General features: G+C 44.8%; 3 protein-coding genes across 8 annotated transcripts in view; 2 read left to right on the top strand and 1 right to left on the bottom strand.

Annotated features, from left to right (window-relative positions):
- CMTM8 (CKLF like MARVEL transmembrane domain containing 8) overlaps window positions 1-22926 on the top strand; it is a 129584-nt gene extending 106658 nt beyond the window's left edge. The window contains exons 2-4 of one of the 2 annotated variants that reach the window (XM_025376271.1): window positions 10066-10239; window positions 20478-20594; window positions 22488-22926. In XM_025376271.1, the coding sequence (XP_025232056.1) occupies window positions 10066-10239; window positions 20478-20594; window positions 22488-22571 (375 nt within the window). In that variant the 3' untranslated portion in view covers window positions 22572-22926. The remainder of the gene's footprint in view (window positions 1-10065; window positions 10240-20477; window positions 20595-22487) is intronic. The other variant, XM_025376272.1, reaches the window with a different exon arrangement.
- Window positions 22927-45598: 22672 nt separating this feature from the next.
- Window positions 45599-111414, top strand: CMTM7 (CKLF like MARVEL transmembrane domain containing 7). Of its 5 annotated transcripts, none has more exons than XM_025375214.1 (5): window positions 45599-45998; window positions 98258-98431; window positions 106033-106131; window positions 108943-109024; window positions 110813-111414. In XM_025375214.1, the coding sequence occupies exons 1-5, from the start codon at window positions 45840-45842 to the stop codon at window positions 110824-110826; spliced, it is 528 nt and encodes a 175-aa protein (XP_025230999.1). In that variant the 5' UTR covers window positions 45599-45839; the 3' UTR covers window positions 110827-111414. The 5 variants fall into 5 exon arrangements, with proteins under 5 accessions (XP_025230999.1, XP_025231002.1, XP_025231000.1 ...); XM_025375215.1 differs by having other exon boundaries at window positions 45610-45998; window positions 110819-111411; XM_025375217.1 differs by lacking the exon at window positions 106033-106131 and having other exon boundaries at window positions 110813-111411.
- A 20447-nt stretch (window positions 111415-131861) lies between these two features.
- CMTM6 (CKLF like MARVEL transmembrane domain containing 6) overlaps window positions 131862-144179 on the bottom strand; it is a 26669-nt gene continuing 14351 nt past the window's right edge. Inside the window, exons 3-4 of the mRNA XM_025375211.1 lie at window positions 138795-138893; window positions 131862-134655 (exon numbers count right to left, since the gene is read on the bottom strand). Coding sequence (XP_025230996.1) covers window positions 134518-134655; window positions 138795-138893 — 237 coding nt within the window. The 3' untranslated portion in view covers window positions 131862-134517. The remainder of the gene's footprint in view (window positions 134656-138794; window positions 138894-144179) is intronic.

Genomic DNA, 144179 nt, shown 5'->3' on the forward strand with positions numbered 1-144179 from the left:
GGCTAGACTATTTACAGGCCCATTGTGGGCTGTACTTTGGCCACCTCCCAGCATAGCACTAAGCTGTGACGATAAAATAAGTTAGGTCCAGCAGGGCAGGGCTTGGAGGGGGCAGGGACGGGGGCTTTACACACACGTGCTGAGGGGCCCAGGGCCTCAGTACTCTCAAGGACCCGGCTTTGTAGTTAATTTTGTCTCACATTTTTTCCAATTGCCTCTCAGTGAAGTTTCCTACAAGGCCAATCACGTCACATAATCAGAGTTCCCATTTTTATCTTGGATGTATTTCTCTTGGGGTCCTCCCTTCACTGTCATCTGTGGAATTCCTTTTGCCTTTCTGTTAGGTTGAATTTCTTGTTTTCTTATCTTCCTTATTGTCCTCTTTCTTGCTTTCCTCCCTCGTTGTGATGGAGCAAGTTCCCTAATAGCTTCAATCAATAAAAAGGGAGTAAAATGACATCAGGCATGGTGATGAGAGCCTTTAACGTGGCTTGGCTGTCTTTCGAGTCACTCTGCTCCAATCTGCTTACCTTCTATGTCTGAGGCACCTGTCATGCTTGGATTTCCCTTCATCCTGGGGATGACCTTCACCTCTCTCTGTAGTTCTCTTGTTGGTTTATTCCATGTTGCCTTTTTTAAAGTTTTATGCTCTCCTTTTGGTGAGTCATGTCCTTCAGTAGATTCCTAAGACAGAGTGCATGGAAGGTAAATTTTTCAGATATTACATGTATGAAAAAAATATATTCTCCAGTTGCCCTTCATTGATCATTTTTGCCAGGTAATTTCTAGATCAAAAATAATTTTCTTTCAGTAATTTGAAATCATTGGTCATTGTCTTCTAACATTCTATTTACTTTTAGAAAAGGTTAAAAGCCATTCTTGTTTCTGCTTCTTTTGTTAGGCAGCCTATTTGTTCTCTGGTGGTTTAAAGAACCTTCTCTTTGTACCTGATGTTCTGAACTTTCATGATGTACCTTGATTTGGTTCTATTTCATCCACTGTGCTGGGTACTTAGAGGAGTCCTTTTATATAGAAATTCACATCCATAAATTCTGAGTTTCCTTGAGTTATTTTTCTTCACTCTCTCTTCCTGGAACCTTTTTTTGTTTTCTTTTGTTTTTTTGAGACAAGATCTGACTCTGATCTCAGCTCACTACAGCCTTGACCTCCTAGGCTCAAGCAATCCTCCTACATAAATCTCCCAAGTAGCTAGGACTACAGGCCTGTGCCATCACACCCAGCTAAATTTTTTTTTTTTTTTGGTGGAGATGGAGTTTTGCCGTGTTGCCCAGGCTGGTTTTGAACTCCTGGGCTCAAGCAGTCCATCCACCTCAGCCTCCCAAAGTGCTGGGATTACAGGTATGAGCCACCTCGCCTGGCCCCTGGAACTTATTAATCAGATGTTTGACCTTCTGAACCCATCTTCTAACTTTTTTACTTTATCTTACCTGTTTTTAAATTTTTCATTGTTATCTTTTCTAGGAAATTTTCTTGATTTTATCATGCAGCATTTCTATTGAGTTAATTCCTACTATTCTGTTTTTAATTTCAAAAACTATTTTTGTTTTAAAGGACTATTTTTGTGTCCTTCTTGCAACCTCCAGTTCCTTTTTCACTTTTGTAATATCTTTTCTCTCTAAGATTCTGATGATTTTGGGGATGGGAAATGTTTTCTTCTACCGCTTCAAAGGTACTTTCTTCCAGTTTATTTTTTGGTTTGTACTCTCTGCCCTGTTATATAGGCTTTGCTTTCTTCACAGAGCCAATAATCTTGGTTATCTGCCTATGTTTCAAGAGTGCAAAGCTGTCTGGATGCTCTGAGCATGTAGATGGGGCTTATGAACCTTGAACTTCATTGAAGATTGACCTGGCTGGGCTGCGTGTTGAGGAATCCCCAAAGTCAGTATCTTTGTCTTTTTTCTTACGCTAATGAAGACCTGGCTGCCAGTATTCTTAGAACCAAGCAGAGGGAAAGGTTAGGGATTGGACAGATGAGGAAGTGTTCATACTGAATACTTAGTCATTTAAGCCCCTGGTTTTCACTATAATGTTCAAACCTTCAACTGTGTCCCTCAATCCAGAGACTATTTCGTTTTACCTTTTTTAGTGTTTCTCAATCAAAAGTAATTTTGCCTCCTAAAGAACATTTGCCTCCTAAAGACATTTTCGATTGCCATTAAGAGTGGGGAGGTGGAGCACAGCTGCTGGCATCAAGTAGGTAGAGGACAGAGAAGCTGCTATACACATCCTACAGTGCACAGGACAGCACTCCAGATCAATAATTTTATTGGCCCAGGCCAGGCGCAGTGGCTCACGCCTGTAATCCCAACACTTTGGGAGGCCAAGGCAGGCAGATCACTGGAGGCCAGGAGTTCTAGACCAGCCTGGCCAACATGGTGAAACCCCATCTCCACTAAAAATACAAAAATTAGCTGGGTGTGATCCCAACTTGTAATCCCAACTACTAGGGGGCTGAGGCAGGAGAATCACTTGAACCTGGGAGGCGGAGGTTGCAGGGAGCCAAGATTGTGCCACTGTACTCTAGCCTGAGCAACAGAGCAAGACTATGTCTCAAAAAAAAAAAGAATTTTATTGACGCAAAATGTCAATATGCCTGAGACTGAGGAATCCTAATCTAGAGAATAAACTTTTACACTAATGACAGAAGTGGGGCAATCAACCAGCAGCTTGCAGTAGAGCAAAGGGTAAGGACTTAGTGACTTTCAAACAGCTTCCCACCAATCCTCCTTATTTTAGTCGCTCCTCTCCCACCCCCAACCTTCGTTTTCTGTCCTAGAGCTACCTGAGTCTTTTTAGACTTTGCAGTGAAGTTGGTTTGTTTCTTGACTTACCTGTTAACCACCTTAGAACTCGGCTTTCTCAGGGTCATTAAGTCAGTTATCCATTGTTCATATGTGTTCTAAGCCTTTTTTTTTTTTTGAGACAGAGTCTCGCTGTCACCCAGGCTGGAGTGCAATGGCGTGATCTTGGCTCACTACAACCTCCACCTCCCGGGTTCAAGTGATTCTTCTGCCTCAGCCTCCCAAGTAGCTGGGACTAGATAGAGGCATGTGCCACCATGCCCAGAAAATTTTTGTATTTTTAGTAGAGACGGGGTTTCACCATATTGACCAGGCTGGTCTCGAACTCCTGACCTCAGGTGATCCATCCACCTCGGCCTCCCAAAGTGCTGGGATTACAGGCGTGAGCCACCATGTCAGGCCTAATTTTTGTATTTTTAGTAGAGATGAGGTTTCACCATGTTGGCCAGGCTGGTCTCGAACTCCTGACCTCAGGTGATCCACTCGCCTCAGCCTCCCAAGGTACTGGGATGACAGGCATGAGCCACTGCACCTGGCTGTGTTCTAAGCTTCTAAAAATGTTACTGTTGTCTCTTTTCCTATTCAACCCATCCTCTTGAAAATTTTAGAAGGGTTTTTGGAGGGAGCAAAATTAGGTGTTCAGTCTGATATACTTTCCAAGAATGCTAAAATACATGAAATACATGTTGAAGCTACAGTCATTGGCACTGACACAGCAGATGAACACGGGTGAATGGAATGGAATAAAGATTCCAGAAACTGCCACAATATATGGGAAGACACTGATAAGTGTCTATCTGCTAGAAAAAATAAAATTTGCCTTTATTTACCCCATATATAGAACTCAGTGCTAGTTGGAGTAAAGATGTAAGCATATATACAAAACTATGAAAATATAGGAGAATGTTTTTGTAATCTTCTGTTGAGAATGACCTTGCTAAGAAGGTAAAAAATAAAAGAGTTAAAGAAAACCAATTATGTCAGCCAGGCATGGTGGTTCACAACTATAATCTCAGCACTTTGGGAGGCCACAGCAGGAGGATCACTTGAGCCCAGGAGTTCGAGACCAGCCTGGGCAACATAGCGAGACCTCATCTCTACAAAGAAATGAAAATCAAAAAGTTAACCAGGTGTGGTGCATTCCTGTAATCCCAGCTACTCAGGAGGCTGAGGTAGAAAGATCACGAGCCCAGGAGGTAGAGGTTGCAGTGACCCTTGATCATACCACTGCACTCCAGCCTGGGCAACAGAGTGAGACCCTGTCTCAAAAAAAAAAAAAAAAATTATGTAAAAACTTAAAACTTCCATAGACAAAAGACTGTATGGCTTTGAAAAATAAAACTGGATCAGGAAAATGTTTGCCACATATATGGTTGCTTACCATCTCTCTTATGTAAAGATCTCTACAAATCAGAAAGTGACTTTTAAAAATCTATCAGGCCAGGCATAGTGGCTGGCCAGGTGCAGTGGCTCACACCTGTAATCCTAGTACTTTGGGAAGCTGAGGCAAGCAGATCACTTGAGGTCAGGAGTTTGAGACCAGCCCGGCCAACATGGTGAAACCCCGTCTCTACTAAAAATACAAAAAATTAGCCAGGCATGGTGGTGCACTCCTGTAATTACAGCTACTGGGGAGGCTACAGCATGAGAATTGCTTGAACCTGGGAGATGGAGGTTGCAGTGAGCCAGGATCACACCACTGCACTCCAGCCTGGGTGATGGAGTGAGACTGTCTAAAAAAAAAACCACACACACACTGACAAAAAAAAAAAGAAAAAGAAAAAGAAACTATCAGGAAATAAGAGGAGAACTCTACGTGGTTGATAGCATTATAAGCATTCAAAAAAATGCTCTACTGTCCTTGACACTGATGAAGAAAAATGCAAATTAAAGTAGAAACAAGATGCTATTCATCAGTGGTTCTTCATGTGTAGTCCCTGGGCCAGCAGCATCAGCATCACCTGAGAGCTTGTTAGAAATGCAAATTCTCAGATGCATCCTAGACCTGAATCACAGGCAAGTGGTAGGCCTAGGCATTTGTTTCAACAAGCCCTCCAGGTGATTCTGATGGTCAAATTTGAGACACCAGGAGAAAGAAGGAACTACCTTCAGTATTGCAGATGACTCTCTCACAGTATTTAGCAAGAGATGTCAGACATAAGACTGAGTACTATAGGATCCATTTATATGAAGATCAAAAGCAGAAATTAATCTAGGATGATAGAGATCAGGGCAATTGTCACCCTTAGAGGAGAGGAGTAACTAGAAATGGGGGTAAGGTTTTCAGGTGCTGGTAGTGTTGTGTTTCTTGATTTGGATGCTGGTTACACAGGTTTGTTCAGTTAGTGAAACTTCCCCAAGCTGTTCACTTAGGATTTGTATACTTTTCTTTGTGCTATATTTCAATACAGCAGTGAAAGTTAAAACAGTGAGAGTTCTGTTTTTTAAAATCAGGTTTTTAGCCATTAAAACATAGAAATTTAGTCTGGTGAAGATGGAAAACATGCATATACTGATAATAGAGTAAACTCATACAAGCTTTTTTTTTTTTTTCCTCTGGAGACAGAGTCTCGCTCTGTCGCCCAGACTGGAGTATAGTGGTGCAATCTCAGCTCACTGCAACCTCCACCTCCCCAGTTCAAGGTATTCTCCTGCCTCAGCCTCCCTAGTAGCTGGGATTACAGGCACGCACCACTACGCCCTGCTAATTTTTGTATTCTTAGTACAGATGGGGTTTTGCCATGTTAGCCAGACTGGTCTCAAGCTCCTGGCCTCAAGTGATCCACCTGCCTCAGCCGCCCAAAGTGCTGGGATTATAGGCGTGAGCCGCTGTGCCCAGTCAGTAAATTAGTACAAGCTTTTGCCGAACAATTTGGTAGTACCTCTAAAGCTTAAAATATGTATTCTAGAAATTTTCCTCCTAGACATCTCCTGGAATTCAGGTATACAAAGGCATAGGTTATAAAAATGTTTCTGGGTATTTTTGTACAAACATAAAGAAGACAACCTAAATTTCCATCAATGGGGAACTGGTTACATGAATTATGGAAGACTGAGCAACTGTTAAAATTGGCAGAGATGTGTGTGTAGTAGTGTGGAAGGTTGTCCTCTATGGTATTACTGACTGAAAGAAGCAAGTTATAGACTCCATGAACAGAGTGATCCATATTTATACGGGAGAAAAAGAAAGATGTGCAGGCAATGGTTATAAATGCTAGGAAAGAGGCTAGAAAGGGTAAATACAAAATTGTTTATGTTGGTTTTTCTTGAATTTTTATAACTGGTGGATAGGAATGGGGTTGTCATTTCTTTATATACTTCTGTGTTGTTTTTTTTTTTGAGACGGAGTCTCGCTCTGTCGTCCAGGCTGGAGTACAGTGGAACAATCTCTGCTCACTACAAGCTCCGCCTCCCGGGTTCATGCCATTCTCCTGCCTCAGCCTCCCAAGTAGCTGGGACTACAGGCGCCCGCCACCACGCCCGGCTAATTTTTTGTATTTTTGGTAGAGACAGGGTTTCACTGTGTTAGCCAGGATGGTCTTGATCTATTGACCTCGTGATCCGCCTGCCTCGGCCTCCCAAAGTGCCGGGATTACAGGCATGAGCCACTGCGCCCGGCCTACTTCTGTGTTTTTTATTTCATTTTATTTTATTTATTTTTGAGATGGAGTCTCCCTCTGTCACCCAGGCTGGAGTGCAGTGGCGCAATCTCGGCTCACTGCAAACTCTGCCTCCTGGGTTCAAGCGATTCTCCTGCCTCAGCCTCCTGAGTAGCTGGGACTACGGGCATGCACCACCACGCCCAGCTAATTTTTGTATTTTTAGCAGAGACGGGGTTTTACCATGTTGGCCAGGATGGTTTCAATCTCTTGACCTCGTGATCTGCCCACCTCAGTCTCCCAAAGTGCTGGGATTTACAGGCGTGAGCCACCGTGCTTGGCCCTGTGTTAATTTTTTACCTGCGTTTATCACTTTGAAGGGTTAGTTTTGCCATTAAAAAAAAAAAGTCTTAGCCTAAAAAAAAAAAAAATGCTTGTAATGCTTATCAGAGAAAACAAAAACAAACAGTATTTTTGTAGTCTAAGCAAATAAAGATTTAGGTTTATCTTAAAGCAGAAGGTGAGTCACATTTTTGAAGAGTGGTTTTTATCAGTATTGGCTATGGTGGAGATAAAAGGTTTGCTTCTTGATATATTTCAGTCACCTAGGAAATTCACTTGGGTAGAACAATTCTTTTCTTGACAGAGACATTCTTTTTACTTTGTTTGCTTGTGAGGTCATGTGTCAAGTATTCCTGTTCTTTGAAAGACGGCTCAGTTAACAATATTGTGCCTTTGTGTAAAAGATGACCACAGCCAGCAAACTAGACAATGCAGCCCGGGACAGCAGGCTTCACTTGTGTTAATAATGAAAAACGTTTTTGCATTCAGAGCCAAGAGCTGTGAGTTGAGCCTGTTTAGCTGGATACAGACTTGTGATGGAAACTCTTAAGCCCTTGTGATCACACAGAGAGATACTATCAACACATCTACAGTGCCTCTTCACTCACTGTTATGTTTCCTATGTGAATCATCCACAAAGGGCCGTTCTGACCCCGTCTCAATCAAGAAGCCTGAAATGTTTCAGACGCTGCCATGCCGGATTACATCTATTACCAGTCTTACTGATCCAACAGAATGTCAAACACATTGTATAGATTACCTGTCAGAATCAATTTGGGCCAAAAACCTCATTAGTGTGAGGCTTAGCGCTTTCTGGAATTATATCCCATTCTGTGTGTCTTCACTTTCAATAAGTGTTGTTGCCACAGATGTAAACACAAAAGCACATCTCCATTAAGCATCTTGTCTCTGGAATTCATATACTAATATCAAGCAGATAAAAGAATGTTGATGCTCAAATCTAAAGAGCAGAAACAGCAACATTTAGAGTCTTAGCTGCTCCCCGGCACAGGCACCCAAACTGTACCGGGAAAGTGGCTTCTCTTGGGAAGCGGTTTAACATGTCCCTTGGAAACCTGTCTGATGGCTTCAAGATCTTCACAGGAAGTCTTCCTTCTTAAAGAATGGCCTGAAGTCTTCTCTCTTCAACATCCACTTCTTCTAATCCCTGTTTGAAGGTCCCCAACTACCTCAAACTGAGTAGTTCGAAAATTTAACTCATGAACAACACTCCCTTTACCTGTTCCTCTTCCACTGTTCCAACAGAACAAGTCAAACCCTGATCTACTCCAGAAATCTTTCTAGAGACCTAGGGATCATTCCACTGTATCCTCTCCCTTCTCCTCCCCCAACCCCATGTCTAATCCATTAAAGTCCCATCTGCTGAAATTTGTCATGAATTCACTCACTTCTCGATATTCACTGCCACCATATTGGTCTTAAAGACTTCATATTCTTCCTGCTTGGATTATTGCACGCTTTCTGAATTTGTCTCCACACCACTGCTCCCCCTTTCCCCTCCACATGTCCATTCTCTACCTGCAGCCAGAGTGGCTTTTTAAAAAAATCTAGCCTAATCTTAACATTCTCTTGCTTAAAACTCTCCCACTGCCCTTTGGATAAAGCACAAAATCTCTAGGCCTCCTGAGCTCATATCATCTCACCTTCCCCAGGTCTCTAACATTTTGCACCAATATCCTAACTTACTACTTGTTCTTATAGGTTCTAGAAGGTAGCAGAGCCCTTCCCACCTTCAGACCTTTGCCAACACTGTGCCCTCTGCCTATAACGTTGCCTTCCCGCTTCTGTCTCGCCAGTGCTTTCAGCCTTCAGGTTATTCTTCAGCCTGGACTTCTCCGATGCTTCCTGTGCCTGCCAGCAAGGTCATTTCCCCCATCACAGACCCTTGTCATACCCTTTACCTTCTTCATAACATTTGCCACAGTTGTAATCTGTCAGGTATTTCCCTCCACTAGACTTTAGTTCTCTACAAGCAGGATCTGTACAATTTGTATACCACTGTCCTTGGAGCCTGACAGCAGGAAGCCCAGATATTGTAGGTGCTCCTGTGTTAAACAAATAAAGGAAATCTGTCTTCCAAGCCTGGTGATTAGAGTTACTTTAGTATTTTGTTTCATATACCACAAAGAAAGCTAAACCAGAAATGAAATTCTTTGTCCTGAGTCACACACAGCAAGCCAGGACTTGCAGGGCTAGAACCCACCCTGGACTCTTGTTACTGTGTCCTGGGCATGTGGTTCACATCTCAACTTTTTGGGACTTAGGAATAAAGTCCACTTGGAAGGTGCTAGAATGTGAGTGCATACCTTGCTCTAGCCTTCCTTTGTCCAGGACTTAAGACACCTACAGTTTAGGTCAGTTTCCTTTTCCTTGATGAAGCCTTCCTTTAGTCAGTGAGTGGTGTTAATTTGTTTGGGTATGGTCTTCCTCATCAGCAGCTGGATGACTATTGCTGGGGTAAATGCACAACGTGTGGTAAAATACTGAGTGTCTACATCTGGACTGGGCTGTTGCTCATTCTCTCTTCTGAAAGCTGTCTCAGACCACACGTTACTGGCCATCTGTGAGAACAGCAGGGAATGCCCAGAGGTTCGTCCCTTGAAAGCAGATCAGCTCCAGGGACCACCTCCAAGTGCACCTGCAGTCTTGTTTCCTTGGCACGTATCAGCCTGGGAGCAAATTCCAGCCTTGGATGTTGTTTTTCACCAAGTGGTGTTTTAAAACCCCTGATTAGTGCTCATATTTAACATCGAGATTATTATGTACAAGCTTGAGTTTCTGTGTTCTCCTGGGGTGGAGGAGACCTGGCAAAACCAGCCCACGACTATCAGCTAGGGCTGAATTTTAAGAGAACCCCCTAAAACAAGACATTATTGATCCCTGCCTAGACTGCCATGGTTACCTTCCTGGCATTTGTAGGCACATGAGTTTGCAAACCCTGTAATATTTTTAAGTCACGGCAGGGGAAGGTGGGGGTATATGCATGAAAGTTGTAATTGACTTAGCTGGGCATGGTTCTGCACGCCTGTAATCCCAGCTACTCGGGAGGCTAAGGAAGGAGAACCCCTTGAACCCGGGAGGTAGAGGTTGCAGTGAGCCGAGATCGTACCACTGCACTCCAGCCTGGGTGACGGAAGCAAGACTCCATCTCAAATACATCAATAAATAAATAAGTTGTAATTGACATTCTGTATAATTTTTTTTTTCTTTGTCCCTACTTCCTTCTTTTTCTTTATCTTCTACTTTCCCTTCCTCTCTCCACTGCTTCTACCACTTTACAGGTTCTGGGGCTGCTGGTATGGACGCTTATCGCTGGAACTGAGTACTTCCGGGTCCCCGCATTTGGCTGGGTCATGTTTGTAGCTGTATTTTACTGGGTCCTCACCGTCTTCTTCCTCATTGTCTACATAACAATGACCTACACCAGGATTCCCCAGGTGCCCTGGACAACAGTGGTAAGGAAGCCATGGGTGGTGGTCTTGTCCAGTGCCTGCTCGGTAGGATGGCATTAGTCCTCCACTAGTCAATCCAAGACTGTCTCTCTGCCCAAAAAAGGTGGGCCATACCATGGAGAACCCAACACAGCAGACAATCTCAACATCCTCTAAGTGCCTCTCAAGTGGCTTACAGCTGGGTGTGAAACTGGGCACATCAGAAGGTCCAGAAATTCCTTTCAGGCAGAATTGCAAACCAATTCTCAGAAGACTGAATCAAGAAAAGCCAGGTTCTCTCATGTAGACTCTCATTTTATTATTTCCCTGTGAACAATGTCACCTGGAAATAAATATGTCAGGGTGCCAACCTCTGCAGGTCATGCTTCCTACAAACCTCTCCTGGGGCTGTGGCCTTAACCCTTTGTACATCACAGCTCTTTGATGCTGGAGCACATTGTGTATGGAGTTAGCATGCAAATGAAAATTGAAATTAGAACACATAGGTGTTCTTCTATATTTGACAAAGAGAATTGTCAGGAATGACTGGATTCTCATCCAGAAGATACGAAACCCTGTGGCACACACTGCAGTGGGGCTGTGTAGAAAGTGTGATGGAGGCTGCCACCTCAGCTTAGGATGACTGGGAACTCTTCAGAGAGGAAGGGACATTTAGCTTCATCCTGGAGATCGAACACACACATCCTAAGTGGATTCACAGAGATGGAAGGTGGGTTCCCCTTGCCTTAAGAGCATTGACAATCTGGTTGGGAAATTCAAAGTAGCTAAATGATTTACAAAAGAAATTCCAGTGGTACCACATGTGTTTATGTATAAAACAGAGCTCTCCAGTGATACTATTTTTTGTCTGTTTTCAACCAATATGTGAGAAAAAATATTTAATTCCAAATAACTGACTTATGAACCAAATTTGAAATATAGTCTATTTGTAGTTATAAACTAAGTTAAGTTGGCAGACTTTCAGACAACACTATCATTGTTCAGAATGCACCTGGCTTTGTTCTTTCTGTGTTGCTAAGTCCCCCAGGAAAACAAGTCTTATTTTATTTCACAAAGCAGTTTGACTGACTCTTGACCATTTCCCCAAATCCAAAAGTAAGGACTCTTTATTAAGGTTTTCAAGAAAGCATTGCAAGTTTGAAAAGTAATTCCAAACAAGGTGCTTAATCACTGTCTAGGGTGGGGGAAGCAGCCTTGTCAGAACTGGTGTTTTGCTGCCTCAGGTGGGCATCCGGAGGGAAAGACTCGTTTAGATGCTGGATTCAAAAACAGTTAGCACTTTGAAGTAATAGTAACTACAGAAGCACAGGATGAGGGAATAATCAAAGTTGGTTGGAATTTAAGGAATGCCATTTTGGAGAAAGTTGTGTTCTAGGGTGGGTCTTGAAGAAAGTGCCTGTGAACTTGAAAGAAGAGGAACTTGGACAGTGTAGTAGGGGAGCAAATTGTTGGGATGGAGGAATGGACAGTACCCTTGTTTCCCCTTTTGCCTGAGTCTCAATTTCTAGTATGTTATCTAGATCAGCAGTTGGCATGCTGTCTTTGTAAAGGACCAGATAGTAAGTATTGTAGTCGTCTTGGGCTATACTCCCATGGCCCAGCCACTCAACTCTGCCTGCAGCATTGAGAGAAGCCATAGGCAATTTGTAAATGAATGAGCATGGCTGTGTTCAGGTAAAACTTTATTTATAAAAACTGATGGTGGCTGGGCACGGTAGCTCACACCTGTAATCTTAGCATTTTGGGTAGACACCTAAGGTTAGGGGTTTGAGACCAGCCTGGCCAACGTGGCAAAATCCTGTCTCTACCATAAATACAAAAATTATCCTGGTGTGGTGACGCATACCTGTAATCCCAGCTACTCGGGAGGGTGAGGCAGGAGAATCTCTTGAACCCAGGAGGCGGAGGTTGTAATGAGCTGAGATCACACCACTACTCCAGTTTGGGTGACAGAATGAGACTCTGTCTCAAAAAAACAAAACAAAACTAGTGGTGGGCCAGATTTGACCCACAAGCCATAGTTTACGGACCCCTTGTCTAGATCATATATAGTCTTTCTCTTCTCCAAGCCTAAAACTCCTTCACTGATTTATTACATTAAAAATTTAAAAATATTGCCTTTAATGGGATTTTAAAAAGAATATTAACATGCCTTCTTCCGGCACCCCTAGTTTTAAAATGCTTTGATTTGCATTATCAGAATTTATTATCATAAGGTATGTCCCCATTTTATAGATAAGGAAACTGAGGTTTGGAGTCTTGTGACTTTGCACAGATTTATACACAGCAGGGGTCCACATCTCTTGACTTCCATCTGCATTTTTTTTCTGATCTCATCCTGCTCCAGGCCTCCTCTGCCTGAGCGGTAGGTAACAACTGCAACCAGACACCAGGAAACCAGGACTCCTAGTCCCTTTACAAGGGTTTAATCATTTATCCCCCTTAAGCAAGGCTGTCAGCCTCCAGGTCAGGGGTTGCACACTCAGATGTGTGAGGCACCAGTCAGGTCGGACAAGTGAGTAAACTCGGCATGGTATTGAACCTTGCCACCCAGACACACTTTCTTAGCATCTTAAACAACTTGAGAATATTCTCACTTCACAAATAAATAAGCTGGAAATGTGCTCCCAGGATTGCTAACTGTTCTGTTTGTTTTCTAAGGCGATCTAGAAATCTGGGCTTTGGTGTGAACTCTCCCAATTTTAAAACGCTTACAGCCATAGTCTTAAAATTCATTTGCTGCTGGCAGAAGCTACAGGTCAAACATGTCTGACTTCTGGTTGGGGTTTATGTTTACTGTTACAAATAAATACACCTTTGTAACTTCTTAAAGCATTTGTGAGTTGGGTACATGGTGTTAACCAAATATCCAGAGTGGAGACTGGAAAAAGTTTCCGTCTGTTAACAACTAAGGACTCTGACTAAACTTCCATATTTTCTACTACCCAGCAGAATCTCTTACAGAACAGCCTGTGGGGGATTCAGATCCCAGCCCAACTGTCGTGTCCCAGCACAAATCAGGAGCGTAGCAAGTGTCAGGCTGGGACTTCGTGCTGAGGCAGCTGACAGGCTCCTGGTGCCGAATTGGACTGCCTAAACTCTTGCTACTCAAAGTGTGGTCCCTGGACCAGCAGCATCACTGGGAGATTATTAAGAATACAGAATGTTAGGCCCTACTCTAATTCTGATTTGTACTGACTGAATCAGAAATTCTATAGAGGGCTTTAGAATCTCTATTATGACAAGATTTCCAGATCATTCTTAGGCATCTAAAGTATGGGAAACACTGGTTTAAAAATATAGATCCATAATCCCTGGGTCAAAACCTTTGGGTCAGATGTGAATTAAGAGTTTGTTTTGTTTTTTTTTGAGATGGAGTTTCACTCTTGTTGCCCACGCTGGAGTGCAGTGGTGCAATCTCGGTTCACTGCAACCTCCACCTCCCGGGTTCAAGCAATTCTCCTGCCTCAGCCTCCCGAGTAGCTGGGATTACAGGCATGTGCCACCACGCCTGGCTAATTTTGTGTTTTTAGTAGAGATGGGGTTTCTCCATGTTGGTCAGGCTGGTCTCAAACTCCCAAACTCAGGTGCTCCACCTGCCTCGGTCTCAAAGTGCTGGGATTACAGGTGTGAGCCATAGTGCCCGGCCTAAGAGGTTTTTTTTTCTTCCAAATTTTAGAAAGGTAATAAGGTAATTTTGTGCATTTATGTCAATATGTGACATGTACCCCTGAGTCTGGGACTGCACTGTAATGAGACAAATTCATGTTTCTGCAAGAACACGTGGATTTTCCTGCTAAGAGGGATAATGAGGACCACATTGCTCCCATGTCAGCTCAGGTCAGCTTTTACTGCCAAATGACTTTTGAATTTACTCTTGCTTTTCAGAGGATTTAGGGAATCTACGATTGCAGAGAAGGGATTGGTAGACTTGGTTTTAGTCCCCTGGGAACTTGTCTGGGAGACCACTGCAGAAACCAGAGTTTTATAATCTCGCATGTAGCGCCTCCATTGATAAGGCATGAACTTTGCATTGGAATCTTATCTTAACAATAGCTCATTCCCTTAATATGTCTAGGAAGATAGAAAGTAACTTATATCCATTTTTAATGTGCAGCAGGAACCACAGCTGGTTCCTACTGGCACCTCTAAGCTCCTGGGCCACAACGGTTATGATACCATTTATTCAGAGAGGCTTCAATAGGTTTTCCAACAAATCTGATTTAAGCTAAAAGGTCAAAGCAATAACATTTGCCTTCCTCATAGCACCAAGCACTAGGGTCTACACACATGTGTTGCCTGAGGATTCATTCTCTGTAGCTCATCCAGCTGACCTCACTGCAAGCCTTGTGAGCTCCAGAGAACAGGGCGTTTGTCTCCCTTTACCAGTAAAAGCAGCTACTATTTCTTTTTCTTTTTTTGGAGATGGAGTCTTGCTTTATCGCCCAGGCTGGAGTACAGTGGTGCATTCTCGGCTCCCTGCACCCTCCGCCTCCCAGATGCAAACAATTCTCCTGCTTCAGCCTCCTGAGTATCTGGGATTACAGGTGCCCACCACCACGCCCAGCTAATTTTTATTTTTTTTTAGTAGAGACGGGTTTTCACCATGTTAGCCAGGCTGGTCTTGAACTCCTGACCTCAGGTAATCTGCCCACCTTGGCCTCCCAAAGTGTTGAGATTACAGGCGTGAGCCACTGCACCTGGCCAGCAGTTACTATTTCTTAAGTACATGCTGTGTGCCAGATGTCACACTGGGTCCTTTATATTTTATATCATTTTATTTAATCCTCATAGTAACTCTGCAAAGATGGAATGCATTCTGTCCATTTTGCATATGGAGAAACTGGGACTTGAGGGCCTGAAACTGAGAGGATGCTTGAGGGCCAGGAATGGAATGCAGGTCTTCTCATACCAACCACAGTTGTGAACCTTGGCGTCTGTTTGGCTCCCAGTATACACAGATGTTCCAGTTTCTCTTGCCCCTGGAAGTAGCCATTTCCACTGTACCGTCCTGAGCAGGAAGTGCCAGCCCAGATGTTGGGTCTTGGCAGTCTTTTCAGCACAGCAGCTCTAAAGAGCACCATTTGTTATTACAAATCTTCCAAGAGACCCTTCTACTAAGGATGGTGCCAGAACTGAGCACATGACTTATTAGCAGGGGCCGAGAGTCAGAAAATGAGACCTTCCTGTTGGCACTGTCTCCAGCCAGCCTGCCTGAACCTACAGGCCTCAGTCCCTGCTGTCACCTGGTGGGATCACGTTATAATCAGGATCCACTGAGTCTTCCTGTCTCCTCTTAACCAGTCAGTCCAAATGCCTTAGCCTGACGGGCACAGTCAGGTTCTAAATGACTGCCTCTGGCCTCTAGCTGATACAATCCTTAAACAGGAATAAGAAAAGTAAGCTACTGTGTATACTTTATAGTTTACACAACTCTTCAGCAATATGGTCTCCTTTGAGATGGGTGAGATTTGTATAGTTTTTCCCATTTTGTAAATGGAGTACAATCAGTTTGATGGAAGGTTTAATCCCTATAAGAGAGGTCCAAAATAGCATTGGTTTAAAACTTATTTCTCTCTCCTGTGATAGTCCCGAGGTAAGTCACCCGTTCTATAAGATTACCCGTGCCCCAGGTTCCTCCTTTCTTGCATCTCTGCCATCTTTAACAGTTGGCCTGTGATCCAAGGTGGCAGCTTCAGCACCTGCCACCACATCTACATCCTAGTCAGGGGGAGGGAAGGTAAAAAGTGGGCAATGGAGGGCACACTTCTTCCCTTTAAGGCATAGTGTTGACGTTGCATATGTTACATCTGCTCACATTCTGTTAGCCTAAACGGGGTCACCTGACCACATCTCCTTCCAAAGGAGGCTGGAAGGTGGAATTTTTAGGTGGCCATGTGCTCAGCTGGAAACTCCGTTACCATATAAAAAGAGAGAAACATAGCCGGGGACAGCCAGCAGCTCTGCCACCGATGAAACAGCTAAAGAGGTTATTTGCCCAAAGCCACATAGCTATGAGCGCTACTGGCCCATCTCCTGGATCCAGCAGCCCTTCTTCTAGTTGCTTATTATATCTTCCTTCTTTCTTTTTTGGTTGTGGATTCAAAATAGAGCTTTTTAGATGAAACCTACATGGAGATTCCCAACAGACCTGATTCAGTGTGTCTGGGGTAGGGCCTGAGAACATGCTTTTCTGACAGATTTCCGGATAGTGCTGATACCACTCCTGCACTTTTAGTAGCACTGAGTTCCTTTACTAGCTGGTTGTAGACAAGGTGGGGAGGGAAAAGGGGATTCTTATCCAGCATCAGCCTATACCTTTTTCTCAGCCTTTGCCCAGACCCAATTTTCTGTCAAGCATGAGTGTCTCTTCCACTAATGTGTGGTAATAGGGACTAGAGGGCCAGAAAAGCAAGCCGCAGGTGAAGAGGACATCCCTACCACCCTTAAGAAGTGAACTCTGGGCCAGGTGCAGTGGCCCACGCCTTGTAATCCCAGCACTTTGAGATGCCAAAGCAGGAGGATCACTTACGCCCAGGAGTTCAAGACCAGCCTGGGCAACATAGCAAGACCTGTCTCTACTAAAAATAAAAATTAGGCTGGGCGCGGTGGCTCACGCCTGTAATCCAAGCACTTTGGGAGGCCGAAGCAGGCAGATCATGAGGTCAGGAGATTGAGACCATCTTGGTTAACCCAGTGAAACCCCATCTCTACTAAAAATACAAAAAATTAGCTGGGTGTGGTGGCACGCGCCTGTAGTCCCAGCTACCCGGGAGGCCAAGGCACGAGAATCACTTGAACCCAAGAGGCAGAGGTTGCAGTGAGCCAAGATCACGCTACTGCAGTCAGCCTAGGTGACAGAGTGAGATTCTGTCTCAAAAAAAAAAAAAGAGAGAAAAGAAATGGACTCTGATGGAAAAGATGTGTACAATGCTGATTATACTAATAAAAGGGATATTTAAATAAATGCTGAAAAGAAAGGCAGGTGAAGCTCCAGGGGAGCCATCCTTCCCAACTGTTCACTTAAATTTTCGGCAGTTTGGGTATGCCAGATGGTGAACCTAGGTAGCTATGTCTTTAAACTCTTGAGGACCCAATATCAGATGCCTGAAACTCTTGCCTTCTTAGCTGTCTGATTAGATGTAACAACAGGGACAGGAGCTGCTCATTATCCCCCAGTATCCGTTTTCTTCTGTAGTAATAGAAGTTTCCATTGAGCCTTGGCCACTCTGCCACTGGGTGGGCCCTGGGACTGAGTTCCAGCTGAGAGGATGTTAGCAGCAGTGATGTGTGAAGCTTCATGGCCCTAAAGTGAGGCTGCTGCTTTTCTCCTCCCCCACCCCCGCTTCCTAGCCGCTGGGATTCTGCTGTGGTAGTGGGACACCTCCCAGGCCATGTGGAGAATGGTGAGACCCTAGAGATGACCAAGTATTGCGGATGGAGCCTGTGTCCCTGTCACCCTGAGGCTGCCGGAGCACCTCTGGTTGCCTACGCCTTAGATAGGAGTGAACTCTTTTTCCTAAGCCACCATCTTGGGCCATGTCACCACAGCCAAACTTACTAACTGTATATTATCTCAGGGCTTCTTTCCTTTATCTTGAGACCTGAGATTTATCTTAATATGTCCACAAGTACTATGCGTAGCTGGGTAAAAATAAGCCAGTATTTGAGAAATTAAAAAAAAAGAGAGAGAACATTTTTATACCAAGGAGGGATTGGCTTTCAGAAAACAATAGACTTCTCTCTCCTCCCTTCCTCCAAAAAAAGAAGTTGGAAACCTTTTGGGTTTTTTGTTTGTTTGTTTGTTTTTGTTTTTGAGACGGAGTCTCACTCTGTCACCTAGGCTGGAATGCAGTGGCATGATCTGGGCTCACTGCAACGTCCCCTCCCAGGTTCAAGTGATTCTCAAGACTCAGTCTCCCGAGTAGGTGGGATTACAGGTGCCTGTCACTACGCTCAGCTAATTTTTGTATATTTAGTACAGATGGGGCATCACCCTGTTGGCCAGGCTGGTCTCAAACTCCTGACCTCTCAGGTGATCCACTCGCCTCGGCCTCCCAAAGTGCTGGGATTACAGGTGTGAGCCACTGCACCCGGTGGAAATTTTAAGTTACTATATTGTCCTTGTAGCTGTCTTTCACCATGGCCCAGGGAACTGGCATTTCAGTTGGAGGAGCCATAAGGTTTTTCAACTTGAAGAGTCTCTGATCCAGGGCCTATTTCTCTATAGCAACAAGACCTCATGTTTCTATGAAGCTCAGTGACATTCTAGAGCCCTCTGAAGCTTCACGTATCCCTCCTTCACTTCTGTAGCCCAGATTTCTTTTTTTAACCTTTATGATGATCCTGGTTTCTTTGCTCTTCTCTTTTCTTTCATCTCTCCACTTATTTTCACTACATTTCCTCCAACCCAGGCATTCCCCTGGACATGTTTACTTTTGGGAGTGTTAAACAAGACTAGGGAAGTCACAAAGTTAGGTACTGTGAGATAGTGCCTGAGAGAGGCTTCTAATAACCTGGCAGAGCCCCCAGCGTGGGGGGTGCACAGCGGGAGAATGCCCCTGCCTTCTACTCACGTCTCTACCAACCTTCTTCCCCTTCCCCATTTCTTTCCAAGGGAAATAGCAGTTTGTTTTTTCTCTAGAGTTCAGAAAAATGGGCCATCCTTACTGAGAGATGGGGTCATTGCATGTTCACAGGTCCTAGACTCAGAGAGTCTTTCTTTCCCCCATCTCCCCTCTGCCCCTCTCATCCACATGGGTTCATGCACAAGGCCCAGGACATCAGGGCAGTTCTGGCCAGGCTGAGCTTTCCCTGAATTCTCTTTCATTCATTCTCATTCTTTCCTTGTATAAAGAACTAGACATGCATGACAGCCCTGAAACACATCCTCAAAGATGTTCACCGCAGTAGCATTTGTAATCCTGGAAAAATTAGCAACATTGAAATGCCCATCACTAGGGAAAAAGTTAAATTATGAAGTATTAGTGACGAGACAAGACTAAATGACTTGGCAAGTACTAAATGTGCGTAACTCTATATTCTAAGAGGTGATAAGGTGGAAAAAATACCAGTAAGAGCTTCTGTGTGAATGCACAGATGTGTTTCTAGACCAAAAAGTAAACAAAAAAACAACCAACAATCCTAATGAGTCATTCAGTGAGACCAGGGCTTCTTAGGGGACAGTTTCGGCAGCCTGACCCTGGGTCTGACTGTGATGAAGCCCTTATCTTAAAGGTGAAGTGCCCTGACCCGGGGACAATGTGAGCACAGGTGGAGGTGGTGACAAGGACATCCAACCTCTGTCATAATGCTAGGGCCTGCAGTGGGAAAATTCTATGTACCTTTTTTTTCTCTGAGAAGAAAAAGATTGCTTCCTCCCTTTCCCCTACCCCTTCCTCTGTCTCCAAGTTACCGAGGGAAAGATGTTAGACCGCAGAGGGCCCGCTCCTTGAGAGGCATCCCCCTTCCTCCCCAGTTGGTTTCTGCTCTGGTTTCACCTCACCACCGCCCCTCCCCTGTTCAGGCAGGACCCAGCTTTGCATGGTTCAGAGCATGGTTTCTTAGAGTTTAGACATAACTGAAAACCAAATACCTACCGGGACTTACATATCTTCTCTAAAAATAGGAAAAAATAAGGTGAAGCCAAGGGTGACGTTAGTTCCCAAAGGGCTGTAATAGTGTCTATAACCGCCTTTTTAAGAACTTACAGCTAGGACAGAGAAGCTCACTTAAATATCCCTCCCTGTTTGGAACAGGGGGTTAGGGAGTCAGCTGGGTCTGTTTTGGGGGGCACTCTATTGCACCTCTATGTCAGGGACACATGCAAGGACCACAACTGCTGCTGAGGGCCAGGGGCTGAGGCTGAGCCCACTGAGTGGGCGCCACTGCTGCCTGCCATCCTCAGACAGTGTCAGCTCGGCTGACATCTGGATGAGATGAGGCTCAGGAGCAAACCGAAGAAGCAAAATGACTGAAGGGGCGGCATGCAGTCTCAGTGTCTTGTGGGGGCAGGGGGTGGCATCTGGTATGAGCTGCCGTAAAACCCTCTCCTCTCGCACTTGCTGCCTCCCCAAGGCCCTGAGAGCTGCCTTCCCACCACCGCCTTGTCTCCCACCCTCCCACAGGTGTCCCACTTGGGCCCCTTCCCTCACCAGAGGTACAGCCCTGGTCACTTCTGAAGTCCAGAGATGTGCAGACCCTCCCCTCTCCCTAAACACTCTGCCCCTGTGTCCCCCCAGGGCCTGTGCTTTAACGGCAGTGCCTTCGTCTTGTACCTCTCTGCCGCTGTTGTAGATGCATCTTCCGTCTCCCCTGAGAGGGACAGTCACAACTTCAACAGCTGGGCGGCCTCGTCGGTGAGTAGCCCTCCCTCCCCACATGATCCTCCTCTTCCCTCTCCAAGGCTTGCTTGGGGCTGGGGAGGACAGAGTCATCTGCAGGAAAAAGCAGCGCTTGCAGTAGTGACAAATTAGCAATTGGCTTATTGGTTTGAAAATATCTAAAACTGGCAGGGGCCCTCCTGGCCTGAAGTGGGAAAAGGCTGGGAGATGCTTGAGTGAATGCTGAATGACTGGAACAAGATAAGGATTCAAGGGAAAAAAACTGTTTAAAGCATGCTAAGAATAATTCTACTGCCTATAATTTATTAAGTGGGGGAAGGTTGCAGAAAATGAACAGAATATGATTCCATTTAGTTTTTTTTTTTAAGTGAAAACGTTTGTTTATGCATTGAGAATGCCTAGAAAAATATATACCAGTAGAGGTTCCTTCTAGAGAATGGGATTGGGAAATGAGGGGAGTGGGACGAGGAACTTCTACTTTTCTTTTTTTTTCTTTTTTTTTGTTTAGAGAAGGGGTCTTGCTCCATCACCCAGCTGGAGTGCAGTGGCATAATTATAGGTCACTGCAACCTGGAACTCCTTGGCTTGAGCCATCCTCCTGCCTCAGCCTCCTGAATAGCTGGGACTAGAATCTGCACCACCATGCCCAACTAATGTTTTAACTTTCTATAGAGACTAAGTCTCGCTGTGTTGCACAGGCTGGTCTGGATCTGGGCTCAAGTGATCTTCCAGCCTTGGCCTCCCAAAGTGCTGGAATTACAGGAGTGAGCCACCGCACCTGACCTTACTTTTTAATTTATATACTTCTGCTTGCATTTTTAAACCATAAGTGTGTATTATTTTTCTAATTAAAAAGAAAATACTGGTATTAAGAATCTCTCTGAGATTGGCCTTAAAATAGCCCATCTCCAAAAGAAGCCTATCGGAGGAGGGGAGGCAGTTAGACAGAAATGCCAGAATGATTATGTCAAAGCTGATTGATGGTACATGGGGGTTCATCATATTCTTTACTTTTATTTCTATTTGAAGATCTCTATTTAAAAGTAGATTGGTCGGGCACAGTGGCACATGCCTGTAATCCCAGCACTTTGGGAGGCCTAGGCGGGTGGATCACCTGAGGTCAGGAGTTCGAGGCCAGCCTGGCCAACATGGTGAAACCCCATCTCTACTAAAAATACAAAAAAATGAGCCGGGGGTGGTGGTGGGCACCTGTAATCCCAGCTACTTGGGAAGCTGAGGCAGGAGAATCACTTGAACCCAGGAGGCAGAGGTTGCAGTGAGCCGAGATCACGCCATTGCACTCCAGCCTGGGCAACAAGAGCAAAACTCCCTTTCAAAAAAACAAAATAAAATAAAAGTAGAGCACATGGATGCCGGTGACATTAAAAATCACAAGCTTCGTCAAGACTGGGCTCAAGTTAACACATAGCAAGAGTGGACTAGAACTGGGTGGACGCTGCCCCATTAATTCAGAAGGGCCTGCATTTCCTCCTCCCTGTTCACACCACACACACCATGTGGGCTCATTGCTGACTCTGGCCCACTCCACTCATTTATGTGAACTGACACGGTAGCAATCCCAGATTGTACCCTGGACCTAGGTTGTCTGTGCTAAATTAGAAATGATACACTTTTCTCAGATGCACTGCCGGTGCATTCACTCCTAAGTGAACTCCCTGAGGTTATCTGAGCAAAACTACAGGCTTTCAGATGTTCTCTAAAATAAAAGCAGCATAGCCAGAAATCATTTGAGAAGGATAGTAATTGAACCAATAAAGTAGTTTTAGATGACAAAGCCTGGTATCAAGAGAAGGTAGTGAGTGCATGATTCAATGGAGGTGAAATGATAACTTTTGCTAATTAGGATGTGCCCTAAACCCCACTTCTATTATGCTTTGTTTTCTCCAGTTCTTTGCCTTCCTGGTCACCATCTGCTACGCTGGAAATACATATTTCAGTTTTATAGCATGGAGATCCAGGACCATACAGTGATTTACCATTTTGATAATTAAAAGGGAAAAAAAAGGAAGACTTGTCACTGTAAAAACAGCTGTAGGTATAATGTATATTCCCAGAGAATTGTATTTAACTAATTAATGTTTTTTATATTCTTAAATTTGCTCACAAATTGTGGTTTGTTACAATTAAACTGGATACTTATTTGCACAGTGTTGTAGCTTATAATGAACTCTTAAGTATCTTATTAATGTATTAATGTCTTCATAGATGGTATTTTCTTAGACAATGTTTAAATAGATAAATTGCTAATATCGAGAATGTATCAAGTTTGTAAACCTAACTTTTAAGATGCCAGATTCTTTTTTGATTAAATGTTGCAGAATCCCAACTAATGTGTTTGATTGGAGAAAGGAGACCTACTGTTGAAGCCGGAGGCTAGGCTGTCAAGGCTGGCAGGAGGCTGGGAAGTCGCCCTCTTCACAGGGCTGCATGGTATGATATTGTCAGGAGACACTTATCCATAGTCCCAGGGCAAAGAGGCAGGACATTCATCTCCCCAGTTCTGGGGATCATCGATCAGTGTTCATGATTTTCATATGCTAACAGGTTGCCCCAGAAAGCACCTATTCAGACCTGGCCTTGGACATCAGTGATAAGCTCATGGGAAGCTATGCTACTAAGTGCAGTGACTGACGTGCTTGTGATGTTTTTTCTAATATGCATTAGAAAAAAATATATAACCATTAAAAGGATAAATATCTGAATTTATTGAATATATCTTAAAATTATCTTGCTGGCTGGGCGCCGTGGCTCATGCCTGTAATCCCAGCACTTTGGGAGGCCAGGGTGGGCAGATCACAAGGTCAGGAGATGGAGACCTGCCTGGCCAACATGGTGAAACCCCGTCTCTACTAAAAATACAGAAATTAGCTGGGTGTGGTGGTGGGCGCCTGTAGTCCCAGCTACTTGGGAGGCTGAGGCAGGAGAATCGCTTGAACCTAGGAGGCAGAAGTTGCAGTGAGCCAAGATCGTACCACTGTACTCCAGCCCGGTGACAGAGCGAGACTGTGTCTCAAAAAAAAAAAAAAAAAAAATTGCTGACCACAGTAACACGTGTACTATCTTTTGTGAAAACTACTGGGCTGGGCCAGGCATGGTGGGTCATGCCTATAATCCCAGTACTTAGGGAGCCTGAGGTGGGTGAATCACTTGAGGTCAGGAGTTCGAGACCAGCTTGGACAATATGGCAAAACTCCATCTGTATCAAAAATACAAAACATAAGCCGGGCATGGTGGTGCACCCCTGTGGTCCCAGCTACTTAGAAGTCTGAGATAGGAGGATCCCTTGGACCTGGGAGGCAGAGGTTGCAGCGAGCCGTGATCATGCCACTGCACTCCAGTCTGAGCAACAGATTAAGGCCCTGTCTCAAAAAAATAAAAATAAAAAAATAATAATAAGACACTGCTGGACCAAAAGGTTTCAATGTGCCAAATCTTCAGTGCAAAAATATTATAACATCATTATTAGATATTATCAGGTAAGGAGAAGAACTCAGCAAGGCAGTATGTACTTAGAGGAAGTGTTTTTAGGTAGGACGGTTCTTGTTAGTACAGCAGTGTATCTTGGATGACTTTTCAATATGAGCTTTTGAAAAACAAAAAAACCACAGAAACGTTAGTGTAGCTGATGAGAATGCACAAAGCTGAAGCTGTGCACTCTGTTGATATGACTCCCATGGCCTCTGCCTCTTGGTCTCTCACCTGTTTAGCAGTGCTGTTTTTTTCTGTTTGTGCTGGTTCTCTTTTTCTGATTCTAATTCCGTATCCAAGCTCTGATTACCCCTACACAGGAGCGTTGAGATTTCTTCAGTGTCTAGTCATACCCACCACAGACCTTTGAAAGTACCAATGAAGAATGTTCTGGGGTTGTGGACTAGGCCCCCACAAAGAGGTAGTGGGGAGGGGAGCTCCAAAAATGAGAGGTGAGTGTAGGGTATGGATGTGTGTGAGCGGATGGTGTTGGCGGGCACACAAGGCCACTCTGTGCCCAAAATGTAGCAAGCCATGGAAGGCCGAGCTTCCATAGCACAGACCTGTAGGCAATTGGTGCTGTGATCTTTGGGGAGCTGATTTCCAGTCATCAGTGATTTTTTTTTTTTTTTTTTTTGGAGAAGGAGTCTCACTCTGTCGCCCAGGCTGGAGTGCAGTGGCGCAATCTCCGCTCACTGCAAGCTCCACCGCTTCCTGGGTTCATGCCATTCTCCTGCCTCAGCCTCCCTAGAAGCTGGGACTACAGGCGCCCGCCCTACACCCGACTAATTTTTTTGTGTTTTTAGTAGAGACGGGGTTTCACTGTGTTCGCCAGGATGGTCTCGATCTCCTGACCTCGTGATCCGCCCGCCTCGGCCTCCCGAAGTGCTGGGATTACAGGCGTGAGCCACCGCGCCCGGCTGTCATCACTGATTTTGCAGAAAAGCTGAAATAACTAGTCCCAGTTGGCATGCTCTGCCTTTCCGTCCAGCTCTCCCTCTCACACTCACAAAAGCATGTGCACCTTTCACATACCCTGTGGGTTTTTCAAGTACTTTATGTTGCAAACAACACTCCATAAAAGTCAGAAAAACAGTAACTTAAAGAGGCCTGCTTCTGGAAACAGAAAGAAGCGTGCTTTTATGCTCCATGCAAGCATGTGTGTGTCATTTCTATAATGATGGCCACATTTATAGAATGTAACTTCTGGGGTGAAGAGTGCCATAAACCACACTTTGAAATGTTCTTCAAGTAGACTGTAATTTTAGTTCTTTCTTGAACTGGTAGCACCAAGGCATCTGTTTCAAAAGAACAATGCCTAGTTTGTGTCCATGCAGAGGCACTTGCTGTCTTATTTTATTGGTGTTTTTTCAGAAGCATGATCCTTTATGTTACCTGAGAGTTCACTAAAACAACACCAAAAAGCATTTATTTTTAGCTGAAAAATTATTATTTCATCTTTTGAATACTGAGGCTTCGTTCATGAATAAGCTTTAAGTATAGGTTTTTAGACAACAAAATGATTCTCCATTGTTCAGATTGGAGCTGTAAGTTGTGTATTGGGTTTGCTTTAATTTTTTTTTCTAATAACAAGAGAAAACAAAGCCACACACAATGCAGTCAACATAAGCATAGGTTTCTGGGAGCTTGAAAAATATTATTACAGGGATAGTATACAAGGTACTTAAACTCATCTCTGCCATCTGCACTTGCCATCTGCATTCACCTCTCAGCCATTCCAAAACCTTCATGTCCTCTTTGGTGGAGCACAGTGAGTTTTTAACTTGATATATTTACCCACTCATGGCAAATCAATAAAATGCTTTAGGCAATTAATCTCTCTTTATTGCTATTTCCAACTTACTTCTCCCAAAAGATAAATATTTGGCCAACCTTTGAAAACTACAAGAAAATCTAGAGAAGAGGATGTTCGATATCAGTAATTTATTTTTTATTTTTAAGTTGCTGCCTTCACAGGAAAATCCCTTCAGGGCATCAGCACAAAAAAGATTATAAATACATGAAGTATCTCTGTAATAGAAGGTACACATTTAGAAATGCTAACTGAAGATGCAGCCCTGGGTAGAAAATCAACTTAAAGTCCATATTTTTGTCCTCTAGACAATTATTATTTTGATTGAAAAGATGAGTTTTCACAGAAAAAAATTGGTTTTATTGAAATTTAATTGAAAAGATAAATTTTCACAGAAAAAAAAAATCTGGACATATGATATATGCAAGCAGATGCACACACACACACAAGCACACACACTCTGAAAGGTGGCAGCCTGAGCACTTGTTAACTTGGATGCACATGAATGTTCTGCTGGCAACATCTGCCGCCAAATGTGAATTGTAAGCAGACACCTGGGAAGGAAGGTAAGATAACTTCCAGTGTTGATGGTGACCTAGAATAATGGGGAAGATTATAATGTATATTGTTATAAGTTGGGGAGTATATAAACTTGGGTTTTTGGTAAATACAAAAGAAGACAGGGTTTGGGAGAAAGTGCTTGGCATCACAGAGTGATGACTTTTCAGAAACTTAGGAAGGTAAGTGGGAAGAAAGGTGTTGATTAAAAAGATATTCCATTTGGAAGATATGTTTTGAGAAAACTTTCCTATCTATGGCAGCATTGTTTTTGCTAGAATATTCAGAATAGCGAAATGAACCCAGGGCATAGTGAACCTTGTGGCTGCCTCCCCAGCATCTTTTCTTCCTCCTCATAGTCTCAAACTGCCCTAGTTTTTAATTCAGTATCCAGAACACCCTCTTATAGCCCCAGTGTTTTGTGAGAGGCCAATTCCATTAGCACTCTAGGAATGTAGCCTACGGCTCTGCCTCAGCTCATCAGCATGAGACCACCCTCCGCCACAGTGATTGGTTCAGAGATGGTCATGTGACCCAGGGCTTGCTTGGGAGTTCTGGGAAAGAGGCATGCTGTGTATGTGTGTTTTACGTAATATACATTGACCCTTTATGCCAGGCACTGTACTAAAGGGCCTTCCATCTATTATCTCATTTAACTCTCAGAAGGGGAACCCTGCACAGTAGATACTAGATTATCCTCACTTTACAGATGAGGAAACTAAGGTACAAAGAGGTTAAGCAATTTTATAAAATGTTATAAAAGTCATCTAGCTAGCAAGTGTGGAAAGCAAGCATATTAACTGCTGGGGTTAATGTATTATGTATTTAAAGCACCTGGCACACAGTTGGTGCTCAACAAATGATTTCCCTTTCCTTCATTTTTTTAAATGTTTTGTTTTAATTGACAATAATTTTATGTATTTTGTGGGTACAATGTGATGTGGCTTTGGGGGGTTTTCTTTTTTATTTATTTATTTATATTTTTCAAGACAGGGTCTCACTCTGTTACCCAGAGTACAGTGGCACAATAATGGCTCACTGCAGCCTCAACCTCCAGGGCTCAAGCAATCCTCTCACCTCAGCCTAGCTGGGACCACTGGGACCACAGTCGTCTACTACCACACCTGGTTAATTTTTTATTTTTTTCGTAGACATGAGGTGTCACTACATTGCCCAGGCTGGTCTCGAACTCTGAGCTTAAACGATCTTTGTGCCTCAGCCACCCAAAGTGCTGGGATTATAGGCATGAGCTGTGCCTGGCCACAATGTGATGTTTTGATTTTTGTATACAGTGTGGAATTATTAAATCCGTGCTTACTCTTTTTTTTTCTTCTTCTTCTTCTTTTGAGACGGGGTCTCACTCTGTCACCCAGGCTGGAGTGCAGTGGCAGAATCACGGCTCATTGAAGCCTCGACCTCCCTAGACTCAGATGATCCTCCCACCTCAGCTTCCCGAGTAGCTGGGACTACAGGCATGTGTCACCACACCTGGCTAATTTTTGCATTTTCTGTAGAAACAGGGATTCGCCATGTTGTCCAGGCTGGTCTCAACCTCTCAGGCTCAAGCAATCCACCTGCCTCTGCCTCCGGAAGTGCTAGGATTACAGATGTGAGCCACTGCACCTGGCCTGCAGCTCTTTTGATGGAACCCTTAGAACCAACAGTCCTCTCCTTGGGTGAGAAAATATGTAGCCAGAAAGTCGTTTGCAAATATTTTGTGACCACAAGGGGGAGTCAGTCATAGGATAACAGTAACGAAGAGTAAAGAGGTGTTAAGAAACTTCATCAATGACAACATCATTGAACCATTGAATCAGTTCAGCCCTGAATGCTACCAAGCTTTGACTTTGCAATTACATGAGCATTTCTACCCACTTAAACTAATTTCCATTACTTGCAACAACATGCATCGTAACCATTACACAGGACATCCTGGCAAACAGCTTTCAAGCAAGTCACCACAGGGGCCTGTAGAGATGGTAGTGATGATAAGAGGAGCCACCTTTAGCACCAGTGCTATTTAGCAGTAGAAGGGTACATAAAGGGACATTCTGAGAGCCCATCTGAGGGTGACTCGGGCATTCCTAAAGTTATTGCTGAAGGTGGCAATAGCATGGGAAAATCCTAGAAAGAGAAAGAGCTAGGAGGATGGGTACTCAAAGGAGCACCGCGTGACCTGTCTTTGGCCATTGCAATAGGAAAGCTGAGTGTGGAGGAGGAACACGAACCATCTGGCCTCCAGCCATTTTGACTTAGGAGAATTCCATCATGTTGTGTTGTCGTAAAGGCAAATAGCCACTGGAGAGGTGGCTTCTCTCTCTCTAGGTAAGTTGAGCATTAAGTGCCAAAGAACGTTGGGAATGAGGTCTAGACCTAAACTCTTGGCATTTAGGAAAAAGAACTTAGATATCAAATACGGTCCAATCAAAACCACAATGAGATCCTATTTCACACCCTCTACAAGGGCTAAATTTTTTTTAAAAATACCAGGTGTTGGCAAGGTTATGCAGCATCTGGAAATTTTATACATTGCTGGTGGGAATGTAAAATGGTATAATTACTTACAAAGTTAAACCATACTTACAACCCAGCAATTCCAGTCCTAGATATCTACCCATGAGAAATATATCCACCAAAAGATTGTGCAAGAATATGCATAGTAACTGTATTCATAGTTGCCCCAAACTGGATACAACCCAAATGTCTATCAAATGGTGAATGAATACATTGTGTATCTCTACAATGGAATACTGCTCAGCAATAAAAGGGAACAAACTACTGATATAGGCAACAATGCGGATGAATCACCAAAACGTTATGCTGAATGAAAGAAGCCAGACCAAAAAAAACATTTGATTCTATTTATATGAAATTCTAGAAAAGGCACAACAAAGCTATAGTGACAGGAAGCAGATCAGTGGTTGCCTGGAAATAGGGATGGAGCAGTTGGCTTAGAAAGGGGCACACGGAGATGTTCTGAGGTGACAGAAATATTCTACATCTTGATTGTGGTGGGGATTGCATGGGTGTATACATTTGTCAAAACTCACAAAATATTCACGTAAAATGGGTGTATTTTAATATAAATTATAGCTTGATCAAGTTGATTTTAAAAGAAAAAAAAAGTGGGATATTTAAAAATGTCCACTGTAGCCCTTCTCCAATCTGCCATGCTGTTGAATTGTTTATTACCTCCTATGTCCCATCTGGTTTGTGATCTTTTGGAGAGTTGGGAAGGTGAGGTTTCATCCCCATCTTCCCTCTGGAGCTCAGCACAGTGCCTGGAATGTAGTATGTGTTCAATTAAATGTCTACTGAAGTGAAAAGACTAGGAAGTTAGAGAAGAGTCCTGGAACACCGTGAAGGGTTATCAAGTCAGAAGACAATAGAGGTAAAGCAATAGAGAGGGCAAGCTGAAGAGAGGTCTGTGAAATGACAGCTGTGGGGATGAGAGACTGCCAGGAGATGCAGGAGGCTACAGCTGGGTGATGAGGCCACCAGGAACCTGGAAGTGAAGAGCTGAATCTGTGGATGCATCTGTGTTGCCCAGAAATAGATTGTCAGAATAGTGCTTGATAAATAGCAGCTACCAGGTGGCTAATGAACTGGGTACCTGGGAAAACACACAACCAGTACATGGGTTTCTAGAATATAGAAATGACTGTTTATGAGCTGTGGAGCCAAATAACCTCCAACCATTTAATGATACGGTATTAGGTTGAGCCATGTGAAATGGTCACTATTAGACTCTGTCCTACAAAAATGGCAATTTCATACAACTCGACCTACAACTTTATACTTGAGTTTCAAACATAATATCGGTTGATCCTCAAATCTTTGCCTTGGCCGGGTGCGGTGGCTCACATAAATCCCAGCACTTTGGGAGGCCGAGGCGGTTGGATTACCTGAGGTCTGGAGTTTGAGACCAGTCTGGCCAACATGGTGAAACCCCGTCTCTACTAAAACTACAAAAAATTAGCTGGGCGTGGTGTTGGGCGTCTGTAATCCCAGCTACTCGGGAGGCTGAGGCAGAAGAATCTCTTGAACCTGGGAGGCGGAGGTTGCAGTAGGCCAAGATCTTGCCACTGCACTCCAGCCTGGGTAACAGAGTAAGATTCCATCTCAAAAAAAAAAAAAAAAAATCTTTGCCTTACATTAGGCAGGTGTCCACTGTTCCATTTATCTGATAGGGACAATGGAGGCTCCATTGAGTGGTCAATGACTTGCCCATGGTTACACAGTTAGAATAGCTTGGGCTGACACAGATTTTCTCACTCTGTCCCAACTGCTCCAGCCTAGTTTACTGAAGACATCTGAACTGCGAGGAAAGGAACCAAGTGAAAACTCTGCAAGGTGTGGGGATAAGGTAGTACATTTCCAGAAATCTATTTGGCATTATATATGAAAAGTCGTATATATGTTTGTTCCCTTGATTTGGGGATGCATCTCTTAGGAGTTTAAGATTGATGCACAAAGATGTTAATCATGTCTTTAATCCAGGGAAACAACTGGAGTCAGCCTAAAACCCTAATGGTAGGAGAAAGCTGAAGTAAGTAGTTAAATCTACTCAAGGAGCCTTTAGAAATTAATATACTCCCAATATCCCCTCCCAAGATTATTGAGAATCAGAATCAGCTAACACCATTATTAATGACTCCACTTTGTATTTTTAACAGATATATTTCTCAAGCTGTGCTGAACCGTAGTTGCTAGATTGGTTATGAAATCGAAGATCAGTTAACATGTTGTCTTTCTAAAAACACATAATGGAGAAAAGTTGTGCACACAAAAATATCAGTAGCACTAAAAACTGTTTACAAGGAGTTTTTAGTAGAAAATATTTATGGTGTAACTTCGAATTTACAAAAGGCAGAGCAAACTTGAGAAGTAAAGAGTGGCAGGATTGCAAGGTGATTTTTTATTTTGTTTTTCTGTATTTCTCCCAATTTTCTCCAGTAAGCATAAAACACATTCATAATCTGGAAATAAATATTTTTAACTAAAAGACAAGATAAAGCAGTAGTCTTACTAGGTTAATCAGGATCCTACTTGTGGAAAAATTAAAATCTTCTAGCCTCTTTGCAAAGGCAAATAAGCAGCCTGGGCAATTGCATGAGGACCACTGAGAGGGCTGCACCTGTTGCCTTTGCCTTTTTTTGGGAAGGAAGTGCAGTCAGCTTTGGTCATCATTTATCTCATTTATGAAAGATTTCATGGATAAAGTAAGAAAGAGAGCTAAGCGTGAAAGAAGTGGATTTCAGTCTTTAAAGGTTATTATCTACTACTCAGTGGCTGCCTGCTTGCAAATCCCTCATTTACAAATTTTGAGTAACAAGATTATTGTGAAAATTTACATCTGTTTACTTATGTATAGTAGGAAAAAAAAACTATGAGAATTTACATTTGTATTCCTACCCTACATGGAGAGAAGTTCTTGCATTCACACTATTCTGCTGTCTTACACAATTCTAGAATATTCGTTCACCATACTTAGAGAATGCATAGCATGTAATAGTCTTCTGTGATTTCTTAAATAACACGGGACTTTAACTTTTTAAAAATAAGCGATAGCTGAGCATGATGGCATGTGCCTGTAGTCACAGCAATTTGGGAGGCTGAGGCAAGAGGATTGCTTGAGTCCAGGAATTCGAGCCCAGCCTGGGCAGTATAGCAAGACCCTGTCTCTACAAAAAAAAAAAAAAAACTACAACGGAAAAATTAGCCTAGTGCGGTAGCACATGCCTATAGTCTCAACTACTTGAGAGGCTGAGATGGGAGGATTGCTTGAGCCCAGGAGTTCGAGGCTGCAGTGAGCGCTGACCATGCCACTGCACTCCAGCCTGGGTAGCAGAGCAAGACCTTGTCTCTAAAAAATAAATAAAATTTAAAAATAAAATAAGGGATGATGTTCATTATGAATAATACTGTAATCCAGCAAAGTCCCACCCCAAATGGCCTCATTCTTAATTCCTGTGTCTACTTTTCATAGATTTACAGGCTCTTTCCTCACTGTCCAGACTGACAGTACAGTCTCTCTTTTATGATCGTACATCTCCCCTCTGCAGCAGTCTAACCCCTTCTAATGAAGTGTTCTTAATTTTCACTAGACTTGTTGGAATGGTATGTAAAATGAGAGCTGGCACAGGCTGAAGGGCAGCATCTCTTATAAGTTTAGGGCATGATCCTTAATGCTTGAGCACTTAAACTTGGTCTTAACGAAATGTTTTAAGTTTAGAGAGAAAATATTTGCAAAGGGCAAATCTAATAAGGGAGTAAATATAATAAAATATATAAGGAACTCAAGGAAAAAAAAACATAATTTTTAAATGGGCAAAGAACCTGAACAGACATTTCTCCAAAGAAAATATGCAGATGGTCAACAGGTACATGAAAAAATGCTCAACGTCACTAATCATCAAGGAAATGCAAATCAAAACCACAATGGGATATCACCTCTCACTTATTAGAACAGCCATTCTCAAAAAAGATAAGCGCTGGGAAGGATAAGGAGAAAAGGGAACCTTGCACGCTGTTGGTGGGAATGTAAATTAGTACAGCCATTATGGAGAACAGTATGGAAGTTCCTCAAAAAGTTAAAAATAGCACTACCCTATGATCCGACAATCCCACTTCTAGGTATACACCCAAAGGAAAATAACTCAGCATGTCAAAGAGGTATCTGCACTTTCATGTTCATTGCAGCATTATTCACCATAACTGAGGATGGAAGCAACCTGAATGTCCTTCAACAGACAAAGGGATAAAGCAAATGTGGGCATACAGTGGAATGCTGTTCCACTGAAAAAAAGAAGGAAATCCTGTCATTTGCAACAAGGATGAACCTGGATGACACTATTCTAAGTGAAATGTCAGGCCCCGGAAAGACAAATACTGCATGATCGCACTTATGTGCGGAATCTAAAGAAGTCACACTCCACAGAAGCAGAATAGAATGGGGGTTGCCAGGGGCTGAGGGGAGGAGAGAGGAATGTTGGTCAAAGGGTACAAAGTTTCAGATAGACAGGGGAAAAAAAAGTTTAAGCCCTAGTTAAAAGGCTTTTATTTTTCTTGCTTGTTTCCTCTTTGTTGTTACTATCACGTTGACAGTTTTATAATATATTTACATTCAGAAAAAAGGCAAAGATATTCCCAAATTTTAAGGATAAAAACAGTTTTTAATGTTTTAAAAAATGCTTTTGATTTTTTGAGAATGATCAAGAGATTTGTTTTCTGAAAGAATTCTTGATTGGTTCTGAATGCAAAACGTAAATGGTATATTCGTTTGCTGGGGCTGCCGTAACACAATCCCACAGACTGGGTGGCTTAATCAACAGAAATCTATTTTCTCACAGTTCTAGAGACTAGAAGCCCAAGATCAAGGTGTCAGCAGATTGAGTTTCTTCTGAGGCCTTGCTCCTTGGCTTGCAGACGGCCACCATCTCACTGTGTCCTCACTTAGTCACCTTCTCACTGTGTCGCCTGTTCCTAATCTCCTCTTCCTACAAAGACACCAGTCATATTGAATTAGGGCACACCTTACCAACCCCATTCTAACTTAATTACCTATTTAAAGGCCCTGTCCCCAAATACAGTCATATTCCAAGGTACCGAAGGTTTGGCCTTTAGCATACGAAATTGGTGGCGGATCAGGCGAGGCATAATTTAGCCCATAACAAATGGTAATGCTTTTTTCTCCCCAGATACATGTATTTTCCCTCTGTCTCTGTCTGTCTCCCTGTCTCTCTGTCTCCACTTTTTCCTCTCCTTTCTCTGCTGGTAGCTTCATAAAGAAGTACCAGTTCTAGGCCGGGCGCGGTGGCTCACGCCTGTAATCCCAGCACTTTGGGAGGCCGAGGCGGGCGGATCACAAGGTCAAGAGATCAAGATCATCCTGGCTAACACGGTGAAACCCCGTCTCTACTAAAAATACAAAACAAATTAGCCGGGCTTGGTGGCTTGAGCATGTAGTCCCAGCTACTCCGGAAGCTGAGGCAGGAGAATGGCTTGAACCCAGGAGACGGAGGTTACAGTGTGCCAAGATTGCGCCACTGCAAATCCAGGCTGGCGACAGAGCGAGACTCTGTCTCAAAAAAAAAGAAAAAAAAAAAGGACCAGTTCTGGCAGAAAGCATTAGCATAAAGACTAATAATGCCCTACACTTGTGTGGTGTTTGATGGCCTTTCTCAACATTTCAAACCCATTTCTGGGTGAACATTTCACAAAAGCAATCACTGAGGTCCGGACAATGTCACTTGCAGGCAGGCAGACCAGCAGCTGGAGTCCCACTTGCTTATTCCAGAGGTCAAGCGAAGCAAAACTGGCCTTAACGCAGACCACCTCACTGCTTACGAAATGAGGGGTTGCTCCCCTTGTCCCGCCCTTTCTGCAGGTACAGCCAAAAGCATGAGGAAGCGACCCTCCTGCAAGTTATAACCAATAGAGAGCACTCATGAAGCGAAATGTCCGCAGGGAGGCCACGGTCTGTCTACCTGGGGAGACACGGCAAATAATCACACGGGAAGTCATCAAAAAATGAGAGTCAACTGTCTAAAGCTTCACTGCCTGACCCATGAAATGTCACCATGCCCTCACTGGCCAATGTCAAACCTCTTTTTGCCAATCATGTCGAAGCGCACAAACATCAGTGGTGATCTGTCTGCTGGTTGACAGTCAACTTTATGTTGGTTTTTCTAGAGATACATTGCGGGGAGATGGGGTAATGCAGGGACCACCTGTGCAGTTCAGCGCCAAATCATCTCTTGCCAGCTGAAACTAAGTACAAGTGGCCAGAGCTGGGAAACAATTGTTAGCCAATTTTATTGTCCGCCCGCAACTGTGCACAGAGCTCTGTTTTGGGAACCCGAGGGGACCCTGGACGATGCACATAACCTGGGCGAGAGCTACGCAAAAGAGGGTGGGACTAAGCCAAGGGCAACCCAGAAGGGCGTTTTGTTTTGTTTTGTTTTTGCTAGGTTCTGGCTCAAAGTGCTGTTTGCACTTGTCTGCCAATACTCCCAACATGCCAGGCCCAACCACTTTCATCCCAGCCTATTTCAGAGGCCACTAATGGGCACCAAATACCTGAATAAGTAAAATTTCATTTAGTCCTTAGCCCAGTGAGGTAAGATATGTGAACCCCATTTTGCAGATGTGGAGACTGATACACAGAATGGCTCTGAGGCCCCTAAATTCCAATCCAGGTCTTCTAAATCTGAATCCAGTGCTCTTTCCACTTTTTTCTTGAATTCCCAGATGTTTCCTCTAATTTATTCCCCACTTTTTTTTTTTTTTTTTTTGAGGCAGAGTCTTGCTCTGTCACCTAGGCTGGAGTGCAGTGGCACAATCTTGACTCACTGCAACCTCCGCCTCCTGGGTTCAAGCAATTCTCCTGTCTCAGCCTCCCGAGTATCTGGAATTACAGGTGCACACCACCACGCCCAGCTAATTTTTTATTTTGAGTAAAGGTGGGATTTTGCCATGTTGGCCAGGCTGGTCTCGAACTCCTGACCTCAGGTGATTCACCTGCCTGGGCCTCCCAAAGTGCTGGGACTACAGGCATGAGCCACCACACCTGGCCTGTTGCCCATTTTTAAGTAGACAGTTATTCTGCATGCTCAACAAATAATGCAGACTGAGCTTTCATGTTTAGAGTTAGACTCAATTTAATAAAAGAGTGAAGTTGATCTTCCCTGTTTAATGATAGTCATAATTATTCTTGGGCTGCATAGCAATTAAGCATAACTAAATAGTAAACAGGTCTCCCCCTGCCTAATTTAAAAATTATAAAGCTCCACTACTGCATACTAGGCATTGTGATTGGTGCTGAGGATGTCAGGATGAAGGCCAAGAAGAGCCTGCACACTTCAGAAGACTTCGTATGTACCAGGCACTGTGCTGAGGACTTTCCATGCCTTAATTTATTGAATCCTCACAGAAGGCTTTGCAGATTCTGTTTTCCAAAGATGATCACAACAATATCATCATACACCTTCCTAATCCAGTGGTGGAGTTTATTTCAGCATCCCCTTCAATGTGGGCAGGCCCTGACTGGTAGCACACAGAGGGAGTAATGATGTTCAGTTCCAGGCGTAGTCCTCATCTGTCTTGGCAGCTTCTTCTTGCTTCCTGGAATACCTACTCTGCAATGTTTCCTCTCAGAACCCAGCTATCATGCTCTGAGAAGCCCAAGCCATGTGGAGAGGCCACACGTGGACATTCCAGTGACAGCCCTCACTGATCTCCCATCCAACTGCCAGCATCAGCTGTCAGCCATGTGAGAGCCATCTCGGATGTCCAACCCAGCTGAGCCTTCAGATGACTGTATCCCCAGCTGCATTCTGACTACAACAGCATGAGACTCCAGATGAGAACCACCCGGCTGAGCCCAGTCAAATCACAGAACCATGAGAGATAACAATAGATTATTTTAAGCCACAAACCTTTGTGTTGCTTTGATTTGCAGCAGAAAATAATTGGATTAGGAAGCATAGGTATGAGTTTTCATCCCCATTGGGACAGATGGGAAAGCGTGACCCATCTGTCCCATCTGGGTTTAGAAATTTCCCGACTCCACAGAGCTGGTAGGTGGCAGATTTAGGATTTAAACCCAAGGCAGCATGACCCTGACTGGCGAGTTTCCACACATGACTTCTTCTTTCTATGAGCTCCCAGTCTCAAAAGAGTCAGCCAAGACTTAAGTGAGATATGTCACACACACTTCCAGTGTGGGCAGAGGGCTGGGTGCACATACAGGAGTGAGGTAGCTCATCCACATTTGCCATATTATCTTGCCACCTATCTAGCCTCAGGTAGCACCTCCCACTTCTTTGGACCTCATGCTTAAGCCTGTATGAACTTCATACCCTCTAATCTGTCATGCCCAAGTACTTACCTGGAACTCTCCTCTCTACCCACCCAAGGCTGGTTAACACATCTTTATCCTTCAGTATGCAGCTAAGATGGCCCCTCCTTCGGGAAGCCTTCCCTGACTTCCCCATCACATCCCTGACAGGGTAAGGATCACCCCATGGGCTCCCATAGTACCCCACTTTTATCATTAGCATTTATCATACATATTGCCTGTTTTCTCAGTCTGGGCAAAGAACATGTACTCATGTGCCTGACACAGGGCCTGGCACTTTGTCGATGCTCAGTAAATATTGCTATGGGGATTACTCATCACTCAAAGAAGGCTTCTCAGAGGCCATAACATTTTGGCTGGACTTTGTGAGATTGGTGGACATTTGCCAGGTTAGCAGTTTTCAACCAGGGTCATATATGCATGGAAATCACCGGTGCAACTCCTCCCGAACATGGATGTCCAGCCCCTGCCTGAGCACACTGAATCAGAATCTCCAAGGCTGAGCCTGGGCAGGGACAGTTTTCATAGGTTTCACAGGTGATTGCAAATGACAGCATGGGATAAGGAAAGATAAGACAGAGATCTCATTATCATCATCATACTCATCATCTTACTGTCAGCAACAGTTCTCAGCATTTGACATATCTTAACCCCTTTGAGCCTCACAGTGTTCACTGTCTACATAAAGCACAAATCCTAAGGTGGACATCCACAGTCCTGTGGTATCTCTCCAGCCAAGGCCCCCAGCCCTTTTCCCCATGTCCCCACACTCCAGTCACGCCAAAGGACTGGGAATGCCTGGAATCCATGGTGCGGTTTCATGCCTCCTTTCTCAACATGTGTCATTCCCTCTTTTGCCCACCCCATACATTTTTAATCGCCCTTCAAGACCTAGTTCCAAGCACAAATTCTTTTTTGAAACTTTCTCCTCCCAGTTCAAGACAAGCTGGTTACTCCCAGCTTTGGGCCATCCCTTACAGGGATGCTACAGCTCTGCATTCATCCCACAAATATACACTGAGTACTACTTTGGGCCAGGCACTCTGCTAAATAATACTGGACACAAACAGGGAACCGTCTAGCCCAGACCTCTACTCCTCCCAACGGAGATGATGACCACAACTTCCTCAGTTATCGGACTCTATTTCCCTGTATTGCTATGGTTACAAACTCCCTGGGGGAGGGAATTCTTCTTCTGGGAAGTGTTCGGTCAGGCATGCAGAAGGCTCTCAGTAACATTTGCTGAGTGAGGGTTGTGAGCAAATAACAAGGTGAATCCTCCTCTCCTCCCTTCCTCTCTCAGTAAAACTTTTCCCCAGCAGCTCTCAAAATTCCTTGGATTACCTAAATCCAAAAAGTCTTTTATTTCACCCTTAAAGATGGTCTTTGATGCTTACGGTTATGGAAATGGCAACCTACAGGAGTCCCTCAGCCCTCAGATAATGAATCCTCATTGTTCGATACATAAGGACTTAGGAAAAATGATAAAATAGGTCACATTTATTACTATGAGCCAGACGCTACTCTAGGCAGTTTCCATAGTTCTTATCCCATTTAGATCTCGTAGTTACCCTGAGGGCTCATTTCTATTGTTGTTCCTCTTTACAGAGAAGGAAATGGAGGCTCAGAGAGGCCTGCCCAAGGTTGCACATCTAGCAAGTGATGGAACTAAGAGCCAAACCCAGGCAGTTTGGTTCCAGAGTCCTGCCTCTCAGTCACACAGTCAGGCAGCACAAAGACAAAGGTTTCAGGGTCCCACCTGGCCCTAAAGACCAGATGTCCTGGCTGGCCCCGCTGTGGTGGGCACATGCCGCTCTCCCTCTGCTGGGCCTGGGCCACTCTCTTCTGCTCTGCCCTTCTTATTTCCTCCCATGGCTCATCCAGCCTCCTGGCTTCCACCTTCTCTCTATGTCCCAACTGCTAAATCCCTCTCAATGCCTCACATTCAAACTCCGCAGGAGACAGAATCATCAGAGGAGCTCCCACTCTTACTAGGCAAAGTTCCCTTATAAGGCCACTCCAAACACTACTGGCCAACCCACTGATGGGCTGCTCTTGGCTCAGGAGCCACCCTGATGCAATAAATTTCCAATGGATATAAGGCAGCTGATTGGGGATTCTCAGAAGGACCTGAGAGTTTGACTGATTTACAGAACCCAATAAACTTTTTAAAATTCACTGGAGGCTGGACGTGGTGGCTCATGCCTGTAATCCCAGCACTTTGGGAGGCCGAGGCAGACAGATCACGAGATCAGGAGATCGAGACCATCCTGGCTAACACGGTGAAACCCCGTCTCTAGTAAAAATTCAAAAAATTAGCTGGGAGTGGTGGCAGGCGCCTGTAGTCCCAGCTACTCGGGAGGCTGAGGCAGGAGAATGGCTTGAACCTGGGAGGCGGAGTTTGCAGTGAGCCTAGATCGCGCCACTGTACTCCAGCCTGGGCGACAGAGCGAGACTCCGTCTAAATAACTAAATAAATAAACAAAAAATAAATAAGTTCACTGGAAAAAGATTTTAAAGACTGATATTGGAAGAGTTTCATGGATACCTGATGCCTTTGCCTGCCTGGCATAGCTCAGACTTCCTAACAAAATACCATAGCCAGGTGGCTTAAACACCAGAAATTTATTTGCTCATAGTTCTAGAGTCTGGAGAGTGCAAGATCAAGGTGCTCATCAATTTGGTTCCTGTTGAGGGCTCTCTTCCTAGCTTGCAGAAGGCTGCTTTCTCGTTGTATTCTCACATGGTGGAGAGAATGCCAGCAGGCTCTCTGGTGTCTTTTTTATAAGGGCATCAATCCCCCCCTGAGGGCTCCACCCTCATGATCTCACCTAAGTCTCATTACTGCCCACAGGCCCCATCTCCAAATGTCATCACACTGGGTGTTAAGGCTTCAACTTATAAATGCTGGGGGGACACAAACATTCAGTCCATAACACTGCCTAATATTCACTCCCCTTTCTGATACTCGCACCCTGATTTTCCTTTTTGGAACCACCCCTTCCTCACTCAGTTCCTGTGGTTCTACTGGGCTGAAACTATCCCACCCCCAGCTTCATGGGTAGGTAGAACTTGACCTGGCCACCAAAAATGTTCCACTCCTCTGGTCATAGTAATTCATTGAAAGATGGAACCATGACCCATATTTGGACCAATGAGAGATAGTGCCTATTATGGACTAAATCGTGTGTCCTCCCTGCCCCAAATACATATGTTGCAGCCCTACTCCCCAATGTGACTGTATTTGGAGATGGACCCTTTGGGGAGATAATATGGTTAAATGAGGTCATAAGAGTGGAGCCATAATCCAATAGGACTGGTGTCCCTTTAGGAAGAGACACCAGAGATCTCTCTGTCTCTCTCCATGCCCACAGAGAAAAGGCCATGTGTGGACACAGCAAGAAGGTGGCCATCTAAAGTTATAAAGAAAGGCCTCACCAGAAACCAACCCTGATGGCAACTGGATTTTGAACTTCTAGTCTCCAGAATTGTGAGAAGTGAATTCTTGTTGAGAAGCCACCCAGTGTGTGATATTTTGTCATGGCAGCCCAAGCAGACTAAGACAGTACGAGAGCCAGTGGAAAAGACAGGCTGTTATAACGAAGGTGGGATTATCATGTAAGCCTGAGCTGTCAGAGCTCATGAGAGGGCCTGCCTGACAGAAAAGCCAACACAGAGCAAAGTGAAGCCAGGAGATGGAGGTCCTGACTGTGCCTGAGGAGCACCTGGATCCAGCCATGCCTGAAGTGGGTCTATACCTCTGCACATCACAGTTACTCAAGCCAATGAATTATTTTGTTTTGCTTTTTATTGGTTTGTTTGTTTGTTTTTGAGACAAGTTCTCACTCTGTTGCCCAGGCTGGAGTGCAGTGGCACGATTATGGCTCACTGTCATCTTGAACTCTTGGGCGCAGGTGATCTTCCCCCCCTCAGCTTCTTAAGTTGCTTGGACTACACACTTGGCTAATTTTTTAATTTTTTGTAGAGATGGGGGTCTTACTATGTTGCCCAGGCTGGCCACAAAATCCTGGCCTCAAATGATCCTCCTGCCTCGGCCTTTCAAAGTATTGGGATTATAGGCATGAGCCACCATGCCAAGCCTATTTTGTTTTGTTTTGTTTTTAAAGACAGGGTCTTGCTATGTTGCCCACGCTGGCCTGGAACTTCAGGGATCAAGAAATCTTCCTACCTCAGTCTCCTGAGTAGCTGGGACTACAGGCAGGCACCACTGCTCCCAGCTTGAATGAACTCTTTTTTTTTGCTTGATTTTAGTTTCTGTCATCAAAAGCACCGTGACTAATACAGAGTCAACTCTAATTTTATTACTTTTTTCATTATATCTGATCAGATATAACATCATAAGCACACTGGTGAAAAAGAGTTGTAGTCAGAGTACCACTCGAATTGAAGCTTTAAACTGTTAATAAGCCACCTGCAATCCCTCGGTGCAAAGAAAAGGAGAATTTGGACATCTTGATTTCTCACCTGGTATTCAGAGGTCACCAACCTGGCTGGCTCCCTCTTAGAGTGTGACATCTTTAAAGTGGGCTATGAAGCCCTTTGCCTAAGACCTTGCTTTCCCAAGGGGCAGCTATTCACACCTAGCAGACGACACGCTAGTGTAGACATCTCAGTGCACTCGGTAAGCCTCTGAAGCCTCTTCTTGTAAGTCAGGCCAGCAACGGCCCTTGCACTGGCAAGCATCTTGCTCAAGCTCTTAAGTGCTCATAATACAGTGATTAACACAGAGTGTCCAGAACAATGATTATTTCCTATCAGAGGTGGGTGGTGCATTAGTCAACAACAGGCAGAAAAGCCCAGCAATGTTTCTGAGCAGACTCAGAAAGTGACAGTTGTTCTCAAACTTGAGTATGCATCAGAATTGCAGAGAATGGTGGTGAAGCGGGTGGGGAGTAAGGGTGGGGTTGGGAAGACTTGTCAAGACACACACGGCTGAGCCCTACCCCTAGAGTTTCTGATTCAGCAGGTCAGAGTGGGCCCCTAGAATCTGCATTTCTCACAAGTTCACAGGTGCTGCTGGTCGGGGGGCCTATACATTGAAAATCACTGTTAGAAGATTGCTGAATTGGATAAAGGCCCCTCAAAGGAGAAATGATCCAGCACTTGTTTTTTCTGCTTCCCTGAAACCCTCATCTCAACAAAGATGCCCTGTCATCTCCATTGTGGGTCCTGAAGCCTTGGACAAGTACAGGAGTGAAATGTACATCTACATAAAAAATGATACACAATGCTAACTTCATGCCTGTGGGTATAGAGCCAGAAATGTCACAGCACACCTGCATATCTATCACATTGTCACAACAGCCCCTAGTTGCAATTATTCCTGTATTACAGAGAAAGAAGTGGAGGTACCAGGCAGCTGTGACTGTTTCTACAGAGAAGACACACATGGAAGGCAATTTTTTTGGTCATGAGAATTGTCAAATGTACATAAAGGTGGAATAAATAGTGTAATAAATCCCCAAATGTCTCAACTGCAGTGGACTCTGGCAATGACAGTGGTTCTCAAATTTGAGTGTGCATCAGAATCACCTAAAAGACTTGCCAAAACAGAGATTGCATGGGTATCATCCACAAACAAGAATTATTAGGACTTCGCCACATTGAAAACTCTTTTGATGACAAGACAGCACTGGCAGGGAATAAACTTACAAAGGTAGTTTTATGTTTCGCTTTGTTTTGTTTTGTTTTGTTCTTGAGGCAGGGTCTTGCTCTGTCACCCAGGCTGGAGTACAGTGTTGTGATCATGACTCACTGCAGCCTCAACCTCCTGGGCTCAAGTGATTCTCCCACCTCAACCTCCTGAGTAGCTGGGACTACAGGCATGTGCCACCATGCCCAGTTAATTTTTGTATTTTTTGTAGAGATGGGGTTTCGCTATGTTGCCCATGCTGGTGTCAAACTTGGGCTCATGAGCTTGACTTTGGGATTACAGACACGAGCCACCGCACCCAGCCAGATTGTTTGATGTTATCTCCAAATGAATAAATGTTGGCCACAGGGACACTGCTCAAAAGGAACATTGATAACATACCTCGTTTTGGTAGTCCTGTTCGGGCCTATCTTCATTTTTATGTTTTTTTTCTTTTTCTTTTTAAGAGATAGGGTCTCACTCTGTCCCCCAGACAAGAGTGCAGTGGCAAGATCATAGCTCACTGCAACCTCGAACTCCTGGCCTCCAGGGGATCCTCATGCCTTGACTTCCCAAAGTGCTGGGATTATAGGCGTGAGCCACCACGCCTGGCCTCTTCATTTTTCAAACAACCCAGAAGGGATACAGAATAGAACGTCACTTGGATAGCTGTTTGACAGCTTTTTCTTTTCTTTTTTTTTTCCTTTAATTGAGACAAGGTCTTGCTCTGTGGCCCAGGCTGGAGTGCAATGCCACTGTCATGGCTCATTGCAGCCTCAACCTCCTGGGCTCAAAGGCTACTCCTGCCTCAGCCTCCTGAACAGGCATGTGCCACAGCGCCCAGCTTATTTATTTATTTATTTATTTATTTACTTATTTATTGAGAGGGAGTCTCGCTCTGTCGCCAGGCTGGAGTGCAGTGGCTCAAGCTCAGCTCACTGCAAGCTCCGCCTCCCGGGTTCACGCCATTCTCAGCATCCCGAGTAGCTGTGACTACAGGTGCCCACCACCACGCCCGGCTAATTTTTTTGTATTTTTAGTAGAGACGGGGTTTCACCGTGTTAGCCAGGATGGCCTCGATCTCCTGACCTCGTGATCCGCCCACCTCGGCCTCCCAAAGTGCTGGAATGACAGGTGTGAGCCACCGCGCCCAGCCCAGCTAATTTATTTTTATTTTTTGTTTTTTGTAGAAATGGGATCTGGCCATGTTGCCCATGCTGACAGCTTCTAATAGAAGCAAATATATGCTCTCCTTGTAACCAGTAAGTTCACTTGCAGATATTTATCCCAGAGAAATGAGAGGTTGTATCCACCAAAAAAAACTTGTAACAGAATAGTCACTATAGCCAGAAAAGAAATGAGGGAGGTGGGGAAGGAGGGAGGGAGGAAGGGAGGGAGAGAGGTAAGCAAGCCGGCAGGCAGGCAGGCAGGCAGGTAGGAAGCAAGCTAGGTGTCCATCAACTGGGTAAACTTTTAAAAAATACGGTATCGGCCGGGCGCGGTGGCTCAAGCCTGTAATCCCAGCACTTTGGGAGGCCGAGACGGGCGGATCACGAGGTCAGGAGATCAAGACCATCCTGGCTAACACGGTGAAACCCCGTCTCTACTAAAAAATACAAAAAACTAGCCGGGCAACGTGGCGGGCGCCTGTAGTCCCAGCTACTCGGGAGGCTGAGGCAGGAGAATGGCGTAAACCCGGGAGGCGGAGCTTGCAGTGAGCTGAGATCGCGCCACTGCACTCCAGCCTGGGCGGCAGAGCAAGACTCCATCTCAAAAAATAAAAAAATAAAAATACGGTATCTTTACACAGTGGAGTACTACTCAGCAATAAAAAGGAAGGAACTGATATGAACTACTTATATTCCCAACAGGATGGATCTTCTAATTTGTTATGTTGAATGAGAATATTCTTTTTTTTTTTTTTTTTTTTTTGAGACGCAGTCTCGCTCTCTCTCCCGAGCTGGAGTGCAGTGGCCAGATCTCAGCTCACTGCAAGCTCTGCCTCCCGGGTTCACGCCATTCTCCTGCCTCAGCCTCCCGAGTAGCTGGGACTACAGGCACCCGCCACCTTGCCCGGCTAGTTTTTTGTATTTTTTTTTTTTTAGTAGAGACGGGGTTTCACCATGTTCGCCAGGATGGTCTCGATCTCCTGACCTCGTGATCCACCCGTCTCGGCCTCCCAAAGTGCTGGGATTACAGGCTTGAGCCACCGCGCCCGGCCTGTATTACTTCAAGTCTATGAAGTACAAGAACAGGCAAAATGAACCTACGGTGACAGAAAGCAGAATACACTGTAGTAGTTGCCTGAGGCTGGATGGGGAGAGGTCTTAAGAATGGAGACAGGGAAGGAAGGTAGGTCAGGAAGGCCCACCACGGAACTTTCTGGGGTGATGGGCACGCTCTATTTGTTGATCTGGGCGACGGTTACACAGGTGTACACATATATAAAAATTAGTGGAGCTGAACACGTAAGTTCTGGGCATCGCACTGTATGTAAGTTAAACTTCAGTAAAGTGCTCTCGGCACACATCCGCAGCCACACCCACACAAAATCCCAGGAGGCTCAGTACCAGCTGTGGTCCGGGCCTTACCCACTTCGGAGAGGCCACGACCCAAGGCATCCGGTTTCCTCTCGCTCCAGTTCAACTTCCGCGCATCTACGAGGGCCGGGACTGCAGCTACCTTTCTGGAAGGCGCCGGCCGGCCAGTCACCGGCTGAATCCCGCCGGAGGCGGCTCCCAGTCTCCGGCTGCGGGGCAGAGACCCGGGCGCCCCGCCCTCGCCAGCGCCCGCCCCCGCCCGCCCCCAGCCCGCCCCCAGCCCGCCCTCCGTATCTGGCCCCTGGGCAGCTGTCCCGGGAGGCGGCCGGCGAGTTGGGGCCGCGCGATGTCGCACGGAGCCGGGCTCGTCCGCACCACGTGCAGCAGCGGCAGCGCGCTCGGACCCGGGGCCGGCGCGGCCCAGCCCAGCGCCAGCCCCTTGGAGGGGCTGCTGGACCCCAGCTATCCCCGGACCCACGCGGCCCTGCTGAAAGTGGCGCAGATGGTAAGTTAGCGCGGGGCGCGAGGCCGAGGTCCCACGAGGCGTCCCGGGAAAGCAGGGGTCGGGGAGCGGACGCGCCGGGCAGCTGGACCGGGCCGGAGCCCAGGGAGCATCGCGCAGCGGGCGGGGGAGCGCGTCGCTAAAGTTCGCGGCAGGCTTCCTCCGGGAAAGTTGCGGCCGCAGCCCCGGCGCTGGAGCTCAGTCCGCCGCGCTGGAGCTCAGCCCCCAGCGCCGCCGCCGACCTTGCTCCCGCGGACCCAGGTCGCCAGGGTTGCAAGTTTCTCCGGCCATCCCCCTGCGGAGCCTGACCCTCCTACTGACTGAAGCCACGGGCAAAGTTCCTTTTCGTCTTTCTTCCTCTTCTCTGGGCCGCGCCGCTTCGAACCCGAGTCGGGGGTGGAGGAGTCGCCCAGGCGGCGGCGCTGAGGCAGCGAAACCCTACCTCCTCCCCGTCCACGGCCTCCTCTTTCCTCCGAACCCAGCGCGGCAGGGCTTCCCTGCTGTGTGTGCAGTTTCGCTCGAAGGAGGAGGTCAGAGGGTCTTCCGTTCCATGGTAGGGAAAAAGAACTGGGACCACTGAGACGGCCGTCCTGGCCCCCTGCGCTCTCAAGTTCCGAGGGAGGGCCCGGGTCTCAGGGGACTCTGGGCGGCAGGTGGTCAGCTGGAAAAGGCCTGTTCTCAGGGGCTGGTACTCATGTGGGGGAGCCAGACTGTTGAATGGGAGTCACCCGTGGAGCCAGGCAGGATGAGTGTCTGGGCTTGGATTGTGACCAGCTCAGCACAAGGGCCTTCTACCAGGGCAGACGTTGCCTGGCCGATTCTCTTGTTCCCCACTCTTTTCTTTTCTCCCCTCCCGTTTTTTTCTTATTTAAAAAACACCTTTTCCGTTTGTATGATGTGTTTTGAAACTGGGTTGGGCTGTTTGTGACTCTCCACCATTGTAATGTTTGCACCAAGAATGGTGGGGAGGGGAGCGGTAAGTTTCAAAAAGGTGTGGGGAAAGGAGTGTGGGGCTTGGACAAGGTCACAGACCCAGAAGCTGGGGCCTACTAAGGTGGACTGGCCCCAGGGGGTTGGGCACAGGACGTCTGTGCATCTATAGCACTGCTATTCCAGACACTGAGTGTGCGTAAGGTGGCCCTCATGTTTTGCTTGGGCCAGACCTAAAGAGAAGGGGCGCTGAGTTCCTGCCTCCCTAGGAAGGGTGTCTAGATAGACCAAAAATTAGGAATAGAGGCATTTTAGCAACGTACAAAAAAAATGTGGTGCTGAGCATTGTTGGGTTTGAGCAGGGCATTTTTCGGCCCAGGCTAAGAGATTTGATCAGCCAAATAGAAGAGATTAGCCCATCTCACCATCCTTAAAAGAAGGGCTGGGGTGAGACAGGCCCTACCTGAGCATTGGAAGGGATGAGTTTGGTAGACAGAGAATGGGATCAGAAGCCTCCATCTTGGCCCATGAGTTTGCTGGACAAAGATATTGTGGGATGAAAAGTCTCCTTGTTGGTCTATGAGTTTGGTACACAAACATAATGGAGATGAAACCTGGGCAACATAGCGAGACTCCCATCTCTACAAAAAAAAATTTTAAACCTGGTGTGGTGGCAGGGGCCTCTAGTCCCAGTTACTTGGGAGGCTGAGGTGAGAGGATTGATTGAGCAGAGGAGGTCAGTGAACTGCACCACTGCACTAGTCTGCATGACAGAGGGAGATCCTGTCTCAAAAAAAAAAAAAAAAAAAAAAAAAGAAAGGGTAATGGAGATGAGAAGACTTCATGTGGTCCATGATTTTGATGAATAAAGATATTGGGAGATGAAAAATCTCCATCTCATTTTAAGCTCCTCAGCTAGCCTCTGGCCCTTGGGCCAATTTACAAGTGACAAGAGTGGGGCCTCTTGTTCCAAAAAAGAGAACAAAGACTTGAAAAATTTCTCTATGTGGCTCCTGCTTCTCTGTGTGCCCCTCTTAAAACCATGCTGAGGAGTCTTACACCTGCCCTGGAGGATTCCCCATCACTGCTGCAGGCTTGTTCGATCAGACCCTCTGGGAGCAAAGTTGCCCTTGCAGGATGGCCGTGTTAGTCCTAGTTAGGGCTATCTGCTTGGGCCTCTTGTCTAACTCCTCCCTATTTTCCCCCTTCTCCTCTTTTCTAAGGCTCTGGTTGGGCATTTGAGGTTCATTTGTCTTCTTTGCTGGAAAATGCTTGTTCAGCCAAGTTTTAACATTGGGGAAGGACAGAAGCAGCTAAATTAATGCCACCCACTGGGCTCTCTTTCTATGGGTCTCTCATTTTGACCATTGATTTCTCAGTTGCATGCTGAACAGGCTGACCCTTTTGTCCTCAGCTTCTCATGAAATGTTTTTATCATGATCTGATCAATAGATCTGCCAACACGTTGTCTTAAGAAATCACTGCAGGCCGGGCGCGGTGGCTCAAGCCTGTAATCCCAGCACTTTGGGAGGCCGAGACAGGCGGATCACGAGGTCAGGAGATCGAGACCATCCTGGCTAACACAGTGAAACCCCGTCTCTACTAAAAAATACAAAAAAATAGCCGGGCGAGGTGGCGGGCGCCTGTAGTCCCAGCTACTCGGGAGGCTGAGGCAGGAGAAGGGCGCAAACCCGGGAGGCGGAGCTTGCAGTGAGCTGAGATCCGGCCACTGCACTCCAGCCTGGGCGACAGCGAGAGACTCCCTCTCAAAAAAGAAAAAAAAAAAAAGAAATCACTGCAAAGGCTGTTCCATTGGAGAATGACTTCCCTTGTCTTGGGCCTCTTCTGGGTCCACCATTACTAGAAAATGAGTTTCTAAGTGAATGTGTATACTTGACGTGTCATTTATACATGTGTAATTTTTATAATCTTCTGGCCATGATAATTCAGTTTCTTCGGTCTTCCTTTTCAGAGTAGAGACACAGTCACAAGTTTTGACTTTTGACTTTAAAGGACTCTTTTTTTCTTTCTTTCTTTCTTTCTTTTTCTTTTTCTTTTTTTTCGAGATGGAGTCTCGCTCTGTCACCCAGGCTGGAATGCTGGAGTGCAGTGGCGCCATCTCAGCTCACTGCAAGCTCCACCTCCTGGGTTCATGCCATTCTCCCGCCTCAGCCTCCTGAGGTAGCTGGGACTACAGGCGCCCACCACTACGCCCAGGTAATTTTTATTTTTTTTTTTCATCTATTTTTTAGTAGAGATGGGGTTTCACTCTGTTAGCGAGGATGGTCTCGATCTCCTGACCTCGTGATCCGCCCACCTTGGCATCTCAGAGTGCTGCGATTACAGGCGTGAGCCACCGCGCCCGGCCTTTTCTTTCTTTCTTGAGAGGGAGTCTTGCTGTGTCACCAGGCTGGAGTTCATTGGCACAATCTCAGCTCACTGCAACCTCCACCTCCCGAGTTCAATCGATTCTCCTGTCTCAGCCTCGCGAGTAGCTGGGACTACAGGCATGCAGCACCACACCCAGCCAATTTTTGTATTTTTAGTAGAGATGGGGTTTCCCATGTTGGCCAGGATGGTCTCGATCTCTTGACCTCATGATCCACCCCTGCCTGTGCCTCCCAAAGTGCTGGAATTACAGGCATGAGCTGCTGTGCCCGGCTAAATGACTGGTTTTTTTTTTGAGAGAGACAGAGGGTCTTGCTGTGTCGCCCAGGCTGGAGGACAGTGGTGTCATCATGGCTCACTGCAGCCTTGACCTCCTGGGCTTGGCGGTAGTCCCACCTCAGCCTCCTAAGTAGCTGAGACTATAGGCACCCACCATGATGCCCAGCTAAATTTTGTATTTTTTGATACAGATAGGGTTTCGCTATGTTGCCCAGACTGGTCTTGAACTTGGGGGTTCAAGGGATCTGTCCACCTCGGCCTCCCCAAGTGCTGGGATTACAGGCTTGAGCCACTGCACCTGTATGAGACTCTTTTTTTAATAGCTATATTTTTTTAGCCCTATTATTGTTCTTGATAATGTTCTAGTAATTATATACTATATACCATGTGTGTATAATCTAATGAAATGTTTCTAAGAATCCAGTGAAGTAACATGTTTGATAGGTAAAGAAACTGGCTAAAGAGTTAAAGAGACACTAAAGTCACACAGCCCTTAGCAGTAGTGATGGAACCGATCCAGGCCTAATGGCCTGATCTCTAAAACTCATAACTCTGGCAGAGTTATTGCTTGTTAATAGTTCTAGGGAAATAAAAGCCACAGTGAGATAACACTTCACACCCACGGAGATGACAATAGAAAATAACAAGTGATGAAGATGTGGAGGATGTGAAGAAATAGGAACTCTGATACAGTGCTGATGAGAATGCAAAAATGGTGCAGCCACTTTGGGAAACTGTGCAGTTTCTCAAAAATTACCATGTGACCCAGCACTTCTACTCCCAGCTCTACCCAAGAAAAATGAAAACAGATGTCCACATGAAGACTTACACGTTCATATGTGTTCGTAATAGTATTATTCATAATAACCAGAAAATGAAAACAACACAGCTGCCCATCAAATGATGAATGTATAAACAGCAACTAAAACTAGGTGGTACATTCATACAATTGAATATTATTCAGTCATAAAAAGGGAGAATGAAGTACTGATGCCTGTAACCATATAGATAACCATGAAAACACTAAGGTGTGAAAAAAAGCCAATCACAAAAGACCACGTGTTACATGATTCCATTTATATGAAATGTCCAGAATAGGCAAATGCATAGACACAAAAAGTAGATTAGTGGTTACCTAGGTCAGGGAGCAGGGGTTGAAAGGAAATGGGACGTGACTGCTATAATGGATATGGGGTTTCTTTTGGCGATGATGAAAATGTTCAAAAAATTGGTGATGGTGCCGGGTGCAGTGGGTCACGCCTGTAATCCAGCACTTTGGGAGGCCAAGATGGGTGGATCACCTGAGGTCAGGAGTTCGAGACCAGCCTGACCAATATGGTGAAGCCCTGTCTCTACTAAAAAATACAAAAATTAGCTGGATGTGGTGGCAGGCGCCTGTAATCCCAGCTACTGGGGAGGCTGAGGCAGGAGAATTGCTTGAATCCGGGAGGCAGAGGTTGCAGTGAGCTGAGATTGCGCCACTGTACTCTAACCTGGGTGACAGAGCGAGACTCTGTCTCAAAAACAACAACAACAAAATTGGTGATGGTGATAGTTGCACAACCCTGTGAATATATTAAAAACCACTGAGATTTACACTTTAAATGAGTGAACTGGATGGTATGTAATTATGTAAACAGACCTGTCGATGAGTGTGAGGGGGCAAGGTGCGCTGCATGCAGCCACTGGGTGTGGGGAGGCAACAGCTACACTTCAGGAAATCCCTGTGGTGTTCCCGCCACATCCACTTCTAGAAGAAGGGGTGTCCCCTGCAGGAGTCACAAAAGGTGGGCTGAAGGGCATCCCCTGAGTGCCTGAAGGGTCTGAGCTGAAAGGGATGCTCTGGGATCTGAAGGGGTCTAGATATCTTTGCTGTGGGATTAAGGAGACCCCAGGATGGGGCTTGTGGCCCTGCCAACACTCCCTATCTATTTGTTCATTCAGCCAACACTCCCTATCTATTTGTTCATTCAGCAGACATTTATAACTGCCACATTCATCTCCATTTGTGCAGAAGCAGATGACTGTGACAAAGTTCTGGCCCTCAAGTAATCTGTGGTTCAGCTTGTCATGGGAAGAGGGGTCTTGTCCCAGATCCCAAGAGCCGGTTCTTGGATCTCGTGCAGAAAAAAAATCAGGGCAAGTTGTAGAGTATAGTGAAGTCAAGATAGTTTACTAGAGATGACTCAATTACAGAGTAGGGAGTCTTCAGAAAGCAAAAGGAGGAACGCACCCATTGCAAATACAATGCTTGCTTATACAGGTTATTAAAAATAGTGTACTTTATTACAAAAGCTTGTGGTCAGCTTGTGACAAGCTATTAGTATTGTTACTTTCCTATGTGATTATTGATCTTAGCGAGAATTTATGAGTGGGCCATTATTTTAAAAGCAGAACCTATTCTTAAATTAAGAATACTTTTTCTTCTTAAAGTACTGGGACATTTCCATAAGTTCTGGGTCTTTATTTAGTTAGTTAATATTATTAACTCAGGCCGGGTGTGGTGGCTCACGCCTGTAATCCCAGCACTTTGGGAGGCCGAAGCGGGCAGATCACTAGGTCAGGAGATCAAGACCATCCTGGCTAACACGGTGAAACCCCGTCTCTATTAAAAATTCAAAATATTAGCCAGGCATGGTGGCACATGCCTGTAGTCCCAGCTACTCAGGAGGCTGAGGCAGGAGAATCGCTTGAACGCGGGAGGCAGAGGTTGCAGTGAGCTAAGATTGTGGCATTGCACTCCAGCCTGGCAACAGAGCGAGACTCTGTCTTAAAAAAAAAAAAAAAAAATTATTAACTCATTCCCTCAGGCATAAACATCTTGTGACCGAGAGTGCCCAACCCCCGGGAATGTAACCTAGCAGATTTGGCTTTCTCTCGGCCTTTATTCAAGATGGAGTCACTCAGGTTAGGATGCCTCTGACAAGCTGAGGGGATGAACAACTACCAAAATTGGCTGCTCAGGAAGGTAAAAGTTCTGATAGTTGCCCACCTTATGGAAGAGGGTCAGAGGGCAAAGGTGATATTTAAATTGCATCTTGACAGATGAGTGTAAGTTTTTCAGGTCGGGAGCGGCTCATTTACCCCTTTTGTGCCTTTATTCAGTATATATTTAAGTTAGAGGTAAGTGATATGTTAGGGGTGGAAAGGAAAAAGATGTAGCAAGAAATGAACCAGTACTGGGGTAATTATCTTAATCATCGCATCCCAGACATTTAGAAATGGGTGCCATCTTATCCATTGAGCATCTGCTATGCTCTTAATCTTATGCTATGTGAAATACAGTTATTAACAAGATAGACTCTTTCTGCCTGTGCAGCAAAACAGACTGTGACATTTGCATAACCATAACATGGACAGAGAATCAGAATGTATTTCACAAGCGGCAATGATGGAAATCTAAATGTCTTCTGGGAGGTTCATTTATTTATTTGGCAAATATTTGTTGATCACCTGCTGTGATCAGCTAACTAGTAGGTGATCACGACTGTGTGCTAGGGCACTGTGGAAAGAAGACGGATGAGCCCCTGCCTCTTTATACTCAAATAGAGAAAATAAACCATCGAAATGGTTATGAATATGTAATTACAAACCGGTTCCAAATTATGAAGGAGAAGTATTCAGTGGTATAGAGCATATACGAGGGGGTGTGACCTATTGGGGATCAGGAAGGGTGTTTCTGAGGAAGGGACATCTGATGTGAGCATGCGGAAACTGCATCACAAGCAGAAGAAAGAGCACTGGCCGGCGCAATGGCTCATGCTTGTAATCCCAGCACTTTGGGAGGCCGAGGCAGGCGGATGGCTTGAGCCCAGGAGTTTGAGACCATCCTGGGCAACATGGTGAAACCCAGTCTCTACAAAAAATACAAAAATTAGATGGGTGTGGTAGCACGTGCCTGTAGTCCCAGCTACTCAGGAGGTTGAGATGGGAGGATCGCTTCAGAGGTCTAGACCGCAGTGAGTGGTAATCGCCACTGCACTCCATACAGCCCAGGTGACAGAACGAGACACTGTCCTCCCATCCCCCCAAAAAAGAAAAGAGCATGGACCCTGGCTCTTAGTGCAGGGAGGAGTATCTCTAGGGCTGGAGGGGAGAGAACAGGGTGGGAGTATTGGGAATGAGACTGGAGGTATGCAGGGACCAGACCCCAGGGTCTGCCAAATCTTGGTAAATATATAGTCCTTAGTCTAAGAAAAATCAGCAAAGCATCCTATCAACTCACCATTCATGAAGTGACTCCTAACTAGGGGCTGTACCGCCCCCTAGGGGTTATTTTGGAATTTTATGGAAGTTTTTTTTTTTTTTGGTTGTCACAGGGATTAGGGTCATATTACATATACATTTTATTCATTTCAGAATAGTAATGCAAACTGGAATTTTGACAGTGCGATTTTGACAGTACAAAATACGTTACATCCTAAAAGGGTGTTTTGTCTGAAATAAGATTGAAGGAGCCTTCCCAGACTGGGTGCTAGGGGGAGTACACCAAGGTTTCTTGTCAGGAGGGTGGGTCCTAGAGACCCTCTAAGAGGCCTGGGCAATTCCAGGCTTCACTTTGGGAGTTCACAGCTTAGGTGCCAAGTGGAATTCAGCTGTGGGGGATGTCTGCCTCTGGTATAGCTGTGAATAGACCTGTTAGCACAGAACAGCCCAGCCTCATCCAGAAGGGCCCACTGCTTTATGTTCTGCTTTAGACCTGGATGGCGGGGGTGAGGCGGGGGTCTAGTTTGGTTCCCAGGTGCAGTCTGCACACCCACGTCCTGCTTCCTGGAAGCTGGAGAGTAAAAAGCAGCAAAGAACCTAACTGCCAAGATTCTTTGACCTCGGCCCATTCCTGACAAGAAACTACTTTCCATCAGTGACCAAACCAATGCAAAACTAAAATATAATAAAATAAGTTACTGACTTTATTCCTGCTAACAAAAGTAATACTTGTTCATTGTGGAGACTTTGGGGAGAACAAGAAGAAAATAGATTCACCCACTCCCTCTTCCCCAAGACTAAAAAGTAAAACTATTTTATAGTAGATACACATAATTTTGGTGGTGGGTTTTTTTGTTTTGTTAATTGAGACAGAGTCTCACTCTGTTGCCCAGGTTGGAGTGCAATGGTGTGATCTCAGAGTGCAGTGGCGCGGTTTCAGCTCAGTGCAACTTCCGCCTCCCAGGATCAAGCGATTTTCCTGCCTTAGCCTCCCAAGTAGCTGGGATTACAGGCATGCGCCACCACACCCGGCTAATTTTTGTATTTTTAGTAGACATGGGGTTTCTCCATGTTGGCCAGGCTGGTCTCGACCCCCTGACCTCAGGTGATCCACCCGCCTCGGCCTCCCAAAGTGCTAGGATTACAGGTGTGAGCCACCATGCCCGGCTGGTGGTGTTTTGCTTTAAACAAAACTAGGATGATTCTATACATATTTTGTAAATCCTTTTCTTTTTTTTCCTTTTTTTTTTTTTTTGAGATGGAGTTTCGCTATGTTGCCCAAGCCGGAGTGCAGTGGCGCGGGCTCACTGCAACCTCCGCCTCCTGGGTTCAAGCCATTCTCCTGCCTCAGCCTCCGGAGTAGCTGGGACTACAGATATAGGCCACCACGCCCAGCTAATTATTGTATTTTTAGTAGAGATGGGGTTTCACCGTGTTAGCAAGGATGGTCTCAATCTCCTGACCTCGTGATCCGCCCACCTTGGCCTCTCAAAGTGCTGGGATTACAGGCATGAACCACCATGCCTGGCTGTAAATGCTTCTCTTGCTGTTTGTTTAATATGTGGTGCATTTTGTTCGTCTGCAGTTTGGTTTCTAACAGTGCTGTCGTGGCCAGTCATGGAGGTACCGTGGTTGTGTGGACCATGGTACACTGTGGCTCAGGGAGCCTCCAGTTCTGCCTGCATACAAAGGAGGCTGTGATGAACCTCCTTGTAGAGAATCCTGGTGTACACATCTGTAAATACTTCTTCAGGATAAACGGCACTGACCTTTTCTGAGAGAGAAATGAAGTGCCTCTTGCCCTACTCAGGTGGCTGGCATAAAACAATTCTCTAGACTTTTTAACATCTAGAAATTAATGAGCGCCCCTTTATCATCCAGGAGTTTCAAGGAGCCAAGTGCGATAGTAATAGTATTTAAGCTGTCATCGTATTTTTGGTGTCTGATGATTTGGAAAAGGAACAGTGACAGACAGACTAGAAAATTCAAAAATGCTTTTAAATGTTCTTGTATTTAAGTAATGGCCTCAGTATCTGCATATATTTGAAGAATGGAAGTTCCAGTCTTGTGGAAGACCTTATCTATTCAGGCTGCAGAGCTTAAGGCTTTAGTAATCACTGGCAAGAATTCCCATCCAGGACACCTCAAATAACCACTTACGCTCCGGCTGGGAATCACTGGCCGGAGTGAGGTGATAAGGATGGAAACACCAGCCCAAGATCCTCCAGGCTGCCCGGCAGCCAGGGCGAAAGGGGGTAGAGGAGGGGTTCGGGGTTGGTGTTCTCCACTGCAGGGGCCCTAGAGACCCCCGCCCCCGCCAGCACGCCAGGACCCTGGAATCCTGGGGGAGTCCCTGTGTGGGCCGGTGTATTTATTTAAATTCTCGTTGCAGCGAAGGCCGCCCTTCTGTCTTCCTGCCAGCCCTGGCGCTTCCTGTGCAGCGCCACTGGACAGCCGTCTGTTTCCTCCCCTCTGCCATCTGCCTCGCGCCCGGCCCAGCGTGCGGCCCTGGAAGCCTGGCTTGGCCGCCGCCTCGCACGCTGGCCTTCTTTGTTACCACTTTGGCTCAGTGGTTTCCTGGACTCGCTGCTCATTCCCTGGCAGGGCTTGCAGCGTCCGGGGCGACTCCTGGGATCGGCAGGGGCCTGGCTTCGAGCCCAGCGCCGGCAGCAGCCCAGGGACTGCGGAGAGTAAAGGAGGCTGGGACGCGGGCACTGCTCCAGGCACCCCGCGCTCCTGGGCGGAAATCGCGAGCACAGCCCTTCTCAGCCTCCTGCAGAAAACGCGCCTCACCTGGCTTGTGTTTAAATCAGCAAGGGCAGTGACGCGGCTCTTCCTTTTCCTGGGGCAGTCACGCTCCTCCCTCTGCCGAGCCCTCTCTCTTTAGTTTACTTTAAGCAAAGGTTTTGTTTGTTTGTTTGTTTGGTTTAGGTTTTTCTGAGACGGAGTCTAAAAAAGTCTCCAGTCTGTCGCCCAGACTGGAGTGCAGTGGTGCAGTCTTGGCTCACTGCAACCTCCTCCTGCCGGGTTAAAAAAGATTCTCCTGCCTCAGCCCTCCCAGGTAGCTGGGGCTCCAGGCGCGGGCCATCATGTCCAGCTAATTTTTATATTTTTAGGAGAGACGGGGTTTCTCCATGTTGGCCAAAGTGGTCTCGAACTCCTGACCTAAAGTGATCCACCCGCCTTGGCCTCCCAAAGTGCTGAGATTACAGGCGCCCTGCCAGTTTACTTCAGATAGTTAGAAAGACCGATTGATAACCAGAGAGGCGGTAACCCGCAGTTTCCACTTACTACTCCCAAAGGGTTGATCTGAAGCTTAAAAGCTGTGTCATGCTCTTTTATTTTATTTTATTTTATTTTATTTTATTTTATTTTATTTTATTTTATTTTATTTTATTTTATTTTTCGAGACAGAATCTCGCTCTGTCGCCCAGGCTGGAGTGCAATGGCCTGATCTCAGCTCACTGTAACCTTCGCCTCCCGGGTTCCAGCAATTCTCCTGCCTCAGCCTCCCGAGTAGCTGGGATTACAGGCTCCCGCCACTGCGCTCGGCTAACTTTTGTATTTTTAGTAGAGACGGGTTTCACCATGTGGCTAGGCTGGTATCGAACTCCTGACCTTGTGTTCTGCCCACCTTGGCCTCCCTAAGTGTTGGGATTGCAGGCGTGAGCCACCATGCCTGCCCACTCATTTTTTTTTAAGAGAAAAATGAAGTTCATTCTGAAATGGAAGGGGAAAAGGAGAAATTAATTAAATGCTTTTGGGCACAAAGTGGAGCCTTCTGGAAAGCAGAGAGAATTACTGTAGTGTGACCTCTGAATACTTTGTCTCTTCTTCCTCTTCAGATTTCCTTTATTCCCTGAGAAGCCAGCGTCAGCTCTCAACATTGTTTGTGAAGAAGTCTCTTTAAACATGAGAGTGGTACTTAACTAAATAATAGCACTTTGACCTCCTTAGGTGACAGCCACTGGGCTAGGTAGTTTTTGTTTTGTTTTGTTTTGCTTTGCTTTTGGTTGTTCTTGTTTGTTTTTGAGACAGGGTCTCACTTTGTCATCCACGCTGGAGTGCAGTGGCGCTATCTCTGCTCACTGCAGCCTTGACCTCCTTGGCTCAAGCGATCTTCCTGCCTCAGCCTCCCTAGTATTAAGAGCTGGGGCTACAGACACTGGCCACCATGCCTATCTAATTTTTTGTAGAGACTGTGTTTTGCCGTGTTGCTAAGGCTAGTCTTGAACTCCTAGGCTCAAGCAATCAGCTCACCTCGGCCCCGCAAAGTGCTGGGATTACAGGCATGAGCCACGGTGCCGACTGGGCTAGGTATTTTTTTATATGTGTTACCTTGCTTAATCCTCACAATATTATGGGGTGGGTTGTATCATTATCTCCAATTCACCGAGGAAACTGAGGCACAGAGTCATAAATACTGAAGGTGGATTTGGAGCCAGGCGGTCCAAGTCTACCACTTGAGCTCTTAAAAGGACAATTTGGGATATTTTTTTCATGATCATTATGTTGTGTATATTTCCCTGTGTCATTAAACACTGTTTGAAAATGGTGTTGTGATCACTGCATTCAGTCCGTTACTTGGTCGTACTCTATGTTCATTTGGCTCTTGCTTGATGGGCAGGCTGTGGCAGATCTAGAAGGAGGTGCTGAGACATAACAGCAGGTACTAGTGATGACTTCATCCTTTGCCAGAGATGAATTCGGCTGGAGTGGGGAAAACCCCTCCCTGGGGTATTGAACGGACTAAGTATATGCCATATTTTAGGAAGCATTTTCACATTACCCAACATTATTATTATCTTCATTTTTAAGTTCTAAGTTCCTCCAGGAAGGACTGGGAAGAGAGAGGGGATCTAAAGTTTCAATTCCTGCTCTACTATGTCTGGTGATTTTACATGCAGTTTCCCTTTGTTTTACCTTTTCTTCCTTTTTTTTTTTTTTTTTTCTCTTTTTTCTTTTTTTTTGGAGACAGAGTCTCACTCTGTTGCCCGGCCTGGAGTGCGGTGGCTTGATCTCGGCCCACTGCAACCTCTACCTCCCAGGTTAAAGCAATTATCTTTCCTCAGCCTCCTGAGTAGCTGGGATTGCAGTTGCATGCCACCATGCCCTGCTGATTTTTGTAATTTTGTAGATACGGGATTTCACCATGTTGGCCATGCTGGTCTCGAACTCCTGACCTCAAGTAATCCCTGCTCCTTGGCCTCCCAAAGTGCTGGAGTTACAGGTGTGAGTCGCTGCGCCCAGCCTGTTTAACTCTTCTAATGACTCTGTGGAGTATTCAGTTTTTCCTCCTTTTGGTTGAACAGAGCTGAGAGGTTAAAAGTTAAATACATAGCCGTCCAAAGTTGAATACATCTATGAAGTTGTGAATCCAGCATTTGAACCCGGGTCCAGCAAGTCTTCTTTTTCTACCGTGGTGTGCTGTTTCTCTGTGTACAGAAAGCAGTCCCCCACCCTAGCCCACCATGGTACGCACACCTGAGGGTGACTCCTAGTCAGTCACATCCTGTGTAAGTCCATCCTCTTGAGTGTGAATGAATTCTCTGACTTGCTTCTAACCAATGGAATATGGCACAGGTGGCAGGATGTCATATGCCAAGGTGAAGGGATGTTGCAGATGCAGTTAGGGTCCCAAAGGAGTTGATTCTGAGTTAATCAAAAGATTTTCCCCAGGTGGGCCTGCCCTCATCAGGTAAAAGCCTTAAAAGAAGTACTGGGTCCTTCCCAAAGGGAGAGAGTCTCCTACTGGCCCTGAAGAAGTAAACTGCCTTGTTGAGAGAGAGCCTGTGAGGGGCCATGTCACAAGCATCCAAGGGTCATGCCTGGAAGGCAGAGCAGCCCTCAGCTGACAGCCAGCAAGGAAACGGGACTTCAGGCTGGGTGCGGTGGCTCACGCCTGTAATCCCAGCACTTTGGGAGGCCAAGGTGGGCAGATCACAAGGTCAGGAGATCGAGACCATCCTGGCTAACACAGTGAAACCCCATCTCTACTAAAAATACAACATAACCGGGCATGGTGGCAGGCACCTGTAGTCCCAGCTACTCGGGAGGCTGAGGCAGGAGAATGGCGTGAATTCGGGAGGCGGAGCTTGCAGTGAGCCGAGATCACACCACTGTGCTCCAGCCTGGGCGACAGAGCGAGACTCCGTTTCCAAAAAAAAAAAAAAGAAAGAAAACGGGACTTCAGACCTGTGGCTACAAGAAACTGAAAGCCACTAAGAGCCATGTGAGCTCAGAAGAGGACCCCAAGCCTGGCCAGCCTCTTGTTGCAGTCTTGTGAGACCCTGAACAGTGGACTTCTGCCCAGACTCCTGCTCCATGGAAACTGTGAGATGATAAATGAATGTTGTGTTGAGGTGCCAGGTTTGTGGTAATTGGTTGTAGAGCAATAGATAAGTAACGCACTCACAAAAGCCTTTTTATCCTGCATCAAAGCTGGAGCTCTGTTGGCTGCTCCTCAGCAAGGGAAGATGGAGCAATAGCAGTGCAGGGGGCAGCAGGGGCAGTGGCCGTGTTTATCACTGGGCTCTGGTCACGTAATCATTAGATTCATATGGAGTAAATCCATGTATCAAGTTACTGCTCTTGGCATCCTGTGGCTTGTTTTACATGCAAGAACTCATTCATGATTACAATATCCCTATGAGATGTTAGTATTCCCACTTTACAGATGAGGAAACTGAGGCAGGGAGTTTAATTATCTTGTCTGAGCCAAGTGTGGTGGTGCGCGCCTGTGGGCCCATCTACTCGAGAGGCTGAGGCGTGAAGATTGCTTGAGCCCAGGAGTTCACGGCTGCAGTGACCTCTGATCTGTGCCACTGCACTTCAGCCTGGGTGACAGAGCAAGAACCCATCTGTTGAAAAATTAAATAAACAAACAAATAAATATCTTGTAAGTTATACAGGCTGACTCCATCTCCAGGCTGTCAGCCTCTTCTCCGTGGTGTTTTCTTGGAGCAAGTCCAAAGCCAAATCCTGATGCAAACAGTAACTGTGGTTGTACATTGTTAAGTTGTATTTACTTTTTTGAATAGATAACATTTACATGATCGACATTCAGAATGTACCAAAGTCCCCCGATTTTCAGTTTTCCTCTCTGGAAATATACAGGAGGCTACTGGTGATACCAGTTTCTTGTGTAACCTTTAGGAGTTGTTTCACACTTCTGTGTCGGCCTCCCTTCCTGTGCCAGATAAGAGCGTACCTACACTCACTGCTGTGTACTTTTATAACCTAACTTTCTGACTTGGAGGTAATTCCATATCCATTCAGAAAGTGTCCTCATTCTCCTGCTTTTTTATAGCTGCATTGTATTCCAGAGAATGGATTTACTCTATTTATTTAACTAGTCCCCTATTGACAGCCGTTGAGGGTATTTCCCTCTTTTGTTATCTAGCCTGCTGTGATGGTTACTCTTGTACATATCATAGTCTTGTTTATGTGCAAGAATATGAGGAGGAGCAGCTCCTGGAAGTGGAGGACCTGCACCGAATGTTGCATGCATTTGAACATTTTTTCATCCGTTCTGAAACTCAGCTTCTCAAACATCAACTTGTGATCTTCTCCCAGCGGGTTTTAGGGGTCTTCCACGTCCGCTGTCATGGAGAAGGACTCTACTTAGTGTTGAGACAGTGTTCAGAGTTCCACTGCTCTCATATCCCACTCAAATTTCTTTAGCATATTAGGAACCAGAGGAGTCTAAGTCGGGAACAAGAAGACCTGCTTGACTAGCTTTTTTCTTAGTGTTTCCCAAGGTTTGTTAACACGGAGTGTTCAAGTCAGCTTCCCTAAAAGCAGAACTAGATATGGGGATTCTTGTGCAACTGGTTTATTGAATGAGGAAAGAAAGCAAGGGTAGAAAGAGGAGGACAAAGACGAGTTTCAGAAGCCCAGCCTCAGCCTGATTCTGTGGGGAACACTGGAGAATGAACTGCACCACAAAGATTGCCCTGTTCTGAGGCAAGGGAGCTGGGCTTTTATACACCTTTCGTTGCCTACAGACCAGAAAGGAGGGTACATAAACCCCCAGGGATCTCTGAATCAGACAGCTCTAGTTGTCCAATGGAAACCACTAGCAGAAGGGTGCAAGCATAACAAGTTAGCAGCAGCACCTGCAGTAGCTGGGGGATGGATGCACAGACTTGGTGAAAGGGAACCTGGGAATCTGAACAGGGCACCAAGGGAGTCTTTTTCCTTGGTAGCTTATTCAATGAGAGAAGCAGTCCTTGAATTTCTGCTGAGAAAAACAGAACAATAAAGACAGAAGAAAACATCAGAGAGTGGTTCTCAGATGGCAGGGTGGGGGCAAAAGATGGAAAGTACATTCCAAAGAAGCACTGCTTCTAGCCTTCCACAGATGATGAATAAAGTATCCCCAGATTCCCCCAAACCATCAGAATGCCAAATAAATCTTATTGCATCCTAGTAGAATCTTTTTTTTTTTTGAGACGAAGTATCCCTCTGTCGCCGAGGCTGGAGTGCAGTGGCGTGATTTTGGCTCACTGCAAGCTCCGCCTCCCAGGTTCACGCGGCCATTCTCCTGCCTCAGCCTCCCGAGTAGCTGTACTTGGGACAGTCCCAAGGGACTACAGGCGCCTGCCCCCATGCCCGGCTAATTGTTTTGTATTTTTTAGTAGAGACGGGGTTTCACAGTGTTAGCCAGGATGGTCTCGATCTCCTGACCTCGTGATCCGCCCACCTCGGCCTCCCAAAGTGCTGGGATTACAGGCGTGAGCCACTGCACCCGGCCCCTAGTAGAATCTTTAAAGATGAGCTACTGCAACCCAAAAACATATGTATTAAAGTAGTCAAGTTAGTATTGCTTAGTCTACTAGTTGTGAATTGATTGCTATCTTTTTAGTGTTTGTAGAAGTATAGGATGATTTAAGTCTCTTAATTATATATTTTTGTAACTTTTTTTTTTTTTTGAGACAAAGTGTCACTCTGTCGCCAGGCTGGAGTGCAGTAGTGCAATCTCAGCTCACTGCAACCTCCACCTCCCAGGTTCAAGCAATTCTCTTGCCTCAGCCTCCCGAGTAGCTGGGACTACAGGCACGCGCCACCACACCCAGCTAATTTTTTGTATTTTTAGTAGAGACTGAGTTTCTCCATGTTGGCCAGGATGGTCTCAATCTCTCAACCTCTTGTCCTTGTGATCCACCCGCCTGGGCCTCCAACGTGCTGGGATTACAGGCATGAGTCACTGCACCCGGCTGTAACTTTTTATTTATAAATAATCCCAGGTTTATACAAACTTTTGAAGAACAGCACAAAAAACTCCCCATATCTCCTTCCCCCAGGTTCTCCATTTGTTACCATTTTACATTTGTTTGATTGTTTTCCATTTGTATACATGCTATTATTTTTTTCTTGGAACCATTTGAGAGTGAGTTGCAGGCATCATGCTCTTTTGTCCATCAGTACTTCAGCATGCATTTTCTAAGAAGAAAGACCCCTTCTTACATAACTGCAGTACAGTTACTTAAGTCAGGAAAGTAATAACACAAATGCTATTACCTTATCTACAAGCTTTACTCAGATTTTGCCATTGACCCACTAATGTCCTTGGGTCTAGGATCCCATCCCAGATCATAAGGTGTATTCAGTTGTCACATCTCTAATTTCCTTCAATCTGGAACAGGTTCTCAGTCTTTCTTATTCTTCATGACCTCGACATTTGTGGAGAGTCCAGGACAGAGCAGTGCCTTTGTTGGATATTAAAGTCGGTTTGGTGGGACCCTCTGATTCTCAGCATTTTGTAGCTACACTGAAGGCAGAAGACAAAGAAAGAAAAGAAATCATGTTTGGCGTAACTTGTCTCAATTTGAATGCTTTTGTTTTCACCAAAGTCCCTTTTGCAGGTGTCTTATCTGAAGTTAATAGTTAATAGTTAAAGTTCAGCTTTGCTGGATGTCCTGTTCTTTTAAAAAGCCTTAGCTCAGATGTCACCTCCTTGGGACAATGGCTAACTACCAAGTCTTATTGTATGAATTTGATGTGAATCACCTCATTTAATCCTCACAATAGCCCTATCATTTAGGTACTCTTATTTTGCTATTGTATAGTGAGGAAACAAAAACAAACCCAGGTCTAGGGTGTGCCTGCTTCCCCACTGGACTGCCCCCTTTCCTGCCTCAGAAGGGCCTTCCCCAGCCCCTCAGCTTAAGTAGTCCCCTGCACCACCCTGCTACCATCACTCTACCCTGTCTCCTGGTTCTGATTGCATTCCAGCACTTTGCCAGCCAGAATGCCTTTGTTCACTTAATTACCTGTTGATGGTGGGCCCTCTCTACCAAGCCCTGAGCTGCAGAGGCGCAGCCATCTTTCTGTTCAGGTCACCACGGGGTGTCCAGTCCCTAAGGTGGTACCTGGAACACAGGAAATACTCATAATCTTTTTTCAAATGAACACGTGCATATTTTCTTTGACAAGGCCTTTGGTAATAACACTGCTTTCCAAAAAGTCAGCATGGGTGAAGTGCTTGAGAGACTTGGGTCTCCTCCAGAAGATGAAATAATGCTGTGTCAGACACGTGCTGAGGAAGGGGGCTGGGGTGTGGGCCCAGCGGTGGAAAGAGCCCTTCTGCCGGGCCCAGAACAGGCCATGGGGCCTGGGGCACATATCTTCAAGCCTGTGGGCCAAGAAGCTGGGAGAAACACAGGTGGGTACCCCAGCGAAGAGAGGCTAGGATGCCTGTCCTGGAGCAGCCCCCCACATCCCCCCACCCACAGTTTGCGATAGAGATGCAGTTTCTGTAGTAGCTGCTAGCCTGTTGTGATAGCACCTTTCTTTTTTCTTTAGTTGAGTTGACAGGTTTCGGCAGACTCACAATCAAAACAGCAGAAGCAAACAGAGACAAGCAGAGGGATGACAGAAGTGTCTGTCAGCTCATCAGGCTGTCAGGGCAGGGTTTCTAATTTAAAGCAACACCAGGAAACACTGAATAGTGGCGTTACTATATTGGATTAAAGGCTAAAAGAATCAAATGCCAGAAATGGCAAGCTTAGTTTCTGATACCATTCCTCACTCGAGTGTTAGCCATTTGGTGTGGTCCTAGCCGTGGCTCTTTGCCTGGCAGAGGCGCTACCTTAAGTCACTTCATCAGATGTTTATTGAATGGTTGCTGTGTCCCAGCTCTGTGTCACCCGCAGGGGATACAGCTGTGAATGAGGCAGAGCCGGCTTCCCTGTCACTGAAAATCAAGACCCTAAACAAGGATGGTATTTCACCACATTGAAGGCACCGTTGTTTTAGGCACTCCCTAAGAAAGAAAGAAAAATATTTATTATGTGGTAACACAAATCTTTCTTATCGTTTAGAATTTTTGTCTTATGCTTATTGAAATGACTTTTAATTAAATATAGATTTTATATATTTTTATGAATATATAAAAAGGAAAATAGGTGAAGAAAAATAAATTGGTTAAGATATCCCTAAAACTTGTTTTACAGCCAGAGCATTCTCTTCTAAATCTTTTTATTTTTAGAATATTTCTATTCTATTCTAGAGGACAAGCTATTGTCCTCTATGCCATCAAGAGTGTGAGCCATGCAGCATTTCTCAGAAGAATCCATACAAAAACTGCAAGCCATCAGTGCTGGGTTTGTGCACTGGCTTTTGACTCCCACTTTGGGAATGATGCTTAGTGACCCCTGAGTCACTGTCCCTGCCATCAGTCCCACACCCTAGGGGTCAAGGTGCTGTACTCTTGTCTCTGGGATTTTCTTCCTCCTGCTGGCACCTATGCCACACGTTTTGATGCTGGTGTGTCTGACCTTGCCACATGCATAGGCAGTGATAACTACACAACTGTTTTTCCAGTGGCCATTGAAACACCCCGACTTGGCCATGTGCCGTGGCTCATGCCTGTAATCCCAACACTTTGGGAGGCCGAGGCAGGCGGATCATTTGAGGTCAGGAGTTCGAACGAAGCTCCAGGCTGAGACCTAATGCACGGGAAGGGGCAAGGCAGGAGGAAAAGGTGGAAGAGTGTCCTGGAGGAGAGAACAGTCTCTGCAAAGGCCCAGAGTTGGGAGAGAAAGTAAAGGGTTTGCAATCTTGGTCAGTTCATAAAGTAGGCTTTTTGCTAGTGGGAAGTATGGAAGAGCTGTTAGCCACAGAAATGTTAGTGGTTCCGTTGGGCTTTGCCAACATCCGCACCATAGCTGACTGCCTCGTAGAAGCTGCTGGAGGAATTAATGATGCAGTGGGCATGTTAATATACCTAAATTAAAATATCCATTGTAACCTGGGCATGGTGGCTCACACCTGTAATCCCAGCACTTTGGGAGGCCAAGGCAGATGGATCACCTGAGGTCAGGAGTTTGAGACCAGCTTGGCCAACATGGTGAAACCCCATCTCTACCAAAAATGTAAAAATATTAGCCGGGTATGGTGGTGCGCACCTCTAGTCCCAGCTACTTAGGAGGCTGAGGCAGGAGAATTGCTTGAACCCAAGAGAGAGGTTGCAGCGAGCTGAGATCATGCCACTGCACTCTAGCCTGGGTGACAGATTGAGACTGACACACACACACACACACACACACACACACACACACTCTCACTGCATCATTAATTTCTCCAGCAGTTTTTCTTTCATCTGGGTCTTAAGTTGAAGGATTTTATAGGTCTAGCGGTTTGTTTTTTTTTTTAAGTTTTTGAGATGTTTATGTTATTATACAAATATGAATAGGGAAATATTAATATAATTAAATCTGAGAGTTATTTGAAACAACTAAATTCACCCATAGGCCCACCATTCCACAGTTTCTACAATGTTATATTTTGGCCCTTGTTTGAGAACATGTGTGAAGTTTGCAGGGCTGTTACGCTACTGACAATAATAGATTCCGCTTTGTTGCTTATTTTTCTATTACAAAATTTAGTATTTGGTAATGTCCCTGTTGCTATAAAAGCTTCATAATTGCGCATAATATATACAGTCATCTAAGTGGATATTTTAAAATTTACGTGACCACTCACTTTTAAACATGTAGGTTGCTTTTGAGCTTTTAGCTACTGTAAATGATATTACACTGAACATTTTCAGGGGTTGGCAAACTACAGCCCACAGACCAAATCTGGCCTTCCACCTGTTTTTGTAAGTAAAGTTGTATTGGAACACAGCCAGACCCATTCATTCATGTATTACATATGGTCACTTTCGCACTAGCACTTCTATAAAGACTGTGTGGCCTGCAAAGCCTGAAATATGTACTATTTGGTCATTTACCAAAAAGAAATTGCCAATCCCTGTTTTACAGTATGCAGTAGAGTTTTCTTTTGACTTAGATTCTTTTCCTTAAGATAAATTCTGAGAGATAGATATTTATTCATAGGATATATAACTTAGTTTGTTGATTTCAAAATAACCTCTATTTGTAACATGAATATAGCCTTAAAGACATTGACATATCAGAACAAATGAATTAGCTGATTCATTGATACATTCATTTATTAACTGCTATAAGATTAGAGTGATTAGAAGATACTATTAACGCACCTGTGGTCCATTTCATTTGTACTCAGAAATAACTAATCTTCATCTCCATTATAACTCCTCTAGTAGCACCCAGTTCTTTTCATTCACAGCATTTCTCATAGTTTGACATTTTTTTATTAGTGCAACACTAGCTGCTGTAACAAATAACTCTCAAATGTTACTGGTTTGACACAACAGCTTTCTCCGTCCCCCATTTAGGAACCCCAGCATGGGGGTTCCTGGTCCGTGGGCAGCTTTTTCCTTTGTGGCTATTCAAGTTTGGGCCAAGATTATTTTTTATTTATTTATTTATTTATTTTTTTGAGATGGAGTCTCGCTCTGTCACCAGGCTGGAGTTCAGTGGCACGATCTCGGCTAATTACAATCTCGGCCTACTGGGTTCAAGTGATTCTCCTGCCTCAGCCTCCCAAGTATCTGGGACTAGAGGCGTGCACCAGCACACCCAGCTGATTTTTATATTTTTAGTAGAGACGAGGTTTCACCATGTTGGCCGAGATGGTCTCGATCTCCTGACCTTGTGATCCACTCACCTCGGCCTCCCAAAGTGCTGGGATTACAGGCATAAGCCACCATGCCCGGCTGGGCCAAGATTTTTCTATTCTTTTTTAACTACTTTTTTGGGGAAAGAGCCCACTTAAACACTTGCAGTGAACATACTGTTGTGTGCCCAGATATCCCCTTTATTGCTGAGGCATTCATCCCCCGCAGGTTCCAAGAATGTGACCTGCCGAGTCCCTCCCCACAAATCGATGTCCACCAAAGGGACTCTCCTCACCCAGGATGATGCCTGTCCTCTCCCTGGGGGCAGCCTGTATCCAGGGGTCAGTGGCGAGTCAGGGAGGCCTGGTCTCCTTGCTTCAACAGAGAAAACTCTGAAGAGCGGTCCTAGCTTCAGCACTCCTCAGAGCATCAGCCAAGGCCTTTATTATGACTGCTCAAATCCTCCCTCCACCTGGTCCTGCCTGGCTTACTCTCCCACTGTTATCTCCTGGAGAGCACTCCCCAGTTAACTTTTTGTATGCAAGTATCTTTCTCTGAGTCTATTTCCAGGGAATTCCACCACCCCAGGCCCAAATGACCAAGCTACATGTTCTTGGTTCAGTTTTCATTCTTCACTGTCCATTGACTTTGAAAGTTTGCACCTTCTCTACTACTGTATTTCAGCACTGTGTTCACAGCTTCTGTTTGGTGCAAGTCTCTGCTCTTCCCTGCATCTTTGGCATTTCTTACTAAGGCTCCTTTTATTGCCTCATTACCTTAGGAAGAGGTGAAGTACAAATTACCAAGATAATAAATACTCAGATTGCACAGACCATCTGCCCCTGAACAGATGTCCACTTTAGGTCAATGTCAGTCTCCATCCCTGGGGCAAGGGGAGAGGTGAAGAAACTTTACCATTGAAGCTTCATGGGAGGAAAAGGGACGCTGGGGAAGTGTGGCTTCTATTGAGTTTCTGATTCATACACAGGAAGGGATTCCTTCCAGAAAATTCAGCTAAGGAAGAGGAAATGATAACCCAAGAATGTTACGATATGGAACCTGCCAATTGTTTACGACAACAGAAGTGCTGCATGGACCCAGTGAGAGTTTTACTTTTGCATTTAGCTCTTGTGGGCAGAGCATGTGATGCATGCCAGGAACTGTGCGTAGTGCTTTTCAGGTATTAGAAGAGCTGACTCTCTAAGTGGGTTACTATTTGTCACCCCCACTTTCCAGGTGGAAAACAGGCCCTGGGAGGTTACATAGCCTTTCCAGGTCACACAGCTAAGAGGCAGTAGGAATTTGACCCCAGAACTGTTTGACTCCAAAGCCAAGCTCTTAATCTGTATTGCCTCTCTTCTGTAGAGGCCAAGGTTGTCCACAGTCTAGCCCAGGGACCAGCCAAAGTACTTTGGCTGGGAAGGGAAGTAAGCCTGTTCAAAATGCAGATTCCTGGGCCCCAGCTCAGACCTACTGGATTAAAAACTACTCTGGCTGACGAGATCATGCCACTGCACTCCAGCCTGGGTGACAGAGCAAGACTCCGTCTCAAAATAATAATAATAATAATAATAATAATAATAATAATAAAAACTCTGGCTGAGGGGCCCAGGGACCTGCATTTTAACATGTCCCCTTGTGGACGCACTCTCTAAAGGATGAGAATGTCGAGTAGTAACTTTCTCACTGCCGTACAGATCACAGGCCACCTTCATAACTTCCCTTGCCTTGTGTCAAGCAAACCAGCAGGGACCTGAGACCATCAGCACCTTTGTGACACCTGCAGGTCGCTTCCACTCTCATGCTGCCTTTTCAGTAGGCCCTCCTGTTGGGATTGAGTACTTTCTTTCATGCTGCTCTTCATCTCCTGATAAGGGAGGGAAAGTGGGGCAGTGGAACTGCTGGATTCCTACTCCTCAGTGAAATCTTGGGTACGTCACCCACCCTCTCTGTACCTCAGTTCCCTCTTCCATGAGATGGGGGTGACAATATTACCGGCACAGGGTTACTGTGCAGATCTTCTCTGAAGTATTTAAGCTCTGAGTGAATGTTAGTTATTATTTTATTACCTCCTTTCTTTTTTTTTTTTTTTTTTTTTTTTGAGACGGAGTCTCGCTCTGCTGCCCAGGCTGGAGTGCAGTGGCCGGATCTCAGCTCACTGCAAGCTCCACCTCCCGGGTTCACGCCATTCTCCTGCCTCAGCCTCCCGAGTAGCTGGGACTACAGGCGCCGCCATCTCGCCCGGCTAGTTTTTTGTATTTTTTAGTAGAGACGGGGTTTCACCGTGTTAGCCAGGATGGTCTTGATCTCCTGACCTCGTGATCCACCCGTCTCGGCCTCCCAAAGTGCTGGGATTACAGGCTTGAGCCACCACGCCCGGCCTTTATTACCTCCTTTCAGTAGTCTAGTGAGATCTTTAATCTTTTCTCCAGAAGTCAGCTGAGTCTGTTCTTGCTATTCCATATTCATAACATTTTCTACAAGGTCTTCATTTCCTTTTTCCCTTTGCGCATCTCCACTTTGCCTCTACAAATCTATGCTAGTCCCTTTCATAAGAATATTAGATTAGCACAGGTCTGTGTCCGCATGAGGAGAGAGTCCACTTGGTCTTTGTTCAAGGCATTTCAGACGTTTGATTTTGCATTTAGCTGTCATCCGTAGAGCATATCATACATGCCAGGCTCGTGTTTTTGACTTAGCATAGACATCAAGGTGATGAAGAAAGAGCATTGGGTTGACTCTTGGCTCTGCTGCCCACTAGATGGGTAATCCTGGGTAAATCACGTCCCCTCTCTTGGTCTCAGTTTTCTCTTATGAAGTAGGGGGAGATTTTTTGAGATCAGCATTGTTCTAATCATGATATATATGTGCACATAAGTACTTTTTTTGTGTTGTGTTTTGTTTTTGAGACAGAGTCTTGCTCTTGCAACGCAGGCTGGAGTATAATGGTGCCATCTCGGCTCACTGTAGCTTTCACTCCCGGGTTCAAGCAATTCTGCCGCAGCCTCCCGAGTAGCTGGGATTACAGACATGCACCACCACGTCGGGCTGATTTTTTTTGTACTTTTAGTAGAGACGGGGTTTCACCATGTTGGCCAGGCTGGTCTCGAACTCCTGACCTTGTGATCCGCCCGCCTCGGCCTCCCAAAGTGCTGTGATTACAGGCGTGAGCCACCGTGCCCAATCATATGTACTTGTTAAGAATGAATTGCTGGGCAAGCTCAAAAAAGCCTGGGCTCTGATGTAGATGAACTGTGAGTACTGGGGACTGTGGCATTGCTGCAAGGTTTTCTTTTGGTATCAAGAAATTCCAGGGCAGAGAAAGTAAGAGTTCTGAAAAAGCTCTATGGAAATGAAGTGAACTTCTTACAAAGTGTACTAAGGGCTGGGACCTCTGAATTTCATCTCTTCTTCACGATCTAACTCTCATTCCGCAGTAGTGTGATTGTGCCATTTCTTGGTAGATGTCTTTTTCTTTTAAGTTTCTTAAATAAGAGTTTTATTGAGATAGAATTCACATACTATAGAAATCATCGATTCAAAGTGACAATTCAGTAGTTTTTAGCCTATTCACAGAGTGTGTACTGTCATCACCACAATCAATTTCAGAACACTTAGAACAGTTCTGTGGGTTTTGGCAAATGCATAGAGTCATACATCCATCACCACAGTGTGCACAGAACAGTTCCATCCCCCTCAAGTTCCCTCATGCTGCCCCTTTGTAGTCAGCCCTTTCCCCACCTTGTAACTCCTTGCAACCATTGATCTGTTTTCCATCCCTATAGTTTTGCTGTTTCCAGAATGTCATATAAATGGAATCATATAATATGTAGCTTTGGGACTGGCTTCTTTCACTTAGGAAAAGGGGTTTAAATTAATCCACGTTATCACATGGACAATAAAAATATTCTTTCTATTACTGAGTAGTGTTCCACTATATGGATATGTGTCTGTTTACCAGTTGAAGGACATCTGTTTCCAGATTTTGGCAATTATGAATGAAGTTGCTATAAACATTCACTTCCACGTTTTTCTTGTGTATATAAATGTAAGTTTCCATTTATCTTAAGTAAATACCTATCCGTAGTTTTGTTGGTTTGTATGTTAAGTATATATTCAAATGTGTAAGAAACTACAAAATTATTTTTTACAGTGGCTATACCATTTTGCATTCCCATAGCAAAAGTATGAGAGTTCTAGTTGTTTACCACACTTGCCAGCATTTGATATTATCAGAATTTTCTAGTTTGGATTTTGTTTAATTTTAGCTATCCCAATAGGTATGTAATGTAATGATATCTTACTGTGGTTTGTTTTTGGTTTTTGGGTTTTTTTTTTTTAAGACAGGGTCTCACTCTGTTGTCCAGGCTGAAGTGCAGTGGCATGATCTCAGCTCACTGCAACCTCCGTCTTATGGGTTCAAGCAATCCTCCCATCTCAGCCTTCTGAGTAGCTGGGACTACAGTCGTGTAACACCACACCTAGCTAATTTTTGTATTTTTTTTAGAGACCAGGTTTCCCTATGTTGCTAAGGCTGGTCTCGAACTCCTGGGCTCAAGAGATCCACCTGCCTCAGCCTCCCAAAGTACTGGGATTACAGTTGTGAGCCACCACGCGTGTCCTTATTGTGGTTTTAATTTCCATTTCCCTAAAGACTATAATGTTGAACACCTTTTCATGTGCTTATTTACCATCCACATAGCCTCTTTCATAAAGTATCTGTTCACATTTTTTGCCCATTTTTTAAAATAGGCTTGTTGTTTTTTTATTTTTAGGTTTTGAGTATTCGTTGTATATTCTGGATAAAGTTATCTGTCAGAAATGTGATTTACAAAATATTTCCACTGCTCTGTGTCTTGCCTTTTCTTTCTCTTAGTCTCTCAAAAGAGCAGGGCAAAAGTAAACTTTGATAAAGTCTAATTTATCAGTTTTTTTTCCTCATGGATTGTGTTTTCAGTATCTTATCTAAAAACTCTTTTCTTAATCCAGGTCACAAAGATTTTCTCCTGTGTTTTCTTCCAGAAGTTTTACAGTTTTATATTTTAGGTCTGTGATCCATTTTGAATTAATTTTTGCATAAGGAGCTAAGTATGGGCCAAGGGTCGTTATTTTATATGTGGATATTGAGTTGTTCTAGCACTACTTGTTGACAAGGATATCCTTTCTCCACTGAATTACTTTACACTTCTCTCAAAAGACCAGCTGATTATATTCATATGGGTCTATTTTTGGACTCTGTTTTGCTGCATTGATCTATTTGTCTGTGCTTTCACCAGTACCACACTGTCTTGATGACCATAACTTAATAGTAAATCTTGAAATTGGATAGTGCTCTTTTGCAAAATTGTTTTGATTATTCTGATTCCTTGCCCTTTACTTATGAATTTTAGAATCAGTTTTCCAATATTACAAAAATAACAATAAGCCTATCGCTGGGATTTGATTGAAATTGTGTTGAACCTGCATATCCATTTGAGGAGAATTGGCTCATTAACAATACCATGTTGTTCAATCCATGAACACGGTGAGCCCTTCCAATTATTCATGTCTTTGATCTCTTTCACCAGTGTTCTATCGTTTTCACCATATTGTAAAGTTAGATTTACACCTAATAAATATTTCCCTTTTTGCTGCTATTGTAAATAGTCCTCTCCTTTGCTTTTAATTTTTAACTTGTTGTTCATTGCTAAGATATTGAAATGCAGTTGATTTTTGTAAATTGATTTTGTATCCCATGACATTACTAAAGTTATTTATTAGTTCTACGGAGGTTTTTAGTAGATTCTTTGGGATTTTCTACATAGATCATTATGTTGTCTACCAATGAAGTAGTTTTGTTTCTTCCTTTTCAATCCATATGCCCCTATTTTTCTTACCTTATTGCAACTCGCAGCAGTATGAGAATGTGAGAAAACACATCCTTTCCTTGTTCCCTGTGTTAGGGGAAAGCATGCAGTGTCTCACCAAGTATGAGTTAGCTGTGGGTTTGTAGATGCATTTCTCAGTTAGGGAAGTTCCCTCCTATCCTTGCTTGCTGAAAGTTTTGTTTTGTTTTGTTTGTTTGTTTGTTTTATCATGACTGGATATTGAATTTTGTCAAATACTTTTTCTGTCTCAATTCATACTAATATATGACTTTTCTTGTTTTGTCTATTCATAAGGCATATACCTTTGAAACATTTGGAAGTACTGAACCAGTCATGCATTCCTGTGACGAACCTTAGCTATGGTGCATTTATATTTCTTATATATGTTGGATATGATATGCTGATACTTTATGGAGGGTTTTTGATAGCCTGGAGTTTCTCTGTAAGCTTGTTAATGACTCGGCCAGGCGCGGTGGCTCAAGCCTGTAATCCCAGCACTTTGGGAGGCCGAGACGGGCGGATCACGAGGTCAGGAGATCGAGACCATCCTGGCTAACACAGTGAAACCCCGTCTCTACCAAAAAAATACAGAAAACTAGCTGGGCGAGGTGGTGGGCGCCTGTAGTCCCAGCTACTTGGGGGGCTGAGGCAGGAGAATGGCGTGAACCCGGGAGGCGGAGCTAGCAGTGAGCTGAGATCCGGCCACTGCACTCCACCCTGGGCGACCGAGCGAGACTCCGTCTCAAAAAAAAACAAAAAACAAAACAAAAAAAAAAGCTTGTTAATGACTCAACCCACTTTGCATCCTTCCTTTTAGATATTCATGTATTCATAGTCTAGTGTGGGTTATTCTGAATCCGGGTCTCTCTTTCCTGTCCCTGTGATTGGTGTTCTTTTGGCTTTCTGTGTTTCTCCTTTTTGCCTACATGTTAGGAAAACATGAAGTTACGCAACTCAATTCAGGAACAGGATTTACAAAGAAGTATTTGAGTCCAGTAACTAGATTCAAATTGATTTGTCTCACATTATTGAGGTCCTACCAAGTGCTGGTTCCCTCTTGTCACCTTAGAAGAACAGTTTATTTGTGTTTATCTGAGCAGTCTAGTTCTCCATTAGGAGGCATATGAGAGGTATTGCTGAGGATGAACCTTTCTTCCACGTCTCTTTGTGTCCTCCCTGTTTCCTCCAGAGGCATCCAGATCAGGGCAGAGGCAGAGCCCGCTTCATGGGGACTGAAAGGCCTTCTTTGTCTTTCCACCAGGAGACTTTTGCAGTGGCCAGGAGGCCTGAGAATGACCCTGCAGGCAGGGCAAGGGGAAATGTAGGCAGTGACCGGGTTCTGGCCTAACAGGTTATTTTTAAAAAGTGAAGCCCAGGGAGGTGGGGAACTTTCTGAAGGGAGGTCTTTGTTTTCACTTGGCACTTAGATGACTCAAAAGTGAGAGAGCAAAGGAGAATGCAGGCTGACTCTTCGCCTGCCTTCTGAAATGACTTCAGCTCCCCTTGGGCTGCAGGTCACAGTGGTCATGCCTTTGAACGGTTGAAAAGGCTGGAAGAGGAAGAAAGGGGCAAGGTGTCCACGCCACTGCCTGCCTGACTGAAGGGCGGTTTACCACAGCTGGCTTTTTGTTCCCTAGCAAGTACAGCGGCCAGAGAGCAGGTGGGAAAGGCCCTCTCCGGGGCGTTGTTCCTCAGAGCTGGGTCTGGGGGCGGGAGAGGGGGCCAGCTAATGGCCTGCAGAAGTGGCAAGGCCTGCTGCCTTGCTTGCTTGACTCAGCAGTTTAGTTTGTGGAAGAGTTTGCACGGATGGAATCGCTTGAGCATATTGTCAACAATCTGAGGCAGCCAAGCCAGTCGGGGGAGTTTTTTTGTTGGTCTCACCAGCTGTCTGGACCCTCCCATTGGAGGCAACCCTGCTCCCCACCTCACCATGCAGCCTGGGTCCCTGGAGGCTCCCTGGGACATTCCTGCCACCTGCTGCCCTCCTCTCCCACCCAGCTCCTCTCCCACCCAGCTCCTCTCCCTTTTCTTCTGGCTAGTATTCTGATTTCAGTCCCTATTACCTTGCTAGAACTGACACAGCCTCCTACAAACTGACTTCTGTGTCTCTTCTCTCCCATCTCCAGTCCACCTGCTACTAGATTCATTTTCCTCAAGAACAATTCTGCTGTGGCTCTTCTCTGCTCAGTAACCTTCACTGGCTCCCCATTGCCCACCTGGCGTATCTACTTCCTCAGCCTGGAATCTGATCCCCACTCCATCCCGCCAGCTTTGCTTCCCATCACACCTCTTCACACACCTGTGCAGTTTGCCTAATATGGACAACAACCCTCTTGTTCCCAAATATACTCTTGTGCTTTCCCACCCCTATGCCTTCTGTGGCTGTGTTCCCACTGCCAGAAGCCTCTGATTCCCCTTCTCTGTGTGTTGGAATGCTTTTGTGGAGTCCACACCAGGGCCACGTCTGCTCTTCATCGGGGCATGCCTGACCACTTCCTTCCTCTATTCCTCACAAATTGTAGCTCTCTGGTAGTATTTATCCCCTGGTTTGTTGCCATTACTTGTGTCTGGATCTTAAGCTCCTTACCCTTTAGGACGGGGTCCGTGTCTAAGCTGTCCTCATCTCCTGGTGACAACACACTGCACTCAGAGGAATCATCATTTTTGTGCTACTTTGTGCCAAGACCTCAAACATTATCCCATTTTTTTCCTCCCAACAAACTTCTGAAAGGAGTTTTAATACCTAACATTTGTTGAGCGTTTACTGGAGCAGAACCAGGCTGTTCTAAATATTTTGCCTGAATTAGTTCATTTAATCCTTGTATTAACTCATCAACTCTTTGTGGTACGTTTGATTATTGTCCCTCATGCCAAAGATGAGGAAACTCAGGCCCAGCGGGTTAACTAGCCCCTACTGGCTGTGTTGAATGACTGTCTGACCTGTGGGGGTTGCTAGCCATGCTTTGTTGCCCCCGTTTGGCCTTCCTTCCTCTGATGGAAGGCCAGCCTTTGGCTAACACTCAGACTTCCTTCCCCAGGCCCCACAGGGCACCACGCAATGATCACACGTTCTCAACAATAGTGATTTTTCATCCGTGACACACGCTTACAAATCCCTTAATGGCTTTTGTATTCTTGCTTTGTCGTTTTTTATCCCAGACTAATTTCTTCTTCCCTAGGCTGGCACTTATTTGGCATTGTGCTGCCTGGGGTTTTAATCAAGGCGGCCTACACCCACATTGTGAAACTCAACAGGCACTCACTTGTGGCACGGGCCCAGGGCTGGGTGCCAGGCCTCCTGCTGGGACTGGCCCCACAGCTTCTCCAAATATTTATTTCCCCAGGGTAGTGGCCAAAGTACTCAGCAGCAGAACTATTTCTTCTGTGTCAAGGTTCCTTAGGATTCTCTTTGGCAAAATGGCAACCAGTGTCGTCTCGTATCCCTAATGCCAAGCACAGAGCTGGACATGTGTTTGGCCATCAATAAATAATCCTTGAATGAATCACTTCATTCTCCTTTCCTTTTTAAAAGCTAGGGTTGCCTGACTGGGAAACCAGGAAAATTCTGGAAACAGATGTATCAGTTAGCTTTTGCTGGATAACAAATATAGACACTCCTCAACTTATGGTGGGTTACTCTTGAGAAATCCATTGTAAGTTAAAAGTACTGTTAAGTCAAAAATGCATTTAATACCCTCAACCTACCAAACATTATAGCTTAGCCTGGCCCACCTGAAACATGCCCAGAACACTTACATTAGCCTACAGTTAGGCAAAATCATTTAATACAAAGCCTATTTGGTAATAAAGTGTTGAATAACCCAAGTAATTTATTGATGTTTTACTGAATGTGTATCACTTCCATGCCGTTGTAAAGTTGAAAAATCATAAGTTGAACTATCATAAGTCCAGCCATCATAACTGGGCACAAAACCTCAGTGGCATACAACAATAAGAGTTCATTGCTCACATGACTGAGGTCAGCTGGGGATTGACTGTGCTCATTATAAATTAGGCTTGCTTCTGTGGCTGGGGGTTGGCTGCTGTCATCTGATCTGGGCTGGTTTCCGCTGGGGTAGCTGCAGTGACAGCACTGTACATGTGCCTCTTATCCTTCTGAGGCCAGCTGAGTAGAGAAAAGTGGTCAGATAATTGCACACGCTGGGTGGTATGAGCACACCAAACTCAAAAGGACCTTCCTCTGCTGTGGCACTGAAGAGTGGCCACATTTCATTTTAAGAAAAATCAATATGTAGATATATTTGCTGATAGAACTCTCTTTTCAGATGGAATCTTACAGAGAACATGAGTAAATGATTCTTATAAGCTGCTCAGGGGTAGGGGCCGAGAGGAGGGTGGAGGCAAAAGTTCTGTGTCTTCCTACTGCTCCTTCTCAGTTTCTGTGGCTACTGGGAAGCCAAAACCAGGAGCTCTCGAAAGTGCCTCTGTCGCTGACATTCTTCATTGACCTGAAGCAGAGCGTGGATGCCCCAGGCCCAGCAGTTAGCCCTGTTAGAGTCTCTAACCTGCAGAGATTTCAGAACGAGCAGAACTGCAGTGATGTAGTATGGAGGTGTGGGTTTCTCACACTTTTCTCAAGGTTTGGCCACCAGGGAGGTTTCATTCTATAATATTCAGTAACAAGCTTCTCAGAGGTGACAGCTGCCTTTTAGCTGAGCCATCCTGAGAGTATCTGCTGAGGATGCATTTTTAAGCCAGACCCCCAGGTGCAGGTCACAGATGGTGTCTCTCTCACCTGTGCCCGTGACTGTCCTCTGGATAGATTTCAGCTTCCCTGTGCAAAGAATCAAAACATGAAACCCAGAACGGTGCATATGTTACTTTCAATAGAGGCCAGATAGGGCCTTTTTCTCTTTAAGTGCTTTTTCTGTAACAGATTACTCAAAAATTTAATGGTGTAAACCAATCACTTACTCTCACAAATTCTGCAGGTCAGGAATCCAGGCAGGGCACAGTGGAGAAGGCTTATCTCTACTCCACAATGCCTGAGGCCTGGGCTGGGAAGACTTGAAAGTTGGGGCCAGAGTCATCTGAAGGCTTACTGTCTCACATCGCAGTTGCTGGCTGGGGGCCTTACTGCCCATAACACCTACACATGGCCGCTCCAGTGCTCTAAGCCTCTTGTCACATGGTGCCAGGGTTCCTAGGGCAAGCAGCCTGAGAGTGCGGACCAGAAAGAACTGGTATGGTAGACTGCGACCTCGCCTTACAGATCACGTCCTATCACTTCCATCACATTACAGGCGGCCACCAAGCCCTGCCCAGCTTCAAGGGGAGAGGAAACAGATTCTACTTCTTGATGGGGAGTGGCAAGGTTCTGCAAGAGCATATGAGACTAAAAGTATCACTGTGGCCGTTTTTGGAAAACACAGTCACGCTACATGAACGCAGTGTTGGGTGTTCTTTTATATCCCATTACCAAGGCCAAAGGATTCAGAATATCTGGTTACAGGGAGCTTGTTTAAGCCTCTTGCCCCCTTTCCCAGACCACTGAGGCCTTGGGGAAAGGTGGTTTGTTTTTTGTTTTTTTTGCAATGGGGGGGATACAGGGTCTCACTCTGTCACCCAGGCTAGAGTGCAGTGGCATGATCATGGCTCACTGCAGTCTCAACCTCCCAGGCCTCCAGCAGTCCTTCCAGCCTCAGCCTTCCGAGCAGCTAGACCACAGGTGTGCACCACTGCACCCAGCTAACTTTTCAATTTTTTGTAGAGGCGGGTTTTGCCGTGTTGCCCAGGCTGGTCTCGAACTCCTGAGCTCAAAAGATCTGCCCACCTCGGCCTCCCAAAGTGCGGGGATTATAGGCATGAGTCACTGTCCTGGGAAACCTTTACAGTTAGAGCTTTGCTGAAAACAGAGGCCAGAGGCCCAAAACGTAGAAAAAACATAGAAGAGGCAGGAAGCAGTGTCAGTGGTTAAGAAGCAGACCTTGGAGCCAGATGGAAAGGACTGAAGCCCAACTCTGTGCAGACAGCTCTGTGGCCTAGAGCAAGAGCCTCTCTGTGCCTCAGTTTCCTCATCTGTAGAATGAGGGGAATAATAGGGTTGTCATCATAATTTGACAACCCTATGCCTGGCACATAAGTGCCTAATGAGTATTAGCCATTTATGAAACTAATTATCGTTATTGGTATTATTTCAGCTCCTTGTAAAAAAAAAGCTTATGTCTCAGCAAGGGCTATAGATCCTGCCCCACTCCTGCCAGTCCTGGAGAAGATTTCTTGGCAGTCACTCCCTTTTATTTTGTTATTGACCTCATCAGGGAACCTGCAGGAAACATGAGCTCCTAATCCCAGTAAGATCCTAGCCATATATAGGGATTTCATCTGTCTGATTTTATCTAGTTACCCAGGTCTTAGAATCTTGACTTTCCAGGAAAAAAATTTTTTAAAAAGAGCATTTAATGTATGTTCTATATTTTTCTCATTTGTAAATTAACATGCTCTGTTTCCTCAATTCTAAGCTCCCCCCAACCTTAAGACCATTGATTTTTATAACTTGTTAGGTTGGTGGGGGAAGAGTGCCAATCTGTTGTATAGTACATTCCAATCTCAACAACACTAAAATATAGAAAGGTACAAATTGGAATTAAGGAAACACATTGAGTTCACTAGAATTTAGAAGTCTAGAAAAACACCTTAGAACTCCTTATAATTAGGTTGGGTGTGTAGTTTTAGCAGGATACTTTTGAGCAGGAGAGGACCCCAGTCGGCACCTGGTCACAAGCATAAAACTGGGATTTGGCTGGGTGCGGTGGCTCACGCCTGTAATCCCAGCAGTTTGGGAGGCTGAGGTGGGTGGATCACCTGAAGTTGGGAGTTTGAGACCAGCCTGACCATCATGGAGAAACCCCGTCTCTACTAAAAGTATGAAATTAGCCAGGCATGGTAGTGCATGCCTATAATCCCAGCTACTCGGGAGGCTGGGGCAGGAGAATCGCTTGAACCTGGGAGGCAGAGTTTGCGGTGAGCCAAGATTGCACCATGGCACTCCAGCCTCAGCAACAAGAGTGAAACTCTGTCTCAAAGAAAAACAAAAAACAAAATAAAAACTGGGATTTGCCTGAGCAGACTAGAATATCTGCTCCCCTAACCTAAAACCCTGAGTTAAAACTAGAGCTAACCACAGTTAACACACCAGGCCCTTGGCTTCCATTTCTTCTCTCAGTGGTTGTATTTTCGCACCATGAGTCTTTCTTAACCTTTTTTTTTTTTTTTTTTTTTTGAGACGGAGTCTCGCTCTGTCGCCCAGGCTGGAGTGCAGTGGCCGGATCTCAGCTCACTGCAAGCTCCGCCTCCCGGGTTCCCGCCATTCTCCTGCCTCAGCCTCCCGAGTAGCTGGGACTACAGGCGCCCACAACCGCGCCCGGCTAATTTTTTGTATTTTTAGTAGAGACGAGGTTTCACCGTGGTCTCGATCTCCTGACCTTGTGATCCGCCCGCCTCGGCCTCCCAAAGTGCTGGGATTACAGGCGTGAGCCACCGCGCCCGGCTCTTTCTTAACCTTTTTAATGTGTATGTCATGAATATTTTCCCGTGTTATGAAAGCAAGATTATTTAAAGCTACATTTTTCACAATTACAAAAGTAGTAATATTTTTAATACAAACGTTTAGAAAACACAGAAAAAGCATGAAGGGGAAATAATCACCCATAATACCGTGACCCCCAAAGAGTCCCAGTTAGCATTTTGTCCGCAGTACTTTTCTTTAAATATATTATCTGTGGTTTTATTAGGGTGGTGGAAAGGGTGGAGTTACAACTTCTATGCCTGATTTTTTTTTTCTTTGCTAGGTGAATGTTTTTGTTAATGGCTACATAGTATTTTGTCATAAGGCTAAACTATAATTTCTCTAATTAACAAGTACTATTTCATATCTACAGGTTTTGTAATTTTTCCACTTTTATAACACTGTCATGACTGTTCTTGTAAATAAATCTTGGCCTATATGCATGAGTGTTTTAAAATTATTAGAGGTGAAGTTATTGGGTTACAGAATATGCACTTTTTTAAAGATATTCGATACTTTAATGCTAAGTCCAGAGGTGCCTTTTAGACCCAAGCTCAACCATCAACCCTTAAATGTTAGTAGTTATTTCACTACTTATTATGTACTTTATAATGTGCTATATTATATACTTACTTTGTGTCAAGCACAGTGCTTTATATGTATTAACTGATTTTACCCTCATAACTTCCTTGTAGAGTATATGATCACTTCCATTATATAGGTGAAGAAATTGAGACATGATAAAGTTAAGGCCACACCACTTGAAAATGGCGCCAGCCATTGAACTGAGTGGAAATACAACTGGGTTTACATAGAAATGAACTCAGGGCATGGCTGGAGGGACCACTCCCTGGCTAATATCTATGAAAGGTTACTGACTTCTCCAGACTAGCTGAGTAGCCATTCCTAGAAGCCCAATACTTAATCTAAGGAGGGACAAAGGTCTGGTCCCACTGAGTAGGACAAACACATAGTGAGTTCTTTTATTGAGTGGCCGCCTTGTGAGATCCAAAGAAACCCAAACCCTGCCTGGATCTGAAGGAAGTTTCTTCTCATGAAGGGCGTGAGAATGAGACTGGAAGGAGCTGTGGCACATGCTAGAGAAAGCGTGGGCAGGAGAGATGCCCTCAGTATGGGGACCAGGAGGGCACAGAGTGCTTCTTAGATGGTCTAGAAGTGTATCATACCATAGCCACTAGCCACATGAGGCTATTTAAATTTAGATTAATGAAAATCAAATCAAGAATTCAGTTCTTTGGTCACACTAGCCCATCATAAAGGCTCAGTCGTCACAGGAGGCCATGGGCTGTCGTATTGGACAGCACAGGTAGAGAACATTTCCATCATCACAGAAAGTTCTATTGGAAATCTGATCTAGAAGCAGGAGTTTGGCAGGCGCGGATTAAGGGATGGAGAATGGCCTGTAGTCTACTTCAATTTGGACATGGGTCACGCATGGGAAAGTAGAAGCAGACGTTGGAAAGGGAGTTTGGGGCTATTCCTTGGCATGTTCAGTGAGCCTCATTTTGTGTGGAGTTTGTATTAGACCTCTGTAGTATTTAGAATAGATCGTTAGATCAAACTCTCACGTGTCTATCATGCCCATAGCCTGTTGTGAGGAAGCTATGCCAGTATGTGGTATCACCTAACCCTGGGCCAAACTGGCTAGAGCAGGGACTGCATTAGCCATAGTCTGGACACAAGGAAGGTCGGAGGCCCATGAAGTGACTGGTAAATACGGTCCTCCCTGTGAAGAGTGTGCTGTGAGAGAGGCTGGGTCCCAGAATACATGGCAGGGACACACAGGAGCAGGAGAGAAGCATGGCCACTTGTGGCTATACCCTGAGTGGTGAGGAAGGCCCGCCAGCTCTCTCCAAAGCCTGCCTGAGAGGTGCTGAGAGGGTTCCCCAGGCCCTTTGCAACAAACCCCATTGCCAGAGGTGGCCAGAGTGCAGCCTCAGTCCTCCCTGTGGCCTCAGAGTCTGTCTCCTGGAGCCACCTGCCTGACAGTGAATTTTCCCTTCATTTCCTCCTCTCAGTACCAACCAGATCCGGGTACCTCATGGAGGAGAAATGTAAAATAAACAGGAGTTTCAGTGAGCTGTCAGGAAGGGGTTTAAGCATCTGCTGAGCCTCTAGAGAGTAGGAAGTCAAGGGTGTCTGTGAGATTCAGGCAGGTGAGAGGTTTAGAGAGGAGCGAAGCTGAGGTGTTGTGGGGTGACTTCCCTGCTGGGGGCTAAGCCAGCCTGGACTTTGGCTGTAAGGAGTCAGTCTCATCTTAGTGTGAGCCCTTTTGCTCCTTTTTCTGCTTATATAACATCTTTGTTTGGCTTGGAAAATTGTACCATGCCAGACATATTTCCAGACACCTCAGGCTCTCGTCGCTGCCAAGTTGATCCAAGCAGCTGGGTGGTTTTTCCAGCCAGTCCTGATCGTCGTTGCTCCAGAAGGTTTCTTCTGCTCTTCACAGAGACTTAGATGAGCTGTGTTCAGCCCACCTTGCACCTGAGAGTCATGGAAAGCCGCAGACAACAGCTGTCCACCTGCGGCCCACCTGGCCCCACTCTCAGACACCAGCCAAGGTTTGCTTGACTGCATCAGACCTGCTCCCACCTAGGCTCTGCGCTGGTATTTGCACTGGTGACTTGTGACCGGAGAGCCTCATTGTTTGGTCTGGCTGTGGTCAGAATGTGAACTATTGCACTTTCATTCAGTTTATGGAAAGGAACCAAAAATCGTTGTCTACTCTTGGGTGAAGCCCTATTGTGGATCACACTGCTCAAATTGCTTATTAAACAGAATTATTATTTTATAGTTTTAAAAATGAAAAGAATAAATTCACAACTTCCTCTCACGCTTTTAGGGGAAGAGTGATGACTGCAAATCTGAATCCTTTTTTCCCCCTCCCCTCTTTTGTCTTAATGACTGTTAATTCTTTCTCTAAGCTTATTGAGCAGTGTATTTTTTTTTTATTTATTTTTTGAGACAGGGTTTCACTCTGTCACCCAAGTTGGAGTGCAGTGGCATGATCTCGGCTCACTGCAGCCTCCACCTCCTGGGTGCAAGTGATCCTCCCACCTCAGCCTCCCGAGTAGCTGGGACTACAGGCGTGTGTCACCATACCTAGCTAATTTTTATGTTTTGGTAGAGACGGGGTTTCACCATGTCGACTAGGCTGGTCTCAAACTCCTGACCTCAAGTGATCCACCTGCCTTGGCCTCCCAAAGTGCTGGCATTACAGGCATGAGCCACCACGGCTGGCTGGAGCAGTGTATTTTTAAAACATTTTTTATGGAAAATTTCAGCCATGCACAAAAGTAGAGAGAATAGCACAGTGAACACTTGTATACCTGTCACCCTACTGCAACAGTCACCAACTCATGGTCAGTCCTTGTGGAGCTGTGGTTTCACTGCCATATTATTGTTTAACAGCTTTATTGAGATACAAATTAATATCTAAAAGAGTCATTCTTTTTAAGTGTGTGCAATTCAGTGATTTTTAGTAAACTGACAGAGCTGTGCAGCCATCACCACAATCCAATTTTTGACATTTCTGTCACCTCCCCCACCCAAAGATCCGTCGTACTCGTTTGCTCCCATATTGTTGTGAAGCAGATCCTGCATTGTTTCATCTCATCTGCAATCATTACAGTATGTGTCTAAACTGCTGGCTGGCGTGCCTGCTTGTCATGGCGGTGCCTGCTCAGGTAGTCCCCATTCTGCTGATGCCTTTATAAAAGCACATGTGAGCAGCCGGGCGCGGTGGCTCACGCCTGTAATCCCAGCACTTTGGGAGGCCGAGGCGGGCGGATCATGAGGTCAGGAGATCGAGACCATCCTGGCTAACACGGTGAAACCCCGTCTCTACTAAAAATACAAAAAATTAGCCGGGCATGGTGGGGGGCGCCTGTAGTCCCAGCTTCTCGGGAGGCTGAGGCAGGAGAATGGTGTGAACCTGGGAGGCGGAGCTTGCAGTGAGCCGAGATCGTGCCACTACACTCCAGCCTGGGTGACAGAGCAAGACTCCATCTCAAAAAAAATAAAATAAAATAAAATAAATAAAAGCACATGTGTTCAGGGCTACTCCCTATTACAAACCCCAAAGAGCCCGCACTCAGCCTGCTGGCCATTTTTACTGTTGAGAATTCGATTCAACCCCAGATTCAGTTCTACATGACTTATTGACAGCCTACTATGTGCTGGGCACTAGGGACAAAACAGGGAATCCATGTAGTCCTTGCTGTGTGCACACAAGGTCAGACTGTGCACATAGTTGATGATGCAGTCATCAGAGGCAGCCTCGATGGGATGTGCGCTTAGTAGGCTGCTTGTCTCCAACTGAAGCATCATTCTGCCCTGATCTGAGTGTGTGTGTGTGTGTGTGTGTGACACAGCACTCCTGATGACCCTTTGCTTCTGAGTGTAAAGCCCCTACTTGTTTCAGGATGGACAGGAGAGAGTGACCGTGCTGCTCTCATCCCACATGTTAGAGAGAAGACTTCGCACCAGGGTGATGGTTTTGTGTTTCTTTACTCACCTCTCCTCTAGACGGTACGTGGAGACAGAGTAAGAACGTGGCCCAGCACAATGCCTGGGCTACAGAAGGCCCTCAAAAAAGGATATAAAATTGCATTTGTTCATTCAGTCACTTATTCAGCAGATATCTATGGAGAACCAATATACCATTCAAGGTTTCTGGCACTGGTAAAACAACAGTGAACACAACAGATCATCACAGGACTCACATTCTGGGGTGACAGACAGTAAGCAGACAAGTAAAATATACAACTTCCTGGGCAGTGATAAGGGGATTGAATTGAATGAGTGGCGTCTGCAAATGAGAAAATATCTTTTTAAGAGGCAGAAGATAAAACTATGTGTACAGTATGATCCGTTTTTGAAAAGAGGAAATAGTACATATGTGCTTGAAACATACATACATGGAAAGAAATACCTCGCAATGCCAGAGGAGGTGGTTATCTCTGAGGGGTAGCATTATGGGTAATTTTTGTTTTCTTAAATAGACACCTGCCTGAATTAATTTCTACAGTGAGCAAGTATTGATTCTATAACTAGAGTAACACTTTTATTAAAGCAAGAGACTTGACATGAGCAACCTATCTAATGGGCTGAGCCTTGTGAGTTGGAGTCCCACAGCCCTGCTGGCCAGTGTGAGAGAATCTGAGGCAGTGTTAAACTACGGACTTTCCTTCTGTCACCTAGCTCTCAGTGCTCACTCCCAGGTGGGACAGAACTTAGGCCCTTGACTGAAAACAGAGGCCAGAAGCTGGGACAGGGGGCTCTGTATACAAGCAAGTGCAGGCTGCAATGGAGCAGCGTAGTGGTTAGGAATAGGGACTCTGCAGCTGCAGGCCATGGTCCCAGGCCTGGCTCCTTAACCTGGCTGTGTGACTTTGAGCAAGTTACTTGACCTTCTGTGCCTCAGTTTCTACATGAAAAGATGATAGTAGTACTTAACCCCTAGGACTGTTGTGATGAACTTAGTTAAAAATTTTAGGGGCCGGGTGCGGTGGCTCATGCCTGTAATCCCAGCACTTTGGGAGGCCGAGGCAGGTGAATCATGAGGTCAGGAGATCGAGACCATCCTGGCCAACACGGTGAAACCTCGTCTCTATTAAAAATACAAAAAATTAGCCAGGCGTGGTGGTGGGCCCCTATAGTCCTAGCTACATGAGGCTAAGGCAGGAGAATGGCGTGAACCCGGGAGGCGGAGCTTGCAGTGAGCCAAGATTGCGCCACTGCATTCCAGCCTGGGCGACAGAGCAAGACTTTGTCTGGAAAAAAAAAAAAAATTTTAGTCCGGGCACGGTGACTCACGCCTGTAATCCCAGCACTTTGGGAGGCTGAGGTGGGCAGATAACTTGAGGCCAGGAGTTCGAGACCAGCCCAGTCAACATTGCTGACTTCAGAGGAGACACCCCCTACCCTGGGGGTGGGTACAAGCTCAAACCACTGAGTTGTTTCAGCCCAAGCTCACTTCTTGAGGCCTCCCTCTGGGATGTGCTCCCTCTTATGAGCCTTGGATTCAGATTGACCTGGATTTGCTTCTTGGTTCCACCACTTGCCATCTAGGTGATCTTCCTTGGGCAAGTGACCTGCCCTTGGTCCTCACTTTCTTTAGATCTGGGAATTGGGCAGAGTGCCACCTGGCCACAGTTGTGAGGATTAAATGTGCCAGCATTGCGCTGCCTGGTATCTAGCAGGTGTTCAGTAGATGATTGCTGCTCCACTTGCCTCCTCCCACCATGGGCTTCCCAAATCACTCCCTGGCCTTCCATACCTTCCGCCCTGCCTCACCTAGTGCTTCCTTTGCCCCTGGGGATTCCCATGGCCCTGACCCCCAGACATTTTCCCTGCCCATTCCTCGCTATGCTGTTCACTTTTGGTGACCACATGTCAATAACCAGTGGTGAGGCCGGGGTACCCTTTGGAGCCACAGCCTCTACGGCGAGGGACATCATTGCTATGGCAACAAGAGGCAGCAGCCCTGAAGAGGGTGCCTGCTGAGCTGGGCTGCCTGGGTCCCAGCTCTGGCTCTGGATGCACTAGTTGTATGATCAACTCAAATAACTCAATGTCTCTGTGTCTCACCTTCCATTTTATACAGTGAGGACAGTAATAGTGCCTACCTTGTAAGCTTGTGAGGATATGATGGCACACAGATGTAAGGCACATAGAGCTTGGTGCACGGTGAGCGTACAATCAGGGTTAGTGATTACTTTTGCTCTTCTTGTCATCCTAGGATTCATGCTGATAGCCATAGCAGATACCCTTCTCTTTGGGGTTCAATCCTCAATGCCCTGTGCCATCCCCACATTGTGTCCGCTGCCCTTGGTTCCCTTTGATGACCTACTCCTCCAGGGATTTTCTTGTGGAGATGGCTGTCCACAGCCCCGTCCTTTCGCTCTCATGCCTGTCTAAAGAAGCATGTCCTCCTGCAGTGATGACAAGAGTGAGCGGCAGAAAATGCTCTTTTTGCTGTCTTGAAATTTAGTCAGCCCCAAAAGAAACCAGGAAATTGTGTCAGACACCGAAAGAGAAACAAGCTAGAGAAAAACCATTGCTTGTTGCAAACCAAAATTTGTGATTTCAGTTCAGTTCAACACAAGCACCAAACCACCAGGTTTGCTACACAATAAGTGTCAATGGTGCTTCTTGCCCTTTTGGACACAGTGACATTTTTGACAAGTTGAGCTTTCCAGCCCGATCTTTCTTTTTTTTTTTCCGCTCTGTCGCCCAGGCTGGAATGCAGTGGCACAATCTCGGCTCACTGCAAGATCCGCCTCCTGGGTTCACGCCATTCTCCTGCCTCAGCCTCCCGAGAAGCTGGGACTACAGGCGCTCACCAATACGCCCAGCTAATTTTTTGTATTCTTTAGTAGAGACGGGGTTTCACCGTGTTAGCCAGGATGGTCTCGATCTCCTGACCTCATGATTCACCTGCCTCGGCCTCCCAAAGTGCTGGGATTACAGGTGTGAGCCACTGTGCCTGGCCCCAGCCCGATCTTTCTAAATGTGATCCTGACGACCTTTGCCAGTGAAGTACAGTGGTGACTCAGTGATGTGATTGGGGTACAGGCCATCTGTCTGGGCTGCACCTGTTGTGAGAAATCGGTTAGGGATGAAGAGAACATGGCCTGGCTTGAATAACAAGCAGAGAATGTTCTGGCCCCATCACTAGCCAAGAATCTGGAACCTGAATCCCTACATCATACCCACACCCTGGGTAGTCTGCCTGGAGAGCCTGAATGGCACCCTCTGGGGGCATTTGATGAGTACATTCTACCAAGTGGAAAGAGGCTCTGAGGGCAGCCTCCAAAATCACCTCTTCTCCTAGTCACAAGGGACCTTGTGCTGGGTCCGTAATTGATGTTTGGCAAAAACACAGCACAGTTCTCTCCTAAAGTCCTACAGACCAGTGAAGGAGGCAGGTGGGCTTTTTAAATGCAACAGAGTGTCATGGAGCTGTCACAGAGGATGGCGGGATGAGCCCAGGAACCATTCATTCACCCAGTGTTGAACTGAGCACCTACTATGTGCAGGACACATAAAGGATACAAGTGAAACCAACAGGGTCCCTGTACTCGTGGAGCTTGCATCCTAGGTGGGGAGGTTAGCAGTAAACAAGTTAACCAACAAACATAGATATAGTACAGGTTGCAAAGGTACCCTAAGAGAATATTCGAGACCTTCCTGAGGGGCAGGGTGTGAGAAACTCTAGGAACCCAATGTGTTTAGAGAAGCAGAGGTAGCTGGGATCAGAACCTACAGCTCCACTGGGCCTCATTAGAGGATGCTGAAACAGATTCAAGAGTATGGGACTATCGAAGGGTTTTACATTAAGACTTTAAGGTGTTCTAAAGTTGATGATGATTGCTGTGTGGACAGTGGATTGGACAGTGGATAGTTTTTATTAATGGTGGCATTTCAACCAATGGGGAAAGAATGAGCTGTCCAGTAGATAGGTTAATACAGTTGACTGACTGACTGGATACAGTCAGAACCCTACTATATGCTCTAGTTCATGCCATCTACAAAAATAGATCCCAGGCAGGGCACAGTGGCTCACACCTGTAATTCTAGCACTTTGGGAGGCCGAAGTGGGTGGATCACCTGAGGTCAGGAGTTTGAGACCAGCCTGGTCAACATGGTGAAACCCTGTCTCTACTAAAATACAAAAAAAATATCTGGACATGGTGGTGGGCACCTGTAATCCCAGCTACTTGGGAGGCTGAAGTGGGAGAATTGCTTGAACCTGGGAGGCACAGGTTGCAGTGAGCCGAGATCACGCCATTGAACTCCAGCCTGGGCAACAAGAGTGAAGCTCCATCTCAAAAAATAATAATAATAATGGTAATAATAATAATAAAATAAATCCCAGATGATTAAAGAGCTAAAAATTGTATGTATATTTTTAAAGGCAGCAAATATTTATTTTTAATGTAGGAGACTATTTTATCTATTTATGAGTTAGGTTCTCACTTTGTCACCCAGGCTGGAGTGCAGTGGCCCAACCACAGCTTACTGCAGCCTCTAACTCCTAGGCTCAAGCGATCCTCCTGCCTTGGCCTCCTGAGTAGCTGGGACTACAGGTGCATACCACCAGGTCTGGCCAATTAAAAAATTTTTTTTGTAGAGATGTGGGTCTCACTATGTTGCCAAGGCTGGTCTCGAACTCCTGGCTTCAAGTTATCCTCCTGCCTGTCTTGGCCTCCCAAAACACTGAGATTACACCTACTGCACCCAGCCATTTTTTTTTTTTTTAATAATTTTGAGAGAGAGAACAAGACACAAAACCCAGAAACTATAAAAACTGATGCATAGATTTGACTGTATAAAAACTTTTAACTTTAGTCAAACAAAAGACTAAAAATAAAGGCAAATGAGAAATGGAGAGAATATATTTGCAATATCTATAAGAGACTAAGTAAGTTAGTATTTAGAATATAAAGAGTTCTTTGAATTCATAATAAAAACAGAAGCAATAGAAAATTAAGCCAAGAACATGAAAAGGCAGTAGCCAATAAACATATGAAACGATATCTAATCCACTAGTAATTAAGGAAATGAAAATTCAAATAAGGTATTATTTCCATTCTTTTTAAATACTATTCATCTGTGTTGGCAAGATTCCCTGTGGAGGGAGACAGGTATCTCTTTTGGATAACATTTTGGTAACAAACAACAAAATTTTAAATGTGCATATGCTTTCACTCAGTAATTTCACTTCTAGGAATCTATCAGAAATATTCATACAGAGACTGGGTGCCATGGCTCATACCTGTAATCCCAGCACTTTTGGGAGGCGGAGGCAGGCAGATCATGAGGTCAGGAGATTGAGACATCCTGGCCAACACGGTGAAACCCCATTTCTACTAAAAATACAAAAAAGTAGCCAGGCGTGGTGGCGGGCGCCTGCAGTCCCAGCTACTCGGGAGGCTGAGGCAGGAGAATGGCGTGAACCTGGGAGGTGGAGCTTGCAGTGAGTGGAGCTTGCACCACTGCACTCCAGCCTGGGTGACTGAGAGAGACTCCATCTCAAAAAAAAAAAAGAGAAAAAAAAAGAAATATTCATACAGTTACCAAGAAGTACATCTAATGCTTTGCCAGGTTGTTTGTATTAATGAAAAACTGGAGATGTGCTAAATGCCCACCAATAAAAGATTAAGTAGGTCTCCTCAACCAGAGGCAATTTTGCCCCCCAGGGGACCTATGGCAATGTCTGGAGACATTGTTGATTGTTGCAAGTGGTGAGTGGGTAAAGGCTGGTATCTCGTAGGTAAAGGCCAGGATGCTGTGATAAGACAACCTATAGGACAGCCACCTACAACAAAGAATTACCCAGCCCCCAATGTCAGTAATGCCAAGGTTGAGAAACCCTGGGTTAAATAAAGCCACTGCCGTACTGGGGAATAGTATATAGCCAATGAAAAGAAAAAGGTAAAATTATATTTGCATGACATTAAAGATCTCTAAGATGTGTTATTTTAAAACTGCTTTTTTGAAACTTAATATGTGATTCTTACAATGTAAGAAAACAAAATAAGTGGATTTTTAAAACTACTACAAATCACTTCCCCTCCCCAGGGGCAAGTGCTGTTACCAGATTCTTATGTCCTTCCAGAATTAACGCCAGCGTGGACAAACATAGAATCTGGTTTTCGGTATGCTGTAAACAGGTGACTCTGCTGTGCAGTTACATTCAGAAACCAGTGGTGCATCACTGACCTGCCCAAGTCCTAGAGCTCAGGACCCCTGACATGTTTCCTAGATTATTCTCCCTCCCTCGGGTTTCTATGGCATTTTCATTTGTAGATACAAAACAGAACTATGTTTTGTTTTTGGGGAGGATAGGGCCATGGGCAGACCCTGGGGCAAGATTCTGATGTTGGTGAGTGAGACAGGACCTAGAGGAAGCCACGGGGCAGGTTTCTCAGCCAGTGGGTGTTAATGAGATTGCACAAAGACTATTAGATGATGATGACTTTAACAGGGAGGCACGGGTAAATCTCCTTACACTCAGTGCAAAATTCAGCCAAAGTTGGGAGCATACCACATTCCTCTTCCCGTCTGCCACTGCCAAGCAGTCATTTATGGGCCCACTTGCATTTACAAATGCAGGTTCCAGGCACTGCATCCTCATCCGCATCTCTGACTTTCTGAACAAGCCTGGCTTTCATATCCTGGGGATTTCCTGGAAAGCCTCTTAGAGTTGGGTCTGAGACTTTTGATGTTGGCTTTCATCAGTTACTTCTCCGCCTCCTGCCTTCTCTCACTAAAGTTTCATTCCAAGGTCAGATGCAGGGAGAGTGGGGTTGGGTGACCTACCAGCATGCAGCCCAGGGCTTCCAAAACAAAAGGTGTCTGGGTGGCATCGTTAGCCAGACACAGGCACACTCAGTGGACCAGAGTTGGCAGAGGCACGAGGGCTCAGGTCTGCTGAGGAAATGTTCCCCAGCATGGGTGGCAGGAGACAGGGTCCTGAGACCACCAGACACCTCCCCAGCCCAGCTCAGAAGCAGGCATCTCTTGAAAACTGCCTCTTGAGTTTTCTCTAGAGTTTTTCATCTTAGACATCAAAATCTCATTTCTTTCTGGAAGGATACTCAGCCAGGCTGAGAACCTGGGCAAACTTTCTGGCACCTGGCTGGCTGCGGGTGTACACTCAAGCTGCAACCAGACTAGTTTGGTTCCAGAGTCCTCAGGGGACCGTCACTTTCTCAGATCATGTCAGCTTGCTTCATCTCTTGTGAAATTTAAACGCTCTGCTCCTTCAAAAAAATAATCTCTTCTTTCTAGTAAGAATTCTGACAGAATGGAGTCAGAAAGGACACGGGTTTCGGGGAGTGATGTTTTTAATCTGGAATTCTAATTCCAGTGACTCTGTGGTGTCATGGCTGGTCTGTGGGACCCTTGCTTTGAGTTGAGGGCTCTTGCTTTGAGTTGAGGGCTCTTGCAGTGTTACTTTTAAACCCCTGGACATGGCTGGGCACCGTGGCTCACACCTGTAATCCTAGCACTTTGGGAGGCTGAGGTGTGTGGATCACTTGAGGTCAGGAGTTTGAGACCAGCCTGACAAATATGGTGAAACCCTGTCTCTACTGAAAATAAAAAAATTAGCTGGCCGTGGTGGTACAAACCTATAGTCCCAGCTACTCGAGAAGCTGAGGCAGGAGAATCACTTGAACCCAGGAGGCAGAGGTTGCAGTGAGTGGAGATTGCGCCACTGCACTCCAGCCTAGAGCAAGACTCTGTCTCAAAAGAAGAAAATAGGCCTGGCTCGGTGACTCACACCTGTAATCCCAACACTTTGGGAGGCCAAGGCATGCAGATCACAAGGTCAGGAGATCGAGACCCTCCTGGCCAACATGGTGAAACTCTGTCTCTACTAAAAATACAAAAATTAGCCGGGCATGGTGGCGCATGCCTGTAATCCCAGCTACTCGTGAGGCTGAGGCAGGAGAATCCCTTGAATCAGGGAGTTGGAGATTGCAGTGAGCCAAGATGTTGCCACTGCACTCCTGCCTAGCGACAGAGTGAGACACCATCTCAAAAAAATAAAATAAATGAAATAAACTCCTGGACATTTATGTTAGATATTTTATTTTTATGACAGTTCAATATAAAATAAGAAACCATTATGAGAGGAGCTAGAAGGCACCTTAAGAGACAAGTGAACCCTTTGGACAGCATCACTTTGAAGTCACTCTACACAGAAACATTGTCTTCCAGGAGCCTCCCAGCTGCTTCACTTGGTCCTCAAGTCGGAACCCCTACCTCCAGTCGTCTCTCAATTCAGGCATGTCTGTTCATGTGCTTTTTTTTTTTTTTTTCCCCCCCGAGACGGAAACCTTGCTCTTTCGCCCAGGCCGGGGTTCACGCCATTCTCCTGCCTCAGCCTCCTGAGTAGCGGGGACTACAGGCGCCTGCCACTACGCCCGGCTAATTTTTTATATTTTTAGTAGAGACGGGATTTCGCCGTGTTAGCCAGGATGGTCTCAATCTCCTGACCTCGTGATCCACCCACCTCGGCCTCCCAAAGTGCTGGGATTACAGGCATGAACCGCCGCGCCCGGCGGTTCATTTGCTTTTCTAACTGGGAACATGAAGACACCTGAGAGGGGTAGAGCTGGCAGGAGGAGGGCAGGGATAAACACCCCAGCGCCTTTTCCCCACTGTTGTCTTGTTCTTTCTTCTACTTCAACTTTCCTTTTTTTTCAACTTGTATATTAAGTTCAGGGGTACACGTGTAGGTTTGTTATATGGTAAACTCATGTCATGGGAGGGGGTTGTTGTACAGATTATTTTGACACCCAGGAATTAAGCCTCTAAATAATTCAGGGGGCCCCAGCATTTGCAGAAGTTACCTACTGGCTTTAGAAGGATTTCTGAAAAGTTTGATGTCAGTGAAAATTTTTTTTTTTTTTAATTTAATGTGCTGGCTAAGATGCTGGCTATTTAAACTTGGAATGAATGAATCCCTGGGCAAAAAAGAAGCTTTTAGGAGCATGCATAAGCACACACCATACTCTGGCTAAATTAGATTTTCTAAAATTGGGCTTTCCTAAAGAAGGGCATATGGTAGACGGCCATAGGCCAAGTGAACCGAATTCAGGAAGTGTTATTTCATGAGCACGTTTCCCAGGGAGGTTTGAGATGTTTCTAACAGAGCAGGCACTTCCTGTCACACAGTACTCAGCCCTGGAAGCTCGGAGCGGGAAGACCTGCACAGGCCCCTTTTGTGCGCTGGGAAACTTCCACATCCCTGTGTCACCATGATAAAGAGCTAACTTTGTCTTCAACAAAGAGTTGGAAAATTATTTTAATCTCTGCATTAAACTAGATGCAAAATTGCCTCTTTACCTAGGAATCACACTGCATAATTGCACATTATCTACATTTTCAGTCACGCCTTGAATAATACTTCTTGAGTTCATGAGGAGGTCAGTGTGGGGCTGGGAAGACCCCTAGACTTCCCCGGGTAGGTGTAGCCTGGAAGTAAGACTGACGTAGCAGCAAAGCCCTGGCGATCATGCACACTTCTGAGTAAGGCAGAGGTGTGAATCATTATATCACCATGGCTGGCTAGCTTCAGAGGAACCGAAAAAATGAAAACCCTTGGCGTTGCTCATTAGCAAAGGGAAATACACAAATGTTGAGGGACTCTTCGTGTCAGAGCCACACTCTTCTGTTTTGATCTGGTAAGCAGAGCACTCTCCATGCCCACTTCAGGCTTCCGGCTGAGAGTCCTCTTTTAGCTGTTGTACCTGTTGCTGAGGATCTTGGTAGCGGGCTAGCCACAAGGGGCTTTAGAAACTAGGAGCATTGCCGGGCGCGGTGGCTCAAGCCTGTAATCCCAGCACTTTGGGAGGCCGAGACGGGCGGATCACGAGGTCAGGAGATCGAGACCATCCTGGCTAACACAGTGAAACCCCGTCTCTACTAAAAAATACAAAAAAAATAGCCGGGCGAGGTGGCGGGCGCCTGTAGTCCCAGCTACTCGGGAGGCTGAGGCAGGAGAATGGCGTGAACCTGGGAGGCGGAGCTTGCAGTGAGCTGAGATCCGGCCACTGCACTTCAGCCTGGGCAGCAGAGCGAGACTCCGTCTCAAAAAAAAAAAAAAAAAAAAAAAAAAGAAACTAGGAGCATTTCAGCATCAACTGTTTTAACTGGAGTTAGATCCATTTTGTGATTTGATCTGATTTTGATTTTTTAGAGACGCACTCTCACTCTGTCTTGCAGGCTGGAGTGCAGTGACGTAATAATAGCTCACTGCAACCTCGACCTCCTAGGCTCAATTCATCCTCCCACCGCAGCCTCCCAAGTCGCTGAGACCACAGGTGCACGCCACCACGCCCAGCTAATTTTTGTATTTTTTGTAGAGACAGGGTCTTGCTTATTGCCCAGGCTTCTCAAATTCCTGGCTTCAGGTGATCCACCCGCCTCGGCCTCCCAAAGTGCTGGGATTGCAGGCGTGAGCCACTGCACCAGGCCCCATTTTGTGATTTAATTCTCATTGTAGACTGACATTTTCTACAGCAGTTTTTCAACAATAGTATTGTAGTTGAGGGGCCACATTTGGGGCTGGAGCTGGGTAATTCTTTACTATGGGAGCTCTCCTATTTATTGCAGGGTGTTTAGCAGCACCCTGGGCCTCTACCCACTAAATGCCAGTAGCAACCCCCATCCCCGCAAATTGTGTAAACCAAAAATATATCCACACATTGCCAAATGTCCCACAGGACACAAAATCGCACACCCATTCACATACCCCCTCACACACACACACACACACACACACAAACACTTTAAGAATCACTGCTCTGGCCAGGCGTGGTGGCTCACGCCTGTAATCACAGCGACTTTGGGGAGCTGGGGCAGGCGGATCCCTTGAGTTCAGGAGTTTAAGACCATTCTGGCCAACATGGTGAAACCCCGTCTCTACTAAAAATGCAAAAATTAGCTGGGCATGGTGTTGCATGCCTGTAGTCCCAGCTACTCGGGAGGCTGAGGCAAGAATCACTTGAACCTTGAAGGCAGAGGTTGCAGTGAGCCAAGATCATGCTACTGCACTCCAGCCTGGGCGACACAGCGAGACTCCATGTCAAAGGAAAAAAAAAAAAAAAAACACTCCTCTATAGGAAAGGGGCAGTATAAAATAATCTTTTTCCTAAGTTGGTTGTGCATCTTAAATAGATTCCTGGCTGGAAACAATGGCTTACGTCCATAATCCCAGCACTTTGGGAGGCCAAGGCGGGCGGATTGCTTGAGCTCAGGAGTGTGAGACCAGCCTGGGCCACATGGCAAAACCCCGTCTCTACTAAAAATACAAAAATCAGCTAGGCATGATGGCACACGCCCATAATCCTAGCTACTTGAGAAGCTAGGGTGGAAGGATGGCTTGAGCCCAGGAGGCAGAGGTCTCAGTGAGCTGAGATTGGTTCACTGCACTCCAGCCTGAGAGACAGAGCCAGACCCTATCTCAAAAAAACAAAAACAAAATAAACAAATAAATAAATAAATAAAATAGATTCTAAGATTTTACACACATTGAACCCTGTGTTTTACTGGTTTGTCCCCTACATGGAGTAGACAGGTTTTCTCTTTGAGTGGCCTTCACAGAAGCTCTGACTCTTACTCATTCTACTCTCTTGTACTCATGCATTGCTAATAATATTTCATCTGATTATTAATCCAGTAGCGGGCTGTTAAGCATGTTCACTCGTGCTGCGATATTTCTTAGTGAGCTCTCACCACATGCCATGATGGCGAGCAGCTTCATCTCTTAAACAGGATTCCCGCAGGGTTGAGAACTCGTCCACCTTTCTCAGCTTGTTATGATGAGAGCTTACACTTTTGGGAGGTAGAACTCCACCTGACATGGAGGAACGTGGTCCTTAGAGTCAGACAGATCTGGATTCAAATCCCACTTCTCCTGCTTACAAGCCAGATAGCCTTGGACTGAGATTGAACCTGCATGCCTCAGTCTACCCTTATGAACACGGGGATGATTTTGTCTACCTGGCAGGGTTCTGCATGGCCTTAGCGAGATCATGTACGTCAGACATCAGTAAATGGTAACTTGTTATCTGTCAGTTGATAGCTGTAAGGTATGAATTGCCATCTTTGTAGGTCAAAAACCATCAAATATTGGCAACTTCATACAATTGGACCTAATGTGTAAACCCCAGGTCACCATCACGCTGTCTTCTTTGCTCTGTGGATGAAAGGGATGGTTCTGCTTTTATATTTTACTGTTTTCCTGCTTCTTCTGAGGGGGCTTCCTGCCAGCACAATCTAACGAACTTCAGAGAGGACAAAGTCAGTCTCTGCCGTCATCAGTGTTCACAGCCGGTGTGTAGTTTTCAAAGTGTGTACCACATGAAGTTGCACCTTCCAACCTTCCAGCCAGTTTGTGTGGAAATAACCTGAGTTGTATTAATAGCAGTTCTTCAGTTTAGGACTGCCGGGGGATGCTTGGTTTGTTTTCCATTGTTTATTCCCTGGGTGCCCGTCTTGGGCAAGCATTTCTCTGATGTCTCTATTTATGTGGCAGGTCACCCTGCTGATTGCCTTCATCTGCGTGCGGAGCTCCCCGTGGACCAACTACAGCGCCTACAGCTACTTTGAAGTGGTCACCATTTGCGACTTGATAATGATCCTCGCCTTTTACCTGGTCCACCTGTTCCGCTTCTACCGCGTGCTCACCTGTATCAGCTGGCCCTTGTCGGTAAGAGAGTGGCCTGGCCCTGTCCTCCTCATGCACAAGTCAGGATGTTAGCTGGTGTACTGAGACCTGACGGAGTTTTTCCCGTCTGCCCATCTCACCTCTTTAACCATTCTTTGCTGCCTCTGCCCTGAATTTCCTATTGTTTGGTGAACACCTCTGCCTGATGTCCTGCTGGTTTTTAAAACTCACTTTCCAGCTACAAGAAGGCTGTGACTATTGCCATATTTTCTCAAGCAACAGAGAATGGCTGTGGGTGTATGAGTTGAGAAAAGGAACACGGAAGGAAGGGTATTGATGCTGTTGTGAGGATCGAATGATAAGATTTTCTGGCTAAAAGGGACTAGTAGGGGCTGAAGAGACAGTCAGAAGTTGCCAGACTTTTTCTTCCCACTGTATTATTTTTTTAAGTTTCATTGAGATGCAGTTCGCATGCTGTGTTGTTCACCCATTTCAAGGGTACAATTCAATGGAGTTTAGTATATTTCCAGAGTTGTACGACCATTACTACAGTCATCTTTAGAACATTTTCATCATTTCAGAAAGAAATTCCATACGTTTTGGCTGTCACCACCCTAACACTCATCCCTCCGGTCCTAAGCAATCACTTATCTTCTGTCTCTAAAATTTTTCTACTCTGGACATTTCATGTAAATGGAATTGTATTTGTGGTCTTTTGTAACTGGCATCTTCCACGTAGCAGAATGTTTTCATGGTTCATCCATGTTGTAGCATGTATCACTATTTCATTCCTTTTTTCTTTTTAGAGACAGGGTGTCACTCTGTCACCAGGCTAGAGTGCAGTGACGTGACCACGACTCACTATGGCCTCAACCTCCCAGGCTCAAGTGATCTTCCCACCTCAGCCTCCCAAGTAGCTGGGACTACAGGTGCATGCCACCACACCTGGCTAGTTTTTGCATTTTTTATAGAGATGAGGTTTCACTGTGTTTTCCAGGCCAGTCTCAAACTCCTGGCCTTAAACAATCCTCCCACCTTGGCCTCCCAAAGTGCTAGGATTACAGGCATGAGCCACCATGCCAGCCCTTTTTATAACCAAATAGTATTCCATTGTGTGGATAGACCAGACTGCATTCTGTTTTTCATTCATCATCAGTGGACCTTTAGGTTGTTTTTACCTTTTGGCTATTATGAATAATGCTGCTATGAACATTCATATGTAAGAAAAATGACATATTTTCATTTTTCTTTGGTATATATCTAGGAGTGGAATTGCTGAGTCATATGGTTGCTTTGTGTTTAATTGTTTGAGGCACTGCCAGACTGTGTGCCAGAGTGGCTGCACTTTTACATTCCCACCAGGAGTGTATGAAGGTTCCAATTTCACCACATCCTTGCCAACACTTATTATCTGACTGTCTGATTCCAGCCATTCCAGTGAGTGTACAGTGTTATTTCCTGTGGTTTTGATTTTCGGTTCTCCAATGAGTAATGATGTTAATCATCTTTTCATGTGCTTTTGGCCATTTGTATATTTTCTTTGAAGAAATGTCTATTTGAGTCCTTTGCCTATTTTTTAATTAGGTTATTTGTCTTTTCATTATTGAGTTGTGAGAATTCTTCCTAGAGTCTGGATAAAAGTCCCTTATCAGCTATATGACTTGAAAATATTTTCTCCCGTTCTGTTGTTTTTCACTTTTTTGATGGTGTCCTTTAAAGCACAAGTTTTTAATTTTGATAAATTCAGTTTATCTATTTTTTTTAGCTCACGCTTTTCTTATATATAAGAAGCCATTGCCAAATTCAGATTGTGAAAATGTACTTCTATGTTTTCTTCCAAGAGTTTTATAGTTTTAGTTCATATATTTAAATATTTGATCCATTTTGAGTTAATGTTTTTTGCATAGGGTGTGAGGTAAAGATTCATTTCATTCTGTTGCATGTAGATATCGAATTATCCCAACACCATATGTTGAAAAGACTATTCTTTATATGGTATTAGCACCCTTGTTGAAATCAGTTGAACATTAAATACATGGATTTATTTCTGGACTCTCAATTCTATTCCATTGATCCATATGTCTATCTTTATGCCATTATCACACTATTTTGGTTACTGTAGCCTTGTCGTAAGTTGTAAAACTAGGAAATATGCAGCCTCCCAATTTGTTCTTCTTTTTTAGGATTGATTTGGAACATTACAATTCCATATGAATTTTAGAATCAGGTTTTCAATTTCTGCAAAAATCAGCTGGGATTATAATAGGAATTATGTTGAATCCATAGATCAATTTGGAGAATATTGCTTTCCTAATAATATTAAGTCTTATGATCCATGAACATGGGAAGTTTTTCCATTTTTTAAGATAATCTTTTATTTCTTTCAATGTTTTGTAGTTTTCAGAGTAAAAGTGTTTTTTGTGTTTTGTTTGAAACAGGATCTTGCTGTTACCCAGACTGGAGTGCAGTGGCAAGATCATAGCTCCCTGCATCCTCAAACTCCTGGGCTCAAGCAATCCTCTTGCCTCAGCCTCCCAAGATACTGGGACTACAGGCATGAGCCACTGTGCCTGGCCTGAACTTTTAAAATTAAATTTGTGTCAAAGTATTTTATTCTTTTTGATGCTATTTTAAATGGATTTTTTTCCTAATTTTATTTCCAGATTGTTCATTGCAAGTGCACAGGAGTCCAGTTACTTTTTGCATATTGATTTGTGTCCTCAACTGTGCTAAACTACTTAGTAGTTCTAATATATTTTTCTAATATATTTTTAGTGGATTCCATAGGATATTCTATAAACAGGATCTGCAAATAGAGATATTTTTACTTCTTCCTTTATAATCTGGATGCCATAACATTGTCTTGCTTTATTGCAAGAAATTAGTTGAATAAATTAGACAAATACTGAATAGAAATGGCTAACACGGTGAAACCCCGTCTCTACTAAAAATACAAAAAAAAAAAACTAGCCGGGCGAGGTGGCGGGCGCCTGTAGTCCCAGCTACTCGGGAGGCTGAGGCAGGAGAATGGCGTGAACCCGGGAGGCGGAGCTTGCAGTAAGCCGAGATCCGGCCACTGCACTCCAGCCTGGGTGACAGAGCAAGACTCCGTCTCAAAAAAAAAAAAAAAAAAAGAAATGGCAGAGCAGCCATCATTATCTTTTTCCTGATGTTAGGAGGAAAGCATTCCTTCTTTCATCACTAAACATAACATTGGGTGTGAGTGTTTTGTAGAAGCCCTTTATCAAGTTGAGGAAGTTCCCTTCTAGCACTACTTTGTTGAGTGTTTTTATCATAAAAGAGTCTTAGATTTTGTCAAATGCTTTTTCCATATCTACTGAGGTGCTGAGTTTTTCTCCCATAATTAATGGTGTCTTACATTGTTTTTCGTTTTTTTGTTTCTGGTTTTGTTTTTTTTTTTTTTTTTTTTTGAGACGGAGTCTAACTCTGTCCCCAGGCTGGAGTGCAGTGGCGCGATCTTGGCTCACTGCAAACTCCAATCTCCCAGGTTCACGCCATTCTCCTGCCTCAGCCTCCTAAGTAGCTGGGACTACAGGTGACGGCCACCACGCCCAGCTAATTTTGTGTATTTTTAGTAGAGACGGGGTTTCCCCGTGTTAGCCAGGATGGTCTCGATCTCCTGACCTCGTGATCCACCCGCCTCGGCCTCCCAAAGTGCTGGGATTACAGGCGTGAGCCACCGCGCCTGGCCTCTGTTTTTTTTAAACAGGATCTTGGTCTGTCATCCAGGCTGGAGTGCAGTGGTATAATTACGGCTCACTGCAGCCTTTATTTCTCAGGCTCAAGCGATCCTCCCACCTCAGCCTCCTGAGTAGCTAGGACCACAGGTGTGCACCACCATGCCTGGCTAATTTTTTTTTTGTTTTTGGTAGAGATGAGGTCTCCTTATGTTGCCCAGGCTGGTCTTGAACTCCTGGGCTCAAGTGATCCTCCTTCCTCAGCCTCCAAAAGTGTGGGGATTACAGGCATGAGCCCTCACACCTGGCCTGATTTGTTTGTATATGTTGAACGAACCTTGCATTCCTGGGGTGAATTCCATTTGGCCATAATGTATAACCCATTTTATATGCTAGTATGTTCAGTTTGCTAATATTTTGTTGAGAATTTTTTGCATCTGTATTTAAAAGAGATATTGGTCTGTAGTTCTCTTTTTTTCTGATGTCCATCTGGTTGTGGTATCAAGGTAATACTGGCCTCACAGAATAATTTAGGAAATATTTCCTCCTCTTTTATCTTTTGAAAGAGTTTGTGCAGAATTGGTATTAATTATTCCTTAAATATTTGGTAGAATTCAGCAGTGGCACCATCTGGGTCTGGGCTTTTCTTGTGGGTAATTTTTTTTATTGTTAATTCAAACTCTAATTTTACCATCTTTTCAGATTGTGTCATTTACTCTAGAGTCAATTTTAGTAGTATATATGTCTAGGAATTTGTCCATTTCATCTAAGTCATTGAATTTATTGGCATGCAATTATTTATTGTATTTCTTATATCCTTTTTATTTCTGTAAGTGCAGTAGTAATGTTTCCTGTTTCATTTGCATCTTCTCTCTCTCTCTCTTTCTCTGATCAGTCTAGCTAAAGATTTGTCAATCTTGCTGATCTTTTCAAGAACCAGTTTTTGGTTTCATTGATCTTTTTAATTGTTTTCCTATTACCTTAATAAATTTTGCTTTAATCTTTATTATTTTCTTTCTTCTGCTTGCCTTAGGTTTAGTTTGATTTTCTTTTCCTAGTGTCTTAATGTATAATATAGTTTGGATATCTGTCCCCTCCAAATCTCATGTTAAAATTTGATTCCCAGTATTGGAGGTAGGGCCTAGTGGGAGGTGTTTGGATCATGGAGGCAGATCCCTTATGAATGACTTGGTGCTGTTCTAGTGGTAATAAGTGAGTTCTTGCTCTGTTAGTTCCCATGAGAACTGATTGTTAAAGAGAGGCTGGCACCTTTTTCCCCTCTCTCTCTGGCTTCCTTCCTCTTGCTGTGTGATGCCTGCTCACCTTCACCTTTGCTTCAGGAAATAGAAGCTCCCTGAAGCCCTCACCAGAAGCAGATGCAGGTGCCATGCTTCTTATACAGCCTGCAGAACCATGAGCCAAATAAACATCTTTTCTTTATTTATTACCCAGCCGTGGGCATTCCTTTATTAAAATAATGCAAAACAGACTAAGATGATGTGGAAGGTCATCTAATTTGAGACCTTCCTTCTCCTTTAATATTGGCATTTACAGCTATAAATCTCCCCCTGATAACTGTTTTACTTATATTCCATAATTTTAGTATGTCTTCATTTTCATTCATTTCCAGGTATTTTCTGATTTCTCTTATGATTTTTTTTCTTTGATCCATTCATTATTTAGGAATATGTTGTTTAATCTCTATAATTTCCCTGATTTCCCTTTGCTCTTGATTTCTAATTTGATTCCATTGTGTTCAGAGAACATATTTTGTAGTCCTTCTACCTTTATTGAAGTTTGTTTTATGGTCTGATATGTGGTCTATCCTGGACAACGTTCTGTGTACATCTGAGAAGGATGTACTTTTATACGTTGTACATTTGCATATTATACTTTTGTTGGATAGAGTTTTTATACAGGATTTTTAGGTCTGGTCATTTTATGGTGGTGTTTGAATCTTCTGTTTCCTTGTTGACCTTCTTCCTGGTTGTTCTATACATTGCTGAAAGGAGGGATATTGAATTCTGCAACTATTATTTTTGAATTGTCTGTTTTTCTCCTTCGTTTTTTTCATTTTTCCCTTCATGTGTTTTGGCTCTTTTATTGGGTGTATATATGTTTATAATTGTTATATCTTCCTTATGGATTCAGCTTTTCATTATTATAAAATGTCCCTCTTTATTTCTAGTAACTTTTTTTGTGTTCGATTCTATTTTGTCTGATGCAGTACAGACACCCCGGCTTTCTTTTGGTTGTCGTTTGCATGCCATATCCTTATCTTTGAATATAAAGTCTCTGTCCCGTAGACAGCACATACTGTAGTTATATCTTGTTTTGCTTTGTTTTTTTAATCCAATCTGACCACCTCTGCATCTTGATTAGATTAATTGTTCACATTTAACATATTACCCACTGTTATCTTAAGAGAAATTCCCTTTGTGTTTCTAAGTTCTAAGGACCCTTTCAAAGCTATGGCATTTTTTCTGCTTCTTTTGAAAACAAATTCCTCCGGGGCTTACCTGATGCAGATACTGAACAAGCAAAGGAGAGAACAGAAGCTCAGCGACAAGCACAAGAGTGGGCTGCGTGGGGAGTGAAAGTTGGAAGGACAGACTGAGCCACACATTTCTGGTTGAGATACTGTGCAGGTACTTCCGGTTAGGATTCTCTCAAGTAGGTTTTCTCTGCCCCGTGTCATCCTCCTCTGTCTTAATAGGTGAGAATCTTGGAGGTGGGGAACTTGCAGTTACTCATCTGCTCTTTAGTTTAAATCTCTGTGATCTATCTTGTGATATTCCTTTCTAGTCACTAAGGGAGAAACCAGGGTCTTTGATTATACATAGCTTTGAAAGGAGCTACAGCTTTAAATTGGAATGCTTTTCCAAAATTTAATAGCTGCCTGCCCTAAGGGACAAAACTTCATGAAGGAATGATTTCTAAATTCTCATTGAAGACAACTGAAAATGGATGCACCCTGGATTCAGGACAAGCACTGGAAGTGGCCCCCAGCCTCAGTTCTTCTCTGATCTGATGTTTAATGGGAAAGAGAGAGGGTGAGGCGGAAGCTTTCCCTCGCTACTGAAAGGCCTGGTCTCATCCAGGGCCTGCAAGGATGCTGATTAATCATGATGAGTGAGTGGGGTGGAGATACACAGCCCATGGGCCAAGGCAAGAAGCAAAGGTGGAACTAGTCCTGCCAGTGGATTCACTGGCAGAGCTTGGCCGGGAGGGCACTCTTCTGGAGAAAAGAGAAGAGGGAACGACTGAAAAAAAAAAAAGGAGTGGGGGGGCAGGAAGGCTCAGGAGTGAGAAAACCAGCTGCCACCACACATCCACAGACACGTCACGGAAGTGCCACTGACCTCATTCTAGAGTCTGAGTCTGACAGGCCCCTGGGAATGAACACCTCTCAGGTCCATACTCGGGGCCGTTCACATAGTGGGCAGACACTCCAGTCAGTCACACGAGACCAGCATATTGTTAGCCCAGAACTTCCTCTGAAGCAGAAGAGAAAGGCAAATATCTCTTTAAGGCACTGTGCTTCTCAGAGCTGGAGCTTTCTTTAAACTCTCTGGCCAGGAAGTTGCAAGAAGCTCGTTTGCCTTTTAATAGCTTTAGCCAAAGGTGAAGGCACTGTCCACATATTGCTCTCAGGAGTAGAGGAGTCCTTAGTGGCTATCTCTGCTCACACCGGAAGCTTCCTTTCTCTCTGTCCTCTTCCCTTCCCACCTGCCCGGCATCACATCTGTCTTGCTTGGCCTCTTCCTGTTCAGCCCCCACGTTGGCTGCCTGCGAGCTGCATTGCTCATCCCATCTGCGTGTTGCAAGGGAGAAGAGGAAGCGTCACTGTCTCCCTTTCTTTTCATCTCTTCTGATGCCCAGTTGCTCTTCCCGAACCAGGAATGGACCACCCTACCCACTTCTTTGCTTTGTTTCTGCCCCCAGGAACTTCTGCACTATTTAATCGGTACCCTGCTCCTCCTCATCGCCTCCATCGTGGCAGCTTCCAAGAGTTACAATCAGAGCGGACTGGTAGCCGGAGCGGTGAGGACGTTTTGGGGAGCCTTTAGGAATGAATTCATATTTAAAATGCTCATTTTCTTCCTGATGGGGGAAGAGAAGGGTTTGGTTTCTGGGGCATTCCTTTCATAGAATCAACACCTACCTTGATCCAGTCATCAGCTCTCTTCAAAGAGCCTTAAGCAGAGGCATCCAGTCCCAGAAGGTGGATTGTCAGGGCTGCCGGCAAATTCAGAGCCGCAGCAGCCCAGGCCTCTGTCTCTTACAGCCACTACTGAAATCAGGGGGCCAAGCGGGTTTTAATTCACACACCCACTCTGATCGTTTGCTCGTTGGCTGCCTCAACACTGTGCGGAGACAGATTCTGGGGCCTCTTTTGGGCCCAGTGGGAAATGTACTGTGATCAGTTAGAGATACATGCCATGAGCCTGAGCTTTGCCATTCCTGATTTTTAACAGTATGCAGGCCAGGAAATAATACTCCTGTATCTTTCAGAGGCAAAAATTGATCCATCTGATAGCCATAAATAGAAGCAGATGGAAATATACAGAAATACAGTCCTGTGAGATATATACATACATATATATGTATATACATACAGATGTATATACTATTTTTTAAAGAGTCATAGATTCCTGTCATCTGATTTCTGATTTAGCTGTTTATAGTTCAGTGACCTGTGGGCCAACACTGATTGGCTTCACTGATGAGTAGACAAGATTTTAAAAATGAGTTTTACGAAAAGCTCTCTGAAGCCAGATGTGGTAGCATGCACCTGTAGTCCCAGGCGCTCGGGAGGAATGCTTGTACCCGGGAGTTCGAGTCTGGCCTGGACAACATACTGAGACCCCGTGTCTTAAAAAACGAAAAAGAGAAAAAGAAAAGCTCTTTCTGTATGTGACATTCATTGTCTTTCACTTACACATATTACCAAAACTTTCCAGACTTTGGCCTGGGAGCGGGTTGGCTCCTGGAATTCCACTGAGGGATGGAGTCTGTCCTCTGAAGGTCAGCATGGGGGCAGAAGGTCACTGTAGAGGGTGGCCAAACCTCCCAACACTGATGCTCCACATGGCCCTCCCACAGCCCACCGCCCCACCCTTCTGCCCCCTCTCTCTGCCCTCTCTGAAGAGAGGGATGGTTGCCCCCTGCAGCTTCACACCTGCCCAGCTACAGTGCAGGGTGCTGGAAGAGGCACGCAGGAGACCTGTGCCCACTGTGTTTCCGGGCCCACTTGGGGAGATTCCCACTGTGTTTGGTAATTCAGGTTGCACGTAACTGTTTAGCCCTGGAATGTCTATAGCTAACATTCATCATATGCTGTTTTGTGCCTAAGACCAAACCTGGGCTATGAGGAAGTTAGAAGAAATTTTTCAAATATGGTCCCTGCTTATAAGAAAGTAGTCATCTAACTTAGGAGACAAGACACATGAAACAATTAGCAAACAAGGCATTGTAGTCTAGAATAGCATTCTGTAGCGTATAATAAACTGTTCAATTATGCAATGCAGACACTTGGAGACTGGGATGGTATATAATGTGCTAATTGTGCAGAACAGACAATGAGAGGCCGGGACAGGCTCTTAATAGGCTAATTATGTGCTGCAGACAACTGGTACAAAAGGAGCCCAGGAAAAGGAACCCAGGGAAGAAGTGGGGGCAGCTATTTATGTAAAGCAGCATCTGGGCTTGAAAAGAAAACCAAACCTTGTTGAAAATCCTACCCTTTAGCTGCCCCTGTGCCATTCTCACCGGACGCCAGTGGTGGTGTAGTGAAGTGGAGGCCGTTGCGTGTGTCCGAGAATACCTAGGCACCGGGTACTGCAGAGCACAGACTCTGGAGTCAGGCTTCCTGGGCTCCCATCCCATATCTGGCCCTTGCTGGCTCTGTGGCCTTTGGCAAAATAGTTGACTGCCTGTACCTCTGTTTCTTTAGTTGTGAAATGGAGGAGCAGGGGTGGGTAATCGTAGCTCCCGCCCAGCTGAGTTGTGAGGGTTAAAGGAATGAATACACCCACAGAGCCTCGCACCCTGGTAGGGATGTAGTAAAGTGGTCAGTAAGTTTTCACCACTGCAGCTCCCAGTGTTGTTCACAAGCAAGGAAAACGGCTGCAGGCTTCAAAGCCCAGAGATTCCAGAAGAAGCTACTGCCTCTCCCTCGACCATTTGATGAGCCTGCCCACAGGCCTCTCCTCTCCCAGCACCCGAATCTCATCTACAAGTGAGGGGGCTGGACTAGGTCAGCCTTCCTCACACTTGAGTGCCGGATGACCCTGAGAAAGGGAAAGGGTGCTGCCTTAACTTAGTTTAGTCTAATATTGTTTAATATGTACAAACATAAACCTAGATGTAAAGGCCTCGGCTTCTGGCTCTTATACGGCTGTAAAGCCAGAACGGAACAGAAAACCATTACAGATGAAATGCGAGCAACGCCACTACACCACAAATCATGTGAACGTTCAGATTTTTTAAGCCCAAATTAAAATTTCACCCTTTTCTTCTCTACTGGTCTAGGATAATCCAAGTCCATTGGCTTAGCCCCAGCTCTCTTGTAAATGTAAACCCAAACCAGGCACTGAGGCTGCCAAAAGACCGAGAGGCCTGGCTGCCAGCCCTAACCTGGCCCAACCTGGGGGACCGGGGCCAGTGGCCAGGCCTCTTGGAGCTTCCTCTCTGCACCTGATCCAGGATGAGGTGGTTGGGTTAGATGACTCTCCAAGCTCCTTTCTGGCCAGAGGCATGAAGGGAACAAGCGCAGAGATGAGAAGCAGACAGGATTGCCCGAGTAATTGGCCCTATGGCCCGTGAACTTCCTCTCCCCTCTCTCCACTGCAGATCTTTGGTTTCATGGCCACCTTCCTCTGCATGGCAAGCATATGGCTGTCCTACAAGATCTCGTGTGTAACCCAGTCCACAGGTGAGTTCTGGTTATCTGTGCACAGAGGATCTCTCAGGAACAGGGGGATGGCTTGTTCTTGACTTCACCCATAGGGACAAACGCTGCTGTTAAGAAGGCTGTGTCCCAAGGGGACTTTAGAAGTAGTATTAGAGCACAGGGGCCGGCAAAGGGGGAGACGTGGCCCCAGAATCTCCCCTCACATGCCCATCTCCACACATCCAAGGATGCCCTAGCATTTCAGCCTCGGGTAGCCAAGCTTTTTTCTCTTGCTTGCTTGCTTGCTTTCTTGCTTTCTCTTTCTTTACTTTTCTTTTTCTTTTTTTTTTTTTTTTTTTTGAGCTTGGGTTTTGCCCTGTTGTCCAGGCTGGTGCAGTGGTGCGATCAGAGCTCACTGCAGCCTCTGCCTCCCAGGCTCAAGTGATCCTTCAACCTCAGCCTCGTGAGTACCTGGAACTACATGTGTACAGCATCACCATGCCTAATTTCAATTTTTTTTTTTTTTTTTTTTTTAAAGACATGGAGTCTCAACCATGTTGCCCAGGCTGGTCTCAAACTCCTGGGCTCAAGCAGTCCTCCCACCTCAGCCTCTGAAAGTGCTGGGATTGTAGACATGAACCACTGTACCCAGCCAGCTTTTTCTTAAGTTTTCTAATGACAAAAATAAAATGTAGGTTTTTAGAAAATACAGATAAAAACATATTTTTAATAGAAACCGTCTGAGCCAGGGACAGCAGTGTGTACCTATAGTATCGGCTACTCAGGTGGCTGAGGCAAGAGGATCACCTGAGCCCAGGAGTTTGAGACCAACCTGAGCAACATAGTGAGACTCTGTCTCTAAAAAAAAAAAATGTATTTTAAAAAATTAAGAAAAAGCCATCTGTCATCACACTACCCAGAAGTAGCACTGAGTATCTATCCTTTCGGTATTTTCTCTCTGAAAAAATACGTATCTGTTGCTTTTATTAAAAGGATCAAACTTCATGTGCTGTTTCATAACCTGTTTTTTCTCCTCCTTAGCCACCTATCAAACATTTTCCCAGCATCATTAGGAATTCTTAGTGGCTCCGTGGGTTGCAGCATTAAGTCCATGGCATGACTGGGCAGTTTATTTAACTTGCCTCCTGTTTGAGGGCATTACTCATGGAATCCTACACTAAGCCCATGGAGTGTAGGATTTCTCTAATAAAAATTGTCTAGAACAGGCAGATGCATAGAGACAGAAAGTAGACCTCCAGCAGCCTGGGGCTTTGGGGAGGGGACTCAGGGGTGACTGCTAATGAGGATGAGGTTTCTTTTTGAGGTGATGCAAAGGTTCTAAAATTGTGGTTGCCGCAGTCCTGTGAATATACTGAAAAACACTTTAGATGGGAGAATTGTATGGTATATGAATTATTAAAATATCCCAGTAAAGCTGTTTAAGACAAAAAAGAATGATTTTTAAAAGTAGAGAATGTAGGGGGGAAAAGAAGTTAATAGGTGATGTCTAACAGGATAAATCTATAAATACTGGTATAAGTCGGTTTTTAAATTATGGAAGAATCACCAAAAGAAACAACTAAAGGGCTTATGGAGGTTACTGCTGAGGTAAGACTGAGGTGTGGGGCGTGGGGATGGGAGTCTCCTCTGTGCTACCGAAGTTTTTTTCTTGTTTGGAAATGTATTTTTAAAAAATAGAATCATCTCAGTGAAAGTCGGCGCTGGGTGGAGGACAGAGGTGCAGAACTTGGAGTCAAACCTGTGGAGTGTGGCTTGTGGGTGGGCCACATCCCTGGCAAGCTGTCCTGACTTTGCCATTTCCTTCCCAAGATGCAGCTGTCTGATGAGGCCACAACCCCTGGGCCCCTCAGAGCTTTGCAAAGAGGACGTGTACTCCAGGCGAGGCCTGTGGACCTGTGTTCCTGTGCCAAAGTCCTGTCAGGCTGGTGGGAACCAGGAAAGGCCTGCCCCCTCTTCCTGCTCTCCCCGGAAGCCAGCTCCCAGAGCTCCTGAGCCAGCCGGAAACTCTTCCTCCAGCCTTTCAGGGAGAATATTCCTCCCCTTCTGGAAAAGGAAAGCAGCCTCCAGGGAAATCTGTTTTCTGCCTTCCTGCTTCTAGAACCACCTCAGGTACTGATGAACCCCACTTAGCACAGCTGGAGGGGTTTGTGAATACTCCTGCCTAAATCCCTTCTACTTCACTCCTCAGCGGGGAGTGAAACGCCTTAAGAAACAAAGCCCCCTCCTAATTTATCTAGCTTGTCAGTCCAGTCTTAGAGATACCCTCTTTCCTGAAGCAAGGCGTGCCTGTAGAAACACTATGTGGTTAGCCTGTCCCTAAGGAGATCTCGCGTCTCCTCTCCGTCTCTGCCTTTGTTACCATTGTACACGTTTATGTGTTTTTTAATAAAATATTGACTCGGCCAGTTGCACAAGGATTTCTTATTGAACCAGATGAAGACCGTAAAACCCGGCCTGAAACAGTTTCCATTCAAGCTTGTGTCTGGCCCGTGGCCCTCCACCCGTGCTCTGTGGGTGCCCCTTGCTGAACTGCTGAACTTCAGGTTTTCTCTCCATCTTGGGGGATGGTATAGCAGGGCTGAGTTTTAGGTAAATGTGCAGGTTCTCATTTATATTCACGTCCTCCTTCTCCTGGAAAGAGCTTTAGCACAAGCTAAGGATTGTGTTTACACTGTGATGATTAATGATCTTGCCCTAAATGCGCGGTTTCCCTGATCTTGAGCTGCTCGGTTGGCTAGAAAAAGGAGGGATGGAACAATGTTTGAGCAACCCTGTGTGCAAGCACCTACATTCACGACCACAGCCAATAGCGATGATAGTGACTCCAAGGGGGCAGGTTATAGGACCACATTTTTAGAAATGAAATCGGGGCTCTAGCCCAAGGCACAGGGCAAGCCACTGGGGAGGTGGGCTCAGGATCTAGGTTCGCCTGACTCCCAGCCCCATCCTTGCCTCTGCTGAGTGTTGCCGGAAATGGAGGCAGCCCCTGTGGGCTTTGAGCTGGAGCTCTGGGGCTGCTCTTGTGGCTGCAGGCCAGCTCGGGGCATCGGGCTGTCTGGGATGATCTAAGGAAGCAGCATCCGTGGTGTATCTGAAGCCCAGTGCTGCTGATGGGAGGGGATCCTGTGTACCAGCTGGGCCGGAGCAGGAACATGGCTGAGCTGACCCTGGCACGGTCGGCTCCTCCGGGGCAATGGAATGGAGGAGCCTCAGCTGAGGAGGGCGTGGTCCAGGTGAGGCAGTGGGTCTGGGAGCCCCCTGCCTGTATAGTGACGATGTGGGCCTCGCCAAGCAACGAGGATCCGGGTGTAACCATTCGAGCCTCCCCCTAGGAGGGCAAAGGTGGGTGGAGGACAGTTGGGGGAGTAGTAGCAGGAGCCAGAGTCTGCTCAGTGAGGAAGGAAAGCAAAACGCAGAGCCAGGTGAGACAGCAAGCAGCAGACCGTGCAGCCAGCAGCTTGGCTGAGGGGTGGCTGTTGGAGACCACAGGGCCTTTTTAGAAACAAGGGTTTCTGTGACCTCCCAAAAACTGTCTGGTAAAACCACCCCTTCTAAATAGCCACATCCCCAGCACCAGGGAGTAAATGTTTAAGCAAAGAGCTAAGGATGGTGGGAAGAAAGTCAGGCTGGGAGCCAGCAGACGTGGGGTTGAGTCCAGCTCTGCCACTGACTAGTCCCCGACATGGCGCGGGTCATCTCGCTGAACCTTAGTTCCCCCTTTGTGTAACGGAGAGAAGAAGGCCATCCTGCCTGCCTGTGACTTTCCTGGAATTCAGTAACCTAACAGCGTGCTTACCTTAGCGTTATCTTAATCCCCAGAGAGCTACCAGAATGACAGGAAATGAGCAGGTTAATGTTGCAAAAGTGATTGACTCACCTGGGTGTGAGGGAGCTGGAGAACATAATTTACTTTTAGTTCCCTGGACCTTAAATTTTGTTATAGTCAAGATTGGAAGCTGAGGGCAGTTTTCAGCTGAGCACTGGGACCCATGGTGGACAGAGGGCAAGATGAGACACCTGTAGGGAACTGGGTGGGTGAACATACCCCAGCAGCCGGCTCTGGGCTGAGTTGTGGGGGTCCTCCCTGAAGGGGACACTGGCTTTTCACTTTTGAAGTAAGACAATGGGCCGGGTGTGGTGACCCACGCCTGTAATCCCTGTACTTTGGGAGGCCGAGACGGGCGGATCACAAGGTCAGGAGATCAAGACCATCCTGGCTAACATGGTGAAACCTCGTCTCTACTGAAAATACAAAAAATTAGCCAGGCGTGGTGGCGGGCACCTGTAGTCCCAGCTACTTGGGAGGCTGAGGCAGGAGAATGGCGTGAACCCGGGAGGCACAGCTTGTAGTGAGCCGAGATCGTTCCACTGCAATCTAGCCTGGGCGACGGAGCAAGACTCCGTCTAAAAAAAAGAAAAAAGTAAGACAATGACCTTCAGATCCTCTGCTCCTTCAGCTCTTTTAGCCCCGGTGGCGCCCCAGCCAGTCAGGGATGTTCTAGAAGCAGGGCCAGCACCTTTGAGCCCCTGTAATCTTGGCAACCTCTGCACACAGCTGGCTCTCCATTGGCAGTTGAGGATGCTGTTGATAGTAGGAAGAAGGAGACCTCTGGTTTTCCTATGGTGACTCACCCCCCTGGACACAGCTTCAACCCTAGGGAGTGAATATCTAAGCCAGGGCGGCAGTACCATTCAGCTGCCCCATGGAGGACCAGCCTCTAAACCCAGGCATTAACTCATCACAGTGCAGCGTGCCCTGGGGGAGGCGACCAGCCTTCCTCCAAGAAATTGAGATGCAATAGGTCTGAAATGGGAGCCAGGAATTCCTAAGCCTTGTCCACAAAGTGGATATCACCTGGCAGCTGGTTAGAATTGCAGGATCCAGGCCCCACAAAGACCAACTAAAATAGAATCATCTGCATCATAACCGAGTCCCAGTGGTGTGTGTGCATTGCAATATTTGTGAGATACTGTTGGGATCAAAGACGCTCTAGGGTGGGTGCAAGTCTGAGGCTGATTTCACCGAAGGAGGAAGGAGATGAGAAATGGTGTCAGTTGGCGGGTGTCTGAAGTAAACCCTACTTCTCACTGGATCCACAGCTGCATTGGAAGAAAGATCCTTTTAAGAAGTAGCTAATGGGCTGGGCGCGGTGGCTCATGCCTGTAATCCCAGCACTTTGCAAGGCCGAGGCAGGTGGATCACCTGAGGTCAGGAGTTCCAGACCAGCCTGGCCGACATGGTGAAACCCCATTTCTACTAAATACAAAAAAGTAGCTGGGCGTGGTGGCATATTCCTGTAATCCCAGCTACTTGGGAGGCTGAGGCAGGAGAATCGCTTGAACCTGGGAGGCAGAGGTTGCAGTGAGCCGAGATTGTACCATTACACTCCAGCCTGGGCAACAAGAGCAAAACTCCATCTCAGGAAAAAAAAAAAAAAAGGAGCTAATGGATGCTGGGCTTAATACCTAAGTGATGGGTTGATCTGTGCAGCAAACCACCATGCACCATGGCACACGTTTGCCTATGTAACACATGTTTACCTATGTACATCCTGCACATGTACCCTGGAACTTAAAAGTTGATTAAAAAAAAAAAAAGCACCTCCACTGCCTCCTGTCTTGGTATTTTCGAATTCCTGACCCTTCCCAAATTCTGGCTTCAGCCCTCAGAGCCCCTTGCCCCTCGGGGCACTGTGGAGAAGACCCAGAGGCAGAGCAGAGGGCGTGGGGAGCAGCATAGTCCCTCGATCCTGGGAGCTTTCGAGGAAGGCTGGCCAGAGCTCTGGGGCCTGGGGCGAGGAACATACAAGCACTCTCCAGCCCCAGGGGACGGGTGAGACAATAACGTGCTCCACTCCCCTCCCACTGAGGCCAGATGTCACAGAGCTTTGAACTAGGAAGAGGGAGCTCACTGGAAGGAGGGTGACCGTACTCCTGCTGCCCCAGGGAGGAGAAGCTGCGGAAATGAAGGGGCTGCTTCATGCTACCTGGGGGAACACCTGAGTTTCTGTGCCCCGCTGGAGGTAAGAAGAGTAGAGTTTGAAGAAGATAGTGATCTCGAGATTTCCGTATTTTGTACTGTTTATACTTGTATAAACTACTCAAAAGCAATACAGACAGCCTTAAAGAGGAAGGAAGTTCTGCCACAAGCTACAATACAGATGAAACCCGAGGACGTTATGCCACGTGAAATAAGCCAGACATGGACAGACAGACACTGCATGATTCCACTTATAGGAGGTACCTAGGGTGGTCAAAATCATGGAGACAAAATCTAGAAGGGGGGTTGCCAGGGGCCGGTGGAAGGGGGAATGGGAGTTATTATTTAATGAGTACAGTTTCAGTTTGGGAAGATGAAAAGTTCTGGAGATGGATGGTCATGGTGGTTCCACAACAGTATGAATGAATGCACTTAATGCTACTGAACTGTACACCTAAAAATGGTTCAGAGGGTCAATTTTATTTATTTTACCATAATTTTTAAAACAATTCAGGGCCAAGTTCAGTGCCTCATGCCTATAATCTCAGCACTTTGGGGGACTGAGGTGGGCAGATCACCTGAGGAGTTCAAGACCAGCCTGGCCAACATGGTGAAACCCCATCTGTACTAAAAATACAAAAATTAGCTGGGCATGGTGACGCACACCTGTAGTCCCAGCTACTCAGGAGGCTGAGACATCAGAATTCCTTGACCCTGGGAGGTGGAGGTTGCAGTGAGCCACCGCACTCCAGCCTGGGCAACAGAGCAAGATTCTGTCTTTAAAAAAAAAAAAAAGCCAATTCATGACCTATGTCGAGGCAACTCAGTAGCTGAAAGAGCAAAAATTACACCAACCCAAAATGGCAACCCACAGCCCAACAGCAGCCACCCCATGTTCTAACAGCTAAGCACTCTGGGTCCTGGAGAACACAGCTGTGGGTGCAGTTGTCTTCTCCAATCCAGGCTCTCTGGGAGCTGTTCAACCCAGGCGCCTTGTGGAACCCAAACTGTGCACCCACCACCCCTGCTCCCAGAGCAGTCACAGCCAGGCAAGTCCAAGCAAAGATGTGAGAGGAGGAAGGGATGTGCCCATGGGGGGAGGGGCAGGGAGCCAGGAGAGCCATCATGGCAACCTGAGGCCCCAGGAAAGGGTGTTGGCACCCGTGGCCACAAGGGGCACTGGGAGATGAGGCCGACGGCGGTCTGCTCACATCCCCCTCCACAAGCAGCCAGTTCTCTGGCCATGCTCCTAGGGAGGGAGGGAGGAAGGCCGAGGGCGATGCCATCCCTTGGGCACGCCTCTGCCAGGTTTTCTCATTACCCACAAGAGTGGCAGAAAACTGTTGCGCAGCCAGGCTCTGGAAGACTGCAGCATCTGTGGGGTTTTCTGTAATAGGGGGCGGGGGGGGGGGTGCCTGTGGCAATAGAACTCCCAATCTTTAAGGACAGTGAAGCAGGGAGACCCAAGGACAAAGCCAAGTGGAAGGGAGGTTAGTGATGGAGCCGGGTGTGAGCCCAGGCCTGGCTGTCTTCTGGGCGTGGCCTGGGACCACCCCACTGCGGGCTGCTGGGATGACAGGGCAGGGCCAGAGCTGGATGTCTGCAGACAGACCCAGAGGGAGAACAAGTGTGTTCCTGAAGGGGCCCCTTAACCCGGGCCTGAGGCGCCCCCTGTGCCACAGCCTGGGGCTGAGCTCAGCCGGGCTTCCAGCCAGGCCACTGAAGAGGCCCCAGGTGGGGGAAGATAGACCCAGAGCTGGCCCATTCTCTGGGCCACCCACCTGCAGGCCTCTTCACTAGCATGAAAAGCAAACTTCTGTTGCCATGGAAACACAGCAGGTCTTTGGGGCCCCTCCTCAGCAACCACCACTTCCCTCCTTTGTGGCAGTTTCTGAACGCATCCTGTGAACTCTCAGAGGTGCTTCGGACTCACAGATACCCGATTTTATGAGTAAAATATATGCAAACACTTAAAACACTCTCCAGCCTTCAATAGCAAACGCGGACACGGGGAGCCCCTCGGCCTCCGTGCCCTCTGCCCGGGGTAATTCACCTCGTGCAGCCACCGTCAGTGCAAGGCCACCCAGAGTGTGAAGCGAGCTGCTAAAAACCCCGCCACCACCCCACTGGGCAAGCCTGGACTCCTCCATCCTGGGCAACCCAGACGCAGCCGCGGAACGAATCTGACCGTGAAGCTGCAGCTGCAGTTATCTCCTTACTTACCCAAGTTGTGGACTTTCCAAATTAATCCCATTGTTCCTATGCACTGACTTTATAATAAGTAAATGTTATCAATGTAAATTAGTCACTGATATTCATACCATATTTCCCGTTTTATATAATGGAGTTTCATGCATAATTTAGATTGAAGAGGGGGATTTCTCTGCTATTTAAAAAAAAAAAAAAAAAAAAAGTGGAAACCACTCACATAAAGGGAAATGCCAGGAACCACCAGGCAGCAGGTGGATGGAAAGGGCCCAGGTTGGAGGAGGGCTGGGGAGACAACCGGTGGACTGTTTGGGTTTTATTGCCATATTCTATGTACATAGAAAACAACATAGGCCGAGTGCGGTTGCTCACGCCTGTCATCTCAGCACTTTGGGAGGCTGAAGTGGGCTGATCACTTGAGGTCGGGAGTTCCAGACCAGCCTGACCAACATGGTGAAACCCCATCTCTATTAAAAAGACAAAATTAGCCGGGCACGGTAGCGCATGCCTGTAATGCCCGCTACTCGGGAGGCTGAGGCAGGAGAATCACTTGAACCCGGGAGGCGAAGAGGTTGCGGTTAGCCGAGATCACACCATTGCACTCCAGCCTGGGCAACAAGAGCGAAACTCCGTCTCAAAAAGATAAAATAATAATAATAATAATAATAATAATAATAATAATACTCCACGTAGAGTTGTGCAAAAAAGGAAATGTTACCACAGCATGAAGTGTGCCACCTGGCTCAGTTCCGAATAGTGATAATAGCCAGAATAATCGTCACGCGGAATACTGATTTGACCAAAACTATGACCAATCTCATCAGCCGGGCAGGGGTGCGTGTGGAGCGAGCTGCTGTCCAAGTGCTGCCAGATGCCCCAAGTGACCCAGAGAAATGGTCATCTGGATTTGCAGGCTAAACAGTTCCCGATTTTTAAATGTTGCCAAGTATCTTTTCAAAGATACACTTCAGGCCAAACACACCTGCTGGGGCCTAGCTGCAGCAGCCTGCCCCAGTTTAGCGACCCTTCCCGGCAGGGCCCTCCAGCGCTTGCCCCAGGGTCTTGGCTGTTCTCGGGGAAGTCGGGGCCCCACTGGTCTGGCAGATGCTTCCTCCCCAACCCAGGGGCAGCGCGCTGGGCGGAGGCCCTCCCTGGGGAGCCCCCGGGGTCCCCGGCCAACAGCTGTGCCTGCTGCCACTCCTCCCAGCTGGACACAGCTCTCCTGTAGCGAAAACAAAACCCATCGCGCAGGTGGCTGCGGGAGCCCGCCGGCGACGCGCCCGCTCTTGGCCACGCACGTCCCCTGGTGGCCATCAGGAAGCATCGCCGCCGTATCCCTTGCGGAGAGCCACACCTCTGGAAAGCTAAGTTCAGGGTTCACATTAGAAGCATCCACTTGCACGTTTTTTTGTTGTTTTTTGTTTTGTTTTTTGTTTTTCTAGACAGCCTCACTCTGTCACCCAGGCTGGAGTCCAGTGGCACGATCTCGGCTCACTGCAACCTCCACCTCCCAGGTTCAAGCAATTCTCCTGCCTCAGCCTTCCGAGTAGCTGGGATTACAAGTGCCCACCGCCACGCCCGGCTGATTTTTGTATTTTAGTAGAGACGGGATTTCACCATGTTGGTCAGGCTGTTCTCAAACTCCTGACCTCATGATCCACCAGCCTTGGCCTCCTAAAGTGCTGGGATTACAGGCATGAGACCCCACGCCCAGCCTGCACGTTTTATTTGAACCTCAGGTACACAGATTAATCATCATCTGGAGTTTATAACACTCTTACACTCTAATCATGGTCCATGCATAGCCTCCTTCCTCCCTCCCTCCCTATTTTTTTATAGTCAGCACTGAAGCTAGAATCATGACAACTTACATTTAACTGTAACAATATGCTACTTCAGCTCATCACCCTCCCATCTTTCCCCTCCCAAGGTAACCTCCCAGATCCCCCATTCATCAAGGGTTTGCGTTGTCTTGTAATCTTGGTACTTCATAATTAAATGGAGAAGATACCACACTGTATGTAATCTTTCAGGACTTTATTCACTCACCATTATGCAACATGTTACATCCTCTTGGCTCACCTATCCCTTGATGCAGCCACCACTGCAGTGCCAGCCCTGCAAGGCCTATGACCATGTCATGCCAGCATAACCTGATAGCTGTGCTTTGGGCCTTCAACTGTCACCTTGGCGCTTTCCTGTGGACACTGCCATGGGACCTGCTCAGTGGCCACACAGTGCAACTCACAAGCGCAGGGGAATTCACTCCTTATGCGGTAACACTGACCAATGGGACACAGGAACCAGTGCGTGCATTCTTCCTCCTTCTCTCCTGGACCAGACCACCCTGAGGCACATTTTACACAGCTTCTCAGAGGACAGTCCTGTGGGATCGAGCAACCAATCACATAGTGGTGGCTAACTCAGTAATATCCTCATACTGGCTCACTTTCCTTCCCTGGTTCACTCATGATGATGGCTCAGCGGGCCACGTGGATACAAGCTGAAAATGTGTGCTGGCTGCACTAATAGCCTTATTCCAGGGGTAGCCTTGAAAGAAATAATGAAAGGAAACACTCCCAATGGGCAAAGCTCTGGGCAGTGCATCTGATCATCCGCTGGAAAGAAAATATACAGACTCAGGGACTGGTGAACGGCTTGGCTGATTGGCCAGGGGACTGGAAAGAGAAAGATCTCAAGGCCCCAGAGGGATGGGTGAGACAAAACGAGTCTTCAGCCACTAAACTTCTCAAACAAGCAAGTCATTTGAACAAGAGGTGGATTTCTTACAAAATGCAAGCCCTGAGTAATGAGGCCACTGAATGTCAGGAAAAAAAGCCCAGAAAAAAACCCTGCATAACACACGTTATGGCTGAAAGCCAGGTATGGATGGAATGAAAGGGACAGGCAGAGCTGGACTAGCTAGGGGGCTGTAAGGGTGCTCAGAACAGCAGATAACCTGATACAAAACCTGCAGTGGATGTCACAGTTCCTGTGGAGCAAAGATCTAAGTCTGAGCTGATACAACTCAGTCTGGGGCAAATGACAGCAGAGGGACAAGAATTAGATATGGGGTTGCATCCTCTGATTCACTCCCACCCAGGAGGAAGCCCTAAATATTCCTAAACTTACTACGTACTGGCTGCGGTTTTGTGAGGTGGGGTGTGTGTGTGTGTGTGTGTGTGTGTGTGCGCCTGGATTCTGCTTCTTTTGCAAGAACCTGTTCACTGGATACATTTATTGTGACCCCTGTTGGTGACTCATATCAGGAGCAGTCAGATGCATACCCAAGGACGGTGTTTACTCATAAAGCTTGCCAACCATAACATTTGAAACAATGCCTCTTTCTGGGAGAAGAAAAAGTATTTGGTCTTCTCACACAGGTTTTATACCCACAAGAGGTGCTATACAGAGCTTGCTTTCTTTGAGATGGAGTTCTGCTCTTATTGCCCAGGCTGGAGTGCAATGGTGCTATCCCAGCTCACCACAACCTCCGCCTCCCAGGTTCAAGCAATTCTTCTACCTCAGCCTCCCGAGTAGCTGGGATTACAGGCATGAGTCACCACACCTGGCTAATTTTTTTTGTATTTTTACTACAGATAGGGTTTCTCCATGTCGGTCAGGCTGGTCTCGAACTCCCAACCTCAGGTGATCCACCCGCTTCAGCCTCCCAAAGGAGCCACTGCGCCTGGCCTATACAGAGCTTTCTTTAAGCTGAACATCCCTGTCTGTCGAATGGATGCTGGGAACTCTACTGTGGATTAGGGAAGCTTCAACAAGAGAGTGGCCACCTTTTGTTTCCATTGTGCTGACATAATAAAAGTGAAGGAATGTTTTGCTGCCATCCTACCTGGTACTTGGTTTGCAACCTAGGGTATTGCGAATGCATTATTTTAGATCCCCCTGCTTTCACCAGCACAGCATATAGCACACTTTTATTGCCCTGAATTTGCCAGTGATATGGCATCAGTGGGTTGGACAAACCTAGTACAGTGTGAACTGGTGGTGTATGGGCAGGCATTTCCATCGTGTCTGCACAGAGAAAACATGCCACCCAAGCACCACTGACGAAAGACAGGTGGGCCCTGAGCAAGGATAAAACCCAAGTGCCCTGCCTTTCAAGTGGCCATCTTGGGGGCTGTGTCACAGCTCAAATAGATACTTCACAATTAAATCAATAAAAACTTTGTAATAGCCGCAAACTACAAAAAAAAGAAAAGGAAAGAAGAAGAAGAAGAAAAAAAGTGGCCCTGCAGCAAAATTGGCTGCCAGACAGTACATCCCAAACCTAGGAATATTCCTACAGCTTCCATCCCCCAAGTCATGAGACATGTGGCCACATTTATGCAAGGGCCCAAACAACAAAGAATCTTAGAATCAGCCCAGAAAGCAGTAAAAGAAGCCTTGCCCTAGAGCCTCTATTTCCTTCAGACCTCAAGGAACTACAGGGGTCTGGGACTAACTGCACGGTTGATTAGAGCCTTTGGCAAACCAGACTTCTCTGGTTCTTCTAGTCTTCGACCGTTTGAACTTGAAGACTTCTTCCTGCTGCTGAGAAGCAACTGCCAGCATCACTGAGCCCTACCTATCCAAAACAGTCTTCAGCTTGACATTCTCATCCTGCAGTTCTGAACCAAGTTTCATAAATGGGTGGGACAAGCTCCAGAACATCCCATCACGAGAAGAAAATGGATCTTCCAATTAAGGGCCAAACCCAGCTCCTCAGCCTTTAGCCATCTTCTGGGTGGGCCAAACAGGTGGTGGCCCACGCAGGAGACAAAAATAGTGTCTTTCCTACCGTTTTACCAAAACTGCTGGTTTAACGAAGGTGCCACCTATGAAATAGGCCACCTGACAAGAAAGCATCACTGAAGAAAGAGCTCACCCACCTCTGAGCGAGCAGGGCCTTTGGAATGCTACAGCCATCCAGTGATGGCGCAAGGGTGATGGCCCCCAGCTGTGGGCACTCTGTGCAATGGGCTGAATTCCAGATGGGACATCTGGCCTCAGAGAGTACTGCCCTAAGATTAAACATGCTGCATGGGCTGTCACTAATGGCCCATCTATATGGTCAGATCTTTGGGCCAACCAGGACTGGACCAGAGAAGACATACCATATATCGGGTGGCACTTACCTTAGGGACATGTAACTATTTAATTACAAACTCAGTATTTATCTGTATGGTTATATGAAGCAACCACATCTAGTGAAAAGCATTTAGAGTGAAAAAGTCAATCAAACATACGTGGCCATCACCTCCATTACAGACTGATCAACCTGTGCTCAAATCCACCATAGGCATGGAACCACCATAAAGGATTGAGATGTCCAGTGATCAATTATGGAGGCCATGTTTAACTGCAAAGACTGTATTATCTGCCAACTATACTGGACTCTTCAATGCAGACTTCTACAGGGACAGCTGGTCCATCTTCATCTATTTACAAGTTGTACAAGCTGATAATCCCCTCTGCTTACCCGAGCTCCCTTCAGTGGATAAATAGATGAATGGTTCATTTTGTTCAGATTTTTGTGGACAGACTAAAACTTGGATACTCTATTAATCAGGTGTTCTATGGCCACCTTCCTCTGCCTGCTGTGTACTTATAACAAAATGGCAGCTCGTGGGTCCAGAAAAAAGGACAACCTGGGTCATCCCTAAGACAGGATGACAGATCCCAACTGATCTGGTGTAAATGTTTGACCCTAGAAGTGCTTGAGGGCCAAGGGGAAGTGAATCACTCTCTCTTTTTCTATTACAGGTATGAACAACAGTCCCAAATGTCCAGATTCTACTACTCTTCAGTTCTCATGTTGTTAAATATGTCACCCCTGACCCAGCCCAGCTGTAGAACCCCAAGCGTCAGGGGTTAAGACAAATGTGGATGGCGTGGAGGTTTGTTTCCTCCCTCATGTTAGTAGCTTATTGGAGAGATGGCTGAAAAGGTCCAAATCAGCGCAGTGGACTAACATACTGAGTCCAGCCCCTGAACCTTTGGAAGAGCCCCTTTTTGAATACAGCCATTTATTACTCTACCAGGGGCTTTCATTCTTATAAAATTGCGTTAAGTACTGTTGCCTCCTCCAACTTCCCTATGAACACGTGAAGCACCACGGGTCAGGTCCCTCTCTGCATTAGTCTCTTTATGTCCAGCATAAATTGTGGGATAATAAAAGCTTGGGGAACTGTGCGTACTCAACATTTTTTTTTTTTTTTTTTGAGACAAGGTCTCACTCTGTCACCCAGGCTGGAGTGCAGTGGCGTGATCTCAGCTCATTGCAGCCTCGAACTCCCAGGCTCAGGTGATCCTCCCGCCTCAGTCTCCCAAGTGGCGAGGTCTCCAGGCGCATGCCACCAGGCCTGGCTAATTGTTACATATTATTTGTGGAGACAGGGTTTTGCCATGCTGCCCAGGCTGCATACTCAACTGCTAATCTGCTCGTTTCCCCAGTGCGTTACTTTTATCTGTACTACGAAGCACAATGTCATATTAAGCTAGACAGCTTTCCATCTCAGTAGAGGATTTCTGTATTTCACTGTGTGAACGTATTCCCTTGTTCAGTAAAAATATTCTTTAATCAGAGAATGCTCATTGATGGCAGGAGCAACTGCTCTTGATTTTGAGGGCACAAGTTCAAGGAAATAGATAGATGAGTGGGATATAAGGAATGAGTGCCTGCTGAAGAATGGCCCCATCCTCCATCCCTCCCTTTACCATGCCCTTTGCCCCTCACTCTGTAGAACCTCCTCCCTCTGACCCTGGGCTTGGGATTGCTAACGAATGTGATAAAAGCGGCCTGAAAACCACTTACCTTTGGGGGCTTGTCCCTGTTGCCCCGTGCCACGGCCATGTGAATATTCCCAGGCTTGCCTGCGGAAGGGATATGAGAGACACACGGGGGGCCAGTTTTCCCAGCTGACAACAAGCTGACCCAGAAGTGTGAGCTTCCCGTCACCAGTGAGCCTGCACCCAGATATGTAAGAGCCCTACGGCCTAAACCATAACCATAGACCCATGAACTAGTTTTTGTTTTAAGCCACTGGGTTTTGGGGTGACAGTATTCATCATTTTTTGTGGTGACAGATACAGGAGGTGCCAAGGGTGATTTTTTTTTTTTTTTTTTTTTTGAGATGGTGTTTCACTGTCACCCAGGCTGGAGTGCAGTGGCACAACCTCAGTTCACTGCAACCTCCACCTCCCGCTTCAGCCTCCCAAGTAGCTGGGACTACAGGTTTGCACCGTCACGCCCGGCTAGTTTTTGGTATTTTTGATAGAGATGGGGTTTCGCCATGTTGCCCAGGCTGGTCTCAAACTCCTGAGCTCAAGTGATCTGCCCGCCTTGGCCTCCCAAAGTGCTGGGACTACAGGCGTGAACCACCGCACCTGGACCCAAGGGTGATTTAAAACTTCAGGGTCTGCATCCATGCCACCTACCCACAGAGGCTGGTTTCTCTGTAGCCCACATAAACCTGAGGTTTAACGTAAGAGGATTCCAAAGGTAAAGCAATGGATTGACATGGGTTTGCCCAGTGCCAACGGCAGGTCCCATTCTGCTTCTAGTGGAACAATCCTTCTGGGCATTAAATGTTCTGACTTCAGATGAGAGAAGGAGGGCAACAGGTGGCTAGGCAAGGTATCCAGAGGCTATGCCAAGTGCAGAGGTGATTAAGTACCTGAGGATCAAATAAAAAGCACTGAGCCACTGGCAACTTAGAGTCACACTCCCAAATGATAAAATGGAACCAATATGAGAAGGAAGACTCCATTAATCCAACAAACAGGAGAATTAGCACCAAAAGAACTTAAGATCTTAATAGAATGGTTTCAAAGAAAATGTAGTATATGAAGTCAAAAACTCAATAGACTTGCTAAATAGCAAATTAGTTAAAATTCAATGAATAAGTTAAAAACAGCTTAAGAAAAAAAATTAGCATTTGAGGCTATCATCCATCTTCAAACATCTGTAGTACAAAGAGACTAAAAAGTAGAAAAAAAATCGTAAGGTTAAATATTAGAGGACTGAATGAGAAAGTCCTACATAATCTCATAAGGAATCTAGAACAAGAGAGAAAATAAGAAAATTTCAAAGTGAAAATAGATGAGAATTTTCCAGAAATTCAATTTCATTCCTCAGATTAAAGAAGCACAACACATCCCCAGCAAGTTAAATAAAAATAAATCCACAGACATCTCCAGTGAAACGCAATACCAAATTCAAAGATACAATCTTAAAAGAACCAAAGATTACCTAGTATGAATGCAGGCTGACATCAGGCTTTTTGCAACATCAGGGGCCAGATGACAATGGAATAACATAATATCTTTGAAGTAATGAGAAAAAAATATTATCAATCTAGCTTTTTTTTTTTTTTTTTTTTTTTTTTTTGAGACGGAGTCTCGCTCTGTCGCCCAGGCTGGAGTGCAGTGGCCGGATCTCGGCTCACTGCAAGCTCCGCTTCCCGGGTTGACGGCATTCTCCTGCCTCAGCCTCCCGAGTAGCTGGGACTACAGGCGCCCGCCACCTCGCCTGGCTAGTTTTTTTGTATTTTTTAGTAGAGACGAGGTTTCACCGTGTTAGCCAGGATGGTCTCGATCTCCTGACCTTGTGATCCGCCCGTCTCGGCCTCCCAAAGTGCTGGGATTACAGGCTTGAGCCACCGCGCCCGGCCTCAATCTAGAATTCTATACCCACTTTAGCTATTTTTAAGAGTAAAGGTAAAATGAAATTTCACTCTTGCAGAAAGGACATCCAACACCAGAGTTAGAAAACAGTAACCAAAAATAAGGTGGGATGCAAAGACTAAACTATGTTGGTAAATCTAAATAAGTAATGACTGCATAAAACAACATTAATAGTTAATTTAGAAAGTTGCTAAGATAAATGTAAAATACTAGGCAGTAACAACATAGTACATGAGAAGAACTGATGGCCATTAATTTTAAGGTCTCTTAGTATTATTCAGGAGATGAGCAGGAGTTCTGATTAATATTACAAATCTTTATAAAATCAAATATGCATGCTAAAAATTTGATAGTATGTTATTACTGAGGAATTCTAGCAAAGAAAAGTGGCAGGAATTACAGAATTATAAAGTTGCTATTTTGCAACTGCTAACAAAGTAACTGATTTAGGCAGAGATCCATGGATGAAACCTTTTAGCTAAAAAGTTGATGGGAAACCTCACAGTGAGTGGGGAACACATGGTCAGCACCTGACCCCACTAAGTGTGCACTGAGTGTGGTTATTACCAGAGAATACAGAAAAAAAGTTTAATCTGAATTTAAGCATGCCTTTAGGGCTATCTTTCAGTTTACAGGAAATATGGAAATAAAGGAATAAGTTAAATAACATGATAACAGAAATTGATAAATCCAGAATGTGAGATATCTGACAGAAATCCATAGACAAACTAGTAGAGGTGTGTAGAGTATTAGGAATGCAATTGATTTTTGATTATTGATCTTATATTCAGCAAACCTGCTGACATCTTCTGTTACTTTTACTAGTAATATGCTAGTATGCATATCAGAATATGTAATTTGCTAATCAGAATATGTAATTTCTTATAAATATCTCATTCTGGGTAACTATAAAAATAAGGTATCTAGGACAAATCTGACTAAAGATATGTAAGACCTTTATGAAAACAAAAGAAAATTGCTGAAAAACAATAAAAGACCTAAATCAATGGAGATTCTATGTTCATGAATGTGAAGTTCAACCAGTAAGATGCCATTTTCCCCCAAAACTAATCTTCCAATTAAATGCAATTCCAAGAAAAAAGCAAGAGATAGGTGAGGTCTATCTCTACAAAAAATTTGTAAAAGGTGGCCAGGTATGGTGGTGTGTACCAGTAGTCCCAGCTACTTGGGAGACTGAGGTGGGAGGATTGCTTGAGCCCAGGAGTTCAAGGCTGCAGTGATGTAGTGAGCTAGAGCACATCACTGCACTCCAGCATGGGCAATAGAGTAAGACCCTGCTGAGAGGGAGGGGAGGGAGAGAGGGAGGGAGGAAGGAAGGAAAAGGACAGAGGAAGGGAGGGAAGGAGGGAAGGAAGGACAAATTTGGAGGCTGGTACACAGACCAAGGAAATAGAACAGAGAACCCAGAAATAAATCCATGCATTTACTGCCAACTGTTATTTGAGAAAGGAACCAAGAATATACATTGGGGAAAAGACAATCTCTTAAATAAATGGTGCTGGCTAATGGTAACTTGGGAAATCAATAAATATAGTGCTGGGAGAACTGGATATCCATATGCAGAAAAATGAAACAGACCCCTCTCTCTCACCATATATGAAAATCAACTCAATATGGATTGTAGACTTAAAAGATCTGAAACAGCAAAACTACAAGAAAATGGAAAATGCTTTATGAAATTGGACTGCGCAAGGATTTTTTGAATAAGACCTCAAAAGCACAGGCAATGAAAGCAAAAATAGACAGATGGAATTACATTAAACCAAAAAGCTGTGGCCCAGCAAAGGAAACAATCCATAGAGTGAAGAGACAATCTATAGAATGGGAGAAAAGTATTTGCAAACTATCCATCTGACAAGATGTTAATATCCAGAAAACACAAGAAACTCAAACAGCTCAATAACCCAGAACAAAAACAAAAACAAACAAAAAACAAAGAACAAAAAAAACACTAATGCCCAAAACGCCTATATAGACATTTCTCAAGAAAAGACATACAAATGGCCAACAGATAGATGAAAAAAATGTTCAATATCACCAATCATCAGAGAAATACAAATCAAACCACAATGAACTATGATCTCACTGACTACTATTAAAAAGACAAAAAATAGGGCCGGCTGCCAGTGGCTCATGCCTGTGATCCCAGCATTTTGGGAGGCCAAGGCGGGTGGATCACGAGGTCAAGAGATCGAGATCATCCTGGACAACATTGTGAAACCCCATCTCTACTAAAAATACAAAAATTAGCTGGGTGTGTTGGTGCGTGCCTGTCTTCCTAGCTACTCGGGAGGCTGAGGCAGGAGAATCGCTTGAACCCGGGAGGCTGAGGTTGCAGTGAGCCGAGATCACGCCACTGCACTCCAGCCTGGGTGACAGTGCAAAACTCTGTCTCAAAAAAAAAAAAGACAAAAAATAACAAATTTTAGCAACGATGTAGAGAAAAGGAAACGCTTACACACTGTGGGTGGGAATGTAAATGAGTACAGCCATTATGAAAAACAGTATGGAGGTTCCTCAAAAAATTAAAAACAGAACTACCATATGATCCAGCAGTGTAATTACTGGGAATATATTCAATGGTAGTGAAATCAGTATGTCAAAGAGCTATCTGCACTCCCATATTTATTGCAGTGCTATTTACAATAGCCAAGATACAAAATCAATCCAAATGTCCATCTACAGATGACTAAAGAAAACGTGGCATGTGTGGGTGTGTATATATACACAGTGGAATACTGGTCAATCATAAAACAATGAAATCCTGCTTTTTTTTTGCAGCAACATGGATGAACCTGGAGGACATTATGTTCAGTAAAATAAGCCAGGCACAGAAAGACAAACACCACATGATCTCATTCACCTGTGGAATCTAAAAATGTTGATTTCATAGAATTAGAGAGTAGAATAATGGTTACCAGAGTCTGGGGAGGGTAGTGAGTTTGCCTAGTGGGGACTGGGAGAGGTTGGTCAATGGATACAAAGTTACAGTTGGACAGGAAGAATAAATTCTGGTGTTCTATTATACAGCAGAGTGACTACAGTAATGAATAATGTAGGCGGGCCAGTGGTGGCTCACCCTTGTAATTCCAGCACTTTGGGAGGATCGCTTGAGCCCAGCAATTCAAGACCAGCTGGGACAACATGGCAAAGCTCGTCTCTACAAAAACTACAAAATTAGCTACTCCGGGGCGCTGAGGTGGGAGGAACGCTTGAACCCAGGGGGTCAAGACTGCACTGCGCTCCAGCCTGGGCGACAAAACAACCCTGTCTCAAACGACGACGACGTAGTGTGTATTCAAGATAGCTAGAAGACTTTGAATGTTATCACCACTAAGAAATAAATGTTTAAAGTGATGGATATGATAAACCCTGATTTGATACAATGCACACTTATATTGAAACATCACTGTACCCCATAAATATGTAAAATTGTCAATTATAGATAAAAAATTAATTTAAAAAAGGAATATTCTATACTTTCTAAAATGTTTAAAGGTTTACATCTTATATTTAGTACTTGATGTTACCTTGGTTTTGGTGTATTGTGTCAATGCCTCACACCATCTAGTTTATTGTTTCAACAGGTGGCCCCTTCTCTGACATACATGTTGCTTCTGTTTAAGTGGATATATATGTATAGGTCTGTTGCTGGCTTTCTTGGGTATTTTATAATAGCTATGCTAATAACACAGACTTGATCAAATCTTAAAATTTCTGATAGTACAATTTCAAAACTGTTTTATGCTTGGCTTTTTTTTTTCTTTTTTTAAGATGGGGTCTCACTGTGTCACCCACTCTGGAGTGCAGTGGCACAATCACAGCTCATTTCAGCCTCACGCTCCTGGGCAAAAATGCTGTTAGAGTCCTCTAGCGATCCTCCCACTTTAGCCTCCTGAGTGGACTGGACCACAGGTGCAGGCCACTGCGCCTGGCTAATTTCAGGTCTGTTCTTTTTCCTCAAGATTGCTTTGGCAATCCAGGGTCTTTTGCATTTCCATATGAATTTTCAGATTACTTTTTCTATTTCTGAGAAATAACGATCAATAAACAAGTGAAAAGACAATCAGGTTCACCAGAAACAGGAAGAATACAAAAAAAAAAAAAAAAAAAAATGAGGCACCATTTCAGTACCAAACGAGCAAAAATGTTACGTTGAACTAATATTAAGTGCAGGACAAGAGAGGGGAAACCAGCACCTCATTCACTGCTGAGGGAAATATAAACTGGGTCTACCCTTTGGAGATCTATTTGGAAATATTTAGTCATGCTGAAATCATAACGTACCTTCTGACTCACCTAACAATTTAACTTCTAAGTACTTACCCACCATGTAAGCCTTCACATGTGCACAAGAAGAGATGTTCAAATACATTTGTTCACTGTAATGTTAAGATGGTCAAAAGCTGAAAATGCTGTTAGAATTTTTCTATCAGTAGGAGAGTAAGTAAACTGTGACATATTCATACAATGAAATACCAAACAGCATTCAAAAATGAATGAACCAGAGTTACAACCTTGAAGCAAATACGGCAAAATGTTATAATCTATTAAAGGTGAGTGGAGTCTACAACAGGTATTATCCTCTGTGCTTCCAGTGCTTGAAATATTTCAGGCCGGGCATGGTGGCTCATGCCTGGAATCCCAGCACTTTGGGAGGCCAAGGCAGGCGGACCACCTGAGGTCAGGAGTTCGAGACCAGTCTGACCAACATGTTGAAACCGCGTCTCTACTAAAAACACAAAAAAATTAGCAGGGTGTGGTGGCATGCGCCTGTAATCCTAGCTACTCAGAAGGCTGAGCAGGAGAATCGCTTGAACCTGGGAGGCAGAGGTTGCAGTGAGCCAAGATGGCACCACTGCACTCCAGCCTGAAGGATATAGCGAGATTCTGTCTCCAAAACAAGCAAAAAAAATTCAAAAATTCTAAAAAGTAGTTAATAAAAATGTTGGGGAAAAGATAATACTTCTCCTTTTTTTTTTTTGAGATGGAGTTTTGCACTTGTTGCCCAGGCTGGAGTGCAATGGCACGACCTCAGCTCACTGCAACTTCCACCTCTGGGATTTGAGCGATTCTCCTGCCTCAGCCTCCAAAGTAGCTTGGATTACAGTCATGTGCCACCACACCCAGCTAAATTTTGCATTTTTAGTAGAGACAGGGTTTCACCATGTTGGCCTCGCTGGTTTCGAACTCCTGACCTCAGGTGATCCACCTGCCTCAGCCTCCCAAAGTGCTGGGATTACAGGCGTGAGCCACTGCGCCCAGCCTCCCCCTTTTATTATATCAATTTCTATGACACACATTACTGTACTTGTAGAATAATTTATCCACTGAATTTACCAATGTGGAATTGCCCTACCCAGATGTCTTGTGAAATAAGTTTTTCTTACTGTTTAAGACACATTTAAATTAGATTTTCTGCTCCTTGCAACTTATTGCATATTGATACAATGCTCTTTATCAAAACAAAACTCTAAACTCCGAAGAATGTACAAATCCTGGTGAGTTCTTGATGACTATAAAGATCCTGTTATTCTCATAGAGGGTGGAGGCAGGAATTTCGCAAACTACACAAATAGCTGTAGTTTTACCAGAAACCACCCTAGTTTTGCTTCACATTTTCCCAATCATTGAACAGTTCCTAACAGAATGTGCCTATTTTGTTTTTAGCATTGTTAGCTACATCTAGAAATGTGACAGAGTCTAAATTGCTTCTTTGGAAGTATTTAAAGGCATTTGTAAGTCTTCCTCTGTGGTTCCCTGAAAATGTTGTTTAAATGTGTATTCTAACTTTCCAACAAGAGAGACAGCCCAGGGAAATGGTTTTCTTTTCTACCCTAGATAGATCCAAAATCTCGTATTCTACATGGGCACTCAACAAGATTGTGCAGCAACTCCCACAACTACAGAGACAGCATTTCATTTAAACATCACACTTCTGTAATAAAGACTTACAAAGGTATGAACATTTTAATTAAATGGATTTATTTTAAAAGACTATAAAATTTGACATCAAGAGAGATAAAAAAGACCCATAAGATTTAAATTGACAAATATAAAAATGATTGGCTATAAACAATGTAAAAATACATTTCCCAGCCCCCAAACAAAACATAAGTAGAGTAATTATAAAATTTTTGTACTGAGTTCATTTCCCTTATAATTCTTGGGAACCATTCTAAGCAATCTATTTGTATAAAATATAAAATTAAATGTATCATAACTATTAATTTAAAAATTATTTTAAATTTGAGTTTATTGAGTTTGCCATTTTTTGTACGTAACAGTGGTTTCTGGTCCCAAGTTCCCCTTGAACGTATTTACTACAATGGTCTTTTTACTCCTATTTCCTGCTACAATAGAAAAGAAAGGCTAAGCATTCATGGGTCCCATAAAAAACAATGTGAAGGAAGACTCTAAGAGTGACCAAATCTACCAGTGAACAGACTATCTTTCTGAAAAAGAAAGAATTAAGTGACCAACTAAGAGATCCATTTTTGTACCAATGAAACACATGGAGGTGAAACCTCAGAACAAGCAGAACTTCAGCTCAATGACAAGATGTTTTGTATGTCAGGCCAGCTGAGAATGTATCTGTCAATCTTGACTAAGCCCAATGCATGGGTGGTGACCCTGAGGAAGGCCAGATGATATGCCCTGAATTTTAGATAGGTCTAGATGACATTAAAAATCACAATGGTACGGTTTGATGTGAAACTCTAGTCGACCTATCATAAACTAGTTTTCTGAATCAGTCCTTATTCTTAGACCCAAGACTCAGCTATTTCTCCTTTCTTAGATGACATGCCCAATGAAAACAGCATCCATGATTGGTTTCATTATCTCCCAACTAAATAGTGGTGACATTACCACTAACACTAGTATCCAAACTCTGACACAAATCCTAAAGGTACTGAGTCAGTAAGACAGAGCAGAAGCTATGTCAGGCCATACTGACCAATTTCTGAGAACCACATTAGCCACATTCATGCAACTAAAACCCATCTACGACACACAAATGGCAGATGAGAAACAAAAAAAAAAAGGATGAGGTCATTCAACTTTATCCCTGGAAACATGATTCCACTGTTTCAAATATAGGAAACCTACCCTGGGAGACTTCTACCAAAGTGCAGAAGGACCTGATGTATGGGCTCATCATCTTAACACTAGAGTCCGAGGTCAAAACTCCAGGAGGAGGATAAGAAAGGTCTAGTCTGTGAACTACCTGGACAGAAAGGTCATATCCCAAGCGTCCTGCCTACCTGTGACAGCTGCTAGCCAACAGACAATTCTGGTTATGAAGTTATTTCTTGAGAATGGCTTGATTCTCCTTTATGCCACCAACAGTATTAGTCTGGGCAGGGTTCCCTGGATATTTACTTTCTTAAGATGTTCCTTGCCAAAGACAAACTAGACCAATGCCTATGTAAGAACAAGGACTCTCAAGATCCTGCTACACAGTATTCACAATTAAACGGGCCCAAGAGTCAGGACCACCTAAAGACAACTGACAAAAAGTAAGCGTCAGAGCCAGAGGCCAACCTCTGCTAGATGAAGCAGCAGCACATAGTTCCATTTCCATCTGATAAGGAGACAGAAAAGAGGCATCTCGAATGATGAAAAACGAAAGGCTGGGGTCCTAAAAAAACAGACTGGCTTCAAAGAAAACACTAAGGAAGACCCACAGAGCTGTATTAATTTTAGTAAAAATAATCATATGCCAACAGGGGAATTGAACCACTTTCTAAATCACAGTATGAACTCATCTCTTCAGATACTTGGTAAGTGGTCAAAGCTTGTTTTTATAATTACTTTCACTGTTTTGGGCAAAAAGTCTTTCTTATCTTTGGTCCTTAGGTGTGGTATCAGTTTCTTCCATTTTTTTATGTGTTACAAAACAATCTCTCACTTGACATCAACAACCAAGGTGAAGTATAAACATGAAGTTGCTGATATTGTTGCTTCTATACACACAAAATACCAACATCTCCATACATTTTATAGGCTATACCAAGGTCTCAGAAAGAATTAATAACAGTTATCCAAAAATATTGTAAAATTTAAGGCTGAGTGAAATACAGTGAAGCCCGGTAATATATGTTAAGGAAAAAAACCTAGACCAACATTTTAAATATTGGTTTCTTAAATATGTTAAATTCCCATTAACAAAACATAATCTAAGCATCAAAACAAACAGCTAAGCAAATTAATTTAAAAATAAAACAGTTTCTAAGTAGATGAATATAATCACGTTTATACAGCTACAAAGCATCACTTGGAAGCTAAGCCTAGTAAAAGAATGACCTGTAACAGAATGACAGAATCATTTATCAACCTTTGAGTTGTGTGATTTAAAAAACAATTGTTCTCTCCTCCTCCCACCAAAATCTCCATTTGAGATAAGTTTCAATCGTTATTTTTTTTTTAATTTTTTAACTTAGCTGGCCTAATTTGTGGTGGCTGACACAATATTGATAAAACTGCCTACTTGACCTTCCTCTTGCTCTCCGAAAGAAGTGGTTTAAACAATTACACAGATTTTACAAGAGCTTCTGCCAGGGCTCAAGCACCACAGTGCAGAGTCACTACCTTAGTTAACATGTGCTCCCCAGAGTCTTTAGGCATTAAGTGGTTCAGTGAGGGCTTCAGCCCTAGTGGTATTTTCAGGTTTTCTCAGCTGGGACTCCTGTCGTTTTTCATACAGCATAATGGCAAAGTCAAGTAGGAACATAAAACTTGCTAAAAATCCAAACACCTGAGGAAAAAAATGAGGAAAGGTTATAGGAGGAATTTTGGAATATAATCTTACATTTCCTACTTGGTTTGGACAGTGTTTCATATAAGCAAGATGTTTATGAATTTTATCTTATACACAACTACTCTTTAATGTTAAAAAAAAATTTTTTTAAGTCATCAAAAAATGGAAAGAAGTTAGAAAAACTTCCAGAATAATGGCTATCAGTCGGAAGTCCCACAAAGTACTAATGTTCTGCCTTATGTGTGCATGTTTATATGTGGAGGGCTAATATATGAAACTAGGGTTAACAGATAAACATTAAATCCTAAAAAATGATACAGAACACAAGAATATTTGCATTGTTAGATTGACCCACAGATGTGATAAGGAAATGTGACTAGGCAACTCAGTCTAGGTGAAAATGAAAAAAGTTATTAATATCAAAACAGAAATTCCATTTTGAAGATACCATTAAGTTACTTAAATAAAATACACGTTCCAGTTGTCACATTGCAATGACACAGTGGCACGACGCCACTACCTACTTCCTCTTCCTTAAGTCACTTCCTCAATTGTTCTCTTCTAACATATGATCAAACATTCTGAGAATTCTATCAAGAGACAGAAGACCATGCGTCTGCTTCAAATTTAGCTTCTCCACTAGCAAAACCCTTAAGGATATGGGGGCCAAATAAGTGCTCTGTAGAAAAGAGAAAATTGATGTAGGTGATGGCTAAAGTCTCTTCCAAATCTAATACTCTCTATCTCCACAATTTTTATTCATAACATTCTCTTACAGTCTGTTGCAGTCTCCTGACCTGTCCTCCCCCTTCTACAGAATATGCATCCCACCTCATTTTACCACAAAGTAAGCTGAGCTCCAAATTCATTAATTCCCCCAGATATCCCCAACATATCCGATGTAAATTTAATTATCAAGGCCTCCCACCCTCCCATCCCCCACCACAAAAGCGAAGTCTTTTTCCCTCTGGAATCTTTATTTTTGACTTGATGGCATTTATCCCCTTATTTTCCTGGCAGTCTTCTTAAATGCATCAAACTCAGACCAAATGTCACCCTTGTTTTTGAAGCTGTCTCTGATTGCCTCAAAGAGCTCCAGTCCATAGAAGGCCCTCTATACTATATACTCCAGACAAGCGATCTACGAGCTCTTTTGGTTACACACTTCTGAATTTAAAAAACAAAAAGGACTTCCTCATGCATTTACGTCTGTAAAACTTTTCATAATTTAAATAGTTACAAAAGGTAATGTCCAGCATATTATAAATATTGGCTTTTTAAACTACCAGTCACTACTAAATATACCCAGTGAAATATAAATACTGGGACAGTCTAATACATCATCTAATAAAAATCCAATTTTTTTTTTATAGCTGTAAATTTTTTCACTGGAACTCAATTGTTCCTCAACTTCATTTCACTTTCCCCACAGAATTTTATAGTAATGTATTTTTATACTCATAATTTTATTTATCACCATCTCATACTCCTCTGCAACAAAAATGATTCTAAACTGAAATTAACCATAAAGCCCTATTAAAACTTTGATTTTTCTCTTCTATTGGTTTATGTACCCATGAATAAATATTGCTTATTGCTAGAATGAATCAAGATTCAGTGTTAATTTTATTTCTATGTTTTGTTTTTACACATGTAAGTGCTACGAAACTGTTGTCACATGAATAGGTAAATATAGCCATGCAATTCTCTGAACTCCTTTTGAGTTTTCTATCACAAAAAGCAGTTCTAATGATGTATTAGCTGACAACTGTATTAATTACAACTTCAATTTTTTGGGGTTTTTTTGTTTTTTGAGATAGAGTCTCACTCTGTCACTTAGGCTGGAGTGCAGTGGCACAATCTTGGCTCACTGCAACCTCTGCCTCCCAGGTTCAGGCGATTCTCCTGCCTCAGCCTCTTGAGTAGCTGAGGGACTACAGGCACCCGCCACCACGCCCGGCTAATTTTTGTAGTAGAGACAAGGTTTCACTATGTTGACCAAGGTGGTCTCAAACTCCTGACCTCGTGATCCGCCCACCTTGACCTCCCAAAGTGCTGGGATTACAGGCGTGAGCCACCACGCCCGGCCTAACTTCAATTTTGTTAAAAACAAAGTATTAGTTGGAAACCAGCTGACTTGCAAGACAATTTGTTGTCCAGTTGCTAGTCATTCAAGTTCACAGCACTGGCACCAGTCCAAGGCCATGATCCTTGATTTACAATTCCAAAACCCAAAGAACTACATTAACTCAAGGTTTTCATGATTCACTTGGCTCAAAATTGACACGAACGAAGTAAGACTATTTACAGTCTTTTCTTATCCCTTTTACTATAAATATTCGTATGTTTTACTTCAGATAAACCAATGTTAGATGAGAGGGTACTGTCCCAGGCCCTCAAATGGGTGTTGTGTAATATAGGATATGTACAGCACTACCTTTCTAAAATCCAGAATATTCTGAATTCTAAAAAAAAAATTCTGGGCCGGGCGCGGTGGCTCAAGCCTGTAATCCCAGCACTTTGGGAGGCCGAGACGGGCGGATCATGAGGTCAGGAGATCGAGACCATCCTGGCTAACATGGTAAAACCCCGTCTCTATTAAGAAATACAAAAAACTAGCCGGGCGAGGTGGCGGGCGTCTGTAGTCCCAGCTACTGGGGAGGCTGAGGCCGGAGAATGGCGTGAACCCGGGAGGCAGAGCTTGCAGTGAGCTGAGATCCGGCCACTGCACTCCAGCCCCGGCGACAGAGCGAGGCTCCGTCTCAAAAAAAAAAAAAAAAAAAAAAAATTCTGGCCCCAAGAATTTCGGATAAAAATTGGATCTTTATTTTCAACGGTCTCTTTGTTATACTCAAGGGTTTTGTTTTACAACTCAGGTAATCCACCACAGTAAGTGATATGGTTTGGGTCTGTGTCCCCAGCCAATTGTCATGTTAAATTGTAATCCCCAATGTTGGGGGTGGGGCCTAGTTGGAAGTGATAGGATCATGGGAGCAGATTTCCCCTTTGGTGTTGTTTTTGTAATAGTGAGTTATTGAAAGATCTGGTTGTTTAAAAGTGCGTAGCACCTCCCCACTCTCTCTCTTCCTCCTGCTCTGGCCACGTAAGATGTGCCTGCTTCTGCCTTGCCTTCTGCCATGACTGTAAGTTTCCTGAGACCTCCCCTGCTATGTTTCCTGTAGAGCTGTCAGAACCATGAGGCAATTAAACCTCTTTTCTTTATTCGTTACCCAGTCTCAGGTATTTCTATATAGCAGTGTAAGAAGGAACTAATGCAGCAAGATTCAGGACACGCAAGTATTTTTTCTTTTTGAGGGGGCAAGGTGGGTGGCGACTGTGAATGGGAAGGTGGAAAAGAGTTGGTGAGACTCCTTCACCAGAGATAAATTCTCAGACATACTAGTTTTAAAAAAGATTACATATGGAGATTAAAAAGCTGGAAATTAATTTCCTCAAAACTATCTCTGCCTCGTACTCCTTGAAAAGTCCTGGTGAACCTTTAAGGGTATGTATAACCCACTGAAAACTGCGGTCTAGACCAACTTTTTTATTATTAATTTTTTTTTCTTCTTGTAGAGATGAGGTCTCACTATGTTGCTTGCCCAGGCTGGTCTTGAACTCCTGGCTTCAAGTGAGTCTCTCACCTTGGCCTCCCAAAGTGCTGGGATTATAAGCCTGAGCCACAGCACCCAGTCTCAGAACAACTTCTATTGGTTCATGTAACAAACTCCATTACAATTTTACTTTTCCGTCTCCTTTTCTAGGCTGAGCCTCTGAATCATATCTCCCATATATTCTCCATACCTAGAATAGCACCTGGCATGTAGGTGTGCATTTATTGTACTGAAAGTGGAGAAATATAAAATAAAGTCAATTTTACCACTTCCATTAGCAATAACACATTGATATGTGGAGTAAGTAGATTTTTTTTAAACAAAATTCGTCAAATTCTATAGGCTCTAGGTTTCAAAGGCTATCACGCTGATTTGCTTTAAGGTCTTCTATTCAAAATTACACTAAAAAATAAGTTAAAAGAAAAACAACTCTAACATACTGTATAACTTGTCAAGTACTCTCCAAATTCCATATTTCTAAGGAAACAAAAACAAGCAATGTTAAAGATACAAGGTACTTACAATAGCAGCAATTTCAGCTGACGTCCTGTCATGTGTGGAAACAAAAATGATGGATGCCAACAAAAACACACATCCTGTTCCCAAAGTAATATAAAAATCCTATGCATACATACAAAACACAAAAGGAATACAATACAGTTAGATTCATGGAAATGAACTTTTTCATTTTTATCTTTAAAAAGCTCTGGCTGTTTGTTTTTCTTGATACAATCCAAACTTACATACCCAAACTTCTAACTTTTCAATAAGCCTGGCATTCAATAAATACTATGTAAAATAAACAGTACCCACACTGGGCTGGGCATATTGAGAGAACACATTACAAGATAATCTTTTAATAACAACAGCCCCCTATGCCAGGAGAGGTGGCATGAGCCTGTAGTCCCAGCTAATTAGGACGTTTTTTGTTATCCAGTCTCAAAAAAAAAAAAAAAAACACAGTCCCGGAAAAGATCTCGTGTGCGTGTGTACAAGTGTTTGTGTGTGCCTCTTTTTCTCTGGGACATAATACAATTATCTAAGCCAAAGCACTTATTACAATTCCATCTTGCTTCCAGCAAAAAAGCATTTGTCTTTCCTTTCAAAGTATTTTATGGTAGGATGACATCTCTGAGAGTATTCCAATGCTTTGAAAGCACTTTCTAAAAGAAAGAATTTTAAAAACCACCCATTATTAAATACAAGTATGCCAAGAGTGTGTTTTTTAGACACTTAAGCTTTCTGGAATAACATATTGCCTTCAACTGTTCCAAGTGGGTAATCCACAGTGAGCCTGTACGATGAGCTTATCTACTACATAAAACTTCCATATATCATCATAATGCAGCTTACAATCATGAGATGTTTCATGGGTTTCCAAGTGCTCTCTCAGGCATTATCTCACAAGGCTCTCATATGCCAACTGAAAACAGTAATGACATATATACTTGATTCAGAAAGGGAAACTTGGTAAAATGATAGCCACTCCAAAGTCTGATACTTTTTGAATTTTCTGAACTGCAAACTCCACTAAACCTAATACCAATAAAACTGGCCGGGCACGGTGGCTCCCAGCTGTAATCCCAGCACTTTGGGAGGCTGAGGCAGGCGGATCATGAGGTCAGGAGTTCGAGACCAGCCTGACCAACATGGTGAAACCCTATCTCTACTAAAACTACCAAAAAAAAAAAAAAAATAGCCGGGCATGGTAGCGGGCACCTGTAGTCCCAGCTGCTCTGGAGGCTGAGGCAGGAGAATCACTCAAACCCAGGAGGCGGAGGTTGCAGTGAGCCGAGGTCACACCATTGCACTCCAGCCTGGGTAACAGAGCTCTGTCTCAAAAAAAAAAAAAAAAATCAATAAAACTATTTAACACAAAATTCCTAAACTGTCAATCACTCACTCAACATTTATAAAAAATGTAAGAGGTTTTCTTGCCAGGCACAGTGGTTCACGCCTGTAATCCCAGCACTTTGGGAGGCTGAGGCGGGTGGATCACCTGAGGTCAGGAGTTCGAGAACACCCTGGCCAACATGGTCAAAACCCGTCTCTATTAAAAATGCAAAAATTAGATGGGTGTGGTGGTGGGTGCTTGTAATCCTAGCTACTTGGGAGGCTGAGGCAGGAGAATCACTTAAACCTGGGAGGCAGAGGTTGCAGTGAGCCGAGATCGCACCATTGTACTCCAGCCTGGGGCACAAGAACGAAACTTTGTCTCAAAAAAGAAAAAAAAAAAGAGGTTTTCTCTGCTTCTAAAAGGTGTTTCCTTGTAGTACTTTATTTTTTAATTCCTTTGGTTATTTCAAATTTATTGCATATAAATATAAAATTATATTTACTAATATTTAGAATACATTCAAGTTAATTGAAGTAAGACAATCATTTTGAGACAATAATGCAGTGTTCAACAAACATGGGTTCTAGAGCCAGTCTACCTGAGTTCAAATCTGAGCTATACCACTAGTAAATGTAAATGTTGAGCTATATACCACTAGTAAATGTAAATGTCTCAAAAATGTTGGCTACTGTTGTTCCTAATAGACTGTGACTGCAATGGCATGGGATAGAAAACATTCTCTTAAAAAATATTATTCCTTTGGGAGGCCGAGGTGGGCGGATCACCTGAGGTCAGGAGTTTGAGATCAGCCTGGCCAATATGGCGAAACCCCGTCTCTACTAAAAGTACAAAAATTAGCCGGGCGTGGTGGCACACGCCTGTAATCCCAGCTATTCGGGATGCTGAAGCAGAGAATTGTTTGAACCCAGGAAGTGGAGGATGCAGTGAGCTCCTATTGCGCCACTTCACTCCAGTCTGGCGACAGAGCAAGACATCTTCTCAAAAAAAAAAAAAAAAAAGTTATTCCTCTCTAGGCACCACCAGTACCACACACTCAAAACACATTCCTCTAAAACAGAAAACTTCTCTTGCATGAAAAAATATTTAAAATCTAAGTGTATTAATATGCAGACAGTAAAAAGTGATTTTTAAACCATGCAAACAAACATGAAATCCTTATGATATTAGGTAAAAAGTAGAATATATGTTCTATGATTACAAATCATTTAAATTATGATTAAAAATCACCTACAAATAGAAACAAAAGACTTGAAAGGAATACAGCAAAATAATACAAAAGCTATTTTAGGATGAAAGGACTAATTTTTCTTTTTTCTCAGTATTTTTAAACTAGTATTTACTCTAAAATGACTTTTTAAATGCTCAAGTTTGATATAATAAGTGTTTTACTTTTTTCAGGTTACACCATTATACTATACTGGTCAATATTACAGTGTTGTTTCTTGTTAAAATGATACTAAACTGGACAATATTATAACACCATTTCTTGTCAAAATGATCAGTGTGCTTTAAACATTACAGATGCAGCATTAAAATAAAAACTAAACATTTCTAAAAATATTTTTATGGTGATGTTGTTTCACTGTTGAGATAAGAAATGACAAAATGATTTCTTTTTTTGTTTGTTTTTTTTGTTTTTTGTTTTTTTTGAGACAGAGTCTCGCTCTGTCGCCCAGGCTGGAGTGCAGTGGCCGGATCTCAGCTCACTGCAAGCTCCGCCTCCCGGGTCTACGCCATTCTCCTGCCTCAGCCTCCTGAGTAGCTGGGACTACAGGCGCCCGCGACTTCGCCCCTAGTTTTTTGTATTTTTTTGATAGAGATGGGTTTCACTGTGTTAGCCAGGCTGGTCTCGATCTCCTGACCTCGTGATCTGCCCGTCTCGGCCTCCCAAAGTGCTGGGATTACAGGCTTGAGACACCGTGCCCGGCCCAAAATGATTTCAACTTTTAATTTTTTTAATATAAATTTTTCCAGTCAGAATTTGGTGTGTGTGTGTCTATATATATATTTATATTTACACATTCAAACTATAAATCAACCAGCTCAGATACTTGAGAACTTTTCCCTTGTCCAAATCTTAGGGTATATTCATCTGCAAAAAAGAAAATGTCCAAAGACTACAAATATAATTAACAAAAATTCTAAGGAGTATCTGTATCCTCTTAATATACATTTCATAAAAAAAAAAAAGAGGAGTCCTGTTGTCATTGTCATAGAGATTCCTATAGTGATGGTATTAGCCATGACAGCACCTCAAGATGGTAGGGCACTGGTTCTAATAGGATTCTGCTCCTAGCAAACTAACACAGGAACAAAAAAACCAAACACCACATGTTCTCACTCATAAGTGGGAGTTGAACAGTGAGAACATGTGGACACAGGGAGGGGAACATCACATACCAGGGCCTATCCAGGGGCGGCGGGCAAGGGGAGGGAGAGCATTAGAATAAATACCTAATGCATGCGGGGCTTAAAACCTAGCATGATAGGTTGATGGGTGCAGCAAACCACCATGGCAGATGTATACCTATGTAACAAACCTGCACGTTCTGCACATGTATCCCGGAACTGAAAGTGAAATAAAAAATTAAAAAAAAAAAAAAAGGCTGCCTCGGTCACAGAGTGTAGTGTAAGCGCTTGCCTTGAGTTCAAATCCAGTTTATTTTCCATCCTAGCTGTGTTAACTTTGGGCAAGTTCCTTAATCACCCTGAACCTAAGTTTCCTCAAAGAGAAATGGAGCATAAGGTGTAAGGATTCTAAATCACAGCACATAAAGTAATTGGCACACAGTACATCCATGCTGACAGCAGCTACCTGTATTACTAGCCCAGATGACAGAATGGTCACATACTGACTACACCAAGAACTGTGTATGTGTGCTCATAAAATGCTTGATAGATTTGGTTCAGATTCTACTTGTTTTTCAAAGTTAATTTTTAACTGTTTGGTATAAACTTTTTTTTATTTATTTATTTTTGAGACAGGGTCTCACTCTGTCACCAGGATGGAGTGCAATGGTGTGATTTATAATGCACAGCAGCAGCCTCGACCTACTGGGTTCAAGTGATCCTCCTGTCTCAGCCTCCTGCGTAGCTAGGACTACAAGCACACATCACCATGCCCAGCTAATTTTTTCCTTTTTTTGTACAGATGGGGTCTCACTATGTTACCCGGGCTGCTCTTGAACTCCTGGCCTCAAGTGTTCCTCCTGCCTCAGCTTCCCAAAGTGCTGGGATTACAGGTGTGAGCCACCACTCCAGTCTATTTTTTAACTTAGAATATATTTTTATAAAAAGGTAATAGATTCCTATAGCACAAAATTCAAGAGGTACAAAAGGTTATACAGAAAAAGTAACTACCTTAGGTGTATAATCAATATATAATTTAATGCTTGCTTCTTATTAATCTAAAATAATAGATTCTTACTGGTTTGTTTTTATACTGTTATTTCTTATTTGTAAGAGCTCAAAATCGGGCCAGGCATAGGTTCACGCTTCTAAGCCCAGTACTTTGGAAGGCCAAGGCAGGAGGACTGCTTGACCCCAGGAGGTCAAAGCCAGCCTAGGCAACATAGCAAGATCTCATGGCTAAAAAAAATCAAAAAAAGTAGCTGGGCGTGGTGGCACACGCCTGTAGTCACAGCTACTCCCCAGCTACTCAGAAGGCTGAGGCACAAGGATTGCTTGAGACTAGGAGATCAAGGCTACAGTGAGCCGTGATCATGCCACTGCACTCCAGCCTGGTCAAAAGAGGGAGACCTGTCTCAAAAAAAAAAAAAAAAAAAAAAAAGGCTGGCTGCGGTGGCTCATGCCTATAATCCCAGCACTTTGGGAGGCCAAGGCAGGTGGATCACCTGAGGTCAGGAGTTCAAGACCAGCCTGGCCAACATGGCGAAACCCCTTCTCTACTAAAAGTACAAAAATTAGCCATGGCGGGTGCCTATAATCCCAGTTACTCAGGAGGCTGAGGCAGGAGAATTGCTTGAACCCAGGAGGCAGAGGTTGCAATGAGCCGAGATCCTGCCATTGCACTCCAGTCTGGGCAACAA

This window comes from Theropithecus gelada, chromosome 2 (genome assembly GCF_003255815.1).
Source record: "Theropithecus gelada isolate Dixy chromosome 2, Tgel_1.0, whole genome shotgun sequence".
Taxonomy (NCBI): Eukaryota; Metazoa; Chordata; class Mammalia; order Primates; family Cercopithecidae; genus Theropithecus; species Theropithecus gelada.

Bases quoted from the DNA above. Each gene is read 5' to 3' on its own strand.
- CMTM7 (XM_025375213.1), top strand. From the start codon at position 45,840: ATGTCGCACGGAGCCGGGCTCGTCCGCACCACGTGCAGCAGCGGCAGC. The intron at 45,999-98,257 runs GTAAGTTAGCGC...TTTATGTGGCAG, and splicing joins TGCTGAAAGTGGCGCAGATG to GTCACCCTGCTGATTGCCTT. The intron at 98,432-106,032 runs GTAAGAGAGTGG...TTCTGCCCCCAG, and splicing joins GTATCAGCTGGCCCTTGTCG to GAACTTCTGCACTATTTAAT.